General features: G+C 39.1%; 2 long non-coding RNA genes across 5 annotated transcripts; both read left to right on the forward strand.

Annotated features, from left to right (window-relative positions):
• Nucleotides 1-30,934: 30,934 nt before the first annotated feature.
• Nucleotides 30,935-98,812, forward strand: LOC309400217. Of its 2 annotated transcripts, none has more exons than XR_014176633.1 (4): nucleotides 30,935-31,582; nucleotides 44,042-44,131; nucleotides 68,437-68,528; nucleotides 98,531-98,812. It is a non-coding gene; the product is annotated as an uncharacterized lncRNA (long non-coding RNA). The 2 variants fall into 2 exon arrangements; XR_014176634.1 differs by lacking the exon at nucleotides 98,531-98,812 and adding an exon at nucleotides 87,550-87,657.
• Nucleotides 98,813-108,476: 9,664 nt separating this feature from the next.
• Nucleotides 108,477-117,183, forward strand: LOC309400203. Of its 3 annotated transcripts, none has more exons than XR_014176626.1 (7): nucleotides 108,477-108,533; nucleotides 108,628-108,972; nucleotides 109,067-109,122; nucleotides 111,404-111,578; nucleotides 112,710-112,788; nucleotides 115,150-115,798; nucleotides 116,362-117,183. It is a non-coding gene; the product is annotated as an uncharacterized lncRNA (long non-coding RNA). The 3 variants fall into 3 exon arrangements; XR_014176628.1 differs by having other exon boundaries at nucleotides 108,503-108,533; nucleotides 108,775-108,972; XR_014176627.1 differs by lacking the exon at nucleotides 112,710-112,788.
• Nucleotides 117,184-144,179: the final 26,996 nt, after the last annotated feature.

Consider the following 144,179-nt stretch of genomic DNA (forward strand, 5'->3'; position numbering starts at 1 on the left):
CAGTGGATATGAACTAGAATTTAAATGAAAATATATATGATTGTTACCGGGTGACCTCTGTACCGCTTCAGTCTACTATTCAAACGAAGAAATCTGTGCTCTGCTTTATTCCTGTAGTTATTTACCTTGGGTAGCCTTTCAAAGAAAGAGTTATCTTGGATACATGGATACTTGTATATATGGTCATCCAGTAATATTCAAAAAGGAAAATATGGTATTTAGGATACTCAATCTAGGTCCTTTAATTGACTTCAAAATGCCTGAATGTAGAATAACCCTAAATCTTGCATCACAGAAAATTACCTACACATATTATTTCACAACAAGTAACTTAGCCACTGTTGGAGAACACAGATGTTACTAATTGCCAAGGCTTAAAGTACTTACTATAATCAGTCATGAGATTTCAACCTCATGCTTATTTGTACCAGAATAGAAAATGGGAATATTGTACTCATAGATATTTTTTTGTTAGATCTAATACCGTATTGTCTGAGGACTTCTCACTCTGGATTTTTTTTCTTTTTACTCCATAGCTGCATTTGGGATAAAAATCAAATTGGCCTCTCTGTTCTTCACCCTTACCTGAAATCTTATAAAGATATTCAACCAGTTGGATTTCCTTCTTTCAACTCCAACTATGTGCAAATGCTGGATGTGTCTTGAAATTTTAACATGGCTACACAATAAAGAAATAATTTCCCCCTCATAATGTTCTGCGTTGAAAAGTTAAAACCTATTCCCCACATGCATGTAGACCTAAATAAGATGGATTTAAATAAAATTAAAGATACAGTTAAAAATGAAGTAAGAATAATGTGTAATTTGACCTGTAGGAAACTGAGAAAATGAAAAGACATTCCCCCTCAAAATTACAACTTTCTTGAAAGAGATGTTTCTTCTCGGCTAAACTCAATAATGAGTCTAATATAAAGGAAGTATTTTCCACACATCATGTCAATATTTACTGACTCTATGGACAAGTGGCTTTCAGGAGCCTGCTTTTTCCAACCCAAGTCTGCACCAGAACGCTTTGTGTATCCTTCTGCCTCTTGTAGTGAGTCAACAACTGATAAGGTAGCAGATGAAAGCTTTGATAGAAAGATGGTGGGTGATTTGTGTATGAAAATGTGTATTTGAAAAGTGATAAGAATTCAAAGGTTGGCTTTGCATACTTTCTCCACAGCTTGAATGGTAACTAGAGAATTGCTATGGCAGCAGATGCCAAACTAGTTTCTGATGTCTTCAATCTACAATGGAACATGAAACCCTGGAACTGAAGTTCATAAACAAATGCCGCAAATTATAAAATGGGTTTAAGTAGGATGCATGCTGATTTTTTCTGCTCTTTCAATATGTTTAATAAACACATTATAAAGTCATCTAATGCAAAATTTCATAAATTTAGTACGTTTAAGAGACATCTTTGCTCTAAATAAAACTCTAAATAATATGCTTTTGCTATAAAACTGCAAAAGGAAAACAAAAACAAGCAAATATTTTTTGATATCAAGTTTATATAGATGGTACCTTATAAGACACATACATACATATATACATGCATACATACATAACATACATACATCGCAAAAACACTGAGTCGTAAAAATAATAATGTATCCATTCATTAAACATACTAAGACAGTCTTAGAACCTATAGTGCACCAGATGTTATTGATTTTAATTCCAGTAACACACAATTAACAAGGCAAATAAGATTTATAATGCAAAAACATCTGGAATGCAATTCCAGATGTTTTTTTCCTCACTCTTGAATTATAATGACATTTCTAGGAGAGGTACTAGTTGAGTAATTTTATGCCATGTCTAAAATGGCCTGTTTAATGCAACTAGGGTTGTATTTTCTGCATGCAATATTTCAAGACATTGAATTATTGTATTCCTGATAGAACATTTCTTTTTTTCTTTGGGTTTTATACCACCAGGATGCAGAAAATGTTTAAAATGCTGTCTCCAGTCAACATTTATATTCTAGAAATTTTGGACAATGAAAAATTTAGAGTAATTCTGAAATAATTTCCATAAACTGGTTCATATATAAATCATAATGTCATTTGTTGTTTATGTTTAGTTCAAAACATTCTGTATAACCATCAATTGTGATTTGTAAACCATGATTCAGTATCACCTTTCTCTATTCTGGATTTTTTCTTTCCTTTTTAGGCCACAAGCCAACATAATACATAATAAATATATGTACAGTTTGAAATTGAACATAACCATCTACCACCAAAAAATAGGATCGTCAGGGATGAAAGTGTTCAATCAGCCTGAAAGGAACCAGATTAGAGGAGGCTGAACTAGAGATTTTACTGAAAGTTCAGGTATAATGAAAGAATTTCAGGAAGACAAAGAAAGAAACAATGTTAGGGAGCTTTTATAATTTGTCACCCTCTGTTTGCATTAGAAACCAACTTTTCTGTCATTTCAGTATAATAAATTGATAAAGCATGCCACAGCAGCCATAGCATAATGATATCTGCACAGTGCAGTTACATGTTATTGCTACACCGTATTTTTCGGAGTATAAGACGCACTGGAGTATAAGACGCACCAAGGTTTTGAAGAGGCAAATTAAAAAAAAAGTTGGTAGGTAGATAGAGGGATAGAGAGGGAGAGAAAGAGAGAGAAATACAGTAGGTAGGGAGAGAGAGAGAGAGAGTAGTTAGGTAGGTAGGTAGGTAGATAAAGGGGGAGAGAGAGAGAGAGAGAGAGAGAGAGAGAAATAGAGATAGAGAAAGAAATAGAGAGACAGAGAGAAATAGAGTGTAGGTAGGTAGAGGGAGAGAGAGAGAGAAATAGAAAAAGAGAGAAATACAGTAGATTGGTAGGAAGAGAAAGAGAGTAGGTAGGTACATAGATAAAGGGAGAGAGAGAGAGAGAGAGAGAGAGAGAGAGAGAAGAAAGAGAGAGAGAGAGAAAGGTAGGTAGGTAGAGGGAGAGAGAGAGAAATAGAGGGAGAAGGAGAGAAATACAGTAAATAGGTAGGTGCTTCTGCTGGCACAGCACTTGATTAATGTAATTCTCATCAATCAGTTAAAGAGCTTTCCAAAAGGGGAAAAAAGTTTTTGCACTCTGCAAACTTCCCAAAAAGGAAGTTTATGAATAGCCTTGGGTGGCTTGCAGAGTGCTCCTGGGGAGGTGGGGAGGAAATGAGCAAAATACGGCCCGTTTTTCACAAAACCGGGCCTGTTTTTTGTCAAAAAAATTGCATGCATAGCCTTATGGAGGCTTATAGAGTGCTGTGGGGGGCTTGGGGGGCATAAAACGGCATTTTTTTCCTCATTTCTACCCTCCCCAGGCCCCAGGAGCTCTCTGAAAGCCACCATAAGGGTATGCATGGCCATTTTGGTGATGGGACGGGGCTTCGGGAGGCAAAAAATGCTGCATTTAGTGTATAAGACGCACCCAGATTTTCAGCCTCTTTTTTGAGGAAAAAAGGTGAGTCTTATACTCCGAAAAATACAGTAATATCAGTCTATTCCAGTATTGCCTTACTGCCTTACCTGAGGACACATTGTGGCCAGCCCACAACCTGTTAGATGTCAAGATCCTCTTCAAACACAATGGACGGACATCACTATAGGGATAGAGAGATTGGATGTCATCCAACAAGTTGTTTTAAGTCAGACTGTGAAGGTCTGGAAGGACATCATACTTTGTCCCCCCAAAAAGCTCCTCTTTCTTCCCTAGACCCAGACTTAGGAGGCAAATTGGTAGTACCAATAGAAAGGCATGGACTAACTGGTAATAGAGACTCAGCTTCTTCAATATCCCTGAAGTTAGTTCTGCAGGCGAATGAGTAGGGCTTTGCCCATTGAGGTCATCATTTGTCATGCTAAGAGTCAGACAGAAGCCTCTCATTCTACATTTTATCTGATATTTAATTGGAGCTGCCAAGTCTTCCATGTATGGCACCAAAGCATACATATAGTGCTGATCCAAGGCATGTGCTTCTCTGAGGCAACATACCAGTTTCTCTTCAGTCAAGGAGCATAATAAGTGGATTGTGTTATTTTGGCACCTAAACCAGAATACTTCATTCTCCCTTGCAGGAAAAATACAAACATAATGGATTAAAAACAATTAATTGTTTGTTCCTTTCCCCCAATACCCACAGTGGTGCATGTGGGGCGATTTCCCTACTGATAAATCACTGAGGTGATTCCCTTATACTATCTAAGGTTTGGCTGGCTTTAAAAGCACGTATTCTACCACTGAGCCACTCAGCTATATTCCCAGACAGAAACCTATGCAAGCTGCAAATCTAAGAAAGAATGGATGCTTTCCAAGAGACAACAATTTATTTAAAGCTTCTTTCAACATCATTCACAGTAATGAGTGGCCTACCTTGTGACTTTATTCATTTGGAAATAATGTTCCCTTTACACAGACACAAACACAAACTTTCATATAAAGCTGTACTAAGACACACACGCATCAATTTAATAAAATATCATTAGAAAATATGAAACATCAATCCTTTAATCACAAGCGTAGAAAAGTGCAAATGCAATAAACATCATGTACATTTGGTATCTATAGCTGATTTTTAAAATTATTTTTTCAGCGTATTTACACATCCAATCCAATCCTAAGTAACCACTAAAACACAAATTCAAATTGCAATTCAGCTACAATGCATGCGAAGCACAAAAGCTTTCTAATGATCTTTGATTAGTTCTTTATTAAATTCATCAACGGAGCAAAGAAAATTTAATAAGCTTCACCATTTGTCATCTTTCTGATTAGAGTTTTGATTAGAACTTTAAGCTTTTATTTGCCTCCTTTCTATCCACTGCTATTATAATAGAGGGCAATGCAGAAGAACATATGTCTGATTTAGAATTCATTTAGAGATGCACAAGTTAGACTAAAACTAGAGACAAATTTGTGGCACACAAACAGCCGTTTATATGGGTAGCCTGAATATAGTTTTATTGGAAGCCCAGAGACTGGCCCAGTTGGTTCATATATGTTGGTTTCAAAACCAAGTATTAATAATTTATTACATTTATCATTTAAAAACCAGGACAATACATAATATGTGATATTTCATTGTTCTTCAAATACGGTGGACTCCAACTACAATGACTGCAATTTTCAGTGACCATTCTGGATGGGGCGGATTGGTTTTGGGCAACGGGCAATTGCTCAAGATCCCACATCTTGGAAAGATCCCATTCAAATTGAGTTTCAGTATTTGAAATGAGATAAATAAGTACTTTACAACGAGTACAATAACAGTTTATATGTATACATATAATTCTGAAGTTACGGTTTAATATTTTGCATTTTCAAGCATACTTCCACTTATATAATAAGATTTCTGACTTCAAATGACAAGAGAATGAAAAGAAAGTTATATTCATAAAGGATGCAATGGGAAGAAAATAGGTCTGTAGGCTTCATTTAAGACTAATCTGACCACAAACATTTCTGAGTCGTAAATCTTGCCAAAGACGGGAAACAGGTTGCCCATTCTAAAGCTTGACCATGAACCCAACATACACAAATAGTCAAGATCAAAAATTATATAGTTTTTATATAATCTTTCTTACTGAACTAAGATGGGTCTTTCAATATATCAGTCATATATCTGCAATGTAATATTAATAGACGTTTGTACCAATTTTGCAGCATTTTGTCCACCAAGAATATTTGGACAAGCTAGAGATGTGTAAATACATTGTTAAAGAAAAGATAGGTGTATTCAAGAGAGAGATGAGTAAAAATTACTTTCATTAAGAACCAGATCTGATCAATGGATTATTTGAGCTCCAAATGTTATAAGAGCTTGAATTGTAAATCGAATGAACCTGACTGCTCAGAAGGTAATTACCTCAGAAAAACTTCACTGAAAAAATGAAACTCTGTAATTCCCATCATCTCATTAATATTAAAACATGCCATCTGTCTAAGGTTAGCATTTCAGGATAGCTAATGAAAAATTTCTTCCAAGGAATTTGAAAGGATATAGTGCTTCTCTACCAGCATTTTCTTCTTTACCAACAAATACTCCTTACAATATATTACCTCAGAAAACACAATTTCTCCACCACCACCACCCTTGTCTCCAGCCTGATTACAACTACTAACCACAAAACAATCACTGGATAGTAATTTATTATTTCTAAGTACAGATATGTTGATTATGGAATGCATTTTTATGACATAAAGACTACAATCCCTTGATTCAGGCCAGTATGTTAACCCAAGATAATATGTGAAAGACACATTGATAAATAGAATCAGTTCTCTTGATGCACTCAACATTAAGCTGCAATGGACAAGTATGAATTTGAATAAAACACATTTTCCCACAGGGAAGCTGCAAATCTATTACAGTTGTCCTATTGTAGGAGATCAAAATTAAACTATCAGTATGAGGCTATTCATGTTATCTACCGCACATTTAACAGGATATTTTGATGCATATTTCATGCATATTTTTCAGAAGCAGTCTCCCAGTCTAGGAAAAGTAATTTAGAAACAGACAAACAAAAATGATATATTCATGTCAGTTATGATTGGAGGGAAAGAGGACTGCAAAAAAATCTTCCGAATCTTTGATTAAGAAGTCAAAGTTTTATTTCTGTAAGCTGTATATTATAGAAAGTGCTTAGCTAAATGGAAAATAGACTTGTGGAGAGGATAATAATGGGATTAATCATCTTGTTAGAAAGAAGAAATGTATTGAAATAACTTCATGGTTGACATGGCCGGTTCTCAGATCAGGTCTCCTTTTCACAGACACTTGTTGTAACAGGCAGGGTGTTAACCTCTTCATCATGGTACTAATCGGTCCTCCAACATCATTTTGTCTAGCTAAGCGGAAAGATTCATCATCTCCTTACCTATTCTCACCTAGAGTAGGGGGAACTGTATTTAGACCTACCTCTTATATCAGATAATTTTGCCATTTTAAATCAACTATTTCTTTCTCTTTAATTCAGACTTAATTACTACAATTTCCTCCTAAATTGTTTGTCTTTGGGGGTTCAAAATAAGACTTAATGCAGCTGGGTATTTCTTGGTGCAGCTCTAATGAATTGCAACTCTTTTTCACAGAGAGATATTTTGTCACGGACAAAGGCTCAGCATCAACTTTAGAATTTTGCCTTCAAATTCAAGATTAACCCATACAATATATTTGTTACATCCACATGTTTTGCATGTAATTTCAGCAGTTCACAAGGTCAAGAAAAATCCCAATGATGACACACCAAAACAGAACATTTTAGTGTTGTTGATATGCACATTTATAATTTGAATTATTATGCAAATCACCTTTAATTTTCACTTAATGGAGAACCAGTGTCCTCTGCTCTCCACCATGAAGACCTTCATGCAGCATTCTGATTCACTGCTTGGCAAAGTATTGGTTTTATATCAAAGGGCTATAAATATGAATCATAAATATGAGTCAGTTGCCAAGTGTGCAAATATTGATCATGTGATCATGGGGATGTTGCAGCATTCATAAGTGTGAAAAATGGTCACTTTTTCAGTGCTATTATAACATAAAACAGTCACTAAATGAACTATGGCAAATCAAGGATTACCTGTCAGAACCTGTAATTAGGAGGTTTATTATATGAATGGAATTAATAAATGAAAATAAATAATACTTTACAAAATAACATGCAATACAATATCTGTTGGAGAGATTTTACTTTCAATGGCAAATTAAGAAAATATGATTATCTGATTCTAACTCTAAAATGCATATGAATGTACTTCCCCCATGCCTCATAGATGTTTTGAAGACACTAAAACATATTCAGGATACTTTCTTTTGATGCAGCCTACAATCCTACTTAATTTGTCAGGCTCAGCAGCTTTAATAATGACAACAGAATATATAGGCTACAAATCTTTGTGCATCTGTCCATCAACAACTACAGTGCAGGATTTTTGTTTATTCTTTTCTACTGTTTTTATCATTGTTTCATTTATTGGTTTTTGTGGTTGTCATAGGTCAGAGTTGCTTAAGATGAACAGCCATTTAGGTCTTTTAAATAAACTATTAAATCTTCACCACTCCCACAATAGCATCAAAAAGAAGCTGTTTGAGAGAATCTCCACATTGATTCATGGACAGCTTATCTAAAATTGGAAGGTTAACTCTTTTTGTCAAGGGTATATCATTAAAAAGGTTGTCTTCTTTTCAAGCTTCTCAAGAGAACAGAACAGAATGTCCTTTCTACTGCATAAGTATTTCTTCCGTGTATTGATTTAATAATGTGATTGTTACAACTTTTTCAAGTTTTAAAAACTACATATTCTATAATTGTACCATTTTAGTATGGAATACTTGTTATCTATCTCTACAGATTTGTATCGGAAGCTAAGCAATATTATGACACCAATTTTATTAAACTAGCTATTTCAGCCCCATGAGCATAAAGAGTATAGAACAATTCCTGGGATCATAGAATTTGTCCATCCCTGATACTTTCTAATTTTTATAGTTACCGGTACTTTGTTTTGAGGGTGTATGACCAGTGAAGACGCTGGAGTATCAAAGGGACAAGTGTTTAATGCCTTCTTTTGCCTATATGTCTGAGAAGCAATGTCTGATCCGACCAAATCACTGCTCTGGTAAGAAATAATGCAGTTTAAAATTTCTAGCATATCTATCTCAGTTCACATGTTTATAGTATATGGCATAGGGTTGATGTTTTTAAATTTTTCTTCTGCTTAATGCCTTTCCTGTATTTTGGGAAGGCTTAAACCTCATTCTCTCCGTGCTTCATTTTGGACTTCATATAAATACACAGACACCGACAGACAGACAGACAGACAGACAGACACAGACACACACACACACACACACACACACACACACACACACATTTTCACGGATATGGGTATGCAGGTTTTGGCATATTCGGGTCTTTTCCCATGTAAGATTGAATATAAATGTAAATGTAAATGTAAAAGTAAATGTAAAAGTAAATGTAAATGTAAATGTAAACGTAAATATAAATAATATAAATATAAATAAATATTTGTTTTCGTACATTTTCACGGATGTAGGTATGCTGGTCTTGTTGTATTTGGGTCTTTTCCTGTGTAAGATTGAGATTGTCTTGGCAACGTTTCAGCGAGGTCTCACTCGCCATCTTCAGGCTTGGTTTTGGGCTTAAAGCGTGGTCGGAGCTGCCATCTTTCTATAAATCTTGGTGGGGGTGTGTGGAGTGCTGGCTTTGTTTCAGTAAGTGGAATGATTGGTTGTTTGGTTGTATCATGATTGGTAGATTGGTGTTGATTGGTGCTGTCTGTCTGTCCATTGTTGTTTTGTGTTGTAACGGTCTGGGTGGTGGGTGGGGCTCATTTGTTGACTAGGGCTGGTTTCCAGCTGTCTGGTAGGTGAGAGGTATCGTCACGTTATTCATGTTGTGGGGGTGTTTCTCTATTTCAGTAGCTTCCATAATTATTCTCTTGTTGAAGTGTTCTGTTTTGGAGATTAACCTGGTTCCTTCAAAATTAATTTCATGTCCTGTAGCTTTAAGGTGCTGGAAAAGGGCAGAAGTTTTTTTCTTTTTTTCTTACTGCGTTCTTGTGTGTGCATTTATTCTCCTATTCGTTTGTCCCAGTGGTGGGTTTCTGCTGGTTCGCACCAGATCGGGCGAACCGGTTGGTCAATGGACCCGGAAGTAAGTTCCTGCCCCGGCCCTGTCGCTTACTCGCTCGCTCACCCCCGCCTGTCCAGAAGCTGCTCCATTGCTCGCTCGCTCCCCCCGCCCATCTGCACTATCCTAGCCCCACCCATCACTCACTGATTGGCTACCTCACCAATTGCCCCGCCCGCTTCTAAGAACCCTATCTAAACCCACTTACCTTTTTTCCGGTTTGGCTCTCTATTGCTGCCTGCCGACTCCGAGGAGGTAAGTAAGCTGCAACTAAGCGTGGGGCGGGGGGGGGGCTGCTGTGGCCCTGCACTATAAGTGAGTCCGGTGACCTTTTGAGGCCTTACAAGGATCCCGGGGTTGCTTATCGTGCAGGGCCGCCAGAAAGTGCGAGGATAAGGATGGCAGTGGGAGCTTACGTGGCGTGGCCCAAGTTCAGGGACCTTGCAAGGCCTCGGCATTTTTTGCATCGGGGCGTGCTGCAAGAGAGAGGGAGTAAAGACCTTTTCTGGATTGTTGGTGATGGAGGTGCGGGCCCATGCTCACTAAAGCAAGTCCGGGGAAGTCCTTTGCGCCAGCTGGAAAATGTCTTCACTTCCCCCCTCTTGCAGCATGCCCCGATGCAAAAAATGGCGAGATTGGTGCACTTGTGGCTGCTGCTGCGATGTCCAGGGAGGCTAAACCAAGCCGTGCGCCTCTCCCAGCCTCTTTCGCAGCTTCCCTGAGCGCCAAGAACTTTCCGCTCTTCTCTGCGCTCTCGGCTCTTCGCGACAGCAATAGACGTCCAGAAGCGGCGGGGACTGGAAACCCTAGCCCCCAAAGCCGATTCTGGACATCTATTGCAGTCGTGAGGAGATGAGGAGAGCGTGGATAAAAGCGTGAAGGTTAGGGTTACTGGGCAATGTGTGTGTGTGTGTGTGTGTGAGGCTGGAGCAGTTCTGCTCTGAATGAAGGGAGAGGAAAAAAGTTGGGATTCTTCCTGCTGCTGTCTTTAAATGGCAGAGAGATGCTGAACTCCGCCGCCCCCATTCACAGAGGAGTGGCTCCCTTTATGCTCCCCCTGGCCCCCTCCCAAAAGATATTTCTGAGAAGAGAAACTTCTCCGGTCCGGCTGCACCCGAGCTGGTGGAGTGCCCGCAACCGCTGGCCCATTGCCAGGGAGACAGCCAGTGAGGTGAGCCACGTGGTTGCTCCGCACAGGCGCTCCACCAGCTCGGGTGGAGCCGGACTGGAGAAGTTTCTCTTCTCAGAAATGTCTTCTCAGTAAAGCTGTGGCAGCCTGCCTGTTCCTTTCAAGTGCTTCGACCGCACCCTCCCTCCCAAGAGTCGAAGTGCCTGAAAGGGACAGGCAGGCTGCCGCAGCTCCACTGAGAAAACATTTTTGAGAAGAGAAACTTCTCCAGTCTGGCTGCACCCAAGCTGGTGGAGCGTCCGCAACCACCGGCCCGTCGCCAGGGAGACAGCCAGGGAGGTGAGCCACATGGTTGCTCCAATCGGACGGGCGCTCCACCAGCTCCAGTGCGGCCGGACCGGAGAAGTTTCTCTTCTCAGAAATGTCTTCTCAGTAAAGTTGTGGCAGCCTGCCTGTCCCTTTCAGGTGCTTCGACCCTTGGGAGGGAGGGTGTGCCCCCCCCCGCACCCTCTCTCCCAAGGGTCGAAGCACCTGAAAGGGACAGGCAGCTCCTCTGTAAATGGAGAGAGATGAAAATTGTTGGGATTCTCCCTGCTGCAGCTTTTAAATGGCAGAGAGAAGCCGAACTCTCCCCCCCCTTTCACAGAGGAGTTGCTGCTCACTTTACGTGGATGTGTGATATTTTGCAAGGCCTGGGAAATCTCTCGTGCAGTCTCTGAACAAGAAAAATGTATTTGCATGTTAATGGAGGAAACAGGTGGGCTAATTATAATCTTAAACTAGTTTTGGCTTACTATACAGATAATTTAGTCAAAGCTGTGCACAACAGTATTAGATTTCTGTGGTTTTATCTTCCTTGGTTGGTTTTGGGGAGAGCTATGGAAAGCTAAAACAAATGCTGTGTAACAAGGAAGCATGAAACATTCCTTTTGATTCATTGGAGAATTAAAACCAAACCTTATTTCAAAGGAGAGAAGTTTCATATCATGCAGCTTTCATCAAAACTGTTTCACATGCCCTTAAATCTTGGGGGGGGGACAATAGTGAACATCTAGGAAGTAGGGTAGTGGTAGCAAATATCTTAGAATAATACTTTGATACAACTATTATAAATTGTTCAGCAATAATTTAACTAAAAGAATTGTGCATACTATATATAAATTGTTACTTCTTAGCAGGAAGTCCAATATTTTTTTCTTTGGATTTTCCCATTTGGCTGAGTTTTTCAGTACTCCAACATACTATTCTTTTTTATTGGGGATATATTTATGAATTTATTTTTTTAAGCAACAGGCCAGAACCTGTTCATATTAATAAGTAGGAAATCTGTTGGACATCAAACTTATTTTAAAAGTATCATTATGTATAACTCTTTTTAGTAGTCTGGATTATGGAAGAATTGCAGGAAAATATTAGATAAGACAGAAACAAGCTAAAATAGAGTGTGTGTGAATCAACTTCTTGTTTATTGCCCATGTTTTGTTACAAACTACTCTTAACTGTATGAAATAGGCCTGTATAAATCATTTGGTGGGATTTCAAAGCATTGGAAAGTTGTGGGAGTACTTTGGAACATCTGCTTCACTGACCAGATCTGGAGGAGTTCTCAGAGCCCAGTAAAATAACTTGCCTAGCTTTAGTACAAATGCTAGGACTGCATGGTACTTTGGATTCTGTTCCAAACAAATTACTGAAGAGAATATAAGACTGTAAATATAGTACCCCACCCACAACTCTTTAAAGTAGATATTTGATGAATCCAGGAAAAAGGTGCCGCGCTTTAAAAAGTACCAAGAAGATGCTGTGGGCTTCACATTCCTATATATTCAAAAACAGTGCATAGCCCTAACAAACATTATTATTTAATGAATTTAAGTTGTTGCCACTGCTTTGAAGTTAAATTCAGGTGTATGGATGCCTCTTTCTTTTCTGTGTAATTTATACCTCTATCTTGACAGGGAATGCTGACTCCCACCCGGTCACATGGACGGCAAGCCACTCCCACCCAGTCACATGGCCAGCAAGCCACTCCCACAAAGCAGGCCACACCCACAGAGTAGGTTCCAAAAAAATTTGAAACCCACCGCTGGTTTATCCTATGTATGTTGCAGGCAGATTTTGCATGGTATTTCATAGACTCCTTGGTTTTCTAGCTGGATTTTGCCTTTGGGGTTTCTTAAGATGTTGGCAATTTTTTGGTCAGTGTTGAAGGCTGTCTTGATATTGTGTTTGTAGAGAGTTTTGCTGATTTTATCTGTGGTGCCTTTGATGTAAGGGAAGAGGGCGATGCCGTTGTCCTGTTCTGTGTCTCAGGTTTTGGGGGGAGTCTCCCTTTGGATTAGGTTGGTGATTGTTTTTCTTTGGAATCCATTGGAGATTAATATGTTTGTGAGAGTGTGTAATTTAGTTTTCAGGTGGTCTTTGTCGGCTAGGCATTTGGTTCTGGAGATGAGGGTCTTGGCTGCAGAGTTGATCTGTGCAGGATGGTTGATGGGATTGTGCGTTTAAGTAGCGGTTGGTGTTTTTTTTTTCCAATAGATGGTGTGCCATTGGGTTTTTTGTAGATTAGGACGTCCAGAAAGGGAAGTGGTTGTTTGCTTCTATTTCCATTGTGAATTGTATTTTGGGGTGTAGGCTGTTGAGATGTGTGAGGAATCTCCCCAAGTTTTTCTTTCCCATGTGGCCAAATCACGAAAGTGTCATCAACATATTTAAGCCAGAGTTTGGGTTTGGGTTCAGATTTATCTAACACACATAATCAAACAAGAGTTCTAGATAATACTACACTCATTTATGTACTCTAAGTTGGATTAATAAAGATACTTCCATAATACAGAATCTGAAATATTTGTTACAACCATAATTGCTCTCTGCAGGAAGATATTAAATACATCTACTGCTTTTTACAAAGTTAAACTCTTTCTTATTATAATCCCCCATTTTATGTTTCAGGCTTTGTTACAGAAATATTTAAAAACTGCACTTAACTTATGCTTTAGTTCCGTGATGGCTGAAGCAGCTATTAACTTCAGTAGTCATATTATTAGAGAAATGGATTGCATTTCTTTGTAATTTTCTATATGCATCTACAAATTGTGTTACTTTAAAAGGTCAAGATAAGCCTTTTGTGCCATAATGAGAGTAAGGATAAATAATGGTACTTGTGTTCATAAATTAGACCTTGCCCATAAACATCCTTTTACACAGATAGTCAGTGGAAATCTATTAAATATTAGCAGCCATCTGGGGAACAGCGAACAAAACAGCCTTAAGGAGGTAGATTAATTGTAGAACCATTTAGGTATCATAGTGTGTTTAATGATTCATATTTTGCTAACTCTTAGTTGGGAGAGAGACAGTAACTCAGAACATTATAGAATTCTATTCTGTTGACATTAAATACAAAACCTGATCTAATGATAAATTCATTCTTTATATGAAAAATAGTCTATAAAGAAGGGTCTTAGGATCTAAAAATTAACTAGTGAATTTTGCAAGAGGAAAGAACTCCTAACCCGTGTCTACTTACTATGACAAATCTGTTCGGTTAATTTCCATTAGAGGACTCAACAGTTGATACAGTAATGTCACCTTGGCATTAGCTTGTTCTGAATCCAGAAGTAATTTCCTTCCATTTTAGTGGCACAGTAAAGACCCTTTGTTGTTGCGTTTATAAAGAAGCTGCTGAAACTAGCTTTACCATTTATGCTTACTATTAATGTAGCTCCTTTGGAGTTATCAAATGGTTCATTTAATGCCCCTATTTTTCTCTAATAACTCAGCTATTCATATGTAGTTCGCAAACATTTTCCATAATACTCTTTAGTGTCATGGGTCACTTGTAAAACTTTTCATTCTGAATACATGAATTTTGTAAGATTGTTTGAGGTCACCTGAGACAACAGATGCCTCACATTTTTATCCTAGTTAGTCACAGCTTTTTCACTCTCCCTACCTAACATGCAGATGATCAAGATTATAGGAAAATATGACGGTTTATGATTCATTTGGCTTATACCCAGTATATCCCAACCTCTCTTGTCCATGAAATATGGCATCTCCAATGGAAGGCCTATGACAAGATGGATTCTTGGGAAAACTTCAAAAAGTAGAATGCATGGTGAAGATCCCCATGAAGCTCACATAAAATGGCCAAATGGTTTGCTCATTAAGAAAGTTGCTGCTATACAGGCAGTTCCTCTACCAAAATATTCAACTACCAAATGAGAAGAAAATGAGAATGCTCCTGCTTCCCTTGTAGTCTTCTTGAAACATCAGAATGTCTATTCCTAACTTAGCTTGTCCAAGGGGCACACAAATCTGCATTCGCCCACCATTTTTATTTTCTTCTATTTAGAATAGAATAACAGAGTTGCAAGGACCGTGGAGGTTTTCTAGTCCAGCCCCCTGCTTAGGCAGGAAATCCTACACCACTACAGACAAATGGTTATCCAACATCTTCTTTAAAATATCCAGTGTTGGTGCATTCACAACTTCTGAGGGCAAGTTGTTCCACTGATTAATTGTTCTAATTGTCAGGAAATTTCTCCTCAATTCTAAGTTGCTTCTCTCCTTGATTGGTTTCCACCCATCGGTAGGGTTGGAACTGGATTTGAAACCCACCACTGCCTCCAATGTTCAAGTCTTTCAAGATTCTTCTATATCTTAAGCCTATTTCCTAAGGTCCCATGGGTATATTCTTGGGCAAAAAATATGTGAGGTTAGCATGTTGCTTTGGCATATGCCAGCTGCCCATATTAAAATCATAATCTAGCCAATTATGCTAGATGGAGCAGAGAATCTGATGAGTAATAAGGCAGCTAGACTGAAGGAAAACTTGTGTCATAGGTTGGGGAACCAGACCTATAGCAATGATTCTCAATTTTTCTGTCATAGGCAGCCCACACTTTAATTCTTCATTGGCCAGGTAGAAGTTCCTTTAGTATTGTTCTCTTTTTATTCTACAATGTATGAGAATTCCCAAATCACTTGAAAGACACCAGTTGGAGCACCTCTTTCTCGTGTTCAAATCTAGAAACAGAAACAGAGAAACATGGGTTTAGTGAACTTTCTATGTAATTCAGAGAGATTACAGAAAGAGCCATGCATGAATCGATGGTAACCAAAAATCAGGAATTTAGTAGCATCTTTTAAGACTAATGAGCTACATTTCACTTCATCAGATGCATGGAGTCACTAAACTGAAATAGAATTCATTTGTTATTTGGAGTTTCTCATGTTACTCTGATATACAGGGAACAGATGTTTCCACAATTCTAGTAGAAAAATAAGATATTCCCCAGTAAAAGTGAAGTGACAAATTGGCAACATAACACTTTAACATTCCCAATTCTTGAAGTATGAATGTATTTTAAACTGTAGTTGTTGTTTTAAAAATCAGTGGATGCCTATTTATGAATGCCTATGGAAATTCTCAAACATGCAGGCTATGATTGTCCCAAAGGTGCTTTTTCAAGAGGCAACTGGACTTTCTGGTTTTTCTATGAAGACGTTTTACTTCTCATCCAAGAAGCTTCTTCAGTTCTGACTGAATGGTGGGCAACGGAAGGATTTATACTCCTTGCAGACAGCTGGTCATTTGCATTCTTTTAGCAGGTCATTAAGGTCACCTGGAAGTTTATCTGTGTGATCAGGGTCACCTGAGTGGTGCAAGCTGGTATGGAGCCTTCTTGGAACCACTGAAAGGAGTGTGTTGTCCTTTCATCCTATTTATGAATGTAAGTAGGTTTAAAACCATTTGCAAAAATAAAAACTGTAATACCACAAAATAATGCAAGCTTTAGGAACAGTTTCAATGTACCCTGCTGGGTTATTGTTTTGATTGACTGATTAAGCAACTCTAATTTGAGAAGAGGGTTTGATTCAAACAGCTAAAACAGCTGAACAACCTTCTCATGTTGAAGAAAACAGAGGTACAGATTGTCCTTAATGACTGTCCCGTTTAGCAACTGTTTAAAGTTATGACAGAGCTGAAAAAATAGCTCTCCAGTCCTTTCATTTATATCCATTGCAGTGTCCCTGCGGTCATATGATTAGAGTGTGGTGCCCTGCAACCAGCAGGCATTGCCATGGCCTAAAGTCCTGTGATCACCATTTCTGTGCTTCACAGCTGGGTTCTGACAAGCAAAGTTAACAGAGGAGCCGGCAGTACAATTGTAAGTCAGTCGTGTGAGGTTTGCTTAATGGCTGCATCATTTAGCAACAGAGTTCTTAGTCTCAATTTTGGTTATTAAGTGAGGACTACTGATATAGAAATAAGATGTTGCAACAGATATGGGTTATCACCAGTAGCATCTACCCTCAAAGCAAAAACAATGACAACTTGCTCCACACTTTTCAGTACCATCAGATACACCAAAGTATTGTTGCTTGCTGTCATAGCTATTACCCCACTTGCATACAAAAGCCACTGCAGTACTTAGATTTATATAAATATATATAAATATAAAGTAACACAGTTACTTTGCTGATTCCCATAAATCTCTATTTGACAAAAGCATAGATATGGGCAGTGATAGCCAAGGAAGAAGATGCAAATGTCAAGGAAAACAGAAACACTTAATACCTCCAGATTCTTCCTTCTGAATACATTCTTCACCCTCCACTGCCAGTTGTAAATTAACCTGGTTTCCATCTATAACAGCTAGCATCACACAAATGCTGCATTAAACAATAGCTAATCTCAGCTCTTACAGATTTGTTTTTGTCTCCCTTTGCACTTTGATCCTATTTTATATTTCTTGTCTGGTGTAAGCTGAGTCACAATTAAGAAGCTAATATCATAGTAAAGACTCTCGAAAGCATAAAGAGAAGGAGGTGCAAAAATCTCTAGACTGGCACTGCAATAGTAATCTATAAGGGTTTGTTTTAGTAGTATAAAAATAATTATGGGATCAGGTAGAATACAATTCCCAAGTGGAGGGCAAGATAGCACCTCATAAATCACTGTCACGAAGCAAAGGCTAGCGTATTTGCATGTGAAAAGACGAGGGAGCAGCATTTATGAAGAACTGTGAAATTACGCCTGTATTTATTATTATAATTTTGTGTCATCCCCATCTCATTTCAGCATGACCTGCAAGAATAGATTAAATTAGAGCCATTTTCTTCTCTTGTTAACATCTTTATCACAAGAGCAAGCTGTCAGAATTTTAGTGTCAAAAAAATAGTCTGGGAATTACTGAAGGTAATTGTTAGACTATTTCCATGGGACTCACCTTGATTGGGTGCCACCATCCAGTTTTCGCTCCCTTCAAAATGTGCAGATGCTACACGAAATAACAATCAGCCTAAAAATGCTGACCCCATTCTCCTCCCAAAAGAAAATGAGAAGAAAAAGTGCAAACGAGAAAAAAAGACGAAAGCAAGAAAAGAGACTGCAAAGGAAGATGAGCACTAAATCCTGCATGTATGTTATCAAAACTGGATTAACATTTAAGGATAAGCTATAGCGAAGGCTGAGGGGAGGTTTGTCTTTGCATAACATGTTAATACAGCCATTCATATACAAAAGTATGTGGCTTAATGTTGTGTGCGATGCAGGTTGTTTTAGCTTGTCTAACTGGGGTTAAAACAAATCATGGCTTAGGATGTCATGTAGGCTTAGCCATTAACTCAATAGCTGGGCTTGCATAAAATTAGGCAGAATTCTGACTTAGCACAAGCGAACTAGCAAGACGATTTACTGCAGGATTACCTCTCCTAAAAGGTGTAACTAATAAACAATCAAGAATAATAGAATAACAGACCTTGGAGGTCTTCTAGTCCAACCCCTGCACAAGCAGGAGATCCTATATCAGTGATGGCAAACCTTTTTTGGCTCACGTGCCAAAAGTGGGGGAGCGCAGAGGGGTCGTGCGCAGGCATGCCACACTTGTAATGTTATGCGCATGAACCCAGAGCACATGCGTGCACGACCAGTACTCTCTCCCCTCCATTTTTGGTGTGCTTTTTTCGCCTTCCCCAGGCTCCAGAGGCTTTATAGGAGCATGCGGAGGGTGAAAATAGCTTCCCCCAGAGGCCCTCTGGAGCCTTCAGGAGGCTTCCCTGAAGGCTCCGGAGGGCAAAAAACAACCCTACGAGCAAACCGGAAGTGACTTCGGGTTTGTCTGTAGGGCCGTTTTTTGTCCTCTGGAGCCTTCAGGGGCCTGCAGGAGGCTTCCCTGAAGGCTCCGGATGGTTAAAACCAGCCCTATGAGCAAACCGGAAGTACGTTGCTGAACTTCCGGTTTGCCCATAGGGCCAGTTTTTCGCACTCTGGAGGCTTCCTCCAGAGAGCGAAAAATGGCCTCAAAAGAAGGCCGAAGTCAGCTGGCCAGAGCACACGCACTGGCCAGCTGACAGGGCAACGCATCACGTGCCCTGACAAATGGCTCCGTGTGCCACCTGTGGCACGCGCGCCATCACGGCCCTATATCATTTTGTACAAATAACTGTTCAATCTCTTCTTCAAAACCTTCAGTGATAAAGCATCCACAACCTCTGAAGGCAAGCGATTCCATTGGTTAATTGTTCTCACTATCAGAAAAATTCTCCTTAGTTCTAGATTGCTTGTCTCTTTGATTAGTTTCCATCTATTGTTTTTTGTCGTGCCTTCTGGTGCTTTGGAAAATCTTCTTTGTAGCAGCCCATCAAAAATTGGAACACCGTCACTCCTAGTCCTTCTTTTCACTGATCCATGAAAGGTTGATTTCAATGAGTCATTGGAAATAGGATTTTGAACTACCTAGCTCAAAAGAAATTGAGTCCCTCAGTTTTGTCATTTTACTTACTTGTCATGGCAGCTGAGAGTAGAAAACAGGAGTGAACAAATTGTTATGAAGCAATAGCAGATTTCTTTAATATAAAACAGGATCTTTTAACTCTTCACTTCCCATTCCAAGTAAAAGTGTCTAATATGCATTCCCAAAGATAAAGTATCTTTCTAAAACTCCAGTTTTATGGAATTCAATATTATTTTTAAATATGATTGTTTCTTAAACAAAAAAAAATAGTTTTGTGAGGAGAAAGGGTACAGTATTTTAATGGGTTGAATAAAATATTTATTATGAAATATTGCCAAATTGACTAGAAACAATTTCCTCTTGGTTTTTATTTTTGTAGAATTCTATAGTCTCCTCCTCCTCCTTTCATTTGTTTCACAATTCTGTGTCCAGTTGGAGGAGAGAGAAGCAGGGGAGGCTACCAATTGCGGAGGGGAAAAGAAGGAGATACCAGAAAAGGAAAAAGAAGAATGTATAAACACAAAGTTTGTATTATATTCTAGTGTGTCTGGCCTAAAGGCTGTAATAATGGTTTTGGTTTGGTCTGATCCTGGGTAACTCTCATGAAAAAAGGATTTTATGAAATAAACAATACGTTTGCTATGGTGGCAAATACCTTTACAATATATTTATTAACAATACCTTTATAAAATAAAATTTTAATATAAAAATTAAAATGACCTTCCTCCCCTGAACCCCAGTTTAATGCACTTTCTAAAGGACCTGTTGTCCAGGAATAATTGAGAAAAGTATTCATGGCCAAACTCACTATTATCAGGGGATTCTTTGCAAGCCTTTTTGATGTGCAAAAACAGGCTTCTAAGAGTGGACTACCAAGGATTTCCTGTACATTGTTCTTCCTGCAAAGCCTTCCACGTGCTCTTTTAACTTCTTTCTTCCAACTCAGGGCAGAAGTGGCATGAAAGATGAGAGGAGTAAGAAAAATAAAGAGAAACGTAAAGTGCTATTAGTTTCAGCTAAATTTAAGCTAGAAGCTTAAGGGAAAGATTACATTGATTTTTTTCCTAAATACTTACAGTCCTATTCTATGCAAACTTACCCTTAAGCAAATCCCATTCAATTCACTGGAATTTTACTACTACAGTACAGGTGACTTATGACCATAACTGAACTCAAAATTGCTGTTGCTAAGTGAGACATTTGTTAAGTGAGTTTTCTCCCATTTCACCACCTTTCTTGCCACATGGTTGTTATGTCAATCTGACTTCTCCATTGGCTTTGCTGATCAGAAGTTTCCGAAAGCTGAACATTTGACCCCAAGGCACTACAACGGTCATAAATATGGGTCAGAATTCAGAAGCATCTGAATTTTGATGACTTGAGCATGGGGTGACGTGATCAAAATGGTCATTAAGTGTGAAAAACAGTCATGTCACTTTTTTCAGTGCCATTGTAACTTTGAACGGTCACTAAACGAACCTATATGTCTTTCTGTAAAGGTTGCAGATTTCTTCCTATCAAGAAACTGAAAGGTCTCTTATACACACTTTCTCAGTTTATAGTTCCATGTATGGTATTTATATGAGGGATAGATGTTCTTCAGTCTGTAGATATAATTTGCCTTTTGTTTTTATCAATTTAATGTGTCCCATTAACAAAATCCATTCTCATGGGTTGGCTGCCATTATAGTCAGGCCAGCAATTAGCCATTCTGCTATTTATTAGATATATATTTTTATCCTGCCTTTATTATTTTTCATACATCACTCAAGATGGTGAAGATACTAAGTGCTCCTTTCTCCTGCTATTTCCCCATAATAAGAACCTGATGGTCAGGGTGAGAGAGAAAGTGACTGGCCTAAGGTCCCCAGATGGCTTTCATGTGTAAGACAGGACTAGAACTCAATAGAATCCCTTCTAGTTTCTGGGCTAGTACTTTAACCACTAAACCAAACTGATGAGCATATCCCACCAATTAGTGACTGTTTGTAGACTGTCCCAGGTTGTTGTTGTTTTTATCCCCAGGAAAGGCTTTGGGGTACCAAAGCAAAGACAGGTGCACCCACAAGAATACCTTACCTTTCTCCATGTCAGGGGATTATAGAGTCAACCTTGAGCTTGCTGAGATCCGAACTGCCAAATTGCAGACAGTCGGCAGTCAGCAGAAGTAGCCTGCAGTACTACATTCTAACTACTGCGCCACCACAGCTCTTACATATAGAAATAATTCACAAAGCTTCACAGATATATATTTATGAGCCAGCATCCATTTACAGAATTATGTGTACTTAGTTTCAAGGTCAAACTTAATGTTCTTTGCTTGTACAATATATCATGTTAATTGCTTGTACAATATATCATGTTAATTTAATGGCCACTTTTATGCTGCATCTTGGGAGAATGCAATTTGATGCAGAGAAGCTATGGGTGGAAATGGTTCGTTTATTTTTCCTTCTTCAATCTCTTTTTTTTTTAACCCTGGCTCTCCTCTTCACAAGTTATCCATGTCTTCCTCCCCCAATACAGGGGGATCTATCAAAGATTAAATGTTCAATGCATATCTCCTCAAAAGTAAGTTTCACAGTATCAATAGAGGAGAATATTGTAGCTTGGGGTTGAAATAAAGGAATCCTTGATTCTCTTGAGCCTGGTTGCTTTTTGCAAACATTTCATTACTCAAACTAGATAACATCATCAATCACTGCACTGATGATGTTACTTGGTTTACATCAGGCATGTCCAAAGTCTGGCCCAGGGGTCAATTGCGGCCCGTTTTCAAATTTCGAGAGGCCGCAGCCTCTTCTCCCCACCGGAGTTTATGTATTTAGTCTTTCATAAAATAGTTCACTTGCATTTAATGTTAATGGTTCAAAGAATGTCAGGCTGAATGGTCAGCCCCACACATTTTCACCTCACCATATCAGGCCCTCCTAGCAAAAAGTTTGGACACCCTGGTTTACATAATAGCGTGTTTACAAGAAAACAATCAAGCTCAGAGAGCATCAAGGAACCTTAGATTTCACAGTGTTCTAGTGGCTAACTGTCAGATCAATGTTGGAGCATTTCCTGCTCCCTCAGTAGCTTCTATTCTTAAAATTGCCAAGGCTGAAGTCGAGGATGCCTTTAAGGCAGTAGTTTTCAAACTTGGAAACTAAGATCTGTGGGTTTCAATTCACAGAATTCCCCAACCAGCATTGGGAGTTGAAGTCCACAGGTCTTAAACTTGCCAAGTTTGAAAAATCTGCTTTTAAAAGGCAGAAAGAACAATCAGGCTACTGTTGAATAAAACTACAATATAATTCAGATGTCTTCAACCTTTTTAAAGCAAGTGCTCCCACTTGGAACTTTGACTCCTTGCTGTGGCTGCTCTCACAAAATAGCTACCATAGGGTGTTCAGCTATATATAAAACTATTATTTACCAGAAGGCAAAGTGAAGCACTTGTCATGCTTGAGAGGGTTGTGTTTTTACAATGATGCAGGCAATAATATTCAGTGGAAGAAAATTAATGTATAGGCAGCCATCTAACCTTCCATAAGCCTCCACAACTTTCTTGGCGTAATCTTTAGCCTTGGTGTTTTATCCTTAACTTTAGTTTAGGTCTTACACTTCATTATCCCAGCTGAACGATAGTTTTATAAAGCCTAACCCCAAAATATTTACTTATAAGAAGATTTCAAGAGTTATATGCTACCTAGTGGGACAAACCATTCAATTTAGTTCATGCCGGCATATTTTGTTAAGTATAGTTTTTTTCCCCCCATTGGACTCTCATTTGTAAAACAATTTTATTTTCTGTAAATGATGATTAGTTCTTCAGTGAGAAGAATTCAGGAGAACAGAATATTGTCATAGCGTAAGAGGCTCCTGCTGTTTGCTAATTGGAATGGCATTTGTTGAAAAAATATGGTCACTCACCACTTAAACCAGAAGGTCCTATATTTTTCACTGACATGACCCAGCCTGGTAATCCATTGGAGCCTGGATTAAAGACAGATATTATAAGAATAGGTTATCAAATTTGGATCAGAAAAATGAATTATTCTAATAAGAAAATATGGCTCCCATTTAGAACAGAGGTGAACAAACTGCAGCCTATAAGCCTACAGTTATGGCAAACTCTGCCATCCCCAGAGTTTCCCAAAATCAGACTGCTGAAATTATGGGGCACAATTGCCTACAAATTTTAAGATGGAAAAGAAAAGATGTGATTAAATCTCAATCATCTGTTGGTGAAAATTAATCCCTCAGACTGATGGTGATGATACAGATACACCTGTCATCCCTCCCAGTTATATTTGTCATGCCTCCTGCAGTCCCCCACCATTAAAAAAACTGTCCACCTTGATTTAGAATAAGAAAAGAACTAGTCAATTTTAATCAAGGCTGCAGTATAGCCTTTGTGATGATTGGGCATTAGTCTGCAGTTAGTTGGATACTAGACCAATGCCTAATCATCTCAAAGGCGATACTGGATAGATAGTGTGTCAGGCTAAGAAACCAATGCCATGTAGGTCATTCTACTTTTATTATAACAACTACAAAAACAGAATCTTGCATCCCTTGACCCTGGGCTCAGGCCCCTTATTATCTGATCATTTCTTTGGTAGCAAGTCTCCTCTTGTCCTTCAAAGCCTTTCCCTCTGCCTGCCTATCCATCTACATCATTTTCTTATGACTATAATAATTTCCAGTGTAGACTATTATACATGGTGCTGTTACAAAAAATGATTTGAAAACTATAGTCAGTCCAAAATAGGGTTTAATTGGAATTATCATCACTGTCATCGTTATTGTTATTGTCATTATCTACTAAATGTAGGCTGCCCAACTCTGAACAACTCTGGGCAGAATAATGCTTTGTCTGCTATGACCTCTAATCACTTTCCATTCTTCATATAAAGTTTTTTTTAACTTTAGAACTGTCCTCATCTTAATACAGGCATTGAACTTTCTTCAGAAGCCGGGCTGCATATGCTTCTATCTAATTAACTAAATCAGGTGGTTCTAAGGAAAAAAGTCATCTTAGTGATAATATCCCAATTAACGTTTTATCCAGAGAAGCTTCTTCTTTCTTTCTTTGCAGGTGAAGATCATTTTATTAACAAGTCAAAGACTCACGATGAAAATCATAACATGGCCAAGCTGGCTCTATCAGGCAATATGTGTAAAAAGAAATGGGCAATGCCTGTTTAAAACCAATCCTATCCCAGGGCTTATAGGAAAAATAGTTTAAAATATATGGAGAGCTACCCCATTAGATCAGTGAATGAGTTGAGATTTTCTTGGTCCTCAGCACAGCCAGAAGAAGCCCTAGGCTCGAAGATGACCTTGTACATTTTTAAACAAAAATAGCTGGGTTCATCCAGGGTAAACCAGTTCATAGAGTTGGTTTCATCCAACTGAGGGATTACTTTTCATCAACCAATGAATCTAGGTGAACGAGTTGGATAGTAGGATTTCCACCATCAGTAGGAGGCCAGGTGGATCTCCTGATCTATGCTAAGGTTATCTGTGTGCAGGTGTATGACTTGGGCTGCCATTATGTAGCCAAAAAGAATCCTGTTGCTACCACCAATAATTGTTGTTAGCACCAAGCCTGCACAGAAAGAGACTAGTAATGACAAAGAGAAGAGGGCTAACATAATTTCAATGTGTCCAGATAATTTTATCTCTTTCATCTGCAGACCAAGTGAAAGCTATCTGAGAAATCAAAGCATGAGATACCCCATTACAAATCAGTACAAATTTATGTCTAATAAATAACAGTAAATTATTCAAGAATTGTCCCAATCTGCCTAATTTGTATGTGCATGTGTGCTCTGTATTGATGAAGGAAAGAAGTGGCAAAACTCAACTTTTGCCACTTCTTTTTCCATTGCCCTAATAGTGCAGACATCTCCAGAATTTTTCAACCTTTTAAAATGTAACTGAAGAAGGTAAATCTACTTCTTTTCAATTTAGCAGTTCTACTTCATGCTGTAATAAATGATAATTGTAATAGCTATCCTTAGGCTATCCTTAGCATGTTATTCATTCTGTTATTCACAAGGACTTGAATTAATGTAGTTTAGTTTCCTTATAGGACTATAACCGAAATAAAAGATTCCCAACGAAACACTTGATATTGCCATCATCAAGTACATCATTCCAGTTCTTTGTGCACATAAAATTAATGTACAGTATAAAAAACCACCCCATTCTTCATCATTAGAAACTCTGTAAGGCAAGCACACACAAATGCCCACATTTATACAATTTTATTTATATTCATATGCCTCCAGAACTACTTTTCATAAGATCAGAACAAGAGTGAAATAACAAGAGTATTAGAGTGTTAAAATAAGTCCCAGCTAATAAAGGGCTAGATATTATTTTCTTGAATATAAGCAGAAAATGCCCATAGAGGCCAACAAAAAAAAATGAAATCTGATGCTGAAAATGCACTTTCCATTCTGGGAATTGACTAAACTCCCTTCCTGAATCTATTTTTCCATTTTCCGGCATTGTCATTTTCTGTGGTTCGCGCCCCTCCTCTTCCCTCACCCCTGCAACTTTCTTTCCTTTTCATTTCTTTCCCCCTTTTTTTGTCAGTGACCTTTCTTCGGTCCAACTCAGCCATCTAATGGTCTGAAGAGGGCTTCTTCACATGACAGAAAGCTTTAGGTTTAAGATTTCACCCCCTCCTTCATTAGAGGGGAACGTGAACAGCCTCTATGTACGGGGTGTTAATGAACATGAAGGAAGATTTTTTTTTCTATGTGTTTTACACATTATGTTCTTGACTTCTCGAGGTGCTACAATAAATTGCCGTGCTTCATTTACAAGGAGTGATAACAGCAGCAAAATGAGGATCTGGTGGCAAATTACTTTTCCGTTCACCCTGGGTCAGGCTGTTGGGGCTAAAGAGAAGAGCTTCTCTAATTTGAAATTCCTCCTCGACCAAGCTATTCTCGCATTAATGTTCACTGCCATAAATTGTAAAGTCAAATGAAGGAGCACTGTTGAAAATTAACCAGTATTTTTGTCCTTTAAGTACCAATAGAACATACTTTGGCTCCGGAGACTGGTAGTTATCAAAGGCAGCTCTGACAACAGCCTGACAGGGTGCCCGGCAGAGCTCGCCTTACTCGGGACTGCAAGTAAAGCCCAATCACATGGGGGACACCCTCCCCCCCCCGCACCCGAAGCAGCAAGCCGAAAAGAGGTTTGGTTGCAACAAGACTATAATTTTGCATAGAAGAGGAGGGTGTTCAGAAACCAGCCGTATGATGGATCTATTTAACTAGACACTGTACACAGGCATTAAAAGTCATGTGGTCTCTGACTACAGCCTCTGCATGTTTAATGAACCGCAATTGTGTGTGTCTCTGGAAGGAGCCCCCTCTGCCCCTTGAGGCTTTGAAGGACTTTTGTCAGTCAAAACGCAAAGCAGGATTGGAGTATCTAGTGAGAAACAAAGGCAGCACCTGCTTCGTGGGTAACATCTTACGCCGATCCCACATTTGCCATTTAGCCAAATCAAATGCACTATAAATTGAGGGTCAAAGGAGAGGAGGGAGGGAAAGGCAGGACCTCATATGCCCATCGACCATGACTTACCCGGGATTTGGATGCTGAGATCTGGGCTAGGCAGAGGAGTCTTACTCTTTGTCTATAAGCTGGCATGGAACTTGCTTGGCAAAGGTCCCTCCCTGGCAGAATATTTCATGGTACTGTAATGTAAAAAACACATTAACTCCACCATCCTAGTCTAGTTATTGTAATCAGTTATGTTTTCATGTGTACATTACTGATATATAAGGTTGTTGTAGTTCTTGTGTGTGGCTTAATTGCTTGTTTTTGCATATCTTGTGTGATTGATGATGTTCTAGAAAATCTTTTTCCCCTAAAGGAGACTTTCTAAATTACTTTGTTTGGATGCTAATGATTGTGTTTCATTAGTGGCCCTCTCATCCAGAATCATCTTTAAATGAATGAATGTGCCATAATTAAAAATCTGAATTATGAATTACTTTGAATGGAGACAACATTGTCCCGATTTCCCACTGAGACTCCGTGTTATTTCAATTATGTAAATATGTTTAATCATTCCCCTTTTGTTTTTCTAATTATTTAATATTAATGTTGCTTTACTCCTTTATTGCTACCAGAAGAGATATGGCATCTTAAATGAGAGTACTTAGACAAGTGATGCACAGATGACAAGATTAAAGTATCAGAATGCATAACCCGTTTCAATGCATAACAAACATGCTATTAACGTTCATACTAATATGACAACACTAGCAGTAATTGCACTTCATGCATGTTTTGTCTGTGCAAACCTAATGCATTCACAATGAACAATTCCAAATCATTATCCTTTTTCTTAACATCAAAATCCATTTGAGAAAGTTGACAATTGGTGAAGATATCAAGCACTGGCAAAAATGAGAATTTCCTCTTTCTACCCTCCCCTGTCAAACAGCAATCAGTATAGAGCATTACTTTTAAAAAAATTAGCAGCTGGACATAAACTAGTCTTTTTTTCCCCATTTATTCACCAAAGCATTTTGGTTTTCAGGTTTTTCCAATGCTTTTTCAACTTAGAAAAGGATATTTGCTTCATCTTTATAACTGGAATGATCTTAGTAGAAGAGGCAAAAGATTATTACATGGACATAGCTAAGATCTGGATCTCTATAAATTAATAAAAGGCCTACTTTAAAATAGAATATAAAATAAATTTGCACAAAATGTAGGGAGAAGCATGAAATATTAGGGATATTTAATGAAATACAAACATGATTATATTAAACAAGGAAAGGTTCTCCTATAAATGTTTAGGTACTAACTTAAAAAATAATTTGTGTTGCAGTTCATATAATTTACATTTTCATAACTTAATCACAAATATAAACTTGCAAAGCAAGTACAAAACTATCACTGAATTTCAACATTTTGCCTAGGACATTACACTGTTTGGATACCAATGAAAGATACTGGATAGTACATTTGGTAGGCATCCCAAAATAGCCTAGATTATATAAAATTATACTGTGATCTTTAGTAATAAATGACCTATATGGTCTCTAAGTATATAATGGTATTTGAGTCAACAAGCCATAAATGGGTTGGAAAGCTGTACTTCAAAATCTTAGCAAAAGCAATAGGTGGATCAGCCGTTAGTGAGATTTTATACTGGTGGCCAGATAAATTGGAATCAAATATAAATGGGTTTTATGAGCACAGGATTAACAAATTTTTTCATCGCATGAAGAGTTTGTTTTGATTTAGCTATTACCAGTAATTATTTAACAGAATCCATTTTCATGCTGGTAAAGAAATTTGTGTTTATTTCCAGAGATAATGCAATTAAACAAATAATTGGGTAAAATGTATGGAGGAGGGGAGAGAGACACACAGAGACTGAAACAATGCTTTTCCATAATAATGATCAAAAGATATACTATGATACAATTCATTCAGAACTGACATTATTATCAAAGCTATAATGAATTTCCATTGAAGTTGGGTATAGGCCACCAGCTTCTGGCCTTTTCAAATGCATTTTGTTAGCCATTGGAAGAAACAAGAACTAGATGGATGGAACTTGGGTGTGATTCATCAGTGGGCTTCTTATACTTTAGTATTCCTTGAAGTCACAAATCATCAAGGGAAAAAATGATCTATCTTTCTAGATCATAATGTTAATAACAAAGTAACAAAAGAATATTTTGATTCTCATTAGAGGAGATTCCACAAACTTACTCTGGGGTTAGTAATATTATTGTTAGCCCAATTTGATTTAGGGGGTTAATTTCTATGTTATTTAAAATATAGTTTCAATTTAAGAAATTATTTAAATCAAGGATTGCCAACCTTTTTAAGTGATGAAAGCCATTACATCATAATGCAAGTGCCCTCTGCAAAAAAGCTGAAGTTCTCTAAATCTTGCAAAATATTGATGTTCTGTTTGAAATCTTCTGATATATTATTCTTTGAAGCTCTTGCAAAAACACTGAAATCCTGCAAATTTTTCAATGTTTTATTTTATTCAGGAGATTAAAACACACACACAAAAGATTTAACATGGACAAAACAAAACTAAACAAGAACATTAAGTTAATTTAAAAAATAGAAGACAAAAACATATATCATCTTCACTGACGAACCTACTACAATAATAATAGCTCCCCCCCCTTGCAAAGCAAATCAGCTTCTACATTTATTTGCAACCCAATTGATCTGTCGTACACATATACATGCATACATGAAAGAAAAAATAGCTAACAGGTTAAACAATAGCAAAGCACTCTATTAACAGTCTTTATTGTAATTAAGTCATCGAAAATCAACATAATTTCTTATTTTGCCCCAAGTCACCCCAATCATTAAGAAATCTTACAAATTTTTTATATGGTAAAAATGTTGGACTGGGGAAAAAGACACAGTCAAAACTTAACCCTAGCCACCAAATATAACACATTCTTTGCTGTGAGAAATATTGAAAAAAAGTGTTTTAAGATGGATTTAAATGGATAAGATCCATTTTAGAATGGACAATACAATGTTCATGTTCAACCTCTATGAGTTAGGACATTTCCTATACAAAAATCTCCAATACATCAGAGGCTATGTTGATTATTATTTTTTACAATTTATGCCTACATGTGTGTATTTAAAGAAGTCTTTTGCTCTATGTACACTATCCAGAAAGAATTCCAGAGAACTCAAAGGTGTTTTTTTAAAAACAAATAAATATGCAAGATTTTTATACTGATCATCCACCATCAGGGTAGCTTGAAATAAAACAGCTTGTTTTTCAGTTACAAATCTTTTTCAGCTGGCATACCGGTAGTTTTTGGGTTGGCATCAGTGGTGGGTTCCTACCAGACCAGTTCGGCTAAATCGGTAGTGGTTTGGCAGCCTGGGTCGCTGCTGGTTCCTGCTACGCCCCTGAACTGGTTCTCTGGGCAGCGCCATTGCCGCTGCCATCTTGTTTTTCAGTTTTGCACATGCGCAGAACAATTTTAATTGCACTGTGTATGCGTGCACAGTATGCATCAAGTGCGCACACAGCATAAACACGAGTAAACAGTTAGTAGTGCCTACTGGAATCCACCCCTGGTTGGCATGACAGATACGTGATCTAGAATTTAGATAAGACAATTTAAAGGTGAGGCTTTATTCTTTCTTGGGCAAACTGGACGTGCAACATTCATGTTCCAACACGTGGCATAAACCACAGAGGACATGATTTCATTCAAATAGTTTTGCTATTATAAGTAACCACCTGCCAAAATAAGTATGGACACTTCACTGGAGATACTATCTTGCCCAGAAGTCTTTTTACTAGAAGTAATTTGCTTTGTTCCTTTTCCTAATATAACTTTAAACCATGATCTGAAAATAGAGAGGAAAAGAGAGAGTGAGAGAGAGAGATTTTAATTCCATAATTCCAAATTATATCTAAAACTGACATAAATGTTAAACTTATTCATAGGTGGACTAATTTATAAATAGACAAATGAAATTCCCTCAGTATATTTTTATTTCTCAATTTTTTAAAGACTTGTGTAATCTTTCAATTGGAAAGGCACATCCAGGAAAAGTTCTGATTTTAAAATCTTTTTAATGGGAATAGTTACGTTCACGCACACACCCCTGCCCTCGTTCTTACTTTGTTATACTTAATTGTTTGCTTGTTTGTTTGTTTTTAAAAAGCCCATTCTATAAAAGGTTTGAAACTCTTGTTTTGCAATTTCAGATTGGATGGATTGGGGGGGGGGGGGGGGTTAGAAAAGAAATCCTGTGATATTTTATAGGACCATTTGGGGTGATATTGAGAATGCCACTTCCAGGAATCTGTACCTCCTTTCTTTCACAAGAGGAGAAAACTACAAAGTAATTCTTTTGGATTCTAAGATATGCAAATAGTTTTTCCACTTCAGATTTCTCCATAGACTTGGATAGCACAAATTACTACAGCATTCTACATGCCACGAGAAAGAGAGAGACAATGAGGCAGCTAAAACAGATGAAAGAGTTCCTTACACTGTTTGAAGGTATGTATTAGAACCTTTATTTTATACAAAACTATATTCTGTGCATTGTACTCAATCAGTTGAATGTTTATTTCATATTTTGTATTTATCTTTATCAATTAAAAAATTGATTGTCCAATGACCATTAAAAATTACATTGAAAATTGCTCTGAAGTAAACATAAACATATTGATTTGAATGTATGTCTATGAAATAATGTTATTAATATATAATGCAAGGATATAGTTTTCAACAAAGCTAAAGAAAAAGGTAATTTTTCATTTCTCATAGTCCAGTGAAAAAGGTTTGTCCATTTTTAATTCTCTCGACAAATTTGGGGGGGGGGGGGGCATTTCATTTGCAAAAATTGTGCAATGAAATTCTATGCTTATCAAAATACATTTAAATGTGAGTTTACCACAGACTTACTACTCTGTGGTAAGTGTGCACAATCATATGGAAAGCAATTAGTTTTTCATGATCTCAAGGATTAAAACAAATATTGGATATAATCAATAGCTCAACAAACTTTCCTTCAGTAACAGAAATAAAATGTTTCAAGTATTAAAAAATTAGACAGGAATTTAAAACTAAAACATTCATTTTTTCCAAGAACTACATTTTTGGAGTTTTAACTTTGTACTTAAATTTATTTTTGTAAGTATAGCTTTTATTCTTAGTTACTCAGAACTGTTAATTGCTTTGAAGTGCTACAATGCACATAGATATTGCTCCAAAACACACACAAAAGAAAAAAAATTAATTAAGATATGCAGATGAAGTGGAAAAACTTCTGTTTAATAGACAACGGACACTTTTATTAAAAGTTTGTATTCAAAGAAAACTACGTTTCTTATCTTTTTTGCTACTGCTTGCATGCTTAAATGCAAGTTTGATAATGAATAAAATCAGTCTATAGGAATTAATTAAGTAAATAATTAAATAAGATGATCAAGCAAATTTAATGGGAAAATGTTATGGCTCTTAACTGACTTTTTAAAATTTCTTTGTGGGATATTCTGATTAAATGCAACAAATTTTCTAACCCATGTGCATTTAAAAACAGGTGAAAGGAGTAACAAATGTTGAGGTTATATGTGTCAATTTAAAAAAATAGAGGAAATATGTATCTCCTTATGGGGAAATGTTTTGGGGACATTTTTTTAAATACCAGAATTGTGGAACTTATTCTGTTCTACAATTCTGGTATGCATTATAGTATACTTTACTTTACCATCCGCTTCTGGAACATGATAATCTGATTGTAATTATGGAGGGTTTTTTTTCCTAATGAGCGGAAGTTATTTACCTATGATCATTTATCAGGTGTTTCTGAAATTCTAGATAATATTTTAAAGTAGTTGTAAGAAACATCCATGTACTTGCTGACAACAGCAACAACTGATTGGGCAAGTGGGAAGTGGAAGGAGGAGGAAAGCTGAGCATCACTTGTAGAAGTGCTTTGTACAGTAACAGATATGACATGCCTAATTATTAAGATTAGGCATGTCATATACTTCATGTGTTAACTATTTTACAACTTTCTGACTAAAATCTTCTAGTTGACTGATAAATTATACCAGTATGTTATCTGTACCTTTCTATTGACATTTTTATCCTCTAATCTTATTAAAGATATATATTAAACTGAACATGTTTTGTATCTCTATCTCTCTCTTTCTCCCTCCCTCCCTCTCTCTCTCCAGAGATTCCATTTCATTACACATAATAGTAGCTATCCCAATTTTTAACTATGCAAAAAAAATAATAGGAAATAATTCTTCAGAATAAGTATATTGCATATAGTACAAAACCTTCCCTATTTCTTTCGGAAAAAGAAGTATGTTTGCATATTATTGCTTTTTAAGCAAAGTGAAGTCTACTTCTGTGCAGCGAACATAAATAAACTGGCCATCAAAATAAGATGAACTTTCTCTATAGAATGCTAACATCAAAGAGGCTGCTTTAAAATAAGCAAGATTTGATCAACATATGAGATCCTTAGGCAATGCTAAACAGTCAGCAGATCAAGAATTAATACCCTACTCAGCCTACCTGGCCAGTTTTCCTGGCTCATAAAGAATCCCAGACTTTATCCCAGCTGGCCATGGCAGTGAGGCATCAGGAGAAATATTATTCATAATTCATTCTATAAAACCTAGATGTACATTAAGCATAAAAGCAGAATTAATTTCTCAGAGTTTTCTGCCATTTTCAACGAAGAGTAGGGTTTTTTTTTTTTTTGTTTACAGTTCCTTGGGGGTCTTTTTTTAACTCAGGGAAGTGACAAATTTTGCTTTAGTCAAAGTTATTAATCTTTGTTGTTCTTCTCAATCCACGCCTTTAGGCTTGGGAGAGAGAATACATAATGCTGAAGGGGTATAGGAAGAATTCAAATAATTAAGTAAAATTTTAATTACATTCTTATTTCTTCTTTGAACAATGGTGATGTTCAATAAGCATAGAAAATATTCCAATGTTCCCTCTTATGGTGCAACAGACAAGAAATATGGCAGTGGTAGTAAGGCACAATGTCTTGTTTTTATTATTTATTTAATTATATTTAGGGGGGGGGGGAATTCTCCAAGGAGGATACTTATGTGAGATTATTCTTCTCATTTTCTTTTTGTTCCAACAACCCAATGATTTAATGATTAGGCCAGCTTGCATTGAGTTTTAAAACATGACAATGCAAATCCCAGTTCAAATATCACCCTTAAAATTATTAGTTGGCCATGTGTATGTGTGGGTGTGTTCTTTCAACATTACAATTGTATTAAAACCAAAACACTCAGGCATCACTTCTTGTCACTTTCTCCAAAATGGAAATAATATCAGCAATGATAATAATTATAGTAACAACCACAGTGAAAACACCTTACCCAGTTGTCATAAGGATGACTAAGATTAAATATGCAAATCACAATAGCAATAAGAATGATTATTTTAGTGATTGCTACTAAAACGTAATGACCACTTGCTGTTCCAAGGCTAATTCAGTACAAATATTTATATCCCACTGTATTAGTTTGAAGACTTTGAGAATAGCTGGCAGTAGCAGCAATTCTAAAAACAGAAGGCAAAGTAATAAAAATAGACAATTTCAAAATAAGGAAGCTGCTCCAGATGAAAGCCAGAAGGCAATAGTAATATCACCGGTATATAAAAAAGGAGTATTTGTCTCAGGCAACCCACTTAATTTTGTAGTTGAAGGGAAAAGGAAATGTTGCTTCTCCATTAGTCACATTCATTGTTTCTAATTAATTATTTCATGAATCTACTGTATTGAAGGAGACTAGTGTCTCTTCACTCATCCTTCATCCATCCACAAGTTATGTTAGATCAGTAGAAGGAACATTTAAGCACTTCCACATCACCACATTTTAAAAGTCTTCTAAACTACAAAATGCTTAGCTTCACTCAAGTGGGGGCTGTTCCAGCTGGTTCAACCTTACAACTCCTTAGACACAATAGAAAAAGTTGCAATGATTCCAGGCAGTCTAGACCCAGCCTAGCACTTCAGTCATAAGTAAAGCTGTTTTGAAAAATAGAAGAATAATAGAAAAGTAAGGAGGTACACAATTATAACAGTAAATAAAATATTATCCTTCATTAATGAATTAATTAGACCTATATTCTAAGGTGGTCTCATCTTGCCATATAATATAGACTGACTCCAGAGTGTTAATTCAAAGCTTCTAAAGCAGGGGTGTCAAGCTTGCGACCCGTGGGCCAAAAATTGTCATGCGCTGGCCACTCCCATGCCCCGTTTAGTGAAATTGCGATATGTCACATGACGATGCCATGATGACACGAGTTTGACACCCCTGTTCTAATGAATTGGCTTTGATTGATTCTATGAGATAAGCAAAGATTTCCAAAAACAAGAAGAATTGGCTTGCCATTTTATACTATTGAAGTGATTCAGCCCGAGTGTTTTGCCTCTTTTAGCCAAAGGGTAACAGGATATGAAGGCAAAAGAATAATAATCAGTGGGGCTCTGAAAAAGTATCTAAGGTGCTGAGATGGAGTGATACAGGGTTATATCACCAGAAAGGAAGCTGACTAGACATGGCTATTGGGTGCAGGCTTTGTTTTTGTTCCAATTAACAGTTAATATGCCAAAAATCTGCTTTGTACTGTCAACAGAACTCAGGGTCAAGTCTATTTCAATTTCAATTTCAATTTATTTGTGCTTCTAGACCGCCCCCTCTCCCAGAAGGGACTCACCTATTTCAATCAGCTGGCCTGGCACTTTCTTAGTTTTACCTCCCAGGGATTTATTTTATTTTAGGGTTTGGGGTTTTTAATTGTGATGTTTTTAGGATTAGAATTATTTATTTCTTAGTACAGCCTATCTCCCCCTCCAAATGTATCTTAAATGTAGCTTAAATGTATTTAATTATTATGACTGGTTTTATTGTATTGACTGTACACCGCCCCGAGTCCCTTTTTGGGAGAGGGGCGGTCTAAAAATCTAAGAAATAAAATAAAATAAAAATAAATAAATAAAAGTGTACAGTCCATAGAGAATATCACAAAAATACAATAAAAAATTAAATATGTACAGTTTGGAGGAGGTTAAAATGCAATTAAAAGAACTGTACAAAGCTGAATAAATATAATTTTTTAAAATCCCTAAAACAGACACAACAGATTAAAAAACCCTAAAATAACCAGATAATAATACATTTGCCAGGAGGGACAGTTGTAATTATGCCAGGCCTGCTAATCGGAAAAGGTGAGTCTTCAATTTTTGCCGGAAGGAGCGGAGGTCAGAAGTGGTTCTAATGTCGGGGGGGAGGTCATTCCAGAGGGTTGGGCCCATCACAGAGAAGGCCCTACTCCTTGGTGTCGCCCGTTGGCATTGCCTAGTGGACGGCACCAGGAGAAGTCTCTCCCTGTGTGAGCGAATTGGCCGCAGGGATGTATGTGGGAGGATGCGATCCCGCAAGTAACTAGGTCCCGTGCCATGGAGCGCTTTAAAGATTAACTGCATATCCTCCATACAAGGTCAGATATGTAGGGAAGGGAAGTTTCTCTGAAAATATGGTATGCATACAACAGATAGGAGATTTATATACTGTGCCTACTGTATAATAACGGAGTGAATAAATAGCAGTTACTAGGAGTAATTAGCTAGCCACTGAAATCTTCTATGTTTCATAGGCAGTAACAAACAAATTAAATTGAGTAAACCATCTGCATACGGATGAGAATCCAAAACCTATAGCAATCGGAAGGTAGAGGGGAAAGTTTGTGTTTACCAAATAAGGAGAGGAGGAAAGTGCTAAGGAAATGGCAGGGCAGGAGCTTCTATACACCAGGAAAACTCAAGTGCTGATGAAAATGATGGGTTGTTGGGGTTAAATGGGAAGCTTTACTGAAAGAAGGAGAAAAAAAGTAGAGCAGAAGCAGTTATAATTGCCCCTTAATTTCCTTCAAAGTGGAACAAAAATGCTTCATTTCTTGATTGGTTCCAGATAGCTGCTCCCTGTTTCCCAGTCTTTTTGGTTACAGGGGGGGGAAAAAACTTTCAGCCTAGAGGACATTATTGTCCTGAAACAACCAGTGTATAATACTCTTCTAACAGGAATGCTGGGAAGATTGAATGAAGATTTAGCCATTGTCACTAACCCCAGAGACAAAACAATTTGGAACATGAATGGATCTTAAATGGTGATTGTGTTTGACTTAGAACAGTTGAAAGCAGATTCTCAAAATATTCCCTCCCAGGCATAAATATGAAAGCAGGTGGCTGACCCTCCAAGGTTCAGTATGTTACCTATAGAACCAGGCCATTTCCTCACAAGATAAGGACTCTCTAGAAGTAGATAGTGACAGAAAATAAAATATATGGGACTCTGCCTCTCAAAATAATAATAATAATAATAATAATAATAATAATAATAATAATAATAATGTGCTTTTTTAGACTACCTGAACCATGACGTACTAGTAATTACCACCAACTCTTTAACAAATTCTGCACATTTATGTTTAGTTTTTTTTCACATTCGTGCTAATAATCATAGCACTATATTTGGGGGGCTGAGTGGCTAAGATGTTGAGCTTGTCGATCAGAAAGGTCGGCAGTTCATCGGTTCGAATCCCTAAAGTGAGTGAGCTCCCGTTATTTGTCCCAGCTTCTGCCGACCTAGCAGTTCGAAAGCATGTAAAAATAGGGACCACCTTTAGTGGGAAAGTAACAGCGTTCCATGAGCCGTTGATATTGAGTCATGCTAGCCACATGACCACAGAGATATCTTTGGACAGCGCTGGCTCTTCCGCTTTGAAATGGAGATGAGTACTGCCCCCTAGAATTGGGAACGACTAGCACATATGTGTGAGGGGAACCTTTACCTTTATATTTTTGGGGATATTTGCAACATCTTGTAGATTGTGACAACCACTGTTTGCTTGGGCTGTCTCCAAGCTGGGCAATATCTCAGGCCACACCCTGACCCCCCAGTGCATCCATTTGTAGTCTAAAAATAATTCACTTCATTTCCCTTCCACAATGAATTATTGTATGTAACAAAGATAATGGGGAATTCTTCATTCTCCTTCTGAGCATTTCAGAAATTTTGGAGAAGAATCTTAACGCCAAAGAAATTTTTTTTTTTCTGAAGAACAGTGATTTAACTGATAAAATCCCCCCAGTCATCACAAACAGACAAAATAGTCCCGGTATTTCCCCATGTCCTTGCTTGTGTTAACAGGTCAGCTTTCTGTCAACCAATTGTATGTGCACAGTTTTTCATGTGCTGAATGTTTTGGATCAGATATTGTGTTATATATGCAATTGTGATATGCAAGCTGCAGTGGCTTTTGTTTTCCTTCTTAAGCAGCTCCCAATGTCAGCTGAAATTTGTTAACGCCCTTCCTAGTTTAAATTTCCTAAACTTGAAGGACTAACTATCCTACATACTGTATACATCCAGCTCTTCACCAACCCATTCTCAACAAAAGAAAGTGAATGGTTGTTGGATATTATTTTAAACTGGACACTTATTTCATATTGTTGTTGTCACATGGCATCTGTGTTTCCTTTTGCTTTGTATTTAGATAGTTTTATATTTCTGTTCTTTCTTATACATTTCCCTAGGAATAAGGTTGAAAAATAGCATATCAATATCACAACATTTTGCTTTGGGCGTATGCGCATTTATATCTAAATAGGTCTGCGCATGCGCAGAACATTAGAAAAGGGAAGAAATTATATTTCTGCAATGGATATTGTTCTGTGCAAGCGCAGAAGCAAACATGAAGAGGGTGCTGTCAACAATAGAACCGGTTTGTGTGCGTGGGCAGCCAGCCGAGTTACTACCTACTCAGCTGAACAGGTCCGAACCAGTTGGAACCCACCTCTGCCTTTGTTGTAGCTGCATATCTAGTTTATGAAAGCCAGCAAAAAACAGATTAATAAATAAGTTTACCAACTCTAGTCTGCATTTTACCTTCATGAATTTTATAGATTGCATTAATATATTTTTTTTCTACAGTAAAATGAAATTAATAATCATTTAAGCCATTCCGTCCCATCTTCCAGTTTCCAGTTGTGTGGAATCTTTTCCACACAACAAACCAAATCATCAAAAATAATCCAACTTATATCTCATATACGATTGCTATCTGTATGTTTGTATATCTTTAACTCGTTTTAACAGCATCATCTGTTGCATTTAGCTAGACTTTCAGCATAACATTGCACTTAGCTCATTCCGGAATTAGATTAAACTCATACACACACAGGAAGGCTTCATTATGCCAGAAACAAATAAACCCATTCATTTCAGCACCTGTGCAACCTCATCTTTGGGAGCCAATCATTTTGAGATGTATGAAGAGCTTTTATAATGGTGGTGATTATGATGAGGGGCAGACTACGTAACAACCGAGGCACAATGGCCTTCAAGCAAAGAAAGAGTGTCATAGCAGAGAGGCTTTTAATGTGGGGGGAAGTACTGTGGGGTGTACATTACCTGTAAGTGATAGTATTGCATCTCTGCTTTAACCAGACATTTACCAGAACCCAAACAGTTTGTTCCATCGCTACTTTGCTTTTTATGAAAATCCTGGAGAAATCAGAGAAATTTCACAGGGCATCAAAGATTCCTCAAACAAGCTGCTTAGATATTTACTTTAGAGTTAGGGTTGATGGATGCTGATGGAAACAAAGAGAAGATGGGAGCTATTGCCTGATTAGCAAGATTGAAATTGAGCTAATTAATTGATTATGCAGGTGTAAGTTTGCATCAAAGGCCAGATCAGTGTCTTGATAAAGGTCAAGAAACCAAGTGACCCTGAGTTCTAGTCCTACCTTGGCCATGAACCCAGCTGAGTGACTTTGTTTCAATCAATCTGTCTCAGCCCTAATACAGAAATTTAGTTCTGGTTGAAAAAGATCTGTTTACCTTTTAAATATATAAACATACTTGCCATTTTGTAAATCTAACACTATCTTGTAAATCCACTGCAAATTAGGCACAAAAAATACACTTTCCAATATTAGGCAGCCTGAGGCAACTGCCTTCAGCTGAGGAAGAGGGACTGCACTGCCTTCTAAGTTCTCCTACTATCCTCAAGGCAGTGGTTCTGTGGGCGTGGCTTGGTGGGCGTGGCAGGGGAAGGATACTACAAAATCTCCATTCCTACCCCACTCCAGGGGAAGGATATTGCAAAATCTCCATTCTCGCCCCATTCTGGGGCCAGCCAGAGGTGGTATTTGCCAGTTCACCGCTCAAAATTTCTGCTCAAAATTTCTGCCACCAGTTCTGCAGAGGGATATAAAGCACCCTGCAGTGGTATATCAGTCTAAGTGCTATTGCTCTATCTAGGCCAACTTCTAAAGTAGTATTTTTCAAACCTGGTAACTTTAACACCTGTGAACTTCAACTCCCAGAATTCCCTGGCCAGCATGATTTCTGGGAATTGAAATCCACATATTTTAAAGCTCCCAAGTTTGAAAAAGACCTTTAAACTCCCACGTAACACCTCTCCTGCGCGAGCTGCACTGGCTACCTGTGGTTTTTCGGGTGCATTTCAAGGTGCTGATTACCATCTTTAAAGCGCTCCATGGCACGGGACCTAGTTACTTGCGGGATCGCATCCTCCCACATACATCCCTGCAGCCAATTCGCTCACACAGAGAGGGACTTCTCCTGGTGCCGTCCACTAGGCAATGCCAACGGGCGACACCAAGGAGTAGGGCCTTCTCTGTGATGGGCCCAACCCTCTGGAATGACCTCCCCCCCCCCCCGACATTAGAACCACTTCTGACCTCCGCTCCTTCCGGCAAAAATTGAAGACTCACCTGTTCCGATTAGCAGGCCTGGCATAATTACAACTGTCCCTCCTGGCAAATGTATTATTATCTGGTTATCTTAGGGTTTTTTAATCTGTTGTGTCTGTTTTAGGGATTTTAAAAAAATTATATTTATTTAGCTTTGTACAGTTCTTTTAATTGCATTTTAACCTCCTCCAAACTGTACATATTTAATTTTTTATTGTATTTTGTGATATTCTCTATGGACTGTACACCGCCCCGAGTCCCTTCTGGGAGAGGGGGCGGTCTAGAAGCACCAAATATAAATAAATAAATAAATAAATAAAATAAACATAGTAGCCAAAACTCAAAAGACAATTAACCCAAAAAAATCTTTGGGAGGGAAATTTTCTCTTTTACAAAAACGAAGCCTCATTCTCACTAAGGTGGCAATCTTGTTGTCTAGGCAGAAGCACTTTAGGCAGAGCTCGTGTGATTGAATTTTCCTCCACATAAAACATTTACAGCACTTAGAGAAGCACTGTAGGTAGGAGGGAGAAGGCTAGCACAAAATGTTTCTCCCTGAAATACAGTCTTCTATGTGGAGAGCTTTTATTTGTACTGTTTGCAGAGATGTGGATCAGAACTTTCCATGGCAAACTTTCCATTGTGGGCCAGTTTCTAAATTAGTTGTTTGCTTTTCAGATGATTGTTCTAAAAAAATTAAATGCATGGATTCCATGGATTTTTTTTCTCTTTCACCTCAAACAAATGTTAGTACAGACTATTGATGTTGAGATGAATGTGCTAACTGGCATCATATTCATTTTCATTCCTAGCAGAATTTTCTGGAAAATGTTCTGATTGAAAAAGCTGAATATTTTTTTTTAATAAATGTTCTCATATTTGGACTAGTGTGGATGTAGAATTCCGCCCACATCAATCCTAGAATACTGGGGTATTGTACTGCAGCCATTGTGTCTATTGGCATCAAAGACAAGGTTTTTTTTTTTCAGTTTCACATTGATTTCTCTGAACGTTAATAAAACCAGATATTGGACTGAAAAACCATGGTCTCCAAGATAGATTTGATGCTTCCCCTCCCCCCAAGTGATTGGAAATTGTTCAGAATCACTTGTTAACTATCAATTTTACGCAAATTGTGAGGTAACAAAGCTTCATAAGAGCCTTTACAAAGTAATGCTTAATTCCAGTCATAACACAGAATTAGATGCATTGCAAGGAATTCAAAGTACAGATCTGAAAACTGTGACTTCACTGTTGCAATTGGTTTTTGGTCTCTAAAGCCAAAGGTTAGTCTTTTGGCTTTAAAAATGTTTATGGCAATGGGTGGATAGTTATCTCTTTTGCCGTCTGTAAAATGCAGAATTCATTAGCCTGACTGGCAACAACTTTTAATTGTTCCTTTTAACAGACATTACCAGATGATGGAATCGACAAAGGAGGACAACGACAACTGGAAAGGAGGACAAATGGGAAGTGGGATGGGAAAGGGGGGGGGGCACACTGCTTGACTTTCCTAGCATCCATGACAAATATTACAATGAAAAACTTACCCCAAAAAACCCCCCACATATGTCTACACATCTACATGTATAAAATATGAAATTACTCTTTCCGATATCAGAAAGACTGGCTTTTCAGTCATAGGAATGTAATAGGGCTGGTTAGAAGGCAAAAGTCTTCAGTGTATAAAGTTGTCAATTTCAGGCAGCAGCACAAGGTAGGAGGGTACCAATCAACTAATTATGGTCACAGAACTGATTTTGTTACTGCTGGAATCTTCTCAGGAATAGACTCTCAAAAAAGGCAGACAGTATTTGATTTTTGAATATAGCCCTGCCAGACGAGGACATAAGGACAAAAGAAAAACATGTTCTCCTGTAACTGTATGCTTAGCTATAGTAGGAAGTTGCTGCATTAGTCTATGGTGGCACAAAAATAAAAATAAGAAGGAGTGTCAGCCTCTACTTTGTTTACTTGCTATTGGCTGCCATAGTAACAGGGAGGGTGGGGGCTCATGGTATTTGGGGAGGGAAGTACTAGGTACTGGAGGAGTTATCATGACTGGAGCTTTGTTCTCACCATCTTCTGTGCATGCTGATGGCTCGTGTTTGGGCTTGGTCAAGGTCAACCATCTCTGCATACCAGCTGAATGAGGCCCCTTGATGATGCACCCCACATGACACCTTTGGGAGTTGGAGATTGGACATGGGGTTGGGGTAACTGGGGGGAGAGTCTTGGGTAAACCGTTGATATGTACATGTTCACGCCTTTTTGCTTCAGATCTTGCTTCACTTTAGCTGTTTTCATTTCATGTCCAGTAAAAGTACCTTTTTCTCTATTCAAATGGAGATGGGGGGTTTCTTTCTTGGATATTGAATGAGGCATGCCCAACAAGGAGTCTGGTAGCATCTTTTCCAACTAACAAATTATAATAAAAATCAGAAGTGGGAAGGCCGCTTATCAAACCTTACACTTTTTATAAAATTTATTAGTTGGAAAATACTTGATGCCTTCTGATTGTTTGCCTCTTAGCAATAGCATTTGAAAAGAAATTCTCAGATATTTAAAAGTTTTTGTTTCTTGAATAGCTGATTTGCATTGAGAGATGATAGACAGACAGACAGATGTTATATGCACAAGCATGAATATATGTATAGACATCGATCCATACATCTTGCTAGTATCCATGACAAATATTACAATGCAATGTACAAGGGAGTGATTGTCCTCAGATTTTACATGAAATACATAATGCAAAAAGGTAGGGAAATGATAAAACAAAGCTATGTTTTCTGATATTAAAAGATTTGCATAGTGATTATTCAGAAGTTCCTAATAATAACAAAAAAACTAAGAAAATGTTCAGAAATTCTTTCCCCTGTGAGGGACAAAGTGAAAGAATATAGTATATTATGCATATAAATTTTAGAGCTCCTTCTTCAAGCTCAAGGACACAGACTAGCCAAAATTAAATACTCCCATGCTCATTGATTTCCCGAAGACAGACTAAACCCCTTTCCCAGTGAAATCAATAGAACTTAAAAGTGGATTTTTTTGGCTTCAGAAGTTCAAAATACATCATTAGAGCTACTGATATCGGGGGAGAGGGGAACCATGTGTGCTTAAAGAGACTTTCTTTAGAAAAAGCAATTTTTTAAAATAAAATGCTATATTTTAATTTAAAGGAAGATAATCCCAAATGAATGTGGCTGACATCCTGGATGGAACCATTCTTACTATATTTTGAGCAAATCTCAGAGTCTTCCACTTCAAAGGTAAATTTTATTTTATTTATATATCATTTAAAGACTCTCTGCTCTCCCTTTCAGATAAACACAGTATCTTTTCACAAGTAGATTTTATTGGGGGGTTTTTTGGGTGGGGGGGAATTTGAATCCCAAAAATTAGCCCAGCCAATCTTACAGAGGGAAACTCCACTTGCCATATTTTTGTTTGAAGTATTTTATCAAATTCTGAACTTTTGCAAACAGAATGATTGCACTGAGTTCAATTAATTAATTACAGTTTTTACTCCAACACTTGATGCAATTTCAGAGCAATTCTCATACCTATACTGTTATTTCCTAGGTAACAAAGCACACAATAACAGGTCTGGAATGTAAAAAGGAGGGAAAGAACCTTTGTGTTTGCTTCTCATTTGAAGTCAGAAATCTAGAGATTTCTTTTTAAAAAAAATTTAAAACCACACACAATACACAGAGAAGAAGAAGAAGCCATGACTCAGCAAAGAAAAATTAGGTACTTGTAAGACCTGTAAATTTAAAACTCTTAACTTTAACTATTTCATTGCATAAAATTCAGCATTGTGGTAATAAATATAATGCCTAGTTTGGTCAGTAGAATTAATCAGCAAGGTTGCTAACAACCCAGAATTTCAAAAATGAATTTAATTTTAAATTAATAATTTTTTGATGTTAAATCTTTTATATATCCTAAGCTTTGGCTTGTAAATGTGATGTCTAAATGGAATTGCTGAATAATAAACCAGAGATTGTTTTAAAGCAATATAAGGTACTTGGTAGGACTCAGTGGTGTTTTAGGTTTTAGATTGTAACTGTTAACTTAATGAGATGTGCAAACTAAATCCAGAGTTTACTTGTGATTTCCTTATTTCTCTTTTATTTTTCCTGTGGCCCATTAAGTCATAACTGTATAATTGTATATCCCATAACTGTAAAAATAACAGCATCCAAGCAAGATGGTATTTCTATATATAAGTCAAACATTATTATTTCATTTGCCTATGAGGCTGGAATTATTTATTACTTCTGGATTGTTTCTGATTAAATCGTACAAGGACTTGCTGTGATACATAAGTACAGCCAACATATTTGCCATACTTACTATTGTAACAAATTTAAAGTCAGTTTGCATGTACTGTAGTTTGCCTTTCAACCCAGATTCCCCTCTGCCTCTTCTAATCCTCATTTTTATTCCTGCATGTAGGTTATCTGATCTCCTTGATCCCTGAAAGGCTAGGAGTCTCATTTTATTCAGGTTGGAATAGTGTTTTTGTTCCTCGGTAGTTTTTTAATCTTTAACACGTTGATCTTAAGTGTCTTCCTTTCTTCGTCAGGTTTTCTTTATTTATATTTTCTATAGACCGTTTCCAGGTATATGGGAAGTTTGTCCAGGGCAATATTCATAGCAAAATGCATGGTTGCTATAGTTTTCTTCAAAATATTTGCCTTTAAAAATATTTCTTCCACTTGAAGTTGGAGTTGTATTGCACTTGAGCTCCCTTGATTATTAATAAGAACAACTATTGATGTAGCTGGTTGGCAGTTTTCAAGAGTTGTGGTCCAACACATATTAAAGGCACAAAGAAGGAAAAGCCACTTTAGTGAAATATTTTATGTATGTACGTATGCATGTATGTATGTTTTTATTATTTATATTTCCTATTTCTATTGCCCATCTCTCTCACAGATAGTGATTGTTAAACTCTAAGAAATGGCAATGTTCAGAACTCTGAGGTAATAGCCAGTTCATCTTAGAGAAATATAAAAATAATGGTTGCCCTCCTCAAATTCTCAACATTAATTTTCTTAGCATCAATTTATTAAGAGAAAAAATTCTGCTACTGTCATTGCTATTCTTTCAGAGCATCATCTTACCATATTTGATGGGAGGGGGAGTCATAAGTGTAAATCTGGGACCATTGAACTGTTTCTGCTCTAACTCTTTATTCTACAAGTCAAGGTTCACTTTGTCACTGAATCTACTAAGAAACAAGGTCACGTGACTCTCTGACATCTAATTTTCTAGGAAAAAGGATTTCCTTTTTCTATGGTGGATCATTCAATTATTTGAGCTTCAACCAACACAATAACAGGTTAATCCTTTTTGGTAGGAAAGTATTTGCCAAAACCTTCCAGAAAAATTATTTGCGCTTCATTTTCCTTTTGCATTTTAAGAAAGTTCATTAGAATTTTCTGTATTTTGCTATTCTAAATGAAACTTCAAATATGCATCCCATTACACTTTAAAAAGACATTTAAATTGTAAGTGAGAAGAATTTGAAAATCAATTATTTTCAGGAAATTAATTTTTTAATTGTTGTGAATGCTAAAAATCCAGTTTTCCTTCCACATTCATATGATCAACCCCTTTCTCTTAAAATTCCTCTCTGCATAATAATTAACTGACGCATTCCACACTTCCTCCTTTGCTTTTCCTTTTTATCCTAGCAAGGGAGAATTGTGAAAGAATTGTTTTCTTTTTTTCACACTGCAAGTTAAATATGGTATTGGAAAATGATAATAAAATGGGATTTTAAAAAATGAATTAAATAATTCCCTGCTTTTTAGGCATGCTTTTGGAAACATTTTGACTATAAAAATAACACTCAAAATTGTTTTGCTAAGAAAATGTTATAATAATTTAATCAAAAAGAGGTAAAGGGATCAATAAAAGGGAATATTTGTAGCTGAGGGGTGGAAATAAAGGGTCCTTGGTGCTATCTGACCTTGGTTGTTTCCTTGCAGACAGCTTGCCTCCAGAAGTTGTGAATGCCCCAACACTGGAAGTCTTTAAGAAGATGTTGGATAGCCATTTGTCTAAAATGGTATAGGGTTTCCTGCCTAGGCAGGGGGTTGGACTAGAAGACCTCCAAGGTCCCTTCCAACTCTGCTATTGTACTGTATTGTATTGTATTGTACTGTATTGTATTTTATTGTCCACAATAGGTAACATTATCAGTGCGAGGCAAAAGTGTATTTTTCCCCCTTCTGGTAGCAGTAGCCAAAATTCCAGTATAACTAGGAAAGAAAAGATCCAGTACAATCATTCAATAGCACAGGAGGGCAACCCAAGTCTTCCCACTTAGCCCAAACCCAAGCCAAGAAGATCTAAGGCTGTTGACCTAAAGGAAGAAAGAGGGAGAAGGAAAGAGAAAGAGAGAGAAAGAAAGGGAATTCAAAAATCCAAGCCCATGACACTCTTTGAGAAACTCCTTAAAGATCTGGAGAATGACATTCTTAGAAACCTTGTCATTATGACCAGAATGAATTATATCAGTAGGGAAAAGTTTCATTTCAGATTCCTGACCTTTGTTTGTCAAACACAAAAACAAAACTAGAAGAATCAATCATCTCCTCCCTCATTTACTGACAAGTCACCTTGCCCACCCCATCCCTCGTTTCACACTACTAAGGTCTTATCTTTTGTTATTGTCCTTTCTCCTCCATTCCCTATAAACACATGGCTCTTAATTTTTCTCAGTGATAAGGATTCAAATTTCAAATCACAGTTCCAAAACGGTTAGAAAAGAAATTAAGTCTCATATTACAGAACTCCAGAACTACATCACACCTGTTACTAATGCGATGTACCAGAAAAACATTTTGATCCTGCTCTTTTTCCTCTTCTCCCTCTTCTCCTCCTCCTTCTTACTCTAAAAGTAATCTCAGCCCCCTATATCTGTTCCTAGTCTGGTTCCATCCCCCTTCAGGGAGTTCTGAATTGGAAATTCAAGATGGGAGATTTGTATCACTGGGATCCTGCAAACCTGACCATCTTTGCCAAATAAATGCCAGGCCCAGGGGCCTAAAAAGCAAGGATTATATTTAATGCTTGCTGCCCTAATTAACTCAGCTTTTAAATGCCAGCCTTATGTCATCTAAATCAAATAAGTTGAAGGCTATTGGGAAAACACACCCCATGATAACAATAAAATACAATAATTAAATCATGTGGTGATAACCTTAATGTTCTCTTTGACACCCTGATAAAGACTGGGTATGAATGTTCTTCAGTCCAAACTGTGGGAAACAAAGTTATGTTTAGTCCCCCCCCCCCCAAAAAAAAAGGCCAGGGACCTACTGAATATAAAGCCTAATGGAACTTGCCTATCATCCCTCAACAATTAAGCAGCCTTTCCTCTTTTTCCTCTTACTTCCCTTGGAAAGAGTAATCAGTTTCAGTCTAATATTGGCAACCAAGTTCCTTTTTTATTGAACGGTCGGGTGCTCAGATCTGTGATCTCCTCCCCACTTGGCTTCTAAGGTACTTTCTACTTCACCAACTGCAGTGATATACAGAACAAAGTATCATGCTTCTCCCTGAAACAGTAGTATATTGAATTTGGGGGTGATATGATGGGATTGCAGTTGTTGATAGGGATAATAGGGATATCTATACTATGAGGACCCAAATTGTTGGGGGGCAATAGGCTGACTGTAAACCACTTAGAGAGGGCTGTAAAGCATTATTAAGCAGTATATAAATCTAAGTGCTATTGCTATCTGTCTTTTTAGAAGAGGTTAAATTTCTCTTATAACTCCAAGTTTTTTGCTGCAGTGATTTTAAGTTAAAAACAATCCTTAATCTGAGTGGGAGTTAGATATTAGGAGAAAATGTGACCTAGCCATTGGAACTGTCTACCATTTTCCTATCTTCTCTTCTACTCCCGACCACTCAAAGTGTGACCTTGGAGATTACATTACTCACCTGGGTAAACCAACAGGAAACCATAAATAAATGGTTTCCCCTTCAGAATAAATTTTCCCCCCCTTCAGAAATTGCAACTATAGAAGGGATAGTTCTGTACCTGCAAACTCTCATTGAGATGCTTGCTAGTGACACCTCTGACTCATTCCTCATTCTGGCTAAAGGATGATATCACATCCATTGTATAGTCTTCAACACTAGTCTCCTTGGACTACTCAAGGGGAAGTATGTGTGTTAATTAAGGGTGCCTGTTACATGTACATCACTGACAATTATGAACTCCTTGTACACTACACCCCACTGACCTTATCTGTAAAATTACCAAAAGGAAGCTAAGATGGGATAATACATCTTGGCTCAATTCCTGGCCTCCTGCATACAGCATTTCAATGTTTTACTAGGCTTTCTTATTAGAATTGGCATTTATGTGTGGTTTTCTTGCTGAATGTAATCTTAAGTAAATCTTTAGTTTAAAAGCTTAACCAGCCTTTTTTGTCCTTCAAGAAATTATGCTACTCCCCTCTCAAACAGTGGAATGATAGAGACCCAGAACCTTATTTTAAGGAAACGCAATCCATCTGAGACTGGATGAGAATGGAAGATGGGCATGCCATTAGAAGAAACACATGAACATCTCCATAGTGCCTAAGAGGCACGAAAAGGGAGAATGTAGCATGCAAAATAAGACATAGAGGTGAGCTCTTACTGTATATTTTTTAAAAACTCTTATAAATAGCATCTGAACTGAAAAACACCATATTAAACAACGTATTTAGATAACCTACTTAGAGATGACCTATTCTGGAACTTCTTGCTTCAGTCAAGCATCATTAACCACAAGAATGCCTCAATTGGTTTTAGACAAGTTTGAAGGAAGGAAGTTGATAGGAACGCCCAGCAGTATTTTCAAATATATACTTTCAAATATATAAGCCAACCATCCCCATGATCTAATAATTCAATAACATTCATGCTGAGGAATGTTGCAATGAAAGTGATGAATGAAGATGCATAGAGCTATCTGTAAAGATGAGCCAGGCTCTCTGGGCTTTGTTGTTGATATTTGCAATAACAGGGTATTTGCTCCTTTCATATGAAATAAAATAAGTGACGTGCACAAATTTTTCTAGTTGACTTACTTTGCATCATAGAATACTTTATTGGCCATGTGTGATTGGACATACAAGGAATTTGTCTCTGGTACATTAGCTCTCAATGTACATACCATGTTTCCCCGAAAAAAAGACAGGGTTTTATTTTATTTTCACCCTCGAAATAAGCGCTTGGTCTTATTTTTGGGAAGGTCTTATTATTTTTGAGGTGCAGGATGCAGAGAGTATGGTCACCTCATGGCTGCTTCTGTGTTGCAATATTTTCAGGGAGGGCTTATTTTCAGGGAAGGGCTTATTTAGCGCATGCGCTCAAAAGCTCAATTCGGCTTATTATCCGGGGAAGTCTTATTTTCAGGGAAACAGGGTACAAACAACAAAGTATATATAATCATAAGGTACTAATGGAGAATGTAGTATAAAAGATGAGACTGATAATAGTAATACAGCCATACTACATGGATAAATATCCATAGACATAAGACAGCACTGTGGGAATTAGGTATCCAGTAGAGTGATGGCACAAGGGGGAAAACTGTCTTTATGTCTAGTTGCTTGGCATGCAATGCCCTATAGCTGCACCTGGAGATGTCCAGTATGTCATGGAAAGAAAATCCATGACAAAAAGGTTTGTTTCCAACCATAGCAATGTCAATACGATGAAATGTGTGTCATAACATCATGATGACACAACGCTCTTTGATATGACTTGACACAAGTTGTGGCACCACATTGCCCACCTCTGATAAAGACACAATGCAGAGACTGAGAGAGTGGGGCAGTGTCCTTGACCCAGCCTTCCCCCTAATGAACGAGCATCCAATGGACCAGAGGAATGGCTTAGGTATGCCAATATCTAAATGGTAGTTTAAACACCATATTTACATAAAATCTCTGTCTTATCATCAACCATATTATCTAATAATGGATACATTTGCATTCTGCAGAGTTTATGGTAACCCCCACCCCACCCCCATGTTGGCTGTCATAATGCATAATTTATCTCGGGATAGAAATGAAAAAAGCCCCCCCCCCTTAATAATAATGTTTTACAATAACTCTAAATACGTTAATGCTGAAAATTTTCTATCTCTAAAAACGCACATTTGCAGGCATGCGCGCACACGCACACCCATACAAAACTAACATCCTAGAAAAGCCTCTCAAATGTATGTTTTATAAAACACAATTTCTCTTCCAGAAAAATAGTAGCCAGCAGGAATGTGGTGAAAATCTGTCATATGCCATTTGCAAAGAGCTTCTTTGCAAAGAGTTAAAGTGCTGATTTAAGTGAAGGTGGGTACAGTCTGAAGAATTGTTATCCACCAATTTGCAATTCAAGCCAGGATTAGCAGGTGTGTCTCTGTGTGTGTGTTTTCACATACTTCTCTCCCTACACACACACACACACACACACTGTGCAGCTACTTCAAGCATTTAGCCCCTCTATGAATGTTCCCTGTGAAACTGAATGTACTGTAATTATTCTGACTTGTCTGCAGGAGGGGTTGAAAAAAAAGTCAAGATGATGACCACAATAGTGTGATCTTGAAGTTCCTCACATCCTGTTCCTGCTATGGATACCTCTGAGGGCATCATCCCTTAAATCCTGTTCCTCAGCTGCATTCACTCTCAAGAGGTTTCTTTCAGTGTAAGGCCAAATCATGCCTGATATGGTCAGCCTAACAATACTGAGCAGCATTCTGGCCATTGCACCCCTTTTCCTTCCAAATGGTCAACACAATGGCAAAACAAAGGTTAGTGTTACCATATCCAGACCACAAAAAAACTAGATAATCACAAGGAAGGAATCAGTGCCTTTTCCATCTCATTGTGCTATCCAATGATTGTCTGGAGTTTTGCAGCCTTGGTATGATCAGACTGATGTACAATCGCAGATGAATTGATTTTGTGACATCATTCTTGACTCCTAGTAGCCACATATGTAGATGTTATCCCTGACAATCTATCCCTAACTTGCTATTTAACATTTTCTAATGGTGCCCACATCACTACTATAACCTTGCTACTGACCATCCTTTTTTTCTTCCATCCTTCCTTTAATGCTCACGCAGCATTAAAGCCTTTTCCAGAAAGTTGGGTCTTTGCAAAATATGTCTAAAGTATGATAACTTGGATTTAGTCATTTGTGTCTCAAGGGATTGGTTTTTTGGGGGGATGATCTATCAGTTTATTTTATTTATTTGACTGTCCCTGGTATTCTCAAGAGTCTTCTCTAAGTCCATAGATAAATTGGTTCACTTAAATTATAATTGGTATTTCAAGCCCAAAAAACTCTGTGAAAATGCCTAGCCAAAATGACATTTCAGCCTTCCTTATTTTCTTTTCCATTTTATATAATTTTTGCTTTTACATTGCCGGAAAAAAAGAAGGCTAAAATCAACTAACTCTTTTCCATGGGGTTTCCATGGCTTCATTAATATAGCAGAGCATACTAAAGAAAAAAAACAGGCATTGACTCATCTTATATCTAGACTAATAATTCGTATGAAGGCACCGCCATGGAAAATTCAAAGCAGAACGCCAATCAGTTTTTTCAACAATCGTTCGGTCTCATAAAATAGAGGAACTCCAAACAATTGGAAGCAAAGATTTTTCTATAGTACAGATCCTAGGGATCTGATTTGCTGGCAAGTTTTGAGGATCGGGGGTTATTTTTGTTTTTAGGCACAACCATGTTTTCAGGAGTGGCAGCAGAGTTGGAGAATTCCATTGTTGAGAAAATGGAACACTGGAGCATTCTTGATTGAGAACAGAACATTGGAGCTTCACACCTTGTTACCATGTTGTCTGTCCGATTTTGGGATGACTGAAACACAGTCAGAAAAAAGGATTCACTTCAACCATTTTTTGTTGTTGCATATATATAAAACTATAATTTAAAAATGCATAATCTTATAAGAGATTATTGACAGGGAGAGAGGCGGATCAGTTCTATTAAGATCAACCTATTAAACTCATTTTTTTATTTTACTATATCTGGATTTTATTCATAGATTATGTGACAACAGGTTGGCTTTGACAATCAGGTATTTTCTATAATGTGCTCATCGGTGCTAAAGCTGAGTCCATCCACTTTGCCGCTGGTCACCCTCTTTTTCTTCCTGCATTATAGATTCCTGAAGAGAGCGGAGTCTTTGCATAATGTGTTCAAGGTAATTTGCCCATGGTCACTTGTGGCTTGAAAACTCTGGAATGGTCCATTGGTTTGTTTTCTGGTATTCTCAGGAGCCTTCTCCACTACCAAAGTCCATGGTGCAATTCAGCCGGTTCTATCTGGTTTGGACACACCAGTAGCGGCAGCGGTGGGAGGCTCCGCCCACCCATCCGGACATCATCACATCCCATTTTTGATGCTCTGCCCATGCACAGAAGGTCCTGCACATGCACAGAGGTGACACATGCACTCACATTTGCAAAACGGTAGCAAAGGTAAGTGAATACCACCCTTGACCAATGTTCAAAAGCTTCAATACTCTTTCTCTTCTGCTTCTTCAAAATCTAGCTTTTACTTCTATAGAGTATCGCAGGGAAAATTATTGCCTCCCTTAATTCTGACTTTTGTTAAGTATAGACACATCTTGGCATCTTTAATATTTTTACAAGGTCTTCATTTGTACTCTACTAAGTAAGAGTCTATGACAGCCCTTTGGGCACCAGGGACCAGTTCCGTGGAGATAAGTTTTAATGTGGACTGGAGAGGGCGTGGTTTTGCATGCTGCCTGCATCCCACGGATGGTGCTTCACTTATTTGTATGGCCCAGTTTCTGGCATGCCACTGCCCAGTGCTGGTCAATGGACCAGTGATTGGACCTCAGGTCCATGGCAATTTTTTTGCTTCTGGCTCCTTTACTGTTAATAGTTGATCTAACAGGCAGAAGTTATCCATCACTTTAGTATCTTCATTGTTAAGTCTAAGTCTGGCTGCTGTACATGTTGTCATTAGTATGGTCTTTATATTTAATCTTAATCTCATTTTCATTGTCTCGTTTGCTTGACTCTCATTTTTAAAGCTTGCAGATTATCTACATTTTAAGCTATCAGGATAATCTCATCAGCACAGCACACCAATTTAAAACCTCACTCAGCTTCTTTCAATCCAGCTTTTGTGTCTGTTTCGGGGGTTGGGGGTTGGCCTTGTCTCACTCTGTGGCTGACCTGGAGCCAATCTTTTTCACCTTGCTCTTGTTCTCTGGTTTCCTTGTCTGGCTTTCTCAATTTTCCAGCATCTATCAGTGATAATGTATTGTGTTCCTTTGCCTTTTTAAAAGCCAGGCTGAACATCTGGCATCTCCCTTTTCACGTAAGCTTTTATCAGTGTTGGATGATCCTAAGCATCATTTTGCTAGCATGTGAAATTAAGGTTATTGTGCAGGGGTTTGCATGGTTTGTTAAGTCTTTCTTTGGTATTCATATATAGATTGACTTCTTCCAACCTGTTCCAATCTTTTAGCCACTGTATAGTTTTTCAGATTTGCGTGAAATGGCAAATGAAATATGGCAAACAATAGCCATATTCCATTCTATTGCTTACCATATTTCTGAAGATATTCCATCAATTTCTGTAGCTTTCCAATTTGGTAGGATATTAGACCTAACTTCATCATCTACTACTAGAAGTTCTTAAAAGTAGGTGTTTGGGATGTTTACATCTCTGTTGTATAGAATTTCAAGATACTGCTTCCATCTTTGTTTTTTATTTCCTTGGAATCAGCAACTATCTGTCATTGGTATCTTTTAGCTTACCAGTTGAAGGTTAGAACTTCTTTCTGAGTTGGGAGATCTTTTGGAAGACTTCCTTATTTTTCTATGTTTGTTTCCCTTGTCAATGTATTTACAGGTATCGTTGCAATAATGCTTTTTAGTAGTGGCTCTCTAAAATTCTGTGTTAAGGGCCTTTCTGAGATTATTGTCTTTCTTAGTTTCAGATTATCTTCTTTTGCAGGGGGCAATTTCTGTCATTTGTGACATTTAATTTGTTTTCTTTTTTATATTCTTTGGTTTTCAACAGTCTCTTTTCATATTCATCCTTAATAATATCTATGATTTCATTCCAAAGTTCCTGTGTGGTTCCTGAATCAGGAATCCTGCTTAATGTAGTTCAATACTTCAAAGCAATTTCTGATGCTCTCCTTGAAAATACTGGGTATATGGTCATATCATGAAAAGTGGTTGGCTTTCTTCTTCCGCTTAACTTATATGAAACCTGCATCTGGACAGTTTGTGATCTGTTCTACAGTCAGTCAAAGCCACATCTTTGCAGTTATAACTGTACCTCTAAAATAATTAATTTGATCTCTTGTACTTCATCTGGCAATCTCTCTCCAGTCCCGTTTGCCAATATAACCCCAGAATGCATGGGTCATTAAGTGGGAGGAATTGGGAGTTTCATGTAAGGAGCACAGAGAGGTTCATAGATGCCATGGGGTTTGGGAGTATGCTTTGGGCAAGCACTAAGCAGTATGGACAGATGGTGGCAAAGGCCAGCAAAGGCTTTGGGCAGGTTGGCGGAAACTACAGGAGGGCCCCCAATGCTGTGGGAGGACTGGGTGCAGGTGAATATTATGGAGTGCAGATAGATGGGGATTTGCAAGAAAACAACCAACCTCAGAGAGCATCAAGGACCCCTCATTTCAACTCTGACCCACAAATCTGCTCCTTTATTGGTACTTGTATAATTTCTAGATAAAAGAGTGGTCCACAAAGTGTAATCAACCTGTCACACCCCTTTTTAAAAAAATCTTGAAGGAAATACTGATTACAAATAGTACTGGCCTACTACTTCCTCATAGTTGAACAGATATATGGGGAATATTGCATAGTAAAATTGTCCCACAGAGAGATGGACAACATTTCTGATATATTGACAAGGTTTCTATCCAGGCCCACTCTCTGTCTTTCACTAAATCTGGTCCTGACAATTATTGACAAGAGTACATGTCCGTGTACACAGCCCTCCACCTTTAATAGAGCAATTTGGGAGACATTGACGTTTGTTAATAAGCAGCTCCTTTCTAGAAGCTGCTAGGAGCCAAGTCAATTATGCAAGTGTGCCATCTGCTGGTCAGAACCATATATAGCCATAAATGCTTTGGGTGAGGGAGGAACAGCTAAATAAATTGATCTTCCCAAGACTACCGTATCTTTCAAGTTTTATTTTTTCAATGAAACTATATAAATATTATATATAGTAAAAGATCAAATTTCTTATCTATGTTATAAAAATCAAGATGATCTAATGAGTCTGTTCATAAGCAACTTTTCTTTGTATCTCCTTATCATGGAATCTATTAAAACATTATTCCCAGATATTTAAAGGCCTTCATTTACTATCTATCTTCCAACAGTTGTTATAATTAGCAAATCTTTTGGAGAAGATCCTTGGCCATTTTTTAGACCCGTGGAACACTAAAAGTAACTTTCTTTTTAAATGTGCCATTCTGAGCTGGCAGATTTTTTTTTAACTTGTGCAAGTGCATTCAAAAAGTTTGCTGAAGTGAGAGAGCCTTAAACAGAGTGCGTGAATTTATGGAGCAATTTCTGCTATAATTTTTCAACACTTCTATAGTAGATGCAGTTTTAGAAACAGTTTCAAGATCAATAACATTTAAAGAGATCTTTTTTAAAAAAATCACTAGATATAGAAAAAGTTAATACATATTCCAAGGAGTGAACTATTCTTGGATATACTTTGCTCCGTTTATGCTGCATGCATGTCAAGGAAGTTATGATTATCTTTCAATGTTATTGCTCCACATTTAAAAGCTGAATTAACACCATTATGTATATTTCAGTTGTAAATTAAAATAATATATAGTGAAGCCAACGCAATAAAAGGATGGTATGAAAGAGGGGTTAAAGATTTATGTCAAAACTGAACAGCCCTCTCACAACAGAGGGGAGGGGAAACAACATCATCTATCTCCAATTTACAACACAGTCCTTTCAACTGTTCCAAGGTGGCTCCACACCAATTTGCACCTCTCAGGTGACCCCGATGACACAGATAAACCTCCAGGTGGCCTTAATGACCCACTAAAAGAATGCAAATGACCAGCTGTCTGCAAGGAGTATAAATCCTTCTGTTCCCCACCATCCAGTCAGAGCTGAAGAAACTTCTTGGATGAGGAGTTGCCTCTTGAAAAAAACACCTTTGGGACAACCATATAAATCAGTTCCTCTAACTAAGAAGACCTTTGACTTATTCTTTCTGACATGTTGCATCTCCCAAGGGATCTTGCTTGTGGTTTGAGAATGACCTGGGGCGATGGTGTGCTTGCCAGCAGAGAGGGCTATGCGTGCTACTTCTGGCACGTATGCCATATGTCCGCCATCACGGGCTTAAGGTAAAGGATTTAGGAATTTGAATATTTACATCCCAACAACTCTCCGCCTAATCACCTATTGGACCTATCCAGATTAGGTGAGAAATGAAATCTCCCTGGAGGACATGTATGAGCCCCCCTTAACTAACTTGCTCAGACTGAAGAAGTTACACATTCACAAATCCAGGAGACAAACTGTTCCATCCATAACTGACTTAATCTCTCTCTCGGTCAGGAAATTCAAATTTGAATCTCTCACTTTAGGGGTTCCAGCTACTGATTCTTGTCCTACCCTTGGATACTACAAAAATAAATTTACACACTCTTTTCTGTAAAAATTGTTGTTTTTTTCTTATTTCAGCATTTATAAATTCATTACAAGCCTCTAGAATCTTCTTTTCCTTCTGCCACATTATTTTGCTTTTTTATCTAATTCCTCATAGAATAACAAAGTTGGGAGGGGCCTTGCAAGTCTTTTAGTCCAACCCCCGCTGCTCAAGACAGGAAACCCTATACCATTTCAGACAAATGGTTTTCCAATCTCTTCTTTAAAACCATCATTGTTGAAGAACACCCACAACTGATTAATTGCTCTAACTGCCAGGAAATTTCTCCTCAGTTCTAGGTTGCTTCTTTTCTTGATTAGTTGCTTTTTGTCCTTCCTCAGATGCTTTGGAGAAAAGATTGATTCCCCCTCTTCTTGTGGCAGCCATATCATATCACCCCTAGTCCTTCTTTTCATTAAACTAGACGTACCCAGTTCCAGAAACCGTTCTTTTTATATTTTAGCCTCCAATCCCCTAATCATCTTTGTGGCTCTTCTCTGCACTTTTTCTAGAGTCTCGAGATCTTTTTTTTTTTTATATTGTGGATGCGAAATTGGAAATAATACTCTCTTGATAGTCTTTGCAGGCTTTTTTAGGAAGTGTAATTTGTTCCAATATGAAATAGAAAAAAGAGACAGTCTTTCTGATTGATTGATTGATTGATTGATTGATTAGTCGAGTCAACCTCTCAGTCACATTCTGGAAGTTTTCTCCTAGAGATAAAATTTATTTTCCCAACTGGTCAACCAATTTATGACTGACTTCTGTCGCCAGTGAATCACCCATCAACATCACACATCTTTTCTTTTATGGAACACTCTTTCCTGTCCCTGGAACTCCAGGCAAAAACCTTTCTCCAGAAATCTGCAAAAGGCAAAAGAATAAATTGAGAAATAAAGTAAATAGTGAAAGATATCATGTAAAATACATATCAATATAAAATTTAAATCAAAGCTCTTTTCACTGTAATTTAAAGCAAATCAATAACAATTCTATAGTAAACTAATAAAATAATAAACTTAATAAATTTGCAATTAATATTGAAAACATAAGCATGTCAAAATGTAAAAATAACCAAGCTTTAAAATATTAATTAGAATGTTTTAGTGTTTCTTAAAGCATTTTCCATAGTGTGTGTGTGTGTGTGTGTGTGTCTGTTCCAGCATAACTCTGGAACATCTCAAGCTTTTTCAACGAAACATGGTATAACGATGACTTACTCTCTGGAAAGACGTACTGTGAGGATAAGAGATCCCTAATATCCCTCAGGTGTGTGTTCTGTTAAGATACAGCCTGTTGTGCCTTAAAATGGTTCTACTGTACAGCAGTGACGTGTGGTGAGGTTTATGGCTGGCGAGGCTGGTGACATCATCAGGAAGGCGGGGAATGGGACCACATGTGCAGGAGGCTGAGGCAGCCTCAGCCTCCTGCACACGTGTTCCCATTCCCCGCCTTCCTGAGTCAACATGAAGGGGACCGCAGAGCGCGCTCCGCGGTCCCCTTCATGTTGACTCAGGAAGGCAGGGAATCGGACCACTTGTGCCTTTTCCCTTTTCCCTTTTTTTTCTTTTCATGAAGAGAGCGGTGAGGCTCTGCCTCCCCTGCCTCCCCTGACCGCACGTCCCTGCTGTACAGCGCAGTAGAGTTGCCATGGTAACGCCTTCACAGAACTCCACAAGGGGGGCCCCTATGGCAAGGGGGAAAATCCAACATTAGAAATTACACTTCTGGGGGCACAGGGGAAACATTTTTAGCTAATTTAATTAATGTAATTGTCGACGAAATCAGGCTCAGGTAGAAGTTGCTCTTGCCACCGCTTCTTCAGGAATTGCTGTGACGTTAATAGAAGGAGGGAAGTCCGCACTTACGTTACCACTTGACATCACCATTCCTGTCTAATACAAGATTGGGATAAATAAATACCTGGGCAACACCAGGTTACTAGCTAGTGTTTTATATTTTAAATCAAAAACAGTAACTGTGAGAGGAACCTTGGAGTCCTAGTGGATGATCACTTTGATATGAGCCAGCAGTGTGCAGCAGCAATCAAAAAAGCTAATACAATCCTGGATTGTATAAACAGAGGCATAGAATCAAAATCCCGTGAAGTATTAGTACTGCTTTATAAAACGCTAGTAATACCACACCTTTAATACTGCAACCAATTTTGGACCCCATACTACAAAAATGAGGTTGAGACTTTGGAAAAAGTTCAGAGAAGAGCAACTAAGATGTGCAATATGGGTACCAGACACACCCCTTGATAAAGGAGCTATACAAGTTAGAGTTACAACCAATCAGAGTCCTAGCTTTTGTTATGCGGACTAGGTTGGGTTTCTTATGGTGATTGAAAAAAAATAGACTTGGAGAGAAGCAATACTAGAGTTATTCCTTTCTCCCCAACACATACCTCCTTGCCACCTCCCCTGGCTGGCTTTTATTGAGTTAGTAAAGCTCAACAAACTTCTTTTCGAAATCTTATGTGTTGTATTTTGAAGAAGTAAAGCTTTTGAACCATTCTTAAGGACATCTGCATCTTGAGTCTGTATGTCTTCTTCCATAAATGTCCTCAATGCCAATTCCACAAGAATTTGCATTGTTGAAGAAAACAACCCAAGATGGGTCTGTTTTTAATTGTTGTGCTTATTGTTTGTTTTGTTTAGCTTTGCTTTGTTTCCTTAAAGAATAGTGTTTTCAAGGTATAGAGTTGTAAGTTCATCATATTGTAAAACATGCATTCCATATTTATTTTTGTTAGATTTTGCAGCTGGGAATCATATTCTAAAATTCAGAGAAATTATTTAACTGATGAATGACCAAAGCTCCTTGTTCTTAGTAAGGACACCTCTTGCTAAGAGGTGTAATATATCTAAAATATGTCCAGAAAGCACTGGGCTACAACATTCAAAACTGTGGAGAAGAATTATTGACCAAGATAGAGATGGACCTGTAGTTTTCTTTGCTATACAGCATCTTCCTAAGTTTTTTAATTCATTATATTTAAAATATGTATGGCTTCTTTCTTTGCAGAAATCAAAATGAAGAAATATGTAAGAACAATAATGGGAAATTAAATATCTAATCTAATCTCTAATCTAAAATCATTGGTTATCAATAACATTATCAAAGCAAACTCTCAACTTTAGCAGAAATAAATAATGTAATTAATTTTTATAAATATTTATATTGATGATATAGACTGTTTTTTTCTGTGAACTTATATTGTTGCTGTGTTTAGTTCGTTTTAATTACCATCACATATCTAGAGGTTTTCTTTTTTTTTCTTCCTCACAGTATAAGCACTATTTAATGTGGATTGTTTTCACGTGTTTCACAATTCTTAGCAAATACCTAAGTTTCTTCATTAGGCTTACTAATGTCTGGAATTTACTATGTTACAGAGTGTGGATGAAAGGCATTGAGCAATTGGCTTCTTCCATAGCAATGATCTTTGTGGTATGACTATGAAGATTCTCAATCATCCAGGTCATGGTTGTCCCAAAGGTGCTTTTTCAAAAGGCAACTGGACTTTTTTTATTTTTGCTTGAAGATGTTTCGCTTCTCATCCAAGAAGCTTCTTCAGTTCTGAATGAATTGTGGAGAATGGAAGGATTTATTGTATATTCCTTGCAATCATCTGGTCGATAGCACTCTTCCATTTCATTCTCTGCCATTCATTCAGAATTGATGAGACGCGAAATGTTTTGAAGCAAAAACAAAGACAGTCCAGTTGTCTTTTTTTTAAAAGCACTTTTGTGGTCCTTGTGATAGTGCTATTCTTTTCTTTCCCCTTTGTAATATTTATTTTTTTTGTCACAACTTCACAGACTAAACCACTCTTTTCTGGAGTGTGACATTAGGCACATAACCCCCTTCCCTATGGTGTAAGTATTTTATTTAAAGGACCAGAAGATTAAGATAAATCTTGAACCTTTCCAAACTTGTTTTTGTGTGTTGGTGTCCGTATCTGTGAGTATTTGACTCCATGATTTGTGATGATGAAGTATGTACGACTCTTCCTCTCCACTTTACACCTTCCTTGATTTTCAGCTCTTAATATTCTTAATATTGCATTTGATAAAAACCCAGCTATTGCATAGGAACAGTGTGGAAACTGTCTTGAAAGGTTACAGGAGTAACCCTGTTAAGGGAATATATTTGTGGTGCACTTTGGTTATAAAGTAGAAGTCTTTTAAAGGTTCTTATTAAGTACTAGGGTGGATCTATTTAAAGGCAGCACAAAGCCTCCGAGCCGGCACTTGCGTACTTTATGAGACAGGGTTGCTGTTGTAAGCACTTGTTTCTCCTTGAATGCTCTTGTGGTTTCATGAAATCCTATGTAAGTGGTCAAGGATAAGTAGGAGAGATCGGTAGGTAGCCTTACCCTATTCATGCGTTCCGTTCCTACTTTTAAAAACACTGTTTTTGGCTAACACTTGATACTTGAAATACAAAATCCATGGCTCACCCACTGGGATGTCCTCAGTCGGTGGCTTATTGAGTTTAGCTAAATTGTAAGTCCTCCATCAGTCCGTCTTCCTAGTGCATAAACTTGTAATAACTTCACATTTTGCAAACAAAAGCAGGTATGATTTTTCAAGATTTTTGAAGCCTTTTCATTTCCCAGGGACTTTAATTTTATGTGTTTTTTTAAACTAATATTATTTCTTAATTTATTTCCAAGAAGTCAATCAATCCAGAAATTGGAATAAGACACTGGGAGAAAATTGGTTATCACCTCAGAACATACGCGATCACAATACATTGATTTTTCCTTCTGTTGTAGAATAAGCATTCTTTAATTTAATTAATCTGTAATCCTAAAGAGGTTACAAAGGTAAAATGTAACCCAGGGTTTCTCAATCTTGACCATTTTAAAATGGTTAAAATGTCCACATATTTAAAATGGGCCAAGGTGGAGAAACATAGGTCTAATCCAGTGATGGAGAACCTTTTCAGCACCGAGTGCCCAAACCGGAACGCACCTGCACGTTTTTGGGAGTTTTTCAGGCAGTTTTCAGGTAGTTTTTCAGGCAAATTTTCTGCTGTTTCCAGGCTAAAAACAGCCCCCCCAAAAAAGCCCAAAAGGGGGATGAAAAACGGCCTGAAAACTGCCCCAAAAATGGCCTGGTTTTTTTGGCCATTTTCTGGCGCTCCAGTGCCCACCAAGACCATCTGGCCATTTTGCCAGAAACAAAAGAGCAGCTGGCGATGGCACAAATGCCCACATAGAGAGTGTGCCCCCTTTGGCATGTGTGCCATAGGTTCGCCATCACGAGTCTACTCTAATGAAATTTACTTCTCAGTAAGTCTGAGGTTTTTTTTGTTTTTTGTTTTTGTAATAAAATTTTATTGGTTTTTCAAGATTTATAGGGAAAAGGGTAAATGGACAGGTATACAAATTTTGGCAGTTGCAAAATGTGTGAGGCCCCCCTCCCTCCATACCCATAGTATACATTTATATATAATGCATTAGTATATAATTGATTACAATCAGCATATTAGTTCTATTATTAAATTCAATCAAATTAAACATTACAGTATAAAATCCAAATATAATTCCATTTTCACTTTCGGTCAATTTATAATAATATGATTTTCTTGTTTATTTTTGTGATCTGAGTCTTCTTGCTATTGCCCCATCTCCCTCCACTGGCAGAGCTCTGGCCCCTCCCGTGTCCTGCGTGTCCGTTGTAGTGTCTGGTGGTTTCTCTAGGAGTGTTTTATTTTTTTCCATAAAGGCCTGCGCCTCTATGGGTGAATTAATTCTGATTCTTGTCTCCTCCCAGAATATCAGCATACCTTCAGGCATCAACCATCTAAACCACACCCCTTTCTGGTATAATTTATTCGCTAATTGCGAATAATTTTTTCTTTTTTCTCTAATCTTCTTAGGGATCTGCTTCAGAATGGTTATCTCCATATCATGATATGTCAATGCTTGCCCCCTTTGTACCCCCAGAATTTCATCTCTTGTGCTTTTTCTAAGGAATTTAATGTGAACCTCCCTGGGTACATTGTGTGTTCTAGCATAAGCTGAGTTCACTCTATAAACCAGGTCTATATCCCACCCCATCTGTTGTTTTTCTTTGTGTGTGTAGTCAGCCAGAATGTTTGTCATGATGTCCCTTATATTTTCCCCATCTTCTTCTATAACATTTTGAAATCTAAGATAATAGGACATTCTCTCAAATTCTAATTTCATCTGTTGGATGTCAAGATCTTTGTTCCCTTTCTGCACAGCTTCCACCCCCCCCACCTCCTCCACCCCCCCTTCCACAAGATCCAGTCTCTGTGAGTTCTTATAAATTTGGGCTTGATTTTCTTTAATTTCATCTTTCATTTCCCTTAGCTGTTTCTTGATTTCCTCCTGGCCCTGTAAAATTTGTTGAAGCATTTGTTGAAAGTCCATCTTTTTTTTATTTATGAAATGCTATGTAATCGCAGATAATATAAATCCTGCTTAATTAAGGGGTACAGTAAGACCCGGGGACAGTATGAATGGCTTAGACCTACTTTGTTTAGAGGTAAGTTGTTCAGCTCATGTTGGACACTTGTAAATACATAAAGTGCATTTCATTCTCTTTTGTAACCCATTTGATTTTGGGGAGAAAAACAGAAATTCAGTTAAAGCAGTCCAACCTACAGATACTATTGTTATGATAGCTAATGCAATTTAAAAAACAAATATAAATGCAGCCTGTATATACAACAGGTTGCCCTAATATCTCTATTGTTTCAATTACCTATTTATCATGGTAGAAATTATGTTTAACATCCCCCCTAAGTAATTGTTAAGAGTGTTTGATATAATACTATCCAGCACAATAGCATTTCAAAGTGTCCATTAATTTGACTGAATGTTGTATCTGTATAAGAAAGCCATGCATTAGCATTAGTCCTTTGTCCATGAAGGATGGAAATAAAACGTATTAATATTTCATTTGTCCATGAATATCAGTTGAAATTCTGCCTGCAGATATTGCTCAAAACAACCATTTCCTGGCTAGGGATGATGGGATTTATACTCCAACCCATCAGGAGAGCACTTCATCAGAAAAGACTGATGAATGCTACTTCCTACAACAGAGTTGGATGTAACAGGAAAACAAATCGATTAGTTAGATCATTTAACGGAGTAAAACAATTATGACATAATTATAAAGAATATAATTATATGCTCTCAGTGCCTTTAATTGTATCATCCTCGCCAATCAGCATTAAAAATTCAATCAAAACAAATTAAGCTTTAAAAGTTTAAAAGCAGAAGTTAATGATAAAGATTACTCTTCAAAAAGAAAGATTATAATTATAATTACAAATTTTACCTGTTAACAGACAAACTGTTAGCTTGTTCTCCTTTTCAATTGCTTTATGAGAGTCTCATATTGATATTTCAGCAAAAAGCTATCACTTCATAATTGTCAGCAATATCACTGACTGTGTTCTAGTGGATGCCTATATTTTGATGAAAGACAATTTTCCTTTGTGCAAATTGGAAAACCCTGACAAGTTATATGAATATACTAAAACTCAGATACCCATCTAAAGGCAGTTACCGACCTTGACAGTTAATGACCTTGATAGTTATAATATATCCTAAAGCCACCAGATTTTAGCTGCAGAAATCAAGAAGATCACTAGGTAGCAGCAAAATATGATTTCTGTGCCCACAATCCAGGTTTTTGCACCCTGGATCGTATAGCCTTAATATTCCATTATTTCCCAAAATGGGAAATGATCATTCTTTTCCAGTCATTTACAATATCCATTTGGAACTTCCAACATTCATACATGACCTTCAATATTCGTCAAAATGTGGTCATTTGAATGGGAGACAGAAATCAAATCTGCAGTATTCATAGTTACATTTGGATAGCAACTCTATCCATCTATATTCTTTTTATACATACTTTAATTAATTTGTGCATCCACAAAGTGTTCCGTTCAGAGGCATTTGTGTATATAAGCACTGTTCAGAGTTATTGAGTGCCTGAAATATAAACTGATTCTGTCATAGACCCTATATCATGATCCCTTATAAATTAATGAAATAAATAAATAGCAAAATATCTTCAAAGGCCATCTCCAGTTCAGATATTGTAGAGTTAACTTCCTCAATTACAAGCATACTTGATTGTTTTAGTTGCCTACCATAAACCATTCATCTCAGTGCCTATTATGCAATGATGTAACAATATATAAGAAAAGTTTTTTAAAACGCATTGAATCAATAAATGTTGAATTTTCACGTAAACATATTTCTGTAATTGTAGTCTTGCCTATCAAAATTTTCCCATACTAATTGAAATAGGATCTTCTACAATTCAACGTTTGGTTGATCAGTCTACCAAGAAAAATTATTAACAACACAATTGTATATTTGTAGCTTATATTATAGTTTGGATGGCATTTTGGGGTGGTGTAATACTAGCTTTTTAGAGCAAATTCTCGGGGAAGACATTGTACCAAATATGTAAGATTGTTAATAATTTGGATCTCAACATGCATGACTGACTTCAGATATTATGCTAAAATCTGCATTTGGGGGGACAAAATATGTTATTGCTTTGAGACTTAGATTGAGAGGTAAAATGATGAATGGATGTATTAAAATTGCTTCATTAATATATTCACAAACAACAAAGAGTGAATATCTGAATTGACCCTTGGAAAATAATATCTATTTTTTTCTTTGCTTACTAAAAAAAAAGCAATCTCATTCCAATTGTACAAACAGAAATCCTATCTTGTTGCTGAAGTCAATAATCAGTCAAAGCGTGGGATGAATTAGAGGGGGCAGGTGGTTAAATATATAAATATATACACAAATGCTCTTTTAGTGTGAAAGGCATGATTACCATGGGGGCTGAACAAATGATGGCACAAAGCTTGCAGTGGCAATTGTGAGGAATTGTGGTATTTGGGAAGCACTTTTCAGAACAGGAACAACTTACAGAATAACTTATTATGATTATGTGCTGTCAAGTTGATGTCAGCTCTTGATGTAACCACATAGGTGGATTTTATCCATCTGTCCCTAAACTGGTCCTTCAGGTTTTTCAACAGTGCATAGTTTGCTTCTATAACTGAGTGTATGCACCTTACTGCTAATTCTAAAAGGCAGGAGTTATTTTGATATCTTTATTGCCAGTTCTAAGGCTGGTTGTTGTACCTGTTCTCATTAGTTTGGTCTTCTTTATATTTCTACTGCTCAGAAAAATCTGGTCATCAGAGAAACACTTTGATTTCCTCTCCTTCTCTCCTTCCCTCCTTCTCTCCCTCCCTCCAAAAAACTACAAACTTCAGAGGCATTACACGCAGTCATAACTTTTTACTTGCCTGGGAAATAGGCAAAACAAGCCAGCATATTCTTAGGAAATGGTGAAAGGAATCAGAAAGTAATATTCTCATTGGGAGAATAGACTTCTGCTGCCACTTAAAGATAAGGCAATGGAAAATTGCTGTTACCAGCTTCTTTTACAGTAATAGTATTGAAAAATGTATTAGTTACCCTGATAACTATTCACTTTGCTTTCCTTTTTAAAAGCTTTTAAACATATTAAATTAGATAGTTTGTTGTTGCTAGTTGTGAAGTCGTGTCCAACCCATCGCGACCCCATGGACAACATTCCTCCAGGTCTTCCTGTCCTCTACCATCCTCTGCAGTCCATTTAAGCTCATGTCTACTGCTTCAATGACTCCATCCAGCCACTTCATTCTCTGCTGTCCCCTTCTTCTTTTGCACTCGATCGTTCCCAGCATTAGGCTCTTCTCCAGTAAGACCTTCCTTCTCATTAGGTGGCTAAAGTATTTAAGTTTCATTTTGAGGATCTGGCCATCTAAAAGATAGTCAGGGTTGATCTCCTCTAGGACTGACTGGTTTGATCGCCTTGCAGTCCAAGGGATTCACGGGAGTCTTCTCCAGCACCATAGTTCAAAGGTTAAATTCAGACAAAAAGTATTTAGAATTCTTCTCAGAATGCTATTTCCCAGCATTCATGGGTAATTTTTTTGTTTAGAAGCTAAAGCAAAGCAAATGGTGTTTTTTAGTTCTTGCCCAGTGCCTGGAGACTACGAAAAACTAGACAAAGAGAAACAGTCTCTGACTCAACTCTAGTAAAACTGAGCACCATCAGTTTTAGACATCTCTTAAATCTTGAAAACTTCCATTGTCAGTTCTGGAGTACCAAATATCCAAAATGAGTTGGTGTACAATCTGGGTTCCTTCTGGACTCCTAGCTCTTGCTTGAAGAACAGGTAGCAGCCACAGCAAAGACAGACTTTGCATAAATCTGTCTTATGAGTCAGTTGCAACTCTTTCTGGATCAAGAAGCTGCATTCATGGTCATTCATGCCTTAGCAACTTCCTAGTTGGACTATTGCAATGTGCTTTACGTAGGGCTGCACTGAAAAAGCATTCCAACACTGAAGCTGGTCCATAATGTGGCAGCACAGGCAGTTTTGCATGTACAGTATGGCCATTGCATGACACCATTGCTACGCAAGGCACACATGCTTCCAGTAGGTTGCCAGGTTCAACTCAAGATTTTGACAGCAGGATATTATGTCTTTAATGGGCAGCAGGAATAACCTTAAGGGACAAGAGGAAGATATGCAAACAAGGTAAAAGTCAAACAAAGTAATCTGAGTCGGGGCAAAAATGTATTTTGAATAAACATCTCAGACATGACCCTTCCTATTTCTCAGGAAGACAAAGGGAAGCAGAGCAGAGAAGCACATTCAAGCTTGAAAGAATCTGCTACTATAACTTTTTAATAAAGTAGCATTAACATTCATAACTCTGATGTTATGGTTTTCTTTGAAGGGCTGACCGTCTCTAATGTTTTTCGCACATCCCACTAGATCTGGCAGGATGGGCATAGTCCAGGTCTTTTGGCGATACAATGATTCAAGTTGGTAAGTAATTCTCTGTTTCTTACCTATTCCAATAAATAATGTGAGTAAATTTCGGGAAGCAAGATAGGGTAGCAAATAAAAAGTAGAGAGTAACAGCTTTGTTTGACCAGACCCCAATCTATTTACACACACACACCAATCTTGTACTTTCCAGATATATTGGACAAACATTTCTGTAAAATTTGGACCGAATTAAGCTCACCCAAGCCCAAACTTGGTTTCAGTACTATGTAAACATACTGTTCGCCTGCATTTTTAAATGAGCAAAAATAAATAAAGATACCTTTGCCCAGTGTTGGGATTCAAATAATTTATCAATCGGTTCTCTGCCCTAATGATTTCTTCCAACAACCAGTTCACCAAACTGCTCAGAAAGTTAACAATCGGTTCTCCCAAAGTCGTGCGAACTGGTTGAATCCCACCATTGCCTATAACCCAGATCTCAGAAAAGACAGTAACTTGCATTGCTGTATGAATTGCTTGTTTTGATCTTGCATTGGAAGCAGGAGATGCTTTCGGAATAATTGGGCCATTCCATCAGTTTTGAAGCAGAGATGCAGCAAGCATACTTATCTTAATGGTAATTTGCCTATTGGATCTCCGTGCATGAGGTGACCGCTCAATGGAAGAGAAAACAGTTTGCGTTCTTGAATATCTCAGACTTGCCAAATCAAGAGGCTCCCATATCACTATGCTGGAAAGTGTGTTGGCCTGAGACTTGTCAAATGAATTTGTCTAGCACTAGGCTGATAGGACAAACAGACAGCCAGTTTCCTAAATTTATGTCAGAAGGCCCATCAGACCAATGATCAAAAGCCAAAGCAGGTGAATTATTGAATGCATAATACCATATTTTACGGAGTATAAGACACACAGGAGTATAAGACGCACCAAGGTTTTGAAGAGGCTTTTTAAAAAAAAAAAAAAAAGTAGGTAGGTAGATAGAGGGATAGAGAGGGAAAGAAAGAGAGAGAAATACAGTAGGTAGGTAGGGAGAGTAGTTAGGTAGGTAGGTAGATAAAGGGAGAGAGAGAGAGATAGAAAGAGAGAAAGAGAGAGAAAGAGAGAGTGTAGGTAGGTAGGTTGGTAGGTAGAAGGATAGAGAGAGAGAAATAGAGAGAGAGAAATACAGTAGATAGGTAGGGAGAGAGAGTGTGTGTAGGTAGGTAGGTAGGCAGGCAGGTAGGTAGAGGGATAGAGAGAGAGAAATACAGTAGATAGGGGGAGAGAGAGCGTAGTCAGGTAGGAAGGTAGGTAGGTAGGTAGATAAAGGGATAGAGAGAGGTGGAAATAGAGATAGAGAAATACAGTAGGTAGATAGGGAGAGAGAGAGTGTGTATGTGTAGGTAGGTAGATAGAGAGATAAAGAGAGAGAAATAGAGAGAAATACAGTAGATAGGTAGGTGTTTCTGCTGGCACAGCACTTGATCGATGTAATTCTCATCAATCAGTTAAAGAGCTTTCCAAAAGGAAAAAAAGTTTTTGCACTCCGCAAACCTCCCAAAAATGGCCCTTTTTTCTCACAAAAAGGGCGCGTTCCCTCCCCTCCCCACAAAAACGAGCCCATTTTTTTTTCAAAAAACGGGCCTGGTTTCCCCCCCCCCCCCCAAAAAAAAGGCATGAATACCCTTGGGGCAGTGGTGGGTTTCATTTTTTTTTAGAATTTCTTCTGTGGATGTGGCCTGCTTTTGGGAGTGGCTTGCCGGCCATGTGACCTGGTGGGAGTGGCTTGCTGGCTATGTGACTGGGTGGGAGTGGCTTGCCATCCATGTGACTGGGTGGGCGTGGCCAACTTGTAAAATGTGGTGAAACTCACTTAACAATGCTCTTGCTTAACAACCAAAATGTTGGCTCAGAAACACTGACATTTGAAGCACGCAAGTCTTAAAGCTGTCAAGTTACAAGACCCTTGCACCCCTACTCCTTAAGAAAAAAAAAACCCAGGGGTGATCAAACATGACAGCTTTAAGACTTGTGGACTTCAACTCCCAGAATTCCTCTTCTCGCTTCATCTTGATGATGTGCGGACGGGCAGGGGGAGGAAGCTGGAACTGGTTCTAAACGGCATTGTAGATTTGTGGAACCTCTTCTATAGAAGAGGATAGAACTGGCAGGAACCCACCCCTGCCTTGGGGGGGCTTGCAAAGTGCTCCTGGGGGTTGGGGTGGGGGCAAAAACGAGCAAAAATATGGGTCATTTTTCGTGAAAACGGGCCTGTTTTTTTGTCAAAAAAATTGCATGCATAGCCTTATGGAGGCTTATAGAGTGCTGCTGGGAGCTGGGGGGGGTAAACAGCCTGTTTTCGCTCATTTCTGCCCTCCCAGCCCCCAGGAGCTCTCTGAAAGCCTCCATAAGGGTATGCACAACCATTTTGGTGAGGGGACGGGGCTTCGGGAGGCAAAAAATGCTGTAGTCAGTGTATAAGACGCACCCAGATTTTCAGCCTCTTTTTTGAGGAAAAAAGGTGTGTCTTATACTCTGAAAAATACGGTAATTTTGAGGAACACAGTGATTGTGGAGGAATTAATTATTTCCCCAATTGCTACCCCTAACCGTAATCACTGGGTTCATTTAAAAACCACAGGATTTGCTTAACAACAATGGCATTTACTTAACAACTGCCACCCAAAAAGTTCTGAAATCAGGTATGGTTATGAAATCACATGGTGACTTACTTAATGATTGTCACAACTTAGGACCAAAATTCCAGGCTCAATTACAGTCATACGGTGAGGACTACCTGTTCCAAACATTGTTCTACCTTGACATCTAGAATACAGGGATACGTTCTAACCAGAGGTGAGTTCCAGCAGTCACGACTGCTGGCTCACTTGTGGCTGTGCTATGTGCACATGTGCGGTGCAGTAAAAATTGCTCATGCGCAGAAGCAAAAAACAAGATGGCAGCACCTACGGCACAGCCAGGAGAACCAATTCAGGAGTCTGGAGGCCTGGCTCGCCGCCGGTTCCAGCGACCCAGGCTGCCAAATCACTACCGATTTGGCCAAACCGGTCCAAACCGGTAGGAACCCACCTCTGGTTCTAACTGACAAATAAGTGGTCTTATTTGTGAAGGCCAAGTATCTGGACTCTGGAGTAAAAAATTATTTAAGATATATATCTTTATACTGCATTATGAATGGAGTCTGGATTAAAATTTAAATGTGTAGAAATTTATGTAGAATTGCCTGGATGTATATGTTTTTAGAAAAAATTTACTGAAGATACCTAAATGGGGGAAGAGTGGATTAGTCACAATTTACTTACTGTTACATAAATTTTTCCGTCAAAATTACTAATGAACTGTAACTATTAGTGTCTGCCAAACAGTGATTTGTGGATTTCCAGATATTCTCTGATCAATTCCTATAGAGTAAAATTAAAAGGGTTTATTTTATACTTCCTAATACGACAATATTATCATCACTGTTTCTTAAGATACCACATTCATATTTACTTCCTCTATGCACTATCCTATGCTATCCCAACATAGCAAAATATAGGTTGATTGTTTTGTTTTAAAAATCTGATATATGCATTATTGTCAAAATATGTTTCAATTAAAATACAGCTTTTAAACATTTAGTTCACCTTAAAAATTGTGACTCTTTTGTCTTCTAAAATGCTATTTTAAATTCAAGTTTGTAAAATCTTTTAAAAGTTTATCTTACAGGGAGGGAGGGTAATATATGCTGTACAAACTGTTTTTAAACACATCATTAATCCTTGAATTTAGTGAGTAACATTGATCAGTTTTTCCATTACATTCATAAATAACCTTTATATAATATAAATAACTTTATGAACCATAAAGTTCATTAAGTGGGCAGTAGTGGTTATGAGGTTGAGTACTTATGTGTGAGTTTATAAAATAAATACATTAGGCTAAAAATCCTTTGGAATAATTCTTCCAATAGCTTGGAGTTTAGACCCAATTTGCTAGATCCAAAATCAAGATATGTTTTATTTGACTATATAGTACTAACATTTGTCAATCAAACAAATCCCAGTAATTTTGAAGTTCAGACACAGTTTGCTAGACCTAAATTGTAAAGCCAAGATACGTTTTATTTGAATATGCTGTCATTTGGCAATCTAAATTCCTCTTTGCAAAATTCAGATTTGTCAAGACTTGATTGGCAATAAAATGACCTAAAATATTAATACTCTGTCCATGGTATTTTTAAAATAATGATTTAATTGCCATTTTCAAACTGGAATTGTGTTAAATGAAAGTATATCATAAAGTCAAAATATTACTTCTATTCCAAGATCTTCCAAATATGCTCTGCCACTTTTAATGGAGAAAACAGTAAAACTATGGTTTGAAGTAGAGCTCTGTTATTATATCAGAGGGATCCTACACTAATTTTCCAAATTTGCAATACTTTCTATGTACATGAATTAGATTTAGGTGGCGTAGTATTCCAATCAAATAACGATTCTAAAACGTAATTGAAATTTTCAGCCACAATTATCTGATCCAGAGAGAAAGTAAAGAAATGTGCAAAACATCTATTTAATATATCTTTAGAAGGACCATAATAATTGATAAATGCAGTATTTTGATTAAAACTGTCACCAGTATTATAAAAATATCCTTCTGGGTCATTTATTTCTTATTCGACCGTAATTGTTGAGTGCTTTTAATTATAATCATTACACCTTTAGTAGATTTTGAATTTCAACTAATATATACATGACCAACCCAGACCCTAGATAAAAGTTTTTCCTTTGTGGAAAAATATGTATTTTTTGTACAAAATCAACTTTATGTTCTAACTATGCTATCTAATTTGGTATGCAAATACCTCAAAAATGTCTATGATTTAAAGACATCTCCGTGGTCATGTGGCCGGCATGACTAAACACCGAAGTCGCATGGAATGCTGTTACCTTTCCACCAAAGGTGGTTCCTATTTTTCTACTTGCATTTCTATGTGCTTTCGAACTGCTAGGTTGGCAGAAGCTGGGACAAGTAACGGGAGCTCACTCCGTTACAGATATTCAAACTGCCGAACTGCCGACCTTTCTGATCAACAAGCTCAGTGTCTTAGCCACTGAGCCACCGCGCCCCATAAAGTAACATAGAGGAACAAAATAAATCAAAACTCCCGAAAAACAGACAAAATCTAAAACTGAGATTAAAACAAAAACCAAGATTTTTTTTAAAAAATCTCATGCTGGTTTGGCCATGAACCCTCATCCAAGCTGAATCAACTTCTCCTTTCCTTTGAAAGTGAACTATTTGCAAAGACATTTAAAATACCACTCTTTCTTTACCTTAGGTGAGTCCCCAACAATAAATTTCTCAGCAAATGCAGAATCAAACCCCTTTTTCACACCAGCACTAAGAAGAAAAAAAAGATTTGATCTATTTTTATTTGACTGCCAAACTTTATTGAATTGCTTAAACCTCTGAACTGTGGAGGAAGGGGTGGAAAAACCATTTTCGTATTTGTTTCCATTCAGGCTTCCCTTTCTCTGTAGACAAAACTTAAAATAATGGAATTTGGGGTTTTTTGCTGGATAAAAATAGACATTCTCGCAATAAGCAGTTTGTTAGATAGGGCAATGAGAAGGCAGACTCAGGTTAAACGCAACAACAGTTCTTTATTCAATAGTCAAGTATGTACAATCCAGCAACTGTTAGGTCTGACAGCTCTCATTTTATAGGGAGCTGTCAGACCTCTCAACCAATCAGATTGAACCTCTGTTCCCGCCTAAACAGAGGACTGGAGTGAAACCCACAGCAGTCTGTGTGGATATCTAACACCCCTCCCCTCTTGGTTGGAGTGTTCCAATTAGTGACGTAGTCTTTTAGATAGGCAGGTCTTTGTCTTACCCTGGCAGACCTGCGCAGTTCATTTGGAACTGGCTCTTCAGGCAGGTTGGATGGACCTGTGTGCTCTCCAGCCCCTCTTTGTGGAAGCTGCTGGAACTTACCCCAGGCCGCAGCTGGAGTTCTTTGTGTTTGCTCGCTCGGGGCTCGCTGTGGGCTTGCAACAAACTCAGATAAGTCTGCCGGATATCTTGGGTTTGAGTGTTCTGTAGAAGGAGTGAATGTTTGCTCCTTTTGGGTAGGGCCTTGGCCGTTTGGCGTTAGAGTTTCGTCTGGTGCTCTAAGATTGGAGTGGGAGAGGTGACCACGGGTTTGGTCAATGTGCCTCCTCCAATTTCTACCATCCTCCAGCTCCAGTAAGAGTGAGGCCCGGTGATGCCTATCACCGTAGCAGGAATCCAGAGTTCCCCCTGCATAGTTGTGGGCATATACTGAATCCCCTATGCTAAAGTGCCAAATATTGCTAGTGGAGTCTGGGGGCGATGTGGCAGAGTAGTTTGGGTGTAGCCGGTCTAGGTGGGACCTTAGACTCGGAGGGGCTTCTCCCGGTGGTGGCGCTAGGCGTAATGTGTTGGATTAGCAAATAGTGATCAATCCGTGTTTGCCAATTACCCAGGCCCATTCTGGCAAGGGCCTCTTTTGCAGATCGCACCATTCTCTCCGCCTGACCATTGGAAGCCGGGTGGAATGGCGCAACCAGGGCATGCTGAATTCCCTGGCTAGCTAAATAGGTCTCGAATTGCATGGCCGCAAATTGGGGCCCATTGTCAGAGACCAAGACATTGGGCAAGCCGTGCATGGAAAAAAGTCTCCGTAGCACCTTGATGACTGCCTCTGCCGTGGTAGAGGTCATCAGGGCTACCTCTAGCCATTTCAAATATGCGTCCACAACTATTAGGAATGTTTGGCCATGAACGGGGCCTGCAAAATCTATGTGCACCCTAGACCAGGGTGCCTGAGGGCGCTCCCACTCCTTAGTGGGTGACTCTGGGGGAGCTGGTCTGGATTCCTGACATGGAGCGCAGGTAGCCACCCACTCTTCTATTTCCCTGTCCATGTTAGGCCACCAGACGTAGCTCCTAGCCAATGCCTTCATCCTGACGATGCCAGGATGCCCCACATGCAATGCCTCTAATACTGCTTGTCGCAGTTTGTTTGGAACAACCACCTGGTCCCCCCACAGTAAACAGCCCTTAATAACCAACAGTTCATCACATTTTGCATAAAACATTTTAAAATTGGCTCCAACAGGCCCCTTGGGCCACCCCCTCCACACCCAGTTAAGCACCTGCTTAATCACATTGTCCTTCGCGGAAAAGCGGGCAACGTCAGTAGAAGAGACAGGTCCAGAGTCCAAACAGTCAATCAATAGGACCGATGTCTCAGGAGTTGGGTCGGCCAACAGTTCTGGTAGGGGACAATGGCTCAAGGCGTCGGTGTGTCCCAACGTGGAGCCTGGGCGGTGGACGAGCTTGTACGTGTAGGCAGCCAGGAAAACAGTCCACCTGGTAATGCGCGGAGACAGGGACACCGGGGTGGGTCAGTCCCCAGCCAGCAGCCCCAGCAAAGGTTTGTGGTCCGTCACAAGTTCGAAATCGCAGCTGTGGAAGCGCTTGACTCCCGTTACAGTAGCCAAAGCTTCTCTGTCCAGTTGGCTATAGTTCCGTTCAGCGGGAGACAACGTTCTCGAGTAGAAGGCAATGGGGGCTTCAGCGCCATTGGGCATGCGGTGCTGAGGACAGCGCCGGCGCCAAATGGAGAAGCGTCGCAAGTCAGAAAGAGTGATAGGGTTTGGCTGTACTGGACCAGCAGGGAGTCGGCCGTGAGCAGGCGTTTCACTCTGGCGAATGCAGCGGCCTCGGCTCGGCCCCAGGTCCATTTAGCGTTTTTGGCTAGGAGGCAATGCAAGGGCTCAGCGACGGTTGCCTTCTGTCTGAGAAAAACACTGTAGAAGTTGGAGCCCGAGGAAAGCTTGCAGCTCAGTCTGATTGCGAGGTGTAGGGCGTCCTGGATTGCTTTAACTTTTTGGGATGTTGGATGGATCCCAGAACCATCAATCATGTACCCTAGGAATTCTACCCTGGGCACATTAATTTTGCATTTTTCTTTTTTAAGGCGGAGGCCTTTTTCGCGAATTCTGGTCAAAACAGCCCCAACACGTTTTAAAAGTTGCGCCTCATTTGCAGCCGATACCAAGATGTCATCGAAATAGGGGATGACTCCTGGTATCCCCTGCAAAAGCCGTGACACTTTGGAACAGTCCAGGGGCGATATTAACTCCAAATTGTAGGCAGTGGAATTTGAATGCACCCCTGTGCGTCACAATGGTTTGGGCCTCCGCTGTGGCGCCATCTACAGGCAACTGCTGGTATGCCTGCGCCATATCTAATTTCGCAAAAAAATTTCCTGGCCGTAGCGAATGTAGTAGGTGCTGTACAATGGGCACAGGGTAGGCGCTTTGTTGCAGCGCATTATTAATTGTACATTTATAGTCCGCGCAGATGCGGACTGACCCATCCAGCTTGACCGGGGTCACTATAGGGGTCTCCCAGCGAGCATGGTCGACTGGTTCTAGGATCCCCTGGCTCACCAGTTTGTCAATTTCCCTATCAATTTTAGGGCGGAGAGCAAAAGGCACTCTCCTGGGCTTAAGCCTGATAGGCGCGACGTTGGGGTCCAAATTAAATGAAATTGGTGTCCCCATATACTTACCGAGGCCAGAGTTGAAGACGTCCTCAAACTCCTTAAATATTGCCTCGGCGCCGCCCTTCACGATGGCGTTGATGCCGGTGACTTCCAAGCCCAGGGCTTTGAACCAGTCTAGCCCCATGAGGCTTTGCAGCTGTGCTCTGGCCACGGTCATGGGAAGGTTGGTGGTGATGCCTTGAATTGGACTCGGAAGGTGCCCTGGCCCACGATGGGGACTCGGTTCCCCTGGTAGTCATGCAGCATGATGTCTGGCGTGCGAAGCTGCCGCTTTTTTAGGCTTGGGATAGCCTGTTTCAGGGTCGACCAGGAGATGATCGTGAGTGACGATCCAGTATCGACTTCAAGCTCACAGGGAGCGTCCTCAATGAGGACCGTGACTTTCAGCTTTTTTGGCCGCCTTGTGCGGACTTGTCCTATCGTGGTTTGATACATTATCAACGGTTCTGTCTGTGTGTACTCTCTCTGGGCTCTCTCCCTGGGTTCGCTCTCTGAGCGCCCTTGGTTTTTTCGCCAGGCCCCTGGAATGGGCCTCTGTTGGCGGTATGCGTTTGGCTGCCAAGTGGTGGCAGGGACTTCACTCCGGCACACTTTTATCACAACGCTGGCAGGTTGCTTCTCAGAATCTGCAGGTAGACCGGGCATGGGTCCCTCCGCAGCTTGCGCAGGGCGGCAAACAGGAGTCAAATCTTCACGCCGGCTTCATGCTGCTACTGTGCATGCAGTAGCTGTCATCGCATTCGCTGTCATTGGTTTCTTGGTCTGCGGCCTCGTGATGGATGCTCGCATCAGAGTGGAGTGAGGCGCGATGTGCTGGCGCTGCAGGGCTTCCGTGGACCTCTCGGCTGACTCCGATGCTCTGGCCTCATCGAGTGCGATCTATTTTGCCAGCAGGCGTTTCTGCAGATGAATGTCCCGCACTCCGCAGATCAGACGATTTGAGATTTGGTCATCCAGGTCACAGAAGTCGCAGTACATTGCTGTCTTTCGATAAGCTGCAATGTACTGGTTGATGGATTCACACTTCTTTTTGGTTCCGCACATTGAATTCGTGGCGACATGTCTTGAAGGCTTGTGCGCGTAGTGCGTTTGTAGAGTCTGCTGTAGGGCTGCCCACGTTACTGCTTGGATCGGAGTTGGCTCCGATAGGTCTTTGGCCATCTCAAAGACCTCTCGGCCGCAGTAGCCCAGGAAAAGGTTTTTCTTTCGGGAGTCTGGAACCCCCATGAGGTCGTTTGCCTCGAGGAAGCATTCAAACCTCAGCATGTAGGATTCCCAGTGTTCGGCCACTGGGTCGTACGGAGTTGGCAGGGCGTGCATGGCCATTTTGTCTTAGCGCGATTTGAGTTTGCCACTTTAAAATGGCTGCTCGATGCCACGCCGATGCTCCGGGCTGGATTCACTTGCTGGATTGACTCGTTGCTCATTCTTCGCCTTATCTGTCTCTCAATCCCACCCTCGTTCCCAGTTTTAGATAGGGCAATGAGAAGGCAGACTCAGATTAAATGCAACAACAGCTCTTTATTCAACAGTCAAGTATGTACAATCCAGCAACTGTTAGGTCTGACAGCTCTCCTTTTATAGGGAGCTGTCAGACCTCTCAGCCAATCAGATTGAACCTCTGTTCCTGCCTAAACAGAGGACTGGAGTGAAAACCACAGCAGTCTATGTGGATATCTAACACAGTTGCAATTTGCAGCTTATTCTAAAATAGCAGTGATAATATTTGTTGTATCCAGGGGTGGCCTGCTACGGGTTCGCCCAGTTTTGGGAGTGTCACTGCGTTAAATTGTTTGCTAGCCTGAACTGAATAGCTGAACTGAAAGAGTTACTGCGCAGGTCATAAGGTCTTATCAGCAATGATGTACTGCACCTGCTCATCACACATTCCAGAGACTTCTTTCCTTTTGATCTTTGTCCGTCTGCCAGGAAGCTGGTAGACAAACTGTTTCTTGCCAAAATGTAACAATTAGATAGATTTGTTTATTTCTTTATTTTCTTATTTTTGTATTAAAGCTTGTTTTTAATTAGAATATGTTTTCCGGGATTTTATTTCTTTTTTCACACCTTAAAGATAATGCTGTTTGGAAAAGCCGCAATCTAAGAGCTCATCTAGTTCAGGGTGAAATACTTTCCCCTGACAGGGAGAACCTGTAGCTAACATTTTGGCCAGTTCGGAGAACCTCCAAATCCTACCTCTGGCTGCTCAGATGGAAACAGGCCCATTTCTGGCCTCTGGAGGGCCTCCAGAGGCCAGGGGAGGCAGTTTTTGCCCTCCCAGTGGCTGAAGGAAAGCCTCTGAAGCCTGGGGAAGGTGAAAACACTCTCCCCTATCATGGTGCAGAAGGCTGACTAGGCCACGCCCACCATGGCCACACCCACCCAGCAACCAGGCAGAGAACCCAGTGCTGACATTTTTGAAGCCCATCCCTGGTTGCATCATATTTTTTCATGAACACTGCTATATGTTTGTCATGCCCAGCATTATGGTGAATCTTAGAAAATGTTGATTATTACTGAAATACAGGCGCTGTGACTGTGTGCCTTCAGACTGAGTATCTTTGTTTCTTTCAAAGCCTTTACCACATTCATTGCAAATAGTTTATTTGCATCTTTAAGCTGAATTGTTCCCACCAAGACCCTTATGCTTGGTGATTCTAAGGCATCAAATTTCTGAATCAAATCATGGTATTTCTCATTCAAATTCTTCCCTATATGGGTCATGGGAGATCAATTTCAAGGCAATGAGGAACTTAGTGTTGTTTCCAGGCCAAATTCAGCTGAAGCCCTCGTTTGGGTTTCTGCCAGCTGAACAAGCTGTTCTTGTTCAAATGCAGGTAGTCCTGAAGTTATGCCATCATTCAGCAACCATTCAAAGTTGTAAGTTCTGAACAAGTGGGACTTATAAGCAGTCCGCAAACTTGGGGCAATCTCAGCAGTCCTGCGTTATGTGACCATGATCCAGACATTAGATATCTGGGCTGCCCTTACAATGTTGCAGTGAGTGGTTACCATTTTTGACATTCCCTGCCAACTTCCACCAGGCAAATCAAGTCAGTGTGGAAGCTGACAGGATATCTGAAGTCACTTCTGCTGGCCCTGCTTTTTCACCTGCATACTCTCTAAAGTGCCTGCCCGTGACACTCCCATCTCATCCCCATGGTACCTGTGATTCCTGTTAGTGAAGGTAGCCTTGAATACTCACAAAGTTTACTGTAAGCTGCAAGAGCATCACATTACTGTGGTGCCTTGGATCACCACATTGCAATCTAATATAGAGAGATCCTATGTGGTTGGTTGGTTGGTTGCACTCACTAGTGTCTACTTGTGATGCATACCCATCTCACAGTGGCACCCATACACCTACCTGCGCTCCCTATCACCTATCATCAACCTCCCCCTAGTCTCCAAGCTCCTGCTCACATTATGGTGCACCTGTCAGTGGAACCCCATGTTCCCCCCCAGAACCCACACATCTACCTGCATTCCAGACAGGGGTGAAATTCAGCTGATTCGGACTGGTTGCTAAAATTTTTGAATCCCACTCCTGACTCCAGAGCACCTGTTTACCTGTTTATAAGACCTTTCTACAACATCTGTGCACCCATTGGTCTGTTTGTCTGAGTCTCCCACTTCTTCTCATTTAACAACGTACACAGTCCTGGGGTTATGAGGCCAACTAGAAGGGAAGAGGAGAAATGCCATTGCTAAACAATGTGGTCATCTGACATAATGCTTTATGATCGCATCACTTAGCAATGGAAATGGCTGCAGCCAAGCAAACAACCCCAGTCTCTCTGCTGCACCAGTTGTTCCTTCATTTGGGAAATACTTCCCAAGATTTTCATTGTGCTCATGATATGATATGCTCACCTACTTAAATAGTTTAGAAAATAATTCTTTGGATAAGTCTTATGAATACAAAATGGATTGGTACAATTTTTAGCCGCAGAAGCATATAAATCCTTTGCTCCGTCCCTTTTTTTTTCTGTCTAGCTCAGGATTGTACAATTTGTTTTAGATTTGATCTACTCCAAAATATGCGCCATTAGGGGGGAAATGAGCAGGGCCAGGGGGAAAGAGTAAATTTGATTTATTACCTTTTAAATTAAATTAAGGTTAATTTAAAATAAAGGAATGTTGGTCATACAATTATTTCCTATATTTATGGCAAATTTGCTGACAATATTTTATAGAGCTCTGGAGCCCACAGCCAAGATTATGGGGATCCACCAGTGGTGTATTAACCATTAAGCAGACTAAGCACGTGCTTAGGGCACCAGGCCCAAAGGGGGCACCACAAAGTTGAGAAAGAAAGAAAAAACCTCAATGAAGATTTGTACAGTATGTAGAAAGGAGGGGCACCAAGATTTTTCAGTGCTTAGGGCACCAGTGAGCCTTAATCCCCCACTGGGACCCACAGCCCTTTGGTTCTTCCCTTAACCCACCCTAGGCTAGTTTTTCTGGGGAAGTTACCTTTTTCTCCCAGATGGTTCTACTTTCAGTATTGAACACCAGTTAAGCAGAAGGAGAAACCAGGAAGAGAGCTTCAGTGCAATAAGCCTTGGTGAAGTACAGTTGTTTGCATCATGAACACGTATACACTGGCTTATCCTTTTGATGTGAAAAAAGATGTGATGGAGTAAAAACACTTATTATTGTATCCCGTTTGTCATACGGTTGGTTATGTTTCCCTTGTTTCCACATTCAGATTCTATACTAGGAAAGTACAATACTCTGAAAATTATTCCTCACTTTAAAATAATTTTCAGCAATATTGGCAGCAAATTTTGTTTGGCAGCTTGATTGTACCATATTTGTAAAGACACCGTGACAGAAGCAATTGAGTCTGAAATTTACAAGCATACTCAAAATCAAATTCAGTTCCCATAACTACTTCCCTTGTCCTTTCATCACAAAATGTGGGTGAGGTTTTTCTGTTATAATGATGAGCAATGAAGCAGCAAGCATTTAGTACAAAATGTAACCGGGACACTTTATATAGTGGCAGAAAATAAGAAAGAAAAAAGACATTTCTTATTAGCAACTGAAGTCCATCTCAATTCTCTTTGATCAGAGTATCAGGATCCTGCTCAGTGCCATTGTCAAATACAGTAGGACTAATTTTTAATACAGTAGGATTAATTTTTAATACAGTAGGATTAATTTTCGTTGTATAAACAGAGGCATAGAATCAAAATCACATGAAGTAATGGTACTGCTTTATAAATCCTTAGTAAGACCATACGTGGAATACAGCATTCAGTTTTGGTCACCACATTACAAAAAAGATGTTGAGACTTTGGAAACAGTGCAAAGAAGAACAATTAAGATGATTAAGGGCCTGGAGACAAAAACATATGAAGAAAAATTGCAGGGATTGGGTATGGCCAATCTAGAGAAAAGAAGGACTAGGAATGGCATGATAGCAGTATTCCAGTATTTGAGGGGCTGCTGCAAAGAAGAGGCGGTCAACTTATTTTCCAAAGCACCAGAAGGCAAGAGAAAAACAAAGCAAAACAAAGCAATGGATGGAAACTAACCAAGGAGAGAAGCAACCTGGAATTTAGGAGAAACAATGAGGACAATTAACCACTGGAACAGCTTGCTTTCAGAAGTTGTAGGTGCTTCATCACTGGAGATTTTTAAGAAAAGACTGGGCAGCCACCTATCTGAAATGGTGTAGGGTCTCCTGCTTGAGCTAGAAGACCTCCAAGATCCCTTCCAGATTTATTCTGGTTGGTTGATTGATTGAATTGATGGCGGTATCTTAAGACTAGATCCATGGATATCAGATATTTTAATTGGGTATTTTTAGGGTTATTTAAATATTGTTTTTTAACTACTTTGCTTTACGTACAGTTTTATTGCCTCCTCTTTTATGTTTATGTTTGTATTTTCTATCTATTGATGTGTTTTATCTGATTGTACACCGCCCCGAGTCCCTTTGGGGAGAGGGGGCAGTATAAAAGTCCAAATAAAAGTAAAGTAAAGTAAGCAGGATGGAAGTTTAATCAAATACTCCTACTTAAATGTAGCCTATTAGAATTATACGGATAGTCCTCGATTTACAACCATAATTCAGCCCCAACTTTCCATTGCTAAGTGAGACATTTGTTAAGTGAATTTTGCATCATTTTATGATCTTTCTTGCCACAATAGTTCAAGTGAAATCACTGCAGTTGTTAAGTTAGTAACAAGGTTGTTTAGTGAGTCTGGCTTCCCTATTGGCTTTGCTTATCAGAAGGTCACAAAAGGGGATCATATGACCCCAGGACATTGCAACCGTCATAAATATGAGTCAGTTGCCAAGCGGCTGAATTTTGATCACATGACCATGGAGATGCTGCAACGGTTATAAGTGTGAAAAATGGTCATAGGTCACTATTTTCAGTGCCATTGTAATTTTGAATTGTCACTAAATGAACTGTTATAAGTCGAGGACTACCTGTATTGTTTCAGCTGTTGGCTCACCACTAGTGTGCTATCCAGCTTTCTAATCAATGGTACAGGATATTGTTTCATCAGTAGGAACTAACTGTTCAAAGATATTTCCCTGAACAGGAAATCTCTCTTTGGATGATTTACTATATGACCAAAGAGACATTAAGAGCAAAACAAACAATCCAGAAGATAAAATGAAATTAAGTATCACCCTCCCCTTCCAGCTCAAGCAATGTATTTTTTTTAAAAAAAAAAACCCTTTAATAATTATGATGTCTGTTCTGGTTCTAATTTTGCCCGTGCTGCCCTGTGAGTGAAACGCCTACACAACAGAATTCTAGAAAAATTCAAAACAGAGACACTAAGATCTGCATATGTAGGATAAAAGTCAAGATGGCGACTGTTAGATCAGGTGAACGGATGAGACAGGGCTTAGGCTTCAGTGACAACGAACAGCTCTTTATTAGACAGCTATTTACAAATCCAGCTTGGCCTGTCTGAAAAGCTAGCCCTTTTATAGGGAGCTGTCAGACGGCTCAGCCAATCGGCTTTCAGTATTTTCCCGCCGGAATGGAGGACCTTGGTGGAGCTTATTGCTCCAGTCTCAATATGTAACAGCGGCTGCAACAGCATATGAGACTTTGTAGTCACTATCTTGATTTTTTTTAAAAAAAAATACCTCCCTCTTAAGGACACCCTTGGCTCAATTTCTGAAGTGAAAAATGATAAGAGTTCATTCTGCTCTATAACGTCTTTTTCCAAGTCTGAGAGATTTCATTCACTAGTGTTAAGCAATGGTAGGAAATGCAATTCTTGTGCTCTTGCATAAGAAAAAGTTCAGCCAAGCTAACACAGGAAAGGAAAATATTCCCCGTAGGTAATCCATTTACATTGCTTTTCTCACATTAGTTGTTGTATTTCATTGCACAGTTAAAAACTGGAAGTGGCTTCAGGAGATTTGCTGGTTTCTCCTCACATCATATAAATCTTTCACGTTTTACTAAAGAGATTTGCTGAGGGATGAAGCAGTATCTTTAGAAATCTGCAACATGGGCCAAGCTTCAGGTAACTGCGCAGGTATCTTTATGTTCAAATAGAACATGAAATACAAGTTGTCTTTGAAATTTGGGGGGATTCTAGAAGGACACACTTTCAAAATAGCAATAGTCATAGCAATAGCACTTAGACTTATATACCACTTCACAGTGCTTTACCGCCCTCTCTAAGCGGCTTACAGAGTCAGCATATTTCCCCAAAAAATCTGGGTCCTCATTTTACCCACCTTGGAAGGATGGAAGGCGGAGTCAACCTTGAGCCTGATGAGAATCAAACTATTGAACTGCAGGCAGCCGGCAGTCAGGAGAAGTGGCCTGCAGTACTGGATTCTAACCACTGCCCCACCACAGCTCTAATAATCTAGTGCTCATTATTAATAGTAATGCCATTTAGTACTGACTGCTCGATTTATCAAAAATAAGATTCATCTAACATTTTTTCTAATTAGTTACTTCTTAAATAACATGGATGGAATATATTTGACTTCAACAAAGCATTGATAAAATGCCTGCACTTTAGTAATTAGCAAGCTAGTTAAATATGGGCTGGATGTCATGTCTATTAAATTAATCCAGAGCTGACTTGAAAGCCATATTTTAAAAAAATGTTATTAAGTGTACAGTTGACAAGACAGGTGCTATACCAGAATATTCTCTTCAACATGAACACTCTTCCCAGTTGCCACAACATTGGCTGGGAGATTCCCATTATTCCTTCCTTCCTTCCTCCCTCCCTCCCTCCCTCCCTCCACCTCATTTTTTGCTGTACTGTAACTGAATGGGTTAGATGTAAGTTTACTCACTTTCCACCAATCCTTTTCCCTCCTTGGTCATGAGGAGGGGGAAGAGGAGAGAGAGAGACAGCAAGAGAGAGACAGGTAGAGACAATCTACGCTTAGCTCCTGAGAACTGAGAAATGGATAAGGAGCCCCAAGCCTGAATAATGTTTATTAAAATACCGGGAGGGGAGGGGTGCTTAACCTGTTTTATGCTGTAAAAAACAAGAATGCTTCTTGTAATGCAGGTTCAGATATTCTCGGGATTCAGTAAAGGTTGGTGACATTTTGGTCTGTGTTTGCTTTCCTTCAGCTAATCACATATCCTGCAACTGCAAGAATTCCAACTGGGCTTAATTCATAACCTTTTGCAAGTGTAATATTATCTTGCAGCAGGTCTTTTTAGACTAACTTTAGCAAAAACCTGCAAAAACAAAATTACAATATATTGCAAATCCTATAAGACCTTTGACCATCAATCCTTAAAAAATATGCCTGTAAGGCTAAATACAGCTACATATTTATATCACAAAAGGTTGGCTAAAACAGAGCTCCACTTCACATATCAAAGGGGCTGAATGAAAATTAATACCTCTATCAACAGCATTTGGATGACTTAAATTAGGATATTTAAAATAAATAAAGAGGAAAGTGATCCTTGAAATAAGCTCTTTTGTTACTTATATTTAATTCTCTACATAATGACCATAGTTTGCTGCATAACTCTGCCAATGATGGATACATTTCTTAAAGACATTATGAAAGAATTTCACCTTTTATTTCTTCAACAAGTCCTATTAAGTCATTTCCAACTCTTCAGTTCAATCAAATGGAAGCCCATGAAGTTATTCTTCCAGTTTTGGGAAAAGGCAGACATAGCAGAGTCTAGAACAATTCACTGTGGCCAACTTGCCACAGTCATCACGGTAAACTCACCATGGCCAAGTTGCCATGGGACAGCTCATGCAAGACAAGAGTTACACTAATATTAAGAAATGGTAGAATAGAATCATTAAAGAAAAGATGCCAAAGAAAGGACAAAATGAAATGTGAATGGCAAAAATTAAATATTTTTAAATATTTTAAATAATTAAACTGAATTGTTAAATTGTCCCATGGTGAGTTGGCTGTGGCAAGTTGGGTGAGGCATCCCATTCTGGACATGGTATCGCACCAGGTCTGCACGATATGGCAGCATGGATAAGACATTGAGATCCAACTTTTCAATTGCCTCTCGGGTGAGCATTCTCATGTTGTAGTAAATTTTTCTTGTGTTTCTAAACTCTGTTTAAATGTTGTTTCAAAATTCTGAGTGTGTTCAAAAGCTTGGTTTTGAATTGTTTTTTTCACAGGTGAAGCTTTGTAATAGTCCAAGGATTGACACTTTATTTTTAGAGTTATAATAAAATGCCCAGTTTCATTGATTGTCACAATGCTGTGAAGAAATTCTTCATTCTCATTGGATGAAAACAATTGCTGGCAAATTTCAATTCCTGGAATTTTCATCTCTGCCACAGTATTTTGCGCAAACCTTCTGATATTAAATAACATTAATAATGCAATAATATGATCACACATTGTCTATAAAGGCCCAGCTCGACAGCAATTTTCTAAGTGATTCCCAATTGTCCTTAATCAATGTATCAATCTTTTTCATGTGGAACTTATCAGCTGCTGATACCATCTATTTTGTTTTTGCAAATCATCTCTTTCCTTTTAAACCATCTTTACATATTTTTGAAGGATCCAACAATGCACAGGTATTATGGCATGCGATCATCATACATGGTGTCATAGATTCTCATGATACACACATCTTATATAGTTCTCAGGATAACCAACATTACAAAAAGCAAATTATAAATTTAGCACCAATATTTGTCTGTAAAATAATAATAAATCATGAGTTTAAAAAGAAATATAATTGAACCCATATAATCATAATCATACCTCTCCATGCCTTTCTAACTTGGAACAGCTTACATTCTTTTTTAACATTACAGACAACATCTGCCTTTCTCAGGTCCTTGGGAAGCATTTGATAGGTGGATAAAAATGCCAAATCCAATCTAAACATCTGACTTACTGTGTGTGGCAAACCATGATTTTGTCAATGCCAATGGTGTTCAAGTGGTTCTCTACATGTTTTGGGGTTTCATCTATTACTGTTGACACTATTTTTGCTTTGTTTTGATACAGTCATTCTACTTCTGATGTTGAGACTCTAGAAAAAGTGCAGAGAAGAGCAACCAAGATAATTAGGGGATTGGAGACTAAAACTTATGAAGAATGGTTACAGGAACTGGGCATGGCTAGTCTAGTGAAGAGAAGGACCAGGGGAGACATGATAGCAGTGTTCCAATATTTGAGGGGGTGCCACAGAGAGGAGGGGGTCAAGCTATTTTCCAAGGCACCCGAAGGCCAGACAAGGAATGGAATGGATGGAAACTGATCAAGGAGAGATTCAACCTAGAAATAAGGAGAAATTTTCTGACTGTGAGTACAATCAACCAGTGGGACAGCTTGCCTTCAGAAGTTGTGGGAGCTTCATCACTTGAGACTTTCAAGAAGAGATTGGACTGTCATTTGTCAGAATGGTATAGGGTCTCCTGCTTTGGCGGGGGGGGGTTAGACTAGATGACCTACAAGGTCTCTTCCAACTCTATTAATCTGTTCTATTTGCAGGTCTTTATATTTTGTGATTTTCTCAAATTCTTTCTCTTCTCTTCTGCTGCCTCCAGGTACTGTCATGTCCACTATCCAGACTTTTTGTTTTTCTTATCATTGCTTGTTAAATCTGAGATGTTAGCTGGCTAGTGCATCTCTGTCTAAATTCTAAAGTCCCAGAACTCTTTAACTTCTTCATTTTCTATTGCTTTGTGTATTTTGTGGTCCCAGCAGTTCTTGCTTACAGGCAAATGGCATTTCTTGCGAATATTCCAATGTATCATTGTTGCTACTTTCTCATGCCATTGTTTGTATTCAGTGATCTTCTTGCAGCAGCTATCTAGGTGGTCCACTGTTTCTTCAGCTTCTTTGCAGAGGCAGCAAAGAAGTCTTCTATTGACTTCTCTATTCTGGCTTTGTGTGCATTTGTTCTTAAGGCTTGGTTTTGTGCAATCAGAATTAACCCCTCTGTCTCTTTCTTCAGTTATCGTACTCTTAGCCATTACTGTACCAGGTATTGTTATCTGCTTTGCCTGCTTTAAAAAAAATGCACTGGCCATTGCCTTGCCATGTTTTTCCCCCCTATTCTTTATTTGATCATTCTTGTAGGCCAGTTTAGTCTTTCCAGTACTTAATAAACCTTTGTGGTACATTAGCTTTAGTGCATCTTTTTCTCTGTGCTTTAGATATTCTCCCAATACATTTTTTTCTTCTTTAATAGTCTGGTATACTTGCAATATCCCACACCCACCTATTTTCCTTGTTATTATGTGTGAGTAATCTACAGTTAGATTCACAATCTAAAACTGGAGGAAACTTAATAATTCAAGCCTTAATCAAGGACTAAACAATACTTAAGGTAGTGTTTAAGAATACAGGCAGTTCCAAGTAGCATGGGGTTGTTGTTGTTGTTTTTGTAAAATTAGGTGTCAGGCTTGATAAAGTCAATATTTCCAGATATCAAGGACATCCTTTAGGTATATTATTACTATTCTGAGACTCATACAAGGGATGACGTACAGTACTTTCCCCAGTCATAAGGAACAACTGGTTTAAAATATTATAATGTTAGGCCTAAAACCAAGAACGATGCATAGAGATGCTTCCAAGCTGAGTTCTTTATCCTTTTCACACTTATAAAGAAAATCCTGCCAGACTGAGGAATCTACTATCTGCATCTACAATATGTTATGTAAACTATTAGAGAGGGGCTGTCTTCCTCGTCTTTCTCTCACATGTAGTAACATTCATATTGTGTTGCCTCATATTCTTCTGAAATATATTCCCTCCCTCCTGGGACTCCACCTCCTTACTACATTCCATCACATATGACAAGGTAAAGGTAGCAGTTTTTCATAGACTTTAAAATCCAGTCAAAAGTGTTCTGTTAGACGCTCTGTCATCTTGGTGCTGGCACATCATTCATTTCATTATGGGTTCTAATTTGGTTGGTATCACAACACTATTACATTTATCTCTATTTCAGCTTAGACTAATTTAATTGATAGAATTCTGTGTCCTTGCTATTACAAGAGACAATTAGCTCTCATTAGTTTACATTTCACTCATTTTCTACTGACTGATTGCACTACATACTGATACTTGCTAATATCAATATGTAATGCAATCAGTCTGAGGAAAATGTTGGTACAGAGTCTCTACAAACCATCACACTTATTCTGATTGTCTTCAAAGTACCAATATTTGCCTACAATTTAATAGTTTCATAATGCAATATTTGGTATTAAGAGTTATCATTTGAAGGTCACATCCTTCATCATAATTGCTCGAAGCAAGAACTAATGAAGATTGCAACATATTCACGTGTTATATTTCCAGGATGACCTTCAAAGAAGAGGAAGTGTTTGACAGAAGACTTTTTGTTTCTCTCTTCCTCTTTCTTCCACTTTTCCTCCTGGATTCTAATCATCTTCCCTCCCCTTTCCTTTGTTCAGGTCCTATAGCCACCCAAATGGAGAGCTTTAGCTGAGCTGGAATAAGCAGCTGATGCTTTGTAGTTGAGGTAAAGAGGTCGTGCAAGTTGTGCTACTGTTAATTTGCCCTCTAAGCCCTTCCAGCGGGGAGCCTATCGTGGCAAGAAATGGAGCAAGGAGATTTGCCTATCAAATTATTGTATGAGAAATACTAAAGATTCAAAAGAAAAAAAGGGCAAGTAGGTTTTTTGTAACTCGTTTAGCATAATCCACTGAGCAGTCAAGGACACCCTTTAATAAATTCCCTGTAACTTTAGTCCAATCAAATGTACTTCTGTGTCCATGTTTCTTAATGTCTTGTTTATGAGACAAATGTGTTGTTGCGTGACACCTTCGGTGCATTGTATTCTTTTCTTTCTGCCTGTCTTTCTCCCCAGGTGTGTATGTGGTGTAGTGTTTGCATGTCGTTGAAAGCTTCTCACACCGTATTAGAGATTATGTGGCAAATAATGACTGGAAAAATATACCTTTCTTTAATAAGCCATTTCATGATGGCAAATATCTTTCCCTCAATCTTCACAGTTGGTTTTGTGCAGGTATATAAAAGTAAAATACATAGTCCCGAAGGAACCAGAAAGCATAAAATAAAGAGCTTTGGGCTGGAGAACTAAATACATGGTTTCAAACTAACATTTTTCCCCCTTAAGAGCAAGCAAAAATCAGGATGTTTGAATGCCACAGTTGCTAAAATAATCTATGAATCAGGGCTTTCCTCAACTGGGCTAAGCCTTTAGGCAGAAACTAATTGCTGCAAACACTAATTTTCAGCTCCCTTTTGTCTCCTATAGCAGGCACCTCTGGATGCAGAAGGTACCCAATTAGCAGAATTCATGGGCCTGATTGTGTATTGTGGGGCAAGTGTGTGAATAGTATAAACACTGCTGATTACTATTCCACTGTAACACTGTAATGGCTGATTTTTTTTGTTGATTGCTTAATAAGGCCATCTATTCTACATCAGTCTCTGGCAAAGCTGCTGGGAAATCAGCTAGGTCACTTTTCCTGGTCATACTAGCAGAAGAAGCCTTGTGATGCTAACAGATGACTAAAGGCATAATTACAGGCTATTTAATCACATCTGTTTCCCCACTTAACATTGTTTGCTCAAGTTAGATGTAGTTTTAAAAAAATCAAAAGGACAATAATGGCATACAGACTAAAAAAATTACCATTGCATGGTTAAAACTCTAGGGCTTGTTATAATTACAGAAAACAGAGTTTACTGTGATTTTAAAAGGCATTAATTTATATTAGTGTGTTTCTATACACATATTGAGGATGACTGGTTGTTTGGAGAGGAGGGAGAGGAGAAGTATATTTCACTTGTACAAGCACTCTTGTGGGTGAAATGAAGTTTTTAATAGTATTATTTAAATGGAAGTGCTGCTGAATACCTTTCATTTGGAAACTAAAATTAAATTCAAGTTCAAGATGACAGGTATTTTCATTAAGCATTCTGAGAAAAAAGTATTCCTTTTTATATCACATCTAAAAAAGTTAAGAGGGTAGCCATATATTATTACATTATAAGGAGGGTCACCACTGGAAAAGCCACGCCTTTCTGTGGGGGGAGCATCTGGAATAGAGCAACATTCAAGCCCTAGTCATTAGGTAGATAAAGAAATATATTAAATTCTCTCTTCTCTCTCTCTCTCTCTCTCTCTCTCTCTCTCTCTCTCTCTCTCTCTCCCTCCCTCCTTCCCTCCCTCCCTCCCTCCCTCCCTCCCTTTCTCCCTCCCTCCCTCGGTAACTTTAAGAATCCCCAATCAGCATGCTGGACTTAAAGTCTACTCATTAAGTTGCTGAAGTTGAGAACCAGTGAATTAAATGACATATACAGTAGGAGAGAGATCAAACTAAGCCATTCAATGAAATATTAGTTGCTGGTGTATTCTGCCTGCTGCCACAAATATTGTTTTTAAAATATTGTTTTTAAAAACACAGAAAAGATGGTACATTTAATTTTATACAAACATCCAGCAAAATAAAGAAATATTTGTTTATAACAGACATTACTTGGTCTCTGTAGAAAATGCACTATAATGAAATGTGGGCCAATGAGTCAGATACTTCGTAAGGGTATAATCTTATGGCACCAGAATTATTTTCAAAAGTGTCCTTGATAACTGCTGAGGAAGATGATAACTGCTGAGATAGATAGACAGACAGCCTTCAAGTCAATTCCAAGTTAAACTAACTGTTCTTTACTGTCCAGATGCCCCATCACCACAGTGGGAGGCTGTCTGTTTTTGGAAGGTAGAAGTGGATGGTGTCACTCTCTCATAATCCCTCACTTCCAAATTGACTTCAGAGTACTGTCAGCCTCTGCTTTGCTTACTTGTTATCGGCTGCCATAGAAATGGGGAGGGTGGGGGCATGGTATTTGGGATGGGAATAAATGGTACAGGAGGTGACATGGAAAAGGGAGCATTCTTCTCACCATCTTCTGCTCATGCTGGTGGCCGGTGTTTAGACTTGATCAAGGCCAAACATCCTGCATACCAACATGATAATGCCTTTTGGAGATGAAATCCACATGACACCTAAGGGGAATTGCAGATTGAACATTGGGGTGGGGTTATTGGAGGGAGGGAGCTGGGTTATCATTTGATATGTACTTGTTCGTGCCTTTCTGGCTCAGATCTTGCTTTACTTTTGTTGCTATCTTTTCATAATCAGTAAAAGTATTTTAATTCCATGAACAATGGAGTTGGGAGTTTTCTTTCTTGGTTATTGATGGAGGCACACTGGACATTAAGTAAGATCTCACTTCACACTCATCCTGGAGCTAACATCTTCCAAGGGGAGTGCACTTAAAACAAAAATTCTCCACAGAAATGTCCAACCCAGGCAGTGACCAGGAGGACAACATGGGGGCTACCGGATCCTCATGTCCTTTGGAAACAAAATGGATGGCTGAACTGGACTTGGAGGAAAGATCCGTACACCCCAGGTGGTCATTGGAAGTGGGGCAGAGGAGTGATCCTGAGGAAATTCCTGCCGGAGTTACCACCAGCCGAAGCCAGCGACCTGAGGCTGCTTGGCAGGAAGCCAAACAAGAGGATTTCATGAAACTTTTTCAAGAGCCATGGGAGAAACACCGCTTCCATGAGAGTTGTGCTGAGAGGGAAGCTGATTTTGCTGATCAAGAAGAGAGATGTGCGGAAGAACTGTCTAACCCAGGGAGGGCTGGGGGCAGACAGCGGAGATGATTGGGATGGGAGAGCCCCAGCCGCAGCAGCAGCAACCATTCAAGCCCCTGCAGACGCTAAACAATTAATCAGTGGAACAGCTTGCCTCCAGAAATTGTGAATGCCCCAACACTGGAAGTTTTTAAGAAGATGTTGGATAGCCATTTGTCTGAAATGGTATAGGGTTTCCTGCCTAGGCAGGGGGTTGGACTAGAAGACCTCCAAGGTCCCTTCCAACTCTGCTATTGTATTGTATTGTATTGCAAATTTCTATCGCCAATTTATTCCCACGTTCGCGAGCATTGTGCTGCCAATTACCAATCTCCTAAAATCAAAGGGAGAGGTTAAACCTAGGCCAGGTAAACCTCTGAATTGGACTATGGTATGTCAAGCAGCTTTCGAGAAATTGAAGTGACTGTTTGCAGCTCAGCCTGTTGTCAGGCCTGCAGCGGTTCCTTTAAGAATCTTTGGCCTGCCACACTCTCTCTTCTAGCTTCATCTTTAGTATGCATATTCATTGGGGGGGGGGATAGCAATGGGTAGAATGTGTTGTTTTCAAAATAAAAAATTCCTTTCTAGAAGATCAAGGTTATTCTTTGTCTCCGCATCTTGGCACCTGACCGGAACCAGCGGGGTGGAGAAGACAGCGTGGAAGAAGAAGATTGGACCATGTGATGGATTAGTGGGTGTGGAGATAAGAACATGAACTTTCAACTGGGTGGGAATCCTAGGTAACTTCCAGAATTGGGATTCCACAGATGTGCCAACATGTCTGACTCATTAAATTGGAACTTTAAGAATAGCTCTGCCTTGGACTCTGATTTAATTCTGCATGATATTTGGAACGAGGACATTATCCCAATTCTCCCTTTAAAATAAATCACCAGCACCCCAGAGAGGAGCTGGTAAGGTGGGTGCTGATTTCCCAACGCTGACCATATCAGCGTAAAATATCAGTGAACAATTAAGAGAAAAGAAGCTAATTATGAATTGCTTCCCTGAAGTTCTTCCGAAGTGCAAAAGAATTTGCGTGGGAGGAAATGTTCATCTTTATACATCTGGGAAGATGCACGCACAGCCGTAGGGGGATGGCTGGAGGGGGTTCCCAGACCAACGTCTTCAGCCAAACGTGAGTCAATCTTTCCCCCCCTTCAGTAGTAAAAGCTGCAAAGTACTGGAGGACTGGAGTGGAGATAATTACTCCTTCCAAACAGCGATAAATAAAATGACTCATTACCCTGCAACTGAGTTGAAGACAAATTCCCTATCAAAATGGGAAGTTCAACCCAGCCAGCAAGAAGGGATTTGGCCAGCATCTTTCACTTGCCAGCTACCAGAAATTAGGCTGCAGCTTGTGAATGAAGCATCACAAAATTGGGTTTTCTTCCCAGAGTATGGATGGAAAAGATGCCAGTGGGCACCTACTTGGCCATCAGCATGGGAAAATCCTCCAAGCCAGCAGAAGGGCCTTTAGCCCATAACTCCTCCAAGCCAGCAGAGGGGGTCTTGGCACACCACCACCCCCTGCAAGCCATTGGTGGTTGAACTGCAACCTGTAAATCAGGAAACTCTGGGATGGGTCTTAACCCCAGGTCATGGATGGGAGAGATGTCAATGGGCACCTGCTCTCCCTCAGCAGATGGCACTATGGCAGATAACTGGGCAGTGGCCAACCAAGGGATTGACCTCCCCACCGGTTCCAGTTTCCCCTGCAATGCCCCAACAGGTTCTTACCCCACCTTCCTACAGAGAAGAGTTCTCAACAATGGAAGAAGGGATGAATGAGGGGAAGGCTGCAGGATGGATGGCAGGACAATGTCCACCTGCAATGCCCCAACAGGTTCTTACCCCACCTTCCTGCAGAGAAAGGTTCTCAACAATGGAAGAAGGTATTACCAAGGAGGAAGCTGCAGGATGGATAAAGGAACAATGTGATGAGGTGGTTCCTAAGTTTAGAGATGCTACTAGGTTCCGTCCCTTGGGGAAGCCAATAAAATGCCAGCATCAGAGTGCATGGCTCCAGCCCCAATGTCACAAACATGTGCACCAACCACCAGGGCGGTAAAGAGAAGGCTCCAGAAGCTACCACAGAAGAGTCATCTGGGCCAACAACCTCCGGAAGAGGATCCCCAACCTAAGGTGACCAAGGGGAAGGCCTCAGAGGAGGGAATCGCCGAAGTGGTATATAACAATGCAGTCCACAGCAGTACCGAATTAACTCCTTTCCAGATTACCAGTGGCATGGAATTCGTTCCCATGCCTGAGCTGCCTAAAGAACCTCCCTCCTCCATGTCTCTGAACGAATGGATAGACACATTAAAGAAGGAATGGGAAAATACGAAGAAGGCTCTAGCAGATGCAGCAGATGCCTACAAGAAGCAAGCTGATAAACATTGCTCCCTCCAACCCCCCTTTCGGGTGGGGGACAAAGTTTTTGTATCTACCAAATACATAAGATTAAGGATGCCTAGTAAGAAATTGGGTCCAACATTTCTAGATCCTTTCCCAATAGAAAAGATAATTAACCCAGTTACAGTTCGACTCAGCCTACCCAGAATTCTAGGGAAAATTTACCCGGTATTCCATTGTAGAATGTTGAAACCAGTAATGGGGTCTAGCATAAGGCCATCCACCCAAGCTTCCCTCCTCCTATAGTGGTAGAAGGGGAAACACATAATGAGATGAAAAAAATATTAGATTCCAGGCTGCATAGAAGTCGCTTACAATATTTAGTACATTGGAAGGGGTACCCTTTGTCTGATGCTACGTGGGTGAAAAGTTTGGATCTAAAAGCGGATAAATTAGTGAAACAATTCCATGAGAAGTTCCCTGATAAGCCACAGGGTCCCCCTGGGGGAGGCAGAGGTGGTTAATTGTGTTATGGTAACTTCTCATTTTAATTCTCTTTTCCAGAAACAGTTTCCCTTTTTAAGAGAGGCTGCCTGTCAGGCCTGCAGCAGTTCCTTTAAGAATCTTTGGCCTGACACACACTCTCTTCTAGCTTCATATTTAGTATGCATATTCATTAAGGGGGGGGATAGCAATGGGTAGAATGTGTTGTTTTCAAAATAAAAAAATCCTTTCTAGAAGATCAAGGTTATTCTTTGTCTCCACATCTTGGCACCTGACCAGAACCAGCGGGGCGGAGAAGACAGCGTGGAAGAAGAAGATTGGACCATGTGATGGATTAGTGGGTGTGGGAATAAGATCATGAACTTTCAACTGGGTGGGAATCCTAGGTAACTTCCAGAATTGGGATTCCACAGATGTGCCAACATGTCTGACTCATTAAATTGGAACTTTAAGGATAGCTCTGCCTTGGACTCTGATTTAATTCTGCGTGATATTTGGAATGCTGACACCTGTTTTGAAACACCCAGACATGGATGCACCATTCGTGGTTCAAGCTGATGCCAGTGAAATGGCAGTGGGGGCTGTATTGCTCCAAACAAATACAGAGGGTAAATTGCAACCTTGTGCTTACACCTCATATAAGCTTACAGAAACAAAAAGGAGATGGGCATATGGGAAAATGAAGCTTTTGCTGTCAGATGGGCCTTGATGATCTGGCGACATTTCCTGGAGGGGACGAAACACCCTTTTGAAATATGACTGATCTTAAAAACCTGGAACCATTGAAGACCCTGCATAAGCTGTCACCTAAACAAGTGCACTGGGCACAGCATTTCAACCATTTCAATTTTACCCCAAAATACATCCCAGGAGGGAAGAACTTTATGGCTGATGCTTTGTCCAGGCTTCCCCAATACAACAGTACCAGACTAACCGTAGTTCATCCAGTCATCCCAGCTAAGAGCCTGGCTGCCCCAATGGTTACTAGGAGCCAGGGCCCAGTGGACTTAGATGTGACCACTGACCTGATGGACAAACATAAGAAAGGTTTCACATCCAATAACTGGTTCAAAAAACATTATGATGAATGCACCATGAAAGATGGACTGGCTTGGGTGGGAGCTAAGCTGTATGTTCCTGCCAGCCTGAAAACTATTGTTCTTCAACGGGCCCATGACTCGAGAATGGTGGGTCATTTTGGATTTGTAAAACTTTGCATTTGATTAAGAGGCAATTTTTGTGGCCTTCCCTGAAAAAAGACATTGAGTCCTACATAGCCAGTTGTCCTGTCTGTGCAGCCACTAAGAGACTACCAGGGAAGCCCCAAGGTCTCCTTTAAAGTGTAGCCCGTCCTGGGGCCCCGTGGAAGGAAATATCAATGGACTTTATTGTTGAGTTGCCAGAAGGTCTTGGAAATACCGTCATTTGGGTAATCACCAATTTGTTCTCTAAACAAGTCCATTTTGTGCCTTGTTCCAAGATCCCATCAGCAAAGTCATTAGCTAAATTGTTTATTTTACATGTGTATAGATTACATGGAGTACCTGAATGCATTATTTTGGACAGGGGGGTCCAATTCACCTCCCATTTTTGGAAAGAGTTCCTGAAATTGATTGGCTCCACCCAGGGACTAAGCTCTGCCCACCATCCGCAGGCTAATGGGGCTTATGAATGGGCTAACTCGGTTCTGGAGCAGTACCTTCGATGTTTTATCAATTATCAACAGGATAATTGAGCTGAACGTTTGCCACATGCAGAGGTGGCATACAATAATTCAGTACATAGCAGTACAGGAATGACCCCTTTTAAAATTGTGTTTGACCAGGATTTTGTACTGATTCCTGAGTTGCCTCAAGAGAACCTCAAATTTTATCCTTATCCGAATGGAGTAATCAACTTCAACAGTTTTGGCCAATAACCCACAAGGCCTTGGAAGCTCACCAAGCTCACAAAAAGCAAACAGATAAAAAAAGGGCTAAACCTAAAGAGTACCAAGTTGGGGATAGGGTGCTTTTGTCCACAAAATTTCTGTAGACCACCCAGAAATCGAAGAAGCTGGGCCCAAAATATGTTGGTCCATTTCCCATTGTGAAAATCATAAATCCTGTAACAGTGAAATTGGAGTTGCCAAAAACCCTTCAGAGGATTTATCCCGTATTTACTAAACTTACTAAAACCAGAGCAAACTTCTTTCATTCGTCAGCCCAACCTTCACCCCCTGTTCCTCTTCTTATTGAAGGAGAGCAACATTTTGAGGTTCAAGAAATCTTAGATTCCAGGAAACATAGAGGATGCATCCAATATTTGGTGTCCTGGAAACACTTTTCCCCTTCCCAGGCTGAATGGGTGGACAAATCCCACATCAGGGCTCCCAAACTTTTGCAGAAGTTCTACACAAAATATCCTGATAAGCCTTAATTTTATTATATGCTATTGATTCTTATTGTTGTTTTGTTTTGTTTCCTATTTCTCCAGGGATGATGTCCTTTTCTGAAGGAGGGCCGGATGTCAGCCTCTGCTTCGTTTACTTGCTATCGGCTGCCATAGAAACGGGGAGGGTGGGGGCATGATATTTGGGGTGGGAATAAATAGTACAGGAGGTGATATGGAAAAGGGAGTATTCTTCTCACCATCTTCTGCGCATGCTGGTGGCCGCTGTTTAGACCTGATCAAGGCCAACCATCCTGCATACCAACATGATGATGCCTTTTGGAGATGTAATTCACATGACACCTAAGGGAGGTGCAGATTGGACACTAGGGTGGGGTTAATGGATGGAGGGGGCTGGGTTATCATTTGATATGTACTTGTTCGCGCCTTTCTGGCTCAGATCTTGCTTTACTTTCATTGCTATCTTTTCATAACCAGTAAAAGTATTTTAATTCTATGAACAATGGAGTTGGAAGTTTTCTTTCTTGGTTATTGATGGAGGCATGCCTGACAAGTACATTCTCTGCTCTATTTCCTAGTATACTTTTCCCTGTAATGTGGCCTCAAGCACTCTTAGGGCAAGATATCTTACCAATAAGGACCATATTTGTAGCTCAGGGTTAGAATGATTCTTGGTCCTCTCTGAGCTTGCTTGTTTTCTTGCATACATTTCATTACCCTAACTAGATAACATCATCAGTGCTAGTAAGGAGTGCTAGCAGTGATGATGATACCTAGTTAGGGTAATGAAACATCTGCAAGAAAACAAGCAAGCTCAGAGATCACCAAGGATCTCTCAAGATATCTTAGTTAGTTGTAGTTTAACTCCAGTAGTTGATTGGCTAGTTTGCAGAGGACGCCTCATTCTTTCAATTGAGTCAGTGCTTACCATGCACTGTAATAGGTTCTACACCTCCCTTCACCAGAATTGTTCAAATAGCTCAGGGATTAAGACTTTTGCTCAGCATAGAAAAGATGGTCAATTCAAAATCCAGCAAAAATGCTTTGAGGATTTTAGTTACATTTTGGGTTTTTAAATTATAATTAAACATGAAGTCTTTGGGGTCTTGGGTCTTTTTGTTTCCTTCATAGATTTTTGATGTCTCTCTTGAATGGTATGTAGATGTTGTTGGTCAGCCTAATCAAGTTACCACCAATATTGACAAGGCGAGGTATTATATATAAACAGAGAGCAAACCCCACTTCAGTAGTATGATTCAATGGGTCTAACAACCGGTTTGCTGAGCACACTGAGCACACACACAGCGGGTTAAAACAAAGCTAAAAAACTTGCCTTCTACGGTGGCTGAGGCGCACCAAAACAGCTGAAGCACAGCAATCAGCTCCACCATGCCTATCAGCTGAGCTAAAAAACAAGGAAATATAGGTGAGTATAGCCCAAGGGCAGGCAGGCAGGCTCACCTGAAAGTCAGAGCAAACCGGGTTTTTTATAAGTATAATCTTTATTGTCATTGTACTTAAATACAACAAAATTGGTTTGCTCTCATCTGATCTTCAGAGCTATCGGTATGCCCCAAACCGGGCCGAACCGATAGAATCCCACCCCTGCCCCACTTCCTTCTAACCCTGATGATGTTGCCTAGTTTAATAATGAAATTTATGCAAGAAAACAACCAAGCTCAGAGAGCACCAAGGACCCCACAATGCAGCCCTGAGTTACAAGTATTCTTTTCTATTGGAACAAATAGCTTTAAATTCAGTTACCAAAATGCACTGTATAAGGAGTATAAACAATAGCATTTTTTCTTGGTATCTAAATGGAGAAATATGGGCAGGTTTTGGGCAATAATATGGAAGTGGTTTGCTATTATCATTTTCAGGAATACATTTTCAATTTAACAATCCAGTTAACAGTCCTAGCTTTTCCTATTAGCTTCATGTCTCTGTCTAATCAGACTTAACTTCCAAGTCCACACAACTTCTGTCATCTGCTATGTACATGTTCAATTTAGATGTGAACAAAAATGTGTAGAGTCAAGGCTATCGTCTTCCCAGTTGCAATGTATGACTGTGAAAGTTGGACCATAAGAAAGGCTGAGCACCAAAGAATTGAGGCCTTTAAACTATGGTGCTGGAGAAGACTCCTGTGAGTCCCTTAGACTGCAAGGCAATCCAACTGCTCAGTCCTAGAGGAGATCAGTCATGACTGTTAAGTAATTAAGCTCCCCATTAGGAGAGCGAGTATGCAGAGATGCGTAATGAGAGTGATATGGAATAACACGCACAAACCAGCATACAGAGACACTGAATAGTATAAAAATATAGTAGTTTACTATGTAGAAATATAGAAGTATTCAGAGTCCGGTTAACAGTCCAAGTCATACACGGTTCAGTAATTCAGTTATCAATATTCTCAGTTTAACCCACAAAATAGCTAATAGTTGCAAACCACAATACCTCAAAATACACCTGACCAGCTTCTAACAAAACAGAGAGAGAACTAACAGTCATTCTGGCTCCCTCTTATAGCTGCTTGAGGTAACAAGCCAATTACATCTCTCTAACATTTAAAGTAACAGTAAAGTAATCATAGCTTATATACATTGGCAAGCCAAGCCTAGGGTTACATCCCTAACAATGACTGATCTTTAGAAGGCCAGATCCTGAAGATGAAACTCAAATACTTTGGCCACCTAATGAGAAGGAAGGACTCACTGGAGAAGAGCCTAATGCTGGGAACAATTGAGGGCAAAAGAAGAAGGGGACTGCAGAGAATAAGGTGCCTGGATGCAGTCACCCAAGCAGTAAGCATGAGCCTAATTGGGCTCCAGGGGATGATAGAGGACAGGAAGACCTGGAGTCCAAGGGGTCGCAATGGGTCAGACATGACAACAACAGAATGTGCTAAACCTAATTCATTCGGTACAAACTTACCATACAAATGATAGAAATAATTGAATTTTTTTATAATTATATGTAATTATGGCATAATTGTACCATAGTCACCCATGACTATTTACATCATTGCATTCAGGATTATAGCTTGCAGACAATCTTCAAGGGACAGTTCATGTAAAGGTTATGCAATAATCTGAATGAGAGATAACCAAGGCATGGGTAATTGTGCCCATGGTCTCCCTATCCAAGAACAGACATAATTTGCACCCAGTAGAGATTTGTGCAAAGCCTCTTGTTACTACAGTGTTCATCTGCTTGTCAAGAAGGGATTGAGAGCCCAAGAGACCCTAAATTGCATGCCAGTTTTGTTTGGGGAAGTGAACATTGGAAACGTCCTCAAATCCATAGGAACATTGCTAGAGTGGAGTCTGAACCTGCTTTCTCCCCATCCAAATTCCTACAATCTCCAGATATTAGATAAGAACTTCAACAGCATTGCTTGCTTGGCCCAAGATAAAGAGGTGTAGCTAAGTATTATCGGTTATAATCCTTTACCAATAGATGACTTCACCCAGCAACTTAAGGGATATTAAATAGAAATGGAGAAAGTGTAGAGCACTAGCCATCCTCATACAGAAGGAATTTAGGACTGGGGCTAGAGCTCTTTCCTCCACCCACAGCAATTGGAATCAGGCCTGAAGGAAGGAAGAGAACTACTGTGAAAGTGAGCCTCTCTTTCCCCCAATTCCATAAGCTTTTAGAAGATTATGGTGACAGATGGCATTGAAGACTGCTGATATGTCAAGGAGAGTCAAGATGGATGCATCACCCTCATCCTGCATCTACTAGAGAGCATCAACAAGTGCATTCATCATACTTGCTTAGTAAATTTCCAGATGCTTTGCTCAGCTTTGCAAAAATGACATAAAGAATTTTAAAAAGTAATTATGCAACTGTAGTTTATATGTGGGGAAATGTTGACTCAATTATTCATGGAGATCCATTTTAAATTTCCTTTTACCAGGGTGTGACTCAAGTTTCTTCAGTTCTTAGCTCATTCTAAGTGGCAAAATTGGCCATTATGGCATGTTTATTTAGCAATAAGAATGCCTACCTTCATCCTGTGGACTACAACAACGATCTATAAAACAAATTAGTTCCCATTTAAATTTTACTTTATTCTTTTTGTGGTTTCTTCTTTTCTTTTATCTATTTATCTTTTATCTATTATCTACTGGTTTTGTGATTTTATAATCTAGTTATTCAAATGCATTTTTTAAGTGTATTGTGAATGTTTTAATAACTTTCCCTGTACCCTGTAATCTGCTAAGAATCATTTAAAACAGGCAGCATAAAAATGTAAAATGTAAGGATTAATTGCCTTGAATTTATTATACTTTTATTTTTAAATAGGACAATCTCAGGGCACCTTCACAAAGCATTACAATTGTGATTTCTTCCTGTCCTTGAGATAGAACACAAAAACTGCTGCCTATACAGCCCATCTTTATCAATCTTTGAGGTCAGCCTGATCAAGGTCAGTCCCTGTTGCAATCCACACAAAGCAGCAATTCCCTCTACATTCCAGCATATACAGTCTCACTTCTCTACTCCCTCTTTGTGCAGGTAGGTCTTTGGGTGATCACAACTGGGGTCAGAATTTCCATTGCTAAGAAAGGCATTTGTAAAGATGGTTGTGCCTGATTTCACAAGCGTTTATGTCACTGTTTAAGTCAGGGGTGTCAAACTCACATTGTCATGGCAGCGTCACGTGATGTATCGGGACTTTTTTCTCCTTTGCTAAATCAGGCATGGGTGTGGCCAGCACGTGACACATCTGGCCTGTGGGCTGGGAGTTTGACAGCTCTGGTTTAAGTGAATCACATGGTCATTAGATGAATCTCCCTCCATTGACTTTGCTTGTTGGAATGTTGCAAATGGTGATCATATCTCTCCAGGATGCTGAAACCGTAAAAAATATGCTGGTTGCCAAGCACTCAAATTTTGCTCCCGTGACTATGAGGATGCTGTGATGGTTGTAAATGCAATGACTTATCCACTTACGTAAGTTACTTTTTCAGTGTTGTTGTAACTTTAAACAATCACTGAATGAATGGTTGTAAATCAAGGACTCCCTTTACTCTTCCATAGCCAGGACCAGTCAGAGGTGGTATTTGGTATTTCTCCAAACTACTCAAAATTTCTGCTACTGGTTCTCCAGAACTGGTCAGAACCTGCTGAATGCCACCTCTGCTGGGAAAAGTTCTTTCTTCGGCAGCCAAAATATAAAGACCATGGAGGCACAGAGCCCAGTACCTGAACAGGAGAGGGTTTCCACTGCAGCAATTCAGTTGAAGCTCCTCATGTTTCCAACATTTGAAGATGACTCCTCCATGTTATCTAGTATATCTTAATGGAATATTTTCTTTCATTGTCCAAGTAAAAATGCTACTTTAAACCCAAAACGTCTTGGGTCATTCGCTTGTTTGTTCATTCATTCATTCACATTTATTATGAATATTACAAATTTATCTCCCATAAAATCCCACAGACCAATGCAAGTGGTTTAAGACATACGTATGGCCTTCACACTGATTCAGCAGCAGAAGATGCTATCCAGAAGATGAAGGCTCTGTTGTGAGGATGTGTCCTCAGCAAACAGTAAGGGAAAAAGTCAGGACAAGAAGTCTGTGGAAAGCATGAAAGAAATGAATGAAGGAAATTCATAAAAAATGAAATGTTTCAATTTACTATATGGTGTGCTTTCGGATCTGTTTCCATTCAGAAGGAAATACAGTCAAGAAAATAATCAGTTCTCTAGAAAAGAGAAGGCTTAACCAGAACTAATTTAAACTTGCTTATAGAGCATCTAATCTATCACTGCAGAATTGTAGTTGATATTATTTAGACATGTGGCCTGGCTGCAAAAAAAAAGGGACACATATAGGTTTATACTATATCAATAGAACCATAACTTCCAACTCACAGGTCATAATAATTCCACTTCCGTCTGTAGTACTATCTTGTTAAAGAAAGAGTCAGATAAATGATGTATTTAATTATCCAGACAGGTGGTGAATTCCTGTTCATCAGAATTGTTCAAGCAAGGACTGGACAGTTATCTAGTGAGATGTTTTAATTTCTATTCCTGCACTGAATGGAGACTTGGACTCAAAACTCTATGTTTCTTACTCTGTACAAAAAGAAGAGGTGGTCATAAAAGCCTGAGACCTATTGAGTATAGAAAAATTGAAATGTATTTGGCAACCATGCAATTTGCAGAATGAAAATGCCATAGATGAGGAAGGCAATATAAAGATAACATAATTAATCTCTCGTACTTCAGAAGCAAGAAGACCAGTCCCTGTCCACCAACAACTCTATCTGCTAGGTTCACAAAATATAACATAAGCAGAATTGTGCTTAGGAGAAAACGTTAAACGTCCCCTAATATAAGGGGAGAGAAAAGATGGATCTTAAATAAATGAAGGGAAAAAAGGACAGGGATCTATGAATCAGATTTGGAAAAGGAGAGAGAATCAAAGTTTAAATCACAAAAGCACCCACAGCCCACTTTGCAACACTGTAATAATACATTCATGTCTATAAATATCATTTTAGATGAATGGAAGATGACTAGAACAGGGTTATCACACAGTACTATTAATACATTGGATTTGCCCCAATAGCTTCAGCAAACATTCTCATCATTGACTGAACACAAAGCTATACCTTACTCAAAGCATTCTGCAGCAGTCAAAAAAAGCAGAAAATAACACATGTAAAAAGCTGTACCACATATGATGGTTGCCTAGATTTCTGAACTATGAAGCTTTCTGGAATTACAGAGCAAAGGGGCAAAACTATTCTGCGGGACCACTGGTTTTTCAAACCAATATCAGTTCCTTCTAAGGGGTTTCTTTTCAAACACTATAATTTCCAAAGCCCTTTGAACTCCTAAAATACAACATAATGCAAACACAACATGCAAACAGGAGGATAAATCACTTTTTTAATACTTAAAAAAATATAGAGAGAAATATAGAGCACCTGCAGAAGTAAACCATAATTACAGTACCTAAATGTATAACATGAGAATAGGGCTGTGGAAGAGAAGACTGGTCTGAAGCATAGAGTTTAAGAGTTGTACCTAAATCAGTTTTACATAATTATTGTTGAACAGAATAACTATATAGGTGGCAGATGACGCCTACACAATTCTAAGCAAAGAATGAATAGTTTCTTTTATACTTAAAAAGAAGAAGAAAGAAAGAAGAAAAACACCACTCTATCAATGAACTAAGAAAATACAAAATCCATTAAAAGCATTCAAGTAGAAATTCACAACATGCTTCTATTTAGCTGGGAACCGCTAAATAGCTTTCAAATAATATAGGACTCAAATTATAGGTGAGAAAACTTAAAATATTGACCCTGTTGAAGTTTATTTTATTTCCCAAGTATGTCTTGAAAGATCTGTATCAGGAAAATCCAAAATGTAGGCCATTCCTTTGACTAGGTAGGAATGGAATTTTGGTCCTCTATCACAATCAAATAATTTACCTGCAAGGCATTGCCAGCAGAGACTCAAGTCAGAGATGATCAAGGGGTAGAGATTATTAAAAACACACCAAGTCAGCATAAAATTGAAAAAACATGAGAGCATCCAAGGGAGGAACATAAGCCACTAATAAAGACAAAACCTAAAAGAAAAGATTGAACTATGATATATAATTTAGGAATGGTTATGTAATAAACTAGACAAGAAATGAAAAAAGACTCAGACAAATCCAATATCACACGTAGGAGGTTCCATCTTTAATCCTTCTACGGTATGTAGTTTCCATCTTTAACAGAATAAAAGAATAACAGAGTGGGAAGGGACCTTTGAGTTGTTCTAGTCCAATTCCCTGCTCAGGCAGGAAACCCTATACCATTTCAGACAAATGGTTGCTCAATCTCTTCTTTAAAACTTCCAGCATTGGAGCATTCACAACTTCTGGAGGCAAGTCATTTTATTGATTAATTGTACTAACTGTCATGAAATTTCTCCTTATTTTAGATTGGATCTCTCCTTGATTAGTTTCCATCCATTGCTTCCTGTCCTGCCTTCAGGTGCTTTGGAGAATAGATTGACTCCCTCTTCTTGGTGGCCAAATGGAGGTGTGCGGCGGCAGCGGCGGGAGGCTAACTTATGCCATCTCATGGCTTTCACGAGCGAAGGCCTTCAGGCTTGCCTCGCGAAAGCCACAAGCTGGTGTATGCTGCGTGGCCCAAAGGTGGTTTCTTGCTCCCCTCGCGTGCTCCCCCCTGTCTCCAGCCTCGCCTGGCTGGCTAAGCCTGCCAGGTGGGAGGCCTAGCTGACCTGGTTCTCCCTTGTCCCTTCAGTCCAGCTTACCTGCTGCATCCATCGCATCGGAAAGCTGCTGATTCTGCCTGCTGGTTTTTTTGTGATCTGATTTTTTTTTCTTTTATGCTTTTATTTTTTTAAAAGAATATTTTATTTATTGTGTATAGAATTTTTTTAATCGTTTTATTTAAAAGTATTGAGAATAGAATTTTTAAAAATGGTTTATTTCAATTTATTGTGTGTAGATTCTTTTTTTTAAATTGTCTTAGACTATTTAAAAAAAGATTCTATCAAAAATGAATTAAAATAAACCATTTTAAAAAATTCTATACTCAATACTTTTAAATGTATTGTGTATAGAATATTTTTAAATGTTTTATTGTAATTTATTGTTTATGGAATATTTTAATGGTTTAATTTTAAATTATTGTGTGTGGAATCTTTTTAAAAATTATGTTAGACTATTTTTTAAAATATTCTATCAACAATAAATTAAAATGAACCATTTAAAAATATTCTATACTCAATACATTTAAAAGTATTGTGGATAGAATATTTTTAAATGGTTTTATTGTAATTTATTGTGTATAGAATATTTTAATGGTTTTTAAGGACTTTTTTTATTATTTATAGAATATATTTTTTAAATTATTTTTAGGGAATTTTTATTTATTTATTGTTTATAGAATATGTTTATTACAAGAAATATTATTCCTTTTTGCAAATGGTTTGTGATGCCATATGTTGCTTTTAAGTGTGCAGGTTGGTGCATGGTTTATGTGTCTCAAAGTGGCTGCTTTTCTATGGGCAGGCCAGGTTGGTGCAAGGCAGCTTTGCCAGATTTTGTGTGTTTCTGTGTGATACCTGGTTGTTTAGGTAATTGTGAGGTGGTTGCTGGTTCTGTGAGCTTCCTGGCACTGTCCTTTACAATTTCCCACAATGCCTTGATGATTTTTATTCCAGGCTTTGTCTTTCCTGTCCTTAGGGTTAGGGGAAAAAACTGGTTTCATCTGCAGTCTTTTGGGGAAATTTTTTATTTTTTGGTGTTTTCCTGGCACTGTCATAGTTTGTGGGTGTGTAATGTCCTGCAGTTATCTACACATTAATAATGATCAAGTACTAATAATATTTCCTTAAACATTTTAGTGACCTTTCCTTACATAATTGGTGTTTTCTTTCATACTTTTAGATTTTTAATTTCTGTTTCTGTTAGTTACCAATTGCTAAAATAAATTCCACGTGAAAAAGTATTCAAATCATCCTTGATTTTAATTGTCAATTTATTTATTCCTGCACACTCTAATATTTATTCATTTTCATAGCTCTGTTTTTCCACTGTTGTGCAAACACAATTCCAGCAGCTGCTAACATGGGTAAAATTAAATATGTATTGTATTCCCTTTCAAATAGCCAACAAAATATTTCTGGTTTTAAATCCATATCTTGCTTTACCATTTCTTCTAACCACTAACTTGAATAGCTACTTGGACTGACCTAAGTACTGAACCTAATTCATATATTCCTGTTTTTTTGAACTGAGAACTAAATTTCAGAAAAAGAAATCTGTATTACTTTGTGACTCTACCTATGACATTCATTCTTGATCGTTTAACTTCTTTGATGAAAGACTATATCTTTCCTGTTTGTTGGGGGACATCCTTCCTGAAAAGACTGTACATTGTTGGGTGAAAACAGAGGTCCCTTTTGTTACTTGTAGTGTAGTCCTCAGCTTACAGCCACAACTGAGTCCAATATTGTTTTATTTCTTCTGCAGTTAGTATTATTTAACAGGATGAAGAGGCAACAGAGTATGACCGCTAGGACAGTCATCTTTCCTATGTAAGTAGCTGTTTTATTGCTTTGTGTGCTTGTTTCATCCTTAATACAGTAGTGCAAGCAATTAAAGTCTTCCTTTCTGTATCTCTTTGTGCAGGCCATTCATTGGAGCAAGGTGGTCAGTGGGTGACTTCAACACACAAAAGGACAGTAACCTTCCTTTTCTATTATTTTGTGTGCTTGTTTCATCCTAATGCAGTGCATGTGATTAAAGTCTTCCTTTCTGTGTCTCTTCTTTGTGCAGGTTATTGGAGCAAGGTGGTGAGGTAGTGGTGCAGAAGACAGAGAAAAGGACAGTAATCTTCTTTTTCTATTATTTTGTGTGCTTGTTTCATCCTAACGCAGTGCATGCGATTCTGTGTCTCTTCTTTGTGCAGGTTATTGGAGCAAGGTGGTGAGGTGGTGGTGTGCAGAAGACCGGCAAGGCAGTAATCTTCCCTCTGTAAGTAGCTGTCTTTATTGCTTTGTGTGCTTGTTTCATCCTAATGCAGTGCATGCAATGGAAGAGATCATTTCTGTGTCTCTTCTTTGTGCAGGCCATTCATTGGAGTCAGTGATACTGAAGACTGGCAAGGCCAGTCATCTTCCTTCTGTAAGTAGCTCTTTTATTGTTTTGTGTACTTATTTTAATCTTATTGTAGTTTATCCATTGGGGCAAAGAATTCAGTGACATCATCTTGGCCACTCCACCCAGTCACATGGATGGCAAGCCACTCCCACCCGGTCACATGGGCAGCAAGCCACTCCCACCTGGTCACATGGGCAGCAAGTCACTCCCACCCAGTCACATGGGTGGCAAGCCACTCCCACAAAGCAGGCCACACCTACAGAAGAGGTTCCAAAAAATTTTGAAACCCACCACTGATACGTACATACTTACATACCTACATACATACATGTAGTGCAAAAGCTATAGAAGCACACATTTCATTTTTGACTGGTGTGCTACCAAATTTCAAGTGGTACATCTTTGCTCTGTGTGTTGCACCATTAGGCTGGTTTTTAAGCAAAAGCAATTGTCAAGATTCCCTTACTGACACCCATTTGGTTCAGCCAAATTGTGTCCATTGATATTATTACAACATTATTATCCTCTTTTCTTCCTCTACTGCAGTCGGTCTCAAACTTCCTAATGCCGTGACCCTTTAATACACTTTTTCATGTTGTGGTGACCCCCAACCATAACATTCTTTTATGTTTTCCACATCCTTTTGAAAATATGTGTTTTCCGATGGTCTTAAGTGACCCCTGTGAAATGGTCATTCGACACCAAAAGGGGTACCGACCCATAGGTTGAGAACCACTCTACTGCATCATTAATGGCAAAGGATCCCCCTCCTATTCCCATCATGCAAATTGTTAAAACTAATGATAGGAAATAAGCCATAGTCAGTGTTTGTTAGGGGGTCAAGCTATAGTGCTGGAGGGGGAGGGGGGAAAAGGTGAATTGCAGTGGGGCTAAAAACAGTGGTGAGCAATGCTGATGACTGGGTGAGACAGTCAGGACACAAATGAGGGAGGATCAGAATTTGACTTAAGAAGTTGTGGAGTTCCCCCCACTTATGTAATACATTAGCCTAAGAGTCTTCACTGGGACCCTTGTGGGTGATTTTCTAGTTGACATTTAATAATCCGCCACATTTCAGCCCAGCTTCTTTAACAAAAATAGTGTTTATAAATTGTTATCAAAGAAACTATTATCCAATTTCCACTGAATTGGTCCGTCTGATTCCTCTTATATTCCCAGTAGTCGCTCTGTGGTTTTATTTCATGTGCCTCCTCTCTCCTTTCAGTCTTCTTCATATTCCTACAACTAAAAGACAAAACGGAGCATGTTATTGAGACTTATCGTGCTTGTTTTATAAGCAGATAACAGCGGAGGGAGAAGATAATAGATGCCTGGCTTATTCAGGCTTTCAATAAACATTTTTAAATCCGAGTGACAGCTGTCTTCATCACATTAGCATTGCAAATCATGCCTATTTTTTTAACGGCCTTCTATTGAACATGATTCAATTACGCGTGATCCGTAGCAAGGCAGGCTATGGTCTTAATATCTACGGCTGTGTTTCCGCGAGCTGCTGCTCTTTACACTGCTTGCATTTAAGTTGTCTGTTTACAGCATTGCTTTCCTTGAACTAACTGAACTCACTGCACTTTCCAGCTAAATAAAGGAAAATTAATATAATTTGTGAAGCAATTATATGTGTAGACATTGCATGCCTGACATTCTTTGCATAGCCATTCAGACAGAAAACACTTGTTAAACCAATTGACTATTTCTAGACTAAAAACATTCACCATGTGAAACTGCTGAAGGGCTTTCCAGATGATTGAAAGGCCTGTATTTTATTCTTCTCCTTGCCCTGATCCAGGGCCCCTTACTGATATCACACCCAGATGTACAGTCAGTTCCCCTGCCTCTCAGTGGGTGCATGAGTGTGTATGTGTGCGAGAGAGGGAATAACACCGCGAGACAACTGGAGAGGTAGAAGATGGGAACAAAGGGGAAAACAGATTTGCTGAAATTAAATCTACTTTACTTGATGTTTAAAGGGGGGGGAATCCTATTGCTGAATCAAACTTTTTGACTGGTTTTGCTTTGCTGTTAAAAAAAAAAGGACAGGGGGGGGGGGATTTTTGGAGAACAGAAATGGAGACAAACCAACGTTTTATAGGCCAAACAAAAATCTTCCTGTGTTTTTCTTTATCTTAATAAGAGTTCTAACCTCTTAATATTTCAGGACACTATGCCTCCTCCCAGTGTCTTTGAAATGATATTTAATTCATCAGCATTACTGGTTTAAAATAAATTGTTCATATTAAAAATGTTCATATTAAATATATATTATAATATCCATCTTTTTTTACAGGTAGATCATCATATTCCCTTATAATACCTCTGAAGTATCATTACGCTCACAAGTATTATTTCTAAGGCATCAGGAGTGGAAATGGTTATGTACATTAATTTGTACCTCCTTTGCTTGAAAAGAACATTGGTTAATTTGTTACAGAAGAACAGTTCTACTTCCTTTTTGAAATTCTGTAAGTCTCTCTTGAGGGAAGGTGCCAAAAATTTTCAATATTTATTTTGATCACAGAGAACTGGGGGGTGGGGGTGGGGGGTGGAATAGCCTTCATAGTTAAGAGTGGACCTGAGGAACAGATTTGAACTCAAACTTCAGAAATACAATTTATGAAATATAATTTGTTATGATTGCACGATCTATAACATACCAGCAGGAGAAGAAGAAAAAACTTGATATACAAATGTGCCCTTAATTCATACCATCACCAATTAAAATTGTCTTTGTTTATTACAATTAGTTTAAAATTAACTAAATGTTGGACTGAGTAATTAAATCTATTCAAATTTAGATCTCAGTGGCCCAGGCACATCCATTCAATACATCTGAGTTTGCAAGAGTGTTGCAGACAAAATATTGACTTTTCAAAATACTATAATATTAACAGCATTTTCTTCTGTTTTTTTTTTTAATTTCCTACTCACTGGTTAACATTAGCCTCAGATTTGGTAGCTGAATTTCATAATGTCTACTCTCATGCACAAGGCACAATTCAGAGGTGGGTTGCTGCCGGTTTGGCCCAGATCGGCAGAAACGGTAGTAATGGCAGCAGGAGGCTCCACCCACCCGCCCAGACGCTTCTGCGCATGTGCAGAAGTGTTGCGCACGCACACAAATGCATGCAGGAGCACGCCCAAAACTGCAGTAAAAAACTTGGCAACCCGCCTCAATTGTGACCTTCATGCCAGAAGCTACATCAGTAATCTGAATGTGTGTTTTCATGCAGTGGAGTTAACCAAGTCATGACATTTCGGATCCAAATTAAAATTAAATTCATCAGATTTCAAACTAGACAAGAAGTGCTAGTGCTAACATGTATGCTTGATGAATATTAAAATACTGAATAATAAAAGGAAATACTTTGATTCCAAGCATATGACCACAATTGATGCAATAGCTTAAAGCAATTTTTAAATCAGATAAAGGGTGGGGTTAAGCATCCCACAACGACAGAAACGAGAGGACTTTTTAAAATATACTCCTACCTCAAATCCATTAAGCCAAACATAATTAATTCACTAAAAAGACATCAACTGTTAGAATCTGATTGAGCTTTTCTATTTCTTTCTATCTTTTTTTTTTCAAACAGCTTGGTATTTCAAGCTGGGAGGGCTGTTAATTCCAACCTCATTGGCAAGTTCCCTTTTTCCAAGGTTTCTCAGTAAAAGGTAATTATAATAGCCTCAACCTCCTGACATGCGCTAGGCAGCCTAGCTGGGAAACATATTTCCAGTTGAAAGAAACACAGAAGGAGAGACACAGATCTTGTGCCAGACCTGAAATAGCAATAGCAAATTAAATTTATATAACCTTGAGGTGGTGAGAATCAAACTGCTGGCGGTGGCCAGAGTTAGCCTGCAGTACTGCATTCTAACCACTGCAAAATGCAACAATTAGATATGCAGTTGCAACACAGAAGGATAATTTTAAAGAAATAAAAACTTTCTTTTTAAGCCAATGGACACAAATCTGTAGGTATATATTTTTTAAAATCATTGGGAAAGGGGGAATACAGGAAATATAAGAGACACCTAAAGAATTCCAGATAAAAATCAGTACTATCAGTCTTGGGGGGAAATAATCACGTATTACTTGCTTTGGGATTTCAGCACATGATAGAAAAGTTCATTGCAGAGAATGGCTCAAGAAAAGTCATCCAGGGCTCCTACTTGAATATGGGAGGCAGACTTTTTTTCTTTTCTTCCTCTTTCTCTTCCCCTTCCCTTTCTCCTGTTTCCTTCCTTGCAAATCAGAAAATGTTCTGGTGGCCAGACCATCTTCCTAACAATCCTATGGTTATATGATAAAAGGGTTGAATTGGGCAAAAGGTGAAAGCAAAAGAAGAAAAATAAAACAGCTTAAAAGTACCGTTAGTTTATCATATGCATGGCAATTTAATAAGGTACCAGTCTAGAAACCAGGAGATCATGAGTTCTAATGCTGCCTTAGGCACAAAGCTAGCTGGGTAACCTTGAGCCAATGATTCTCGCTCAGCCCTACGAAGGAAGGAATGGCAAACCACTTTTGAAACCTTGGCCAAAAAAATCTGTGGGGACTGATCCAGGTATGATCAGGAGTCAACCCTGACTCAAAGACACAAAGAAAAAACATTGTTTATTAACTTTGGCTTCTGTGTTAACGCAAACAAGGTCACAAAATAGCAATGAGGAATATTTTCCTTTATACACATTTGCCATCAATTCATACATGAAAACAATAATAATTTGCAAGTACTATTGTCATATTAGAATCTGAAAACACTATATTTTAGAAGAGTTCATTTTGCAAATGTTTGGAATACATTCACATGCTACATGAAGAATAGTAGAAAATAGAAAATATTAGCTGCATTTCCATAAGTATTTTAATAAAAACATGTCTCCTTATTAAAAACGTATCTATTTTGTTTTGTCTTGAGATACAAAGCCTCACAGCTGTGTTATGTGTGCATATTTAGGTAGGTAACTGATAGACAAATGACAATATATTGCCAATATACTTGGTTTTCAAGGTTTCATTACCCTACTAGATAACATCATCAAAGCAAGTTTTGTTGGTTGATTCAGAGTTATATTTTCATCTAATTGCCTGCTTTGCTTGTGTTTAGAGGGATGGTCCAATGGGTAGATCTTGTTTTATATTAAATTAATGTCTTGTGGTTAGTAGATTATTTATCTGGCTAAAGAGGGGAATATATATTTTTCTTGTGTGTTGACTGCCTTATGTGTAATTGGTAGTGTCAATAGCTACTGTATATGCTAGGAAGGCTTCTTGAGAGGATAATGTTCTTTTCCAGTAATTATTGTAGTTAAGTTTAATTATTATGCTGCTAAGAAAATGGCTCTAGTTGACCTATCTGAGGTTGATTGCTGTGTGTGAGAAAGAATGTTGTGCCTTTGGTTATGTCTTCGACAAGTTCACAAGTCTTACATGTCTGTTGATCTTTGGACAAAGAGACAGACTTCAAAAATTCTCTTCCATTTTTTGATCCAGCTGATTTTAAATTTTCCCAGCTGAAGTTACGCCAGGATTTATCTGTGTGAAGGAATATCAATGAAGTTTTTGACCGGTAGCTGGTGTTCATGGATATGTTCTACTACTGTAGAATTTTGCTGCTTATCCTATGTAATTGATTTTTATAGTCTTTGCATGTTCTTTTGTAACTGATTTCTGTCTTGTCTTCCTTTAGTATTGGGTCTTTGAGTTTGCTTGGAATATTTTGTAGGGGTTTTGTAAGTTTGTGTGTCACAAAGTAAACACAAACAATTCTTGAAAACTCTTGCAAGGCTCTGAAATAATCTCTGTATCTCTATATTACTGTGCCAAATTCTTGCAATTGTTTTTGCACACCTAACAAGCAGGTAGAGCAGAAGTAAAATGAATAAGACTCTATCTGTATCTTCCTTCTCTTCAGAATATTAGTTGGGTGTTTTCACAGTGACTGCCTTGTGAAAGGGAACAGGGACCTGCTCTTGGTGCCTTTTAATAGGCATTTTTTAGAATGCATCTTTCTCTCTCCTCTCCAACAGCTGCCACAGCAACATGCAACCATGGTTACAGTTACTGGGAAAAATGCTTTGTTGCAAAATTGCCAGCATGCTCTCTTTTCACAATCACAACTAGCAAAAAGTATTTTAAATGCAACAGATGAATCAGGGTCTGGTGGCTTTACAACTATTCTTCAAAGCCAACTGCTCAGATATGATGATGATGATGATGATGATGATGATGATGATGATGATGATGATGATGAACCTAATCAGTTAAGTGTACACAGTATGTTCTGGAAACATAAATGTGGAAACAGGAATTATTTATTTATTTTATTTGCTATGGATGGATTGGATAGGCCCTATCCAATCCATCCATAGCAAATAAAATAAATAATTAATTAATTCTTGTTTCCACATTCCCGATAGGGAATGTGACTGCAGTAATTTGGCACAGGGGAGGCATTATTTGAATAACTTGGAGTGGAATAGTACTGATTTTTTTTTCCTGGCCCATTGCCTGCATTTCAGAATTCACAGAAGTGTAGACAATCGATCACCAGCTTCAAACTGGCCAGTGAAAGGTAAAGGAATGAAAACTGTGTGATGCCAGAGTTCCCTAATTGACAGTGTAAACCTTTGCACATCTCTCAAAAGCAAGCTGCACCAAGTTACAAATGATTTCCAAGTAAGTTTATATATGCTTGTTTTCTAAATCACTACAAACTGAACTATTCCTGCACTGTGATGTCTTGGCTTTTCTGTGCTCCTTATCCTGTTCAGAATATGAGGTTTGTGTGTGTGTGTGTATGGCATTATTTTACTGATGGATATCAGTAATTTTCAATCCTCTCATTCCCTGTTATAAGAAATGATCTCATGAAATTTAGACACTAACTTAGATACAATCTAGTCCAATTTCCTTGTTCAGTGCAGGGTTTTGCTGTGTAAGAAAGCTTCCATTCCAAGTCTGTTGCATCTTCCACATGGCAACTTTTGGCTATTGTCTCTCACTGTCTTTTCTTCAACCTAAGCCAGAATTTTTCAATCTTGGCAACTTGAAGAGGTGTGGACTTCAACTCCCAGAATTCCATAGCTAGCAAAGCAAAACTGACTATGGAATTCTGAGACTTATGTCCATACCTCTTCAAGTTTCCAAGGCTGAGAAATATTGATGTAGACTAAGCATATCTAGCTCTTTTAATAATTTCTCCTGACCTTTCCTTATCATTATTGTCTCCTTACTACCAGTTGGGGCTCTGAAAGCTTCTGGGTCCTCTTACCATTCAAGATAAACCATCAAAGCACTGGCCAAGATTAGGAAGTCCAAGAGATTTTCCTTTTAGGTTTCCTGGATAACCAAATTGAAAGACAACACAAGACTTTGTTTCTTTATATGACAAAAGAGAAAGAGACTTTTGTACGCACAGAAATGGAAGGACTTACAAATTCACACAATGGAAGAGCAGATGGTGAAGTTAATGGAATTGGCTGAAATGGTGAAATTGACTACTTGATGCAAGAAAAGGCTTTGTCTAAGCTTTGTTTCTACCTGGAGACTGCTTTTGGATTTTTTGCTTGAAATTGAAAGAAATAAAACTTTAATTTTGAGATTTGACAGAAGTGTTTATAATTATAGAAATAATGTGTGCTATTCTTAATCATAGAGTAAAAAGTAAATGTACTTTATATTTATCTCTGTACTGAAGAAAGCCAGATTTCTCTTTTCTTACTTTTTTCTTTCTTTTTCTTATTTGCATTCTTAATTTTGCCTTTTTTATGAGCTTTTCTTTCTCTATTTTTTGTTTGCTTGTTTGTTTATGTTTTACTTCTTGTTGTAACTTATTGTAGGAATAGAGGAAGGGTTACATAAAGACATGTGCAGTAAAATGCCATGATCTCAGTAGCTGGGTACCTTGGATACCTATGAGCTCACTTAATTAGCAGAACCAGATGTAAGTAGAGAAGAAAGGTTACGTACAGACATGCGCAGCAAGCCTCCATGATCTCAGTGACTGATGACATCAACTGTTTGTTAGAACCAGGTAGTACCAGGAAACTTTAGATATGTGAAGCCTCATTGACAAGTAAAATGAACCAGTAAGATACTGTTGCTACCCCTGCTTTTGCTTTGCTTGTTAAAACTGTATAAAAGCCAAATAAACTCTGCGTAAGGCAGACAGACATTTTGGACACAACCTGCTGCGAGGGATTTCCGAGACCTACATCTAGTGCCGAAATCCGGGGCAAAAGAAAACCCTTCGGGGGAGCAGCGGCCAACATACTTACCTCCCGTCTGGAACAGACCCCAAAGTGCACTTCATCCTACGGGACCCCTCAGAGGTAGGTGTGGACTGCAATCTGTCTCATCAGTGGCAACATGTACAAGAATTTAGATTCTTGATACAGGAGTCAGGTATCACAGCACCTGAGGCATGCATAAGGAAACTGGCTGGAGAGATAGGAAAAAAATTACATTTTGAACCCCGGGTTTCAGTAAAGATATTACATCCATGATCTCGGTGCTTTCAAGCAGTAGAAAAATCTGGCTCTAAAGTTTTGGCAGGACATCAATTGACTACAGAGCCTCCACCTGATTATGATCAAGTAAAAATTCTTCCCCCTAAATCATCTTTCATTGGACTTTCAGCTCCTCACGGAGAGGTTCTGCTTCTCCACAATCAGAGGAACAATTAGCAAAAGAAGGGGGGAAAGATATGTTTTCTGTCTGTTTGCCTAAATTGATTCCACAAGATCATGAAGTAATTGGCTTAAATAATTGTTTTTGTTTTCCCTCTGATCAGGAAAAGTCCATCTTCTCTGCTGCTTCCATCCCCCCACATCCCCCAGATCAGGAAGAGTCTGCCTGTTTCTGGCAAGCCTCAGCAAGTCTTCTCTAATATCAGGCAGAAAGCTACTGAGCCATATCCTGATTTTGTAAACAGATTGCAGGATGTTTTAAAACAACAAATAGATAATTCTGAGGCTCAGATGGGGTTGTTGATGTTTTTAGCAAAGGAGAATGCTACTTCCGAATGCCGAATGCCAATTTTTGGTCTTGGGAACAATCCTGATTTGTCAGATATGATTAAAGTGTGTCAAGATATAGGAACAGCCTCTTGTCGAACTAATTTGGAATGTCAAAATCCAGGGGCGGTTATGTACGCTGCCCCGAGTCCTTCGGGAGAGGGTTGCGGCTAATCAAATAAAATTATTATTATTATTATTAATTATTATTATGTCTGCAACCTCCCATGGTCTTTTCCATCAAGGGTCGAAGCTAAAAACAAAATGTCCGAAGTTATTTCGTTGGTTGATATATACATTCACTTAGTCTTTTTTGTATCAGATTTATGTTACAGAATTGGATCCTTTTCGTAAGCGTTATCCATTGGCTTTGGTAAATCATTATATGGATGATATTTTAATTGGAGCCCCAAAAATACAACCTAATTGGCTTTCAGAAATAAAAAATGATTTAAGTGTCAAAATTTTTTGCTCCAGTTTTTCTTTGTTTAAATGTACATGAAAGTATTTTGTTAATTAATTTATGGCAGTTGTTGGGGACCATTACTAGGGTTCGTGCGTATTTTTCTCTGCCGGCATATACACTTAAGTTTTTTATTTAATTTATTGACAAAGGAAAACAGTCCGGCGATATCATTGTGATTTTTTTCCACAGCCCTTGCCACAGTTGAAAAAATTAATGAGATTTTGAGCATTCCATTTGTGAATCGTATAAATTGTCCGCTAACTCTTTTGATGGTTTTTTTACTAGTAAACTGCCTACAGGAATGTTAGCTGTTTTAGAAGACAAAAATACCCCATCCCAAAATGTTTTAACCTTGGGATGTACCCAAGTTTGTTGAAGAAATTGGACTTATTTGATTAATATTATTTTTCCTATTCCAAAATCTGATTTTCAATTTTGTTTTCAGAATAATTTATCTCTTAAGTGTGCTTTAACTGACTATGTGGGCTGTTTTTCATATCATTTGCCTAATCTTCAGCTTGCGTGTTTAATGACTTTTTCTTTTCCTGTTTATTCATTGCTTTTGTTTTGTTCGCTTTTGCAAGCTTTTACTGTTTTTTCAGATGGAGGGCGAACGATTGCTTACAAGGACACATGAAAGTTTCCTACCCTGCAATACAGTTGTTCCTGCAACACCCAGGATGGTTTACTGCTATTTTAGCTTTCTAAATCTTTTCTCAACAAGCTTTTAAACTAAATTTCTGACTTTCATTATATGTGTCAACTTATTTTTGATTTTCCAGGTGCTTACATCTCACCCAGGATTGATTTAATCTCACCTGCTGGCATAGATCAATTTTTTTCCCACTGCAGAAAAAATGGCTGTGGAGAAGAGACAGGAAAACATGACAATTCTTCTTCTTTGCCAGAATGAGTTCAGAAAGGTTTTAGATATGGTAATCCTCTTCTCTCGGGTCTAGTTAACAGGACAAGTAGACTTACTCCTGAAAAGCATCACATATCAACTCTTTAAATTTAATATAAACTCCTTTGTATGGAATAAAGAATCACATTTGCCTGAATTGCTGCTCTATGGTTAATTTTTCTGTGAACAACCAGACCATAGCAAATATAATGGTATTTGTAAATTCAGTGTGTCAGAAATATATAATGACTTGTTTTCCAAATTAACAAACAAAACAAAGCATCCCAACAAAATTCAACATCACTCAAAGATTAGCCACCTATAGCGATGTATAGCCGGCTGATTTTAAAACATCCATAGAATATAATTGACAGTCCAGTTGACACTCCATTCAGTAGTTACATCTACACAGATCTCTGTTGATATTCATCATTAGTTATGAAGGAGAATTATTGGAGTTCAATTATTATCATCACTGATAATATTTCAATGATTATGGTTGCAGGAATAGGGTATGTCTAGTTTAATGAAAAGAAGAACTAGGGGGTGACATGATAGCATGTTCCAATATCTCAGGGGTTGCCACAAAGAAGAAGACATCAACCTATTCACCAAAGCACTTGAAGCCGGGACAAAAAGAATAGATGGGAACTAATCAAGGAGAGAACCAATGTTAGAACTAAAGAGAAATATCCTGACAGAAAAATTAATCAGTGGAGCAACTTGCCTCCAGAAGGTGTGGGTGCTCTAACACTGGAGATTTTAAAGAAGAGATTAAACAACCATTTGTTGGAAATGATATAAAGTTTCCTAATTAAGATGGCGGTTGAACTAGAAGACTTCCAACATCTCTTCCAACTCTGTTATTCTATTATTTCTGTTATTTTTGTTATCTAAATTAATAGAAATGCAAAATGGTGGAGGGGAGAGAAATGATCATTGTAGAAAGAAAAGCAAAGAAAGCAGTTAAAAGTTTGTCTGTTCCAGAAAAATATCAATCCTAAAGGCCTCTTCTGATATACTGTATATATGGCAAAAAAGGTTAAATTTGTAAAGAAAATTCAGGATGGATTCCTTTTTGTACAAAATGAGACAGTGCACAAACATGGCACTCATGCCAAGACTGGCAGGATTTGCTAGTGTCCATATGTCTCTGCTCAAAAATGTACAAAATAACCTTCGTTCGTTTGTAAAAGATGTGGCCAAAAAAAGCATATGTTGGACAGTTGCATAAAAGACCTAAAAACAAAGAGCTTACAGCAGGCACATTTGCATACCAAAGAGCTATTGCCTTCTCAATTAGTGTAAACAAAAGCTGCTTCTGTGGAAATTACCCTAAAAGGTATATAAATAAGGGAAAGTTTTGTAAAAAGGCACTGTACAGTCAAGAAGACTTAAAATATAAATGGTTGCAGATTTTCCCAAGATTTCCCAATACGTAGTTGGACAAAAACACTTTCTTCTTAATACAGATAGTAAAACAGAGTAGGTTTCTTTTTCACTGGTTTACATATTCCTGATACAGTCTTGTGTATCTAAAGAGTAAGCCTCAGGGACCAAATAAAAGTAGATCAAACTTTTGGGCGCTAGGTTTTGGACAGAAATATCATCTGATGAGTTCCTAAAATAATGCATTTTAGCAGTACAGATTTGGAAAGGTCACACAATGTCTAGGATATTATTATGAATCCCAAAGACAGGAGATTTTGATTTAAAGAGTTTGATTTAAAAAGGATGGGGGGAGGCAAATAATAGTTGTTTCACTTGTTTAACTAGAGATATCTCAAAATTCCTATTTATTGACAGGCTTTCTGACAGATATCAAAAGGGTTACTAAAAGCAGTAGCAAAACAAGCTGGCAATGACAGTCATTCCATGAGGTAAGCTTTGGGCCTGGCAGGTGTTTTATCCAGGAGAAAGTATTTTGAGGCAAAAGGATCCCTTTTGATTAAAACATGACTTAAAGAATGGGACAATCCAGTGCCTGGATTCAAAAGCAGTTTAATAGTTTCATACAACCTTACAATGGACTTAACTGTTCTAGGGTTGGGCTTAGGATGGATCAGAAGAAAGGAAACAATTGATGCCTCCAAACAGGGAAAATAATCCTTCCTGAAATTCTATACTAGCTTATTTTCACATGCTTAGCAAGAATCCTGGCACCTCTTGTGATACTGCCAATATTTGATTTATTGTTTATAGGGGGATGAGAACACATTGAGCTGTCATCTTTTTTCCCCTCCCTACCCTCCCAGCCCTTAACGTTTTCCTCTACTTCCAGAAATTATGATATTAACATCTACATAATTGTAGATGTTACAATTATAGTAGTTTAAAGAGGAATCATAAAATTTTCATATGGTTGGAGCCTCATGAATATTACTTTTTCTTCTAGTTCCCAGCTCCTTCTCAGGCTACTAAAAATGAAAATTTAAAGCCCCAGTGAAAGTACCTGAAAAAGGTCAGCCTGTTTGAACTATCAAGCATTCATTAAGAAGTAATTCTGACCTATTCCATATCCCATTCAAATGTTACACCTTGGGAAAGTTTTGTGTTGGGAGCAAGTAAGCCTATGGGAATAACTGATTATTATCAAAATCATTCTAAAAGAGGAAAGGGTAGAAATAGGAGGGAGAAGGAAGACAGCTTTGGTATTCATATATGCAGAAATGTCTTGAAAAAATATTCTAGTTCCAAACACAGCAATTTGGAAAGTTAGTAGTAATCTCGTGGGAATTATTTCAATCTATCAGCAATTTGTATTTGTGTATTCTATGGGGAAACCCTAATACATTTTTTGTCAGGAAAAAAATGTTCATTTTGTATATCTTCCTTTCTCAAGGTTGTTCAGAAGACAAAATAACCTAAAAGAAATTACTATACTAATTTATCCCCCAAACATTCCAGTAATTGTCACATTGTACCGACCACAATTAGACTGAATGACAGTCTTTTCTCTGTTGATCATAGGGATTTCTTATATACACAAACTGCAGCACACCATCAATCTTGTTCGGATGGTTTTTCAACCAACAACTGTGGCTGATTGCAAGTCATTTGAAAACACTGAGCCATGCATGAGCATAACAAAAGTCAATTTAGATGGATTTGCGGGAGTACAAAGACCTACAGATGTAACACAATTCAAAACACTGCATTTTGGCAGCATATGCTTCGATCCATAATCCCTGCTATGTCATTAAACCCTGTAAGAAGGTCAAAAGTTTAATAAACTTCTATTTTATCTGCATAGTGAGTAACATTTGCTATCTCGTTCAAAATTAGTGAAGGTTACAGTGACAACAATCAAGATCAACAGAGCAATTTAGGACAGCCTGCAGATCTGCAAGAAACAAAATTAATCACTTGAGTTTGGATCATATCTTAGAACTATTAGATCACTCTGGAGATATAAATATACTGTTTTTAATTTAAAAAAAATTAGCTACTCCCATCCATCTCACTAAGAACTGAAACTTTACTTCTCAGATAGCCATTAATGCTTGCATCTTGCTATACCGCTCATTTTATGTTTGAAGTGACATTCTTTATAGACCTTTCCAAAACACTTCAGAATGAGTGTCTGCCAAAGGCTAAAAGAAAAGGAAATTCTTTCAGGTCATATTTAAATAGACTAGTACTAAGAGGGGAAGAGAAAAAGCAGTTCTTAATGAAGGAGACCATTCAGTGAAGATATTAAACCAACAGTAATGGAAAGCGATATTGGATGAGGGTAAAGATAAACAGGTAAGAATTGCTTTGATTAGAGCAAAAATCCACATGTTCTTCTAAACTGTTCTTTTCCATGAAAATCTCATATGTTGAAGATGGGAGACTATAGTTGGTTGCATGTAGAAGCTCTCAGGTTCTGGCAGAAGATTTGAAAGGATCAAGTACAGAATTAATTTCAGCTTAAGGCTAAGAATTTGGAGAAATGCTGCTCGTCAGAGTAAACACGACTCAGCTAGGTACATAACAAGGCATAAAGCAATGTTATGGATTCTTATTATTTCTGACCTGACACTGGACAATTTGTGGTGTTCCACCTCTAATGATCTTAATTGTTATGGTTTATTCATTTTTATCATAGCTTAAAGATAGCACTGGATCTATTCCCCAGTAACAATTGACTCTTTTTGGGTAAATAGACAACAATATTGAGGGACTGGGGTGGGAATGCAAAGACCCAAAGTTCCTTTCACTGTTCCACTCTTTGTAAAGCAAAGCTCTAGCCCATATAAGTTATTATAGGGTGGGTGTCTGTCCATCCTTACCTTACTTCAGCTCTTGGTGGCTTTCAATATTATCAACCACAGCATCTTTCTGAATCATCTCAAAGGACTGGGGGGATGGGGGGTGTAGAACAGTGTTATGCTGGTTCACCTCCTTTCTCTGGGAGTCAATTCCAGTCAATGGTAATCATGGAAGCAAATCCTACCTTTGGGCCCTACTAAGTAGGGTGCTACAGAGATCACTGCTCTCACCTCTCCTATTTAACATCTACATGAGCCTATTGGGTGAGCTCATCCATCATCATGGGATGAGGTATCTTCAGTATTCTCTCTGCTTATGACAACTTAAGCAATGCTGTGAACCTCTTATCCCAGTGTAAGGGACAACAGGCTTCAGCTGCCCTCTGATTCTGGGACTATGAAATCTTTGGCGCTGGATCGGGTTGTACTGCCCCAAACAGACCCTGTGTGTAATTTGGGGGTCCTCCTAGACTCATGACTCCTGCTTGATGAGCAGGTGTCAATCATTGCTAGGAGGGGCCTTTGCACAATTTCATATTGTGCACCAGTTGCGTCCGCTCCTAGATTGAGGGCCCCTACTCTCAGTCACTCCTACATCCCCTGATTACCTCCCAGCTGGACTAGAGCAATATGCTGTGTATATAGACCTTGAAGAGACTGATATAAAATGTGGAAGTGTGAGCAGTTATATGAATTTCTGGTAGAACACACATGACAGCTGTGCTTTGTGAGCGGCATTGATAATCAATCTTTTTCCGGGTTGAGTTCAAGGGTTGACCTTTCATTGGATGGGACAGGTTATGTGAGGCAACACCTCTCCCTGTTTTCATCCACCCACCCACCAGAACCAGCAAAGAGCACATGTTATGAGTCCCATTCAGAGGTGGGTTTCTACCAGTTCGCACCAGTTCGAGCAAACCAGTAGTGGTAATTTGGCCTTGGCTGCAGAACTGGCAGCGACCCAGGCTGGCCACACCCATGAACAAGTTCCTGGGTCGGTGCTGTCATTGCTGGCATGTTTTTAGTAGTTTTTCATGTTCTTCGCGCATGTGCAGAGCAATTTACAGTGGACTGCACATGCACGCAGAGTGTGCGTCTGGCACGCACGCGCGAAGCTATACCAACACCAGTAGGAATCCACCCCTGGTCCTATTGTCTAGGAAGCTACATTTGGCACACTGTAAGACATGGGTCTCTTTTGCAGGCACACTGTAAGCAATGGTGCCTGCATTGTGGAATCTTTTCCCCATCATCACTCTGAGTTTATGCCAACAGGCCTGGGGATCCCATGGTGTCTCCATTATTAATATCCCTTCATTTGTTATTTCCTTGTTCTGTTCTATTTTTTATAGTTTTTAAATGTTTTTATAATTAATAATAAATGGCTTTATGTATGTATTCAGTGACTTTATGCTTGAAACCACTGGAGTTCTGCAAGACTTTAAAATGGGTCATTTTCCCATTGGGAAAGCAATTCTAATCTCCTGTTTTGCCACTTCCCTCCTTACACTGCTATGCTGCCATAGCTTCATGTCAGCATCTCATTGGTCTTTTAAGTTCATGGTCTTTTAAACTAGGGGAAGGCAGGAAGGTGCCATGGTGACCATGTGATTTCTTACTAATCACCAAGGGCTGAAACATATTAATACATGCAATGCACCTATTCTTGGATCATTAAAACAGCCATGTCCTCCAGAAGGCTCAGGATGGCTGCTTTGAAGCCTTTTTCAAGTCATGTGCATAGGGATTGCCAGCCTTTGCAGCAATCACACTGAGCCTTCTGGTGAATGCTGCTGTCTCAATATTTCAAAGGTTACACAAAGGAGGCTTTGTGAATGCTTTGTGCAGCCCTACAAAACTAGCATATTGAGGAGGAGGGAGCAGGATGCTGGTTAGGTGCTTTCTTTGTTTGATCTCAAACTAGGCTGCTGGCTTATGTGTGGTTCCCAATTTTAAGATGCATAGGACCAGCTTTGCATTGTACCTGGAGGTTTGTGGAATAAAGAGGCCTGAGATACAGGTAGCCAATTAAAATTTGTAGTGATTGAGGAAAGGAACGTGTTTTGTACTATGGCTCATGTTTAGAGGAATATAGCAGATCCTGTTGCACTTGGGCCTGCTGTTGGTGTCCAGCTTATCACCTCAAATGGTACATTTTGGACCTGCAGCTTCAGAGGAATCAGTCAGTCTTATTCCAAACTGTCTTTAGGAGTTTAGGAGGGCTTTCTCTTTGGTTAGATTTAATTCCTCCCAACAGAGAACACTGAGATGGGATACCAGGATATTCCATTTAAGGCACAAGAACCACTGAAGAACTGGGCCATGTTGTGCAATACTGTTCCTTTTATGTTGTTTCAGATCAGAAGTTGCTACAACTATTTTGAAATCAATGATCTGGCCATTCAAATTCATTTTCTTTTTACCTATTATTATCTGTTCAATTAGACCATGTCTCATTGAACGTAGCAGAATACAGTTCTGCTATCTGTAGAATTCAGCTTCACTTATCAATTAACAACTTTTCAATGTCTTTTTTCGTTAGAGAAATGTGTGGGTGTGTGGGTGTGTGTATACATACACACACGTGTGCGCGCGCACACACACACATATATACAGGTGAAACTCAAAAAATTAGAATATCGTGCAAAAATTCATTTATTTCTGTAATGCAATTTAAAAGGTGAAACTAATATATGAGATAAGACTCATTACATGCAATGCAAGACAGTTCATGCCGTGATTTGTCATAATTGTGATGATTACGGCGTACAGCTCATGAAAACCCCAAATCCACCATCTCAGAAAATTAGAATATTACATGCAATCAATAAAACAAGGATTGTACATAGAACAATATTGGATCTCTGAAAAGTATAAGCATGCATATGTACTCAGTACTTGGTTTGGGCCCCTTTTGCAGCAATTACTACCTCAATGCGGTGTGGCATGGAGGCTATCAGCCTGTGGCACTGCTGAGGTGTTATGGAAGACCAGGATGTTTCAATAGTGGCCTTCAGCTCTTCTGCATTGTTTGGGCTAATGTCTCTCATCTTTCTCTTGGCAATGCCCCATAGATTCTCTATAGGGTTCAAGTCAGGAGAGTTTGCTGGCCAGTGCGATCCCACAGAGTTGGCCTCCTCAGGGTGCCGTCGGCCAGACAGTGTCGGCTGGTGACCCCCAGGGGGAGACCCTTCTCTGTGGGAGCGCCTTCCCTCTGGAATGAGCTGCCCCCGGAGCTTTGCATAATCCCTGAATTTGTTTTTCGGGATATTTATCTAATTTCCTTTTAACTTTTGTGATATGTGTTTTTTTAATGTTGTACGCCACCCTGAGTCCTTTGGGAGAAGGGCAGCATATAAATCCAATAAAACAAACAAACAATCAAGCACAGTAATCCAACAGTCATTGAACCAGGTTTTGGTGCTTTTGGCAGTGTGGGCAGCTGGAAAATGAAGTCAGCATCCCCATAAAGCTCGTCTGTGGAAGGAAGCATGAAGTGCTCCAAAATCCTGGTAGACGGCTGCATTGACCCTGGTCTTAATGAAGCACAGTGGTCCGAAGTCCTCTTTTCTGATGAGAGCAACTTTTGTATCTCATTTGAAAACCAAGGACCTAGAGTATGGAGGAAGAATGGAGAGGCCAATCAAGCACAGTAATCCCACGGTCATTGAACAAGTTTTTGGTGCTTTTGGCAAAAGTTGCTCTCATCAGAAAAGAGGACTTTGGACCACTGAGCAATAGGACTTTGGACCACTGTGCTTCATTAAGATACGGTTTGCTGCCAGCGTCCTAGATATCAATCAAGTACCTTCTTAAAATATAAGATGTTCCACGTAGCACAGTTTTTTGCAGTTCCGCTGGTGTTATTGTAGGAAGCTGCAATTTGTTGATGTATCTTGTAAAATTCTTGTTCATGGTGCCAAGTGCCCTGATGACAATGGGTATCACTGCTACATGCTTCATCCATAGCCATGTAGTTTCGATGGCCAGGTCGCGATAGTTCATTATTTTTTCTAGTTCTTTTTCTTCGACTCTGCCATCTCCAGAAACAGCAATATCAATAAACCGTGCACTTCAGCCCTTTACAACCATGATATCTGGCGTGTTGTGCTCCAAATGACTATCCGTTTGTATTTGGAAGTCCCACAAGATCTTCACCTTCTCATGATTTTCTGGATATAGGCAAATCATATTTTTTACATAATGACCAGTGGATTAATTTAGCAACTCGGTCTAGCTTTGTAATCAGTTTGTGCAATTTTGCTGCATTCACATATTAAATGTGAAACAGTTTCGACTTTGTTATTGCAAAGTCGGCAATTTGGGTTGTCAGTGGAGTTTTGTATCTTTGCTTTCATGGCATTAGTTTGTAGTGTTTGTTCCTGATCAGCCAGTATTAAACCTTCCGTTTCTTCCTTGATAGTTCCCATCTTAAGCCATGTCCATGTCAAGTTGTCATCACATTTTTCTTCAATGTTTTTCAAGTGCTGTCCATGCAAAGCTTTGGTTTTCCATCTATTTAATCAGTCATCCAGCTGTTTTTCCTTATATTCTGCCTTTGTTTCTGTTGTTTTTATGCTGTTCTCCGTTTTCACAGCCTGCAGCAATTTTTCTGTACTTTGGTTCACATAATCATTCAAACTTTGTTTTTCTTCTTCTACAGTTTGATAGATTTGCAATAGCCACCTGCCCCCTATTTTTCTTGACAGGTACAATCTATTGATGCCACTTCGTGGATGTAAAGCGTGGTACATATTCAAAAGATTGCGTGTTTTCTGGTCCAAGTTTTCCAGTTCAGTTATTATTACTATTATGTGGTTAATCTTTGGTGAGATTCACAGCCTTTGGGGCTGGTTGGTAGCTCAACAGCTCAAGTCCTAACCAAGGATCTAGGAATTGTTAAGATAACATCAGAGGATATAAGTTGTTCCAGGTAGGGTGGATTTTTGTAGAGTCAGAATGTTCAAGTCAGGTAAATTTAGAATTTTCAAATAGCAAGGTAGCCCTTTAGGTATTGTTCCAAGGGCTCCAATTACAATTGAGACAACATATGATTTCTTTTTCCACAGTCTCTCAACTTCAATTTGCAAGTCCCAGTATTTTGTGATTTTTTTCTTGCTGTTTATCTTCAATTCGTGCATCACCAGGTATTGCAATGTCAATGAACCGTACTTTTTTCTTTTCAATTATTGTTACGTCAGGTGTGTTGTAGGCCAAGTGCCTGTCAGTCTGGATTCTGAAGTCCCACAAGATCTTGACTTTCTCATTCTCTAAAACCTTCTCAATCTGATGGTCCCAGTGGTTTTTGCTGTACTCAAATCCAAACTTTTGGCACAATTTTCAGTGAATAATCTTAGCAACACGGTCATGGCGTTGTAGGTAGTCAGTTTGTGAAATTTTGCTGCACCCGCTGTCTCATCTTTCTCATTACAGAGGCGACATTTGCTGTTGGTGGCAACATGTTGAATTTTTGCCTTCATGCAGTTTGTGGCTAAGGCTTGTTCTTGAGCTGCCAAAATAAAGCCTTCTGTTTCTTTTTTCAGTTCAGTTTGATGGATTTGCAATAGCACCCTGCCCCCTATTTTTCTTGGCAGGTACAACCTGTCGATGTCCCTTCGTGGATGTAAAGTGTGGTACATGTTCAAAAATGTGTGTGTTTTCTGGTCCAAGTTTTCTAGTTCAGCCAGAGTCCAGTTGATGATTCCAGCTGAGTAGCATTATCACTGGAACTGCCAATGTATTAATGGCCCTAATTATGTTTCCAGCATTCAGCTTTGATTTTAATATTTTGCAGACCCTCCTGATGTATTCCTTTTGCGTTGACTCTTTGACTTTTCCATTCAAGATGTTATCTGCTTCCAATATGCCTAGGTACTTGTAACCATCATCCTTTGCTAATGCTTTCACTATATTTCCATTTCCCAGTTCTATTCCTTCTGTTTTTTCCATTTTTCCTCACCGCATGAATAATATTGCACATTTTTCAAGCTCAAAGTTCATTTTGATATCACTGCTGAACAGTTGAACTGTGTTGAGTATTGATTTAAGTTCAGTGGGGCTTTTTCCATACATTTTAAAGTCATTCATGTATAGTAGATGGTTTATCTTGCCATGTTGGCTTGAGATTTGGTATCCCAGTTTTGTGTTTCATAGGATTATTGTCAGTGGAATTAATGCAATGTTGAACAGTAGTGGTGAAAATGAATCCTCTTGGAAGATTCCTCGTCTGATGTCGACTTCACCAATGTTCTCCCCATTTGGTGTTAGAACTGTTTTTCATTTTTGCATATTTGCTTTCATTTATTTTATTATTATTATTATTATTATTATTATTATTATTATTATTATTATTATTATTATTATTATTATTATTATTAAACATCAATGAAGTTGTAGAGATTGTAAAACAGCAGATAACAGCAGCAGCTAGAAAAATTGAGAAATATGAGGCACGAATCATCCAGTACAAACAAAATCAACAATTTCGATCAGACCAAAGGCGTTTTTATCAAACTCTCAATGTGAATGGTGACACCGAAAGTGAAAAACCAGAAAAGCAGGCCACAGCTGAATTCTAGAAAGGATTGTGGGAAAATGCAAAGGACTACAATAAGGAAGCAAAGTGGATACATGACTTTGAGAAAAGCATTGGTAACAAACAAATGCAAGTACTAGAAATAACAACTGAGATGGTCAAAAATCGAGTAAAAAAAGTAAAGAATTGGACATCACCTGGAAAGGACCAATTACATGGTTTCTGGCTCAAATATCTTACCAGTTTACATGCAATATTGGCCAGGCAAATGAATGAAATTTTACAAAATGGTCAAATTGATGAATGGTTGACAACTGGAAAAACATACTTGATTCAGAAAGATGCAACTAAAGGAACAATACCTGAAAACTACAGACCAATAACATGCTTGCCAACAACCTTCAAATTACTCACAGGCATTATTGCAGATAATATTATGGATTATTTGGAAACAAACAACATCTTGCCAGTAGAGCAAAAAGGCAATAAAAGGAGGAGCAGGGGCACAAAAGATCAGCTCCTGATTGATAAAATGATATTAGAAAATTGTAAGAAAAGAAAAACGAACTTGAATATGGTCTGGATTGATTATAAAAAGGCATTCGACACATTGCCACATAGTTGGATCATAAAATGCTTAGAAACAACTGGCATTAGCGAAAATATTATATCCTTCACTGAAAAGGCAATGAAACAATGGAGAACTGAGTTGGTAGTAGGGAATGAGAACTACGGAATGGTTAATATCAAGCGAGGAATTTTCCAGGGTGATTCACTTTCACCTCTTCTCTTCATCATCGCGATGATCCCGCTATCAGTAATCTTAAAAAAAATGAAATTAGGCTACCAAACAGCCAAAGAAGCTGAAAAAAATTCGCATTTATTATATATGGATGATTTGAAACTCTAGCCACTACAGACTATCAACTATCAACTAGCCACTACAAACTATCTGCCCTCTTCCGCCCACAATTGGACCGCACCCAGGCCTCCATTTATTATCCATCTACCAACCGACCACCTGACCAGCATAATATCTTCCCACCTAGATGTGATCGTGGACACTGCTTTCCTCCCATTAGGAATCCTTGCTTATTAACTTTAACATCAACAGCACCCTGACCTTGTCACAGCTTTTACCACTATGGACTCGAGGTCGGACTTGCTCCTACTGCGGGAGTCCCCACTCTCGCAGGCATGGCCCTTTGCCCTCTCAGGGGCCCACCTTGATGACGGGTTTGTGAACCCAGAGAGGTGGAGGAAGCACAAACTTAGGGGTTTTTTAATGAAATGCTTTTTATCCTTTTTAGGGGGTTCCAGGGTGGGTGGGTGGGTTAATCAGGCCAGGAGGGGGACCAGTGCCAAGCGAACAGATGAGATCAGGAGGGAAGTGAGTGGAGTAGGGGGGGGGGAGAATGACACTCCAATAGAGGGTTGCCCTATTACAACGGTCGTAGGGAGGGGTGGGTGCGAGGAGAGAAGAAGATCTCGTAGTCGGTTGGGAGACCGTGGCTGTTGGACACGCCCGGTCGCTTGTACCAACCCCCGCAGCCTAGGTGGCCAGGAACTACAGAGCCAGGGCCTGAGGCTGATGCTTTGCAATGCAAGGTCCGTTATCAACAAGGCCCCCCTCATTAATGAGTTGATCTCGGAGGGGGAGCTGGACCTTGCAGGGATAACGGAGACCTGGTTGGGCCACGAGGGTGGTTTACCCCTCGTGGAAATGTGCCCACCGGGTTTCCGTGCATTCCATCAGCCCCGGGCCCTGGGTAAGGGTGGGGGGTGGCGGTGGTTATACGGGAGGGTCTGGAGCCAAGAGAGTTCACTGTGCCTCAGATATCCGGGTGTGAGTCCCTTGGTGTGAAATGGGGCCCAGGGAGGCAGTGGGGCTTGCTGATTGTATACTTGGCTCCTCGCTATGCATCAGCAGCCCTGCCCGAGCTCCTCGAGCTGATCTCAGAAACGGCAGTTGAAACCCCCAAAGTTATGGTTATGGGGGATTTTAACCTGCCGTCGACGGGGGAAGCGTCCGAGGTGGCTCGGGAGTTCATGGCTTCCATGACAGCCATGGACCTGACCCAATTAATTCAGGGCCCCACACACGAAGGCGGTCACATGCTGGACCTTGTTTTTGTATCTGGGCAGTGGATGAGTGATCTGGGAATAGGGAATTTGGTTATTACCCCCCTGTCATGGTCAGATCACTCATCTCTCTGGCTCGAATTCCCTGGAGCTACCCCCCACCGCGGGGAGGTGGAACCAGACTGTCCAAGTTGGTACCGCCCCAGGCGCCTGATGGAACTGGATAGATTCCAGACGGAGCTTGGGCCACTTCCTGTAGCCCTGACCCGCTCTCGGTCGGGGGACCTAGTGGCCGCCTGGAATAGGGCGGCTGCTGGGGCCTTGGACCGGGTTGCGCCTTTGCGGCCTCTCCTACGGCAGCGAACCACCCTGGCTCCTTGGTTCACCGAGGACCTAAGGGTGATGAAACGCCATAGGAGACGCCTAGAGAACAGGTGGAGGTCCTCGCGCTCCGAATCTGATCGAACACAGGTAAGAGCCTATTCACGGACCTACCTTGTGGCATTAAGAGCGGCCAAACGTAGACATTGTGCCGCTCTTATTGCGTCCGCCGATAACCGCCCTGCTGCCCTGTTTCGGGTGACCCGCTCCCTCTTATCACAGAGGCCGCGGGAAGCCCCTTTACAGGGCAGAGCAGAGGAGTTTAGGGAATATCTGCAGGACAAAATCGCTCAGATCCGGAGTGGATGGGCCCCCTTCAGTGGACCAGAGGAGTCGTCAACAGAGAGTCTTGAGAGACCATTCTGGGAGGAGTTTGATGCTGTTGCCCCCGAGGATTTGGACAGGTTACGTGGGCGGCTGCGAGCCACTACATGTTTATTGGACCCGTGCCCCTCCTGGCTGGTACTGGCATCCTGGGAAGTGACACGAGGCTGGCTCCTGGGCCTAGTGAATGCTTCATTGGGTGAGGGGTCCTTACCGGCCGCCTTGAAAGAGGCGGTGGTGAGGCCCTTACTCAAGAGGCCTTCCCTGGACCCGACGGAACTAGCTAATTATCGTCCTGTCTCCAACCTTCCCTTTCTAGCGAAGGTTGTAGAGAATGTGGTGGCACAGCAGTTCCCACGACACCTGAAAGAAACCGACTATCTAGACCCGCGCCAGTCTGGTTTCCGACCCGGTCACAGCACGGAGACGGCCTTGGTCGCGTTGGTTGATGATCTCTGGAGGGCCAGAGATAGGGGTTGTTCCTCTATCCTGGTCCTATTAGATCTATCAGCGGCTTTTGATACCATCGATCATGGTATCCTATTGCGCCGGCTGGAGGGGATGGGAGTTAGGGGCACTGTTTTGCGGTGGTTCGGCTCCTACCTCTCCGACCGGACGCAATGTGTGTTGGCAGGGGAGCAGAGGTCGACCCTGAGGTCACTCACTTGTGGGGTGCCGCAGGGGTCGGTCCTCTCGCCCCTTCTGTTCAACACATATGTGAAGCCACTGGGTGAGATCATCCGTGGTTTTGGGGTTGGATACTACCTGTACGCTGATGACACTCAGCTGTATATTTCCACCCCAAACCACCCCAACGAGGCTGTCGAAATGATGTCCCGGTGTTTGGAAGCCGTCCGGGTCTGGATGGGGGACAACAGACTCAAGCTTAACCCCTCCAAGACAGAGTGGCTGTGGTTACCGGCACCTCGGTTCAGCCAGTTGATTCCATCACTGGCCATAGGGGGCGAGCAACTGCCCCCTGTGGAACGGGCGCGCAATTTGGGCGTCCCCCTAGATGCCCGGCTGTCGATGGATGACCATGTGGCAGCCGTGGCAAGGGGGGCGTTCCACCAGGTTCGCCTGGTGCGCCAATTGCGCCCCCTCTTGGACCGGGACGCCTTACGCAGTCACTCATGCGCTGGTGACGTCTCGTCTGGACTACTGCAATGCTCTCTACATGGGGCTCCCCTTGAGATGCACCTGAAGACTACAGCTGGTTCAGAATGCGGCCGCGCGGGCTATCATGGGGAGTACTAGGTACTCCCACATAACACCTCTCCTGCGCGAGCTGCACTGGCTGCCTGTGGTTTTTCGGGTGTGTTTCAAGGTGCTTATTACCATCTTCAAAGCGCTCCATGGCACAGGACCTAGTTACCTGCGGGATCGCATCCTACCGCATACATCCCTGCGACCAATTCGCTCTCACAGGGATGGACTCCTCCGGGTGCCGTCCACCAAGCAATGCCAACGGGCGGCGCCTAGGAGTAGAGCCTTCTCTGTGATGGGCCAGACCCTCTGGAATGACCTCCCCCCCCCGATATTAGAACTACTACTGACTTCCTCTCCTTCCGACAAAAACTTAAGACTCACCTGTTCCAATTAGCCGGCCTGGCCCATCTATAGTTCCATTTTTACCTCCTGGCGGATATTTTTATCTGGGATGGTTTTTAAGGGTTAATGTATTTTAAATTTTTAGAATTTTAATCTAACTTAAACTAAATTTGTACAGTGAACTATTGCTACCTCCTCCAGCCCTATATTTATTCTATATTTATACTATGTATATTTATTGTTCTATTGTTTTAATATGACTGTACACCGCCCCGAGTCTCTTCTGAGAGAGGGGCGGTCTAGAAATTGAATAAAGTTAAGTTAAGTTAAGCTATGGTAAGTCAGAAATAGAAATCCAATCACTGAAAAAACACAGTCCGAGTATTCAGCACCAATATTTCAATGCAGTTTGGCATGGAAAAATGCGCCACTGTATCCATAAAAAGGGGCAAAATCACTGCGTGTGAGGGAATTGAAATGCCCAATGGCCAACTAATTAAATGCAATGAAAATGAAGCCTACAAATACTTAGGCATTCTGCAGTTGGATAACATCAAACATGGAGAAGTAAAAACTATTGTCAGGAGAGAGTACATCAATAGAGTTAGGAAAATTTTGAAATCTAAATTAAATGGTGGAAATACAATCAAGGCCATAAATACCTGGGCAATATCAGTTATAAGATACACAGCTAGTATAGTTAACTGGACACAAGCTGATTTGGACATTTTGGACCAAAAAACCAGGAAACTAATGACAATGCACTAAGAGTTTACATCCATGCGGTGACACTGATAGACTATACCTGCCCTGAAAATCAGGTGGCAGAGGATTATTACAAGTGAAGCAAATAGTTGAAGAAGAAAAACATGCACTGGCTGATTATTTAAAAGAAAGTCAAGAACATCTATTAATCGAAGTAAAGAACAAAAATCTACTGAAGGCCCAACAGACGAAACAGGAATACAGAAAAGATGTGATAAAATCAAGAATGGAGAGTTGGCAGAACAAAGCATTGCATGGTCAATTTCTGGAAAAAATAAAAGATAAAGTGGACAGTGAAAAAACTTGGTTATGGTTAACAACAGGTACATTAAAGAAAGAAACAGAGTCACTAATCCTGGCTGCGCAAGAGCAAGCTATCCGAACAAATGCCATTAAGGCCAAAATCGAAAAATCCTCTGATGATGCCAAATGCAGACTCTGCAAAGAAGTTGATGAAACTGTTGACCACATATTCAGCTGCTGTAAAAAAAATCACGCAGACTGATTATAAATTGCGGCACAATTCAGTAGCACAAATGATCCACTGGAATTTGTGCAAACATTATAATATTAAAACAACAACAAACTGGTGGGAACATAGGCCTGAAAAAGTCACCGAAAATCAGATGGTAAAGATCCTATGGGATTTTCGTATACCAACGGACAAAATACTGGTGCATAACACGCCAGACATCACACTGGTTGAGAAAAATAAGTTTACAATCATAGACATCGCAATACCAGGTGATAGCAGGGTCGATGAGAAGGAACATGAAAAAGTCGCGAAATACCAGGACTTAAAAATTGAAATTCAACGATTATGGCACAAACCAGCAGTGGTAATTCCAGTGGTAATCGGCTCACTGGGTGCTATTCCAAAAGCCCTGGAATTACATTTATAACAGTTAAAACTTGACAAAATCACCACCAGTCAAATGCAAAAAGCTGCACTGCTTGGATCCGCACGTATATTACGAAAATACGTTACGACGTCCTAGGCCCCTGGGTGGGGCCCGACTAGTAATCAATGCCAAATCCGGCGAAACAACTGGCCGCTGTGATACAATCGTATAATAATAATAATATTAAAAGCAATGGTACCACTAATAGTACTAGATACCTTGGATGCAAACAACTGGAATACCACTTGAACACTACTGGCATTGACAAAATCACCATCAGTCAATTGTAAAAGTCAGCTTTACTCGAAAAGGCTTACATCATCATAAACTGACAGCCTCTATCTATATCAAATCCTTGGTAAGGACTTGGTCAGTGTACAAAAACACCATATCCTATTTAAACTCTACAACTGTGTGATGAATCATAGTCACAACCACCACTATCACCTTCAAAGAAATCTAAGGAAATTGCTGTTATTCAAAAGCACAGGGGAAAAACTTCTGGAAATTCTTGAAGACATTTCATTGGTATTTACGTACAATGTGGTGCCTCAGAGTACTGCAGATGATAGATGGTTTAGTCCTGTGTTTTATCTGAACTTGTCAAGACATGATTAATAAACGGCTATAATAATACTGCCCCTAGCCATTATGTCTTCTAAGGTTGAGTAGCACTGGGTTGAGTAGCAAGATCTGGGTTGAGTAGCAAGCAGTTCCCAGATTCATCTCCTTTATCTCAATCTCACTGATGGCTCACTCTTCAGCATTTCAGAGGCTACTCACAGCTGCAATACACACTTGGAAACTATTATATCTTACCTGTGACCTGCTTCCCCTTTTAAACTGCAAGGGAAAAGTCATACTGCCAATTTATTTTATAGAAAGATACACAATGTTCTGGTTGTTCAGTCAATGTCTTGCTTTTGTTTGGTTCCTTCATTCTTTACTCTTAAGGAAAGTAAAAGTACCTTTGATAAAGCTGTTCACAGAAGCAGAAAGTCCTACATTTATGAACTGATTGTCCAAATTCCATAATAACTATTGTATGGACTATTGTCTGCAGAGGAGAAAACAATCAATTTTAAATGTCAAAGGCTTAACAATAGCACATCATGGAAGTTTATTTGAAAGGTCAAATGTCCCAAATAACCAAGAAACCTCTGTTTCCTCTGTGGGAAGTGCAGAAGACCAATACAGCTGCCTGTTAACTAGATGGCATATTTGTTCAGGTTCTTTAGTGATATTCAGACAAAATCAATAACCATAACAAATAAAATGCTTTATTTTTCAAAGTAATAGTATTTAATAAAATATATGGAGTAGACTTGCTTAAAATTGATCTTGGACGAAATGGTATGCATTACTGACACTGAAATGGCATCATATTTTACATTTCTAGGGTGGTCACTATTTTGCATATTTGCAAAATATGCAAATATTAAAATTTGCAAGTTTGCATATTAAAGTAAATTCTACATTTTTCAATTTCAGTCTACACAGTTATCTCACTTTGTGTGTATTTCTGTGTATTTTGTATCTACTAATCATAATGGATGCTATAATCCAAAAGCCATCCAAATCCAAGCCTGCTTATTTTAAATAGATTTACACATTGCGTGAAGCCATATTGTGATTTATTTGACCATCAGAATATAAGCAGTACCCTGCTGGATTGGACCCTTAGCCAATTTAGTCCAGCAGACAGTTTTCAATTGTGTGGTTGTGATTTATAATGACTTTGCTTGGAGTTTTTAAAGAAGAGATAGGACCACCATTTGTCTGAAATGGTATAGGGTCTCCTGCTTGACCAGTAGGCTGGACTAGAAGACCTCTAAGATCCCTTTCAACTCGGTTTTTCTGTTATTTCTGCTATTCTGTTTTTATATGTAAGCCAAACCACTACGGTCTATTCAACAACCTATGATTTAAACAGCCAGGCTGAGAACAATTCTAATTCAACCAATAAACCTTCTGATTTCTAATTTATTTGCATCACAATTAAAGCGCAACATGATTTGAAGTAAGTATCGCTCAAATCAATGAGTTCTACTGAAAAGTAAAAAATATAACATTGCTGCTTTATTGTCCATTTTCAAAGGCCAACTGTATTAAATGTGTATTCCCTGGAAAAAAGATAAATTAGTGCTATTTTCTAATCAAGATATATCTTCTCCGAAGATTTTTTTATTTCTATGTATTATAAAATAACTGCAAATGTCAGGTATCACAAAGGTTGAAACTCCTTTTTTTTCTATTTGGTTGTCTTCAGACCCCCCATCTTTTATTCATAACCTCCTTGGTGGTGTTAGAAGACAGACTGTGTTGCTATAGCAATGCCCTGTATATCCTTACGTTTTTTTAAAAAAATCAACAAAGAGCCATTGATAACACATGTTGCCAAAGTTACATAAGTTGAATGCTAAAATGGAAATGTTTTTGCTTTATGGCATATAAATGTGTCCTGAAAATTCAAAGAAACAGATAAGGATATGACCTCTTTGTGAAGAACGATAAATAGTTTGGTTTCCTGACATTATTCAGATTAAATGCAATCTTGGTTTCTTTTTTCTTTTCTTTTTTACAGTTTCAATGAGCTGCATTCAGTTTTTCAGGATGTCAAAATACTGAAGTATTTTTAAAGGAATGGCTCTAAACTCCCGCTGCATATTTTCAGTCTTCCAAATAATACAATGTTATTTCAGTATCTAAGTAGGATCTAATGAGAAATACACTTAGGTCAGGAGCAGACACTTAAGAAATCTCTAGTCATGCAGAAAGAAAATTAAACATGTCTGAAGTGTGTCTCTTAGGGTCTGTAAAATATTTTTGCCATCCTAAATTGGTTTCTATTCCTTTGCGTTTGGTTGCCTCAAACCAAAGGATGGCCGGATCTAGCTAACAATCCTGTCTGCAAGGGGGACGTCTTAATTATGGAAACGGAGATGTGTTTTGCTACAGAAATGTGAAATCTGTGTCGTACACAAAATCCTAGCTTCATATATTTACATTGACTAGGAATCAGAAATGAGCAATTTAAGACTTAGAAGTGGTTATTTTTCTTTCTTCGCTTCTTATCCTTGAAGCTCTACTGACCAACTTCCTGCCTTTGTGTATGCTATAATCAGGAGCATTTTTTCAAGTGAGAAAATTCTTCACTGATCGCTTGTTTCAGCACACCAAGAACCCCACAGAAAGGTTCAGAGGATGCTTCCATACTCTGAGGGACTCCATCGTTTAAAATGATGGACATAGTTGGGGTAATAAATATTAAATACAGAGACATAAATGTTGAGATTAAGACTAGTGATTTAAAGGCATAAACATTGGGATTGAGCCTACAAATTTTAAAATCCCCAGAAATGACCATTGGCATTCAGCATGCAAAAACAACAACAGGGGTTTGGAACAGGGATTGGAGATGTAAGACAAGCATGTGTTTTAGGATTGTTAAATTTTAAATAATCTTTCAAGGTGAATTATTCTCCTGCAGATAAAATTGTCCCATGCCAGATGGGTAAGCAGGAAAAACAAGCTGAAAGTCCTCACCTAAGTGAATCATTGGGAGAGGTTATTATCTCCTTGTGAATTACACACCTTTAACACTTTTCTAGTTTCCCACCTTAAATAGGTCACTCAGTACTAGGGTATATGATTACCAGTGATGTGCGGTGAGGTTTATGGCTGGTGAGGCTGGTGATGTCATCAGGAAGGTGGGGAATTCTTAACAAGGCGCCGGCCACGACTCCATTTCCAGGGTCCTTTCGCGACCGAGCTGGCAGGAAAACGGTAGCTGACGGTCCGAAAAGTCTGTCGCACTTTCTGCTTTCGCGAGCAACTTCCCATAAACCTGCCGTTGCTCAGTGCGAGGAAGGGAGCAACTCGTGCATGTGCATTTGCCCTGGAACATGAGCTCCGGCGTCAGAACCCGACAGAAGGTGGGGAATGGAACCATGTGTGCAGGAGGGAGGCTGAGGCTAGAGGAGCCTCCTGCACCTCTCTCTGTCCTGCACACGTGGTCCCATTCCCCGCCTTCCTGAGTCAACATGAAGGGGACCGCGGCTCGCACAGTCCCATTCCCCGAGGCTCCTCAGCGCCTTTTCCCTTTTCCATTTTTTTTCATGATGAGAGCGGTGAGGCTCTGCCTCCCCTGCCTCCCCTGACCGCACGTCCCTGAATTACACATCTATTGTAAATGAAGAATTATGTTCAAAATGCAGGGGATAGCTACTTGCTAGAGAATATGAAATAGTGCCCTGCAATATGGGACAGCTCCAATGTCTATAGGACAATGCCTAAACTCCATATCACCTTCAGACTGTGCAAGTATGTGTTATTTTATTTTATATTTTATTATTTAAATTATTTGCTTCCCCTCTCGCTATCCAACCCAACTCTTGCCAGATTACAATAGAATTACAGATTTGCTTGTCCTTGGTCACTGAATCCAGTCATACTTACATCAAAACACTTTTCTTTGCTTTGATTCAAGAGTCAGATTTGCTGCATTTCTATTTTCAGTGTCAAAGAAAACATTGATTCTTCCACAATGCAAGCATTGCTTATTCAGATCTTATTCACATCTTCTCTCCTCTTTTCCTCTTTTCCTCTTTTCCTCTTTTCTCTAAGGAAAACAGCCAAGGGCAATAGAAATACAGCAATCTGCCTGGCCTTTGATGGGGAGCTTGAGGGCATGTATATATTGTGTATATATTGTGTATACATACGTGGCTATGTAGGAGATGAATGTGTAGCCAAGGATGTATGTCTGTGAGAGTCATAGATTGATGCTGAGGTGTGGCTTACACTACTACATGGTCTGGCTCGCAGATTGCAAAAGCTTGCCCATTCATATTGTAATTCAATTTGATCAAATGGGTGTTGGGTGGCAGTGGAAGTTCACTGTTATTGCTGTACTATTTTCTGAACCCTCACTATTCAACACCCACCCACCCCCAATGTAATGCTCTCAGCTACATTAAACTGGTCAAAATGGGGGCTGAGATAATGGCTTATGTGCATAGAGCAAATGGAGAGAAGGGGAAAGTGGCAGTTTTCAGAAATACTTAAGTGGGAAGTCGACCAAAGGTTCAAAGCAACTACTATAATTAGTGACTCCAGGGAATGGCACACACCTCACCATATGCTGAACATTGATTATCAAAAACCTTATGAGCCCAGCAGAAATAAGATTGTGAAACTATGTTCTCCTATAGTTTTCAAGTCTGGCAAAGTACTTTTTTTTTCAAGATTATGCCTGAACCATAGTTGATTTACTATATATTTATATGTGCCACTTTTATTGCTCTCAGAGGTAAAGTGTACTTGATGTTCATAATTTTGGTCCCAGGTAGTTTTATTTATTGGCTTTGTCAACTGAGCCTCGATTGCTTCTGCCAACCATGGTGCACTCCAAAGAATTCACTTCAGTGGATGATTGCAATGAGTACCATCTCTAACCTTGCAACGCTGTGTTTCAAACTAGAACTCTGAATCATTAGTGTGAGCTACCATTGGCATGTGTTCAGGCCATTATTATTATCAGTTTCCTAATAAAGAGAGGAAAAAGGTTAAAAGGGGGAAAGAAACAGGAGACTTCACTGGCACTTGTTTTTTCCAATTAGGGATAAAAGGGTGCTTGTTAGTCCATCGATATATTACTAAAACTCTCATTGTCACAACCTTTAACAGGGCAAAACAGGCCGTCACAAGGCAACAATATTTGAGCTAAGATACCTTAAATGGGCTAACTTATAAAATGTGTCCAAAACCCAGGAACCACGATTCCCAAAGGAATGAAACTTAGGAAGATTGTGGCTTTTTCAGTACCACCTGCTTTGCTGCACCGCTAGGCAGCTGCTGCAGTCACGGGATCTTCATTTTCAATGTTTTGTGAACATTGTTTCTCAGCCTGTCTCACAATCTCTCAGTCTCTTCTGACCAGCAGCAGCCACTTACCTGCCTGATGGGGAGGGGAGGGGAGGATTCTTGTGCATCGTTTCTGGCCCATGCCACCTCCCTGCATGTTCCCTTCATCTATGCCACCCTCCCAGGACCTTCCCTTTTTTTTCACAAATTTGAAACCATTGTAAATCAGCACTGTCTATCTGAAATGCATTTTTAAATGTTTGGATTTGTTTGTTTATAGACAAATTTGCTGCCCATCTCATATCCAACAATTATGGGCAGATAAAAGTACATTCAGACTACAGACCTATGGAACTATGTCCAGTGAATTCAATGTGGCTTCTTTGTAAGTGGATAATTTACTGTTAACGACAAAGCCAAGAAGATGGTTTCATTCTGCCAATGTAAAGTTTGATCTATACACAGAAGAAGGAGAATTTACTGTTTCCTTTACACACATCACACACTCAGGCACTCTTGATACTCAAATCAAGGCAAGCATATAGTACAGTATGTGTCATTCAGTTCAGCTAGCAAAAATATAGTTTGGTCTTAAACATTAAACACCAGCAATCATTTTTTTTTAAAAAAAGTTAACTGGCAGAATGGGATTAAAAAGGCAAAAGCAGGGAGACAGAGAAACATGAACAACGGGCAAAGTTTTACCTATCTATCTATTGATCAATTGATCAATACAGAATTTTCCACAATACTGCTAGGATTACATGGACAGTTCCAAAGAGAATCAAATTTCATTAGTCCAGATTTAACTCTTTTATCTACACAGCACCAGCAGCAGAATAGCGATTGAGAGTTCTGTCAAGTACTGCAAAGGTGATCCTTTAGTCTGCACCGTTAAAGAAACAGTTTGGTATATGGGGTGAGGTGTTACTAGATATGCATATGAAATGGTTTACATCCCACAATTGTAACCATCGAAAAAATGACTACTAAGCTAGCAAGTACAGTATATTTCTTAGAACAGCAGCAGCAACTGTAAAAAACAAACAAACCTGGATGAAGTTTTATTTTTGACCTTCGTAAAACTGATTTAGGAATACTTATTAAGGAGACCTATGGAAACAAATGCTTAAACTGAGTTAGAGCCACCTCTTGAAACAATGAGAGATTTTCAGGCTGTCAAAGCTGGAATGAGTAATCTTTCATGATTCTTATGCTTACTATCCCGTCCCCTGCAGATTTGGTTTAATGAAAGAGAAACAAGTTCTGATCTTCAGGAAGAATTCAACAATGAATAAGGAATGGGGTAAGTCTTGCATGTGAAATGTCCATTCAAATGTTGCCAAGAGAGATAATATTTAAAAAGTAAAAGATGCGTCTTTATGGCTAGCATTTGGCATTTCATAAAAGTTTTTTTTTTCTTTTCCACTACTATGGTGTTTCACAGTTTTAATTGTAATTCCCACATCTATTGATAACTTGCTATTGGTTTTATTTGCGACATGGCCCATAAAAAGAATTGCTAAAAAATTGACATGCAGCTCAGAGTTAGCTCTCTGATAGTCAGATCAAATGAGCCGTCACCTCAAATGAACCTCACTGGCTCAAGTGAACAAGTGCACAAAAAAACTGAGACACAACAAAATTATTCAGTTGGATTGGATTTCTAGGAAAAGAAGAAGTCAGGGGCCAAAGGCCAATATCCGCTCTGTCCTCTTTGTGAGTTAAAAGCCAACCTGACATATCATTACCACCAGACACCTAGAGAATATCTGCAACAGCAAGTGCCTATCTATTTGGGGAGAGATTTCAATTCCTGTAAATCTGAACCGTTAGACAATTGGTATTTTGCTTTCCCTGAAACATCAGATAACAATGAATTAGGAAGGAAGGCAAGGAAGGCAGGAAGGGATTTTTGTTTTATATGTACTCCTTGATTTACAACCATTTGTTTAACAACTGTTTGAAGTTATGATGGCACAGAAAAGGTTATTTATGTCCAGTCTTCACACTT

Source organism: Natrix helvetica (assembly GCF_964273705.1).
Source record: "Natrix helvetica genome assembly, chromosome: 1".
NCBI lineage: Eukaryota > Metazoa > Chordata > Lepidosauria > Squamata > Natricidae > Natrix > Natrix helvetica.